The sequence below is a fragment of the Artibeus jamaicensis genome, unplaced genomic scaffold (assembly GCF_021234435.1).
Source record: "Artibeus jamaicensis isolate MK-2021 breed Jamaican fruit bat unplaced genomic scaffold, CSHL_Jam_final contig_419, whole genome shotgun sequence".
Taxonomy (NCBI): Eukaryota; Metazoa; Chordata; class Mammalia; order Chiroptera; family Phyllostomidae; genus Artibeus; species Artibeus jamaicensis.
Genome location: NW_026521824.1, coordinates 453,511 through 597,689, shown reverse-complemented (window position 1 = coordinate 597,689; position 144,179 = coordinate 453,511). Strand labels below are relative to the sequence as shown.

Below are 144,179 nucleotides of genomic sequence, written 5' to 3'. Positions count from 1 at the left end.
TGTCAAACTCATTTTCACCAGGGGCTACATCAGCCTCATGGTTGCCTTCAAAGGGCTGAAATAATTTTAGGACTGTATAAATGTAACTACTTCTTAACTGTTAAGGAATTGAAATCACATTCAGCCCTTTGAAGGCAACTGTGAGGCTGATGTGGCCCCTGGTGGAAATGAGTTTGACACCCTTGTTATAAAGGAAACAAGGAATCCTGGAATTGAAATATATAGTATCTCCAATAAAAAGGCACCAAGTGAGCTGAAGAACAAAATAGAAATGACATAGGAGTTGGTAAATTTGTAGATCAATTGAAATTATCCAATCAACAGAATATAGAAAATATATTGTAACCAGAGTGATTGGTAACCAGACCAATTACTCTTATTATTCTCTTGCATTTGCAACATTTTTTCCTTATTAATCTGTAAGAAGTAACCAGTAACATCCTTTCCTTTGTTATCTGTAAAAAGTAATCACCTAAAACAAACCTGAGCATAATGAATGAGAACCTTCTTTGAGGTATGCTATTAGAAAGCAATAAAAGCCTGTCCAAGCAAGAGTCGAGGAACTGTCTCTCTGAGAGTGGCCATGCTGTCCCTTTTTCTCCACAGGACTTTGGTAGTCTGTGTGAATTTGTTCATTGCATCCACAGCATATGGACTCCGCAGGATGGGGTTTGTACTGAAAGACTATACTTTCAGGGATCATTTCTATAGTTCATTACTAGAGAAGTTTCTCTGAACATGTAGAGCACCCAAAACCACGACAAGGAGGTGCATTCTTCTCTCCTGAGCATGAAGCCAATTGGCAGCTTTCACAACTGCCAATAGCCATTGATCATTGTTCTTCTCTTCCTTTGGAAGACTAAGAGGAAGAGAATGCAATCTGAGTGGTTAAAAAAAAGAAGTTATACATCATAATGAAGTGGGATTTATACCAAGGATGCAGGTGTGGTTCAACATGTACATAACAATGTGATTCATCACATCAGAAAAACCACGCATAAAAATAGCATGATCATGTCTATAATTCAGAAAAAAAGCATTTGACAAAATTCAACATCCATTTATGATTTAAAAAACCTGTCAACAAAGAGAGTATATAAGAAGCTTAAATCAACATTGTAAAGGCCCACATATATATGGGCCTATATATGACAAGCCCACAGCTAACATCATACTCAGTGGTAAAAAGATGAAAGTTATTCCTCTTATATCAAGAAAACAATAAGGATGACAACTCTCACTACTGTTATTTCATATAGTATTGGAAGCCCGAACCATAGCAATCGTACAAGAAAAAGAAATAAAATCTTATTGGAAAGTAAGAAGTAAAACTGTCACTATTACATGATACTATATATAGAAAACCCTAGAGAATCCAATGGAAAATTAATAGACAATAAATGAATTCGGTAAAGTATACAAGATACAAAATATACAGAAATCCATCAAGTGTCCATACACTATTGACATGTGAACAGAGTGAGAAATTAAGAAAACAATTCCAATCATAGTTGCTTTAAAAAAAAACACACATACACCAAAATACCTAGGATAAATTTAACCAAGGAAGTGAAAGACTTAAACTCTGAATACTATAAGATGTGGAAGAAAGAAATTGAAGAGGACCAATAAATGGAAAGATATACTATGCTCATGAGTTAAAAGGGTTAATGTTAAAATGACCATACTATCCAAATCAATATACAAATTCAGTGTATCTCAAAATACCAATGCTATTCTGAGAACTAGGACAAATAATGTCAAAATTTACATGAAATCACAAAACATGAATAGTAAAAGCAGTCTTGAGATAGAACAGACTCGGACTTCTGGCCAAGAGGAAACCATAGGTACCTACAGTTTGCTTCCTCGCACAACCAAAAGAAGGACAACAATAAATTTAAAAACACAAAATAAACAGAACTGCCAGAAAATTGAACTATATGGAAGTCTGACAACCAAGGATTTAAAGAATAAACATTCATCTACACAGGTAAAAGGAATGGACACAGCTGGTGTGGAGAGGACTCAAGAAAAAGTGTGGCTGGAGGGCCCTGGTGGGGCGGGGTGGTGGCTGGTGGATAGACTTGACCAGGCAGCAGCTGGTGGAGTGGCAGGTCCTACATTTGTGTACTGATAAACTGTGAGGAACAACTACGGAGCGAAACAGATTGCACAAGCCAGGGTTCTAGTGCAGGGAAATAAAGCCTTAAATTCTCTGACTGAAAAACCTGTGGGAGTTGAGGTGGTGCGATAAACTCCCAGCCTCACAGGAAAGTTCATTGGAGAGACCCACAGGGTCTTAGAAAGTACACAAACCCACCCACTGGAAATTAGCACCAGAAGGACCAAGTTTGCTTGTGGGTAGTAGAGGAAGTGACTGAAAGTTGGCTGAGAGGTGAGCAAGCAACATTTTTCTCTCTCAGACTCCTCCCCAACGTACAGCACCACAGTGCAGCAATGAGGGTTGCCCCACCCTGGTGAATACTTAAGGCTCCACCCCATACTATGTGACAGGTTTGCTGAGACAAAAAAAATACAGTCCAAATGAAAGAACAGATCAAAGCTCCAAAAAAAATGCAACTAAGCAACAAAGAGATAGCCAACATAATCAGATTCACAGGTCAAAACACTGGTAATCAGGATGCTCACAGACTCAATTGAATATGGTCACAAGTACAGGAAAAACAAAGGATACGCTAAGTGAAGTAAAGAAAAATGTACAGGGAACCAGCAGTAAGGGGAATAAAACCCAGACTCAAATCAACAGTTTGGACCAGACAAAATAAATAAACATTCAACCAGAACAGAAAGAAGAAACAAGAATTCAAAAAAAACGAGGAGCGGCTTAAAAACCTCCAGGACAACTTTAAGCGTTCCAACATCCAAATCATAGGGGTGCCAGAGGGAGAAGAGGAAGAGCAAGAAATTGAAAAGTTATTTGAAAAAATAATGGAGAAATTCCCTAATCTGTCAAAGGAAATAAGACTTCCAGGAAGTCCAGGAAGTTCAGAGCATCCCAAACAAGTTGGACCCAAAGAAGCACATGCCAAGGCACATCATAATTATATTATCCAAGATGTAAGATAAGGAGAGAATCTTAAAAGCAGAAAGAGAAAAGGAGACAATTACCTACAAAGGAGTTCCCTTAAGGCTATCAGCTGATTACTCAAAAGAAACCTCATAGGCAAGAGGGGCTGAAGAGAAGTATTCAAAGTCATGAAATCAAGGACCTACATCCAAGATTACTCTAGTCAGCAAAGCTTTCATTTAGAATGGAAGGGCAAATAAAGTGCTTCCCAGGTAAAGTCAAGTTCAAGGAGTTCATCATCACCAAGCCCTTATTATATGAAATCCAAAGGGATTTATCTAAGAAAAAAGATCAAAACTATGAACAATAACATGACAACAAACTAACAACATCAATAACCACACCTAAAACAAAAACAAAAAATTAACTAAGCAAACAAGTAGATCAGGAACAGATTCACATAAATAGAGATCACATAGAGGGTTGTCAATGGAGAGGGGGAGGGGAGAATGGAGAAAAAGGTACAGGGAATAAGAAGCATAATTGGTAAGTACAAAACAGATGGGGTGAGGTTGAGAATAGTATGGGAAATGGAGAAGCCAAATAATATATATGTATGACCCATGGACATGAACTAAGGTGGGGGAATGCTGTTGGGAGGGGAGTACAGGACAGAGGGGAATAAAGGGGAGAAAAACATGGGACAACTGTAATACCATAATCAATAAAATATACCTTTTTTAAAAAAGAAGAAAAAAGTTGGAAATATCACATTCCCTGATTTCAAACTATACTACAAAACTATAATAATCAAAAGAGTATATGATACTGGCACAAACACACACATAGATTAACGGAATATACTAGAGAGTACAGAAAGTAACCTTATTTATATGGTCAATTAATCTATGACAAAGGAAACAACGGTATACAGTGCGGGAATGAGAGTCTCTTCTACAAGTGGTGCTGGGAAAACTGGACTGGTATATATATATATTTTAAATGAAAGTGGACTGATCTCTTATATCATGCACCAAATTAAACTCAAAATGGATTAAAGACTTAACATAAGACCTGAAACTGTAAAACTTCTTGAAGAAAAAATAGGTAGTAAACTATTTGACATCAGTCTTAATAATTTAAGCATATGTCCCCTCAAGTAAGGTAAGGAAAAGCAAAAATAAACAGATGGTACTTCATCAAACTAAAAAGCTTCTGCACAGTGAAGAAAACCATCAACAAAACAAAAAGGGCAACCTACTGAGTGGGAAATTATATTTGCAAATGGTATATCCAATGAAGATCTATACCCAAAATATATAAAGAACTCATACAATTCAATAACAAGAAATAACCCAATAAAAAATGGGCAGAGGACATTTTTCAAAAAAAACACATACAGAAATACAAAAAAATGCTCAACATTACTAATCATCAGGGAAGTGCAAGTGAAAACCACAATGAGGTACCACCTCATACCTATCAGAATGGCTATTATCCAGAACTTCCAGCCAAGATGGAGGTGTAGGTAGACATGCTGTGCCTCCTCACACAACCAAAATAAGGACAACAAAAATTCAGAAATAAAATAACAACCAGAACTGACAGAAAATTGAACTGTATGGAAGTCAGACAGCCAAGGAGCTGAAATAGACACATTCATCCAGACTGGTAGGTGGGGTGGAGTCAGGCGGCCGAGTGTGGACAGGTTGCAGCACAGGAAGCGGTGACACCAGGTGTGCAGGATGCAGCTGGTAGACCCTGGGCATGGGGTGGCAACAGGCAGACCCAGCGAGGTGGCGATTGAGAAGTGGGGCACCGTGCACAAGGTGGCTGGTTGACCAGATGATGGTCCCACAATCGTGCACAGATAACTGAGGAGTGAGACAGACTGCACCATCCAGGGTCCCAGCACCAGAAAATAAAGTCTCAAAACACTGATTGCAAATACCTGTGGGGGTTGAGGTGCAGGGAGAGACTCCCAGCCTCACAGGAGAGTTCATTGGAGAGACCCACAGGGTCCTAGAATGTACACAAGTGCACGCACATGGGAATCAGCACCAGAAAGGCCCAGTTTGCTTGGCGGAAGTGGTGGAAGAGACTGAGGTCCGACAGACAGCTGTGCAAGCACCATTATTCTTTCTCGAACCCCGCTCCCACATAGAGTGTCACAATCCAGCCACTGGGTTACCCTGCCATGATGAACACCTAAGGCTCCACCCCTTACTACACAACAGGCACATGGAGTAAAAAAAAAAAAATGGCCCAAATGAAAGAACACATCAAAGCTCCAGAAATAATAAAATACAATTAAGTGACCAAGAGATAGCCAACCTATCAGATACAAAGTTCAGAGCACTGGTGATCAGAATGCTCACAGAACTGGTTGATTTTAGTCACAAATTAGATGAAAAAATGAAGGCTACACTAAGTGAAATGAAGCAAAATACACAGGGAACCAATAATGATGGGAAGAAAACTGGAACTCAGATCAATGGAGTGGACTAGAAGGAAGAAACAAAGGACCAAACAGAAAAGAATGAAGAAACAAGAATTCAAAAAATGAGGAGAGGCTTAGGAACCTCTAGGACATCTTTAACTATTCCAACATCTGAATTATAGGGCTACCAGAAGGGGAAGAGGAAGAGCAACAAGTGGAAAACTTAATTCAACAAATAATAGAAGAGAACTTCCCCAAGCTGGCAAAGGAACTAGATTTCCAGGAAGCTCAGAGAGTTCCAAAGAAGTTGGACCCAAGAAGGAACACACCAAGGCACATCATAATTACGTTAGCCAAAACTCAAATGAAGGAGAGAATCCTAGAAACAGCAAGAGATAAGGAGAGTTACCTACAAAGTTCCCATCAGACTATCAGCTGATTTCTCAAAAGAGACCTTATAGGCAAGAAGAACCTGGAAACAAATATTCCAAGTCATGAAAGACAAGGACCTACATCCAAGATTGCTGTATTCAGAAAAGCTTTCATTTAGAATGGAAAGGCAGATAAAGAGCTTCTCAGATAAGGTCAGGGTTCAAGGAGTTCATCATCACCAAACCCTTATTATATGAAATGTTAAAAGGACTTATCTAAGAAAAAGAAGATAAAAAATGTGAACAGTAAAATGACAGCAAACTCACAGTTATTCACAACCACATCTAAAAAACCAAGGAAATAAGTAGAACAGGAACAAATCCACAGAAATGGAGATCACATGGAGGGTTACCAACAGGGGAGTGAGAGAAGGAAAGGGGGTGAAAGGTACAGAGAATAAGTAGCATAGATGGTAGGTAGAAAATAGACATGGGGAGGGCAGGAATAGTATGGAAAATGTAAAAGCTAAAGAACTTAAGACACATGGACATGAACTAAGGGGGGAAATATGGGTGGGAGAGTGTTGCAGACTCTCTCCAGCAGAGTCCACCTGTTGTGGTTAATGATGAGAATCAATGCACAGGTGACAACAATCCTGTGTGGGAAAAGGGAACAGGCACGACTACTCTCTCAAGGGGAGAGTGCCTATGGTGTCTCAGGCACTCCCTCAAGAGGGGAGCACCCCGACCCTTGCCTAGACAGGCTTTTATTGTTTCCCTTGGGCCTTACACCATAGAAAGATTTACTATCTATCATATAGAATATTATTGTCTACATTTTAGGTGCAATCAAGGAAATAAAAATAACATGCAAAGGGGAATGGCGATGAGCTCATTAGCTCTGTCCTTGGAAGAACTCGTACAGGCTTTGGATATTACCTTGAACATAGACAATACACATTTGTTGTTTTAGACCAGGGTGGTGGAGTTTTAGCAAGAGCAAGCTATAACAATCTGTAAGCATTTTCTAGGCCTGATTCCCATGGGAAAACTCGGTTGGAATGTCTGGCTCCTGCCCACCACTTCACATCTGTAGGTTTTCCATACAGAGCTGAGTCACATTTGCCAGGCCAAGACAAACTGGTCCCCTACAGGAGAGGGTGTTCAGGGTGGAGGGGAATGAAGGGGGGAAATGGGACAACCGTAATAGCATAATCAATAAAATATATTTTAAAAATGAACGGCTATTATCCAAAGGTCAACAAAGAAGTGTTGGTAACGATGTAGAGAAAAGGGAATCCTCATGCACTGTCGGTGGGAATGTAGGTTGATGTAGCCACTGTGGAAAACGGTATGGAGATATCTCAAAAAACTAAAAATAGAACTGCCATATGATACAGCAATTTCACTTTTGTTTATCCAAGTTAAGTGAAAACACTAATTTGAAAAGATATACGCACCCCTGTGTCCACTGCATATTAAGTATAACAACTAAAATACAGAAGCAATCTAGATGTCCATTGATAAATGAATGGATAAAGAAAATGATGTTTATTCCAAAGTGTTGAGTTCAATTCAAGGCAGCTTTCTTGTTCTGTTAATTAAAACTTCGAGACATTGAAGCACAGGCTAGGGGAGATGGTTGAATAGAAAGCATTGCTCTATTCCAAGTTCCAGCCAAGACTGAGGAATAGGTAAACATGCTTTGCCTCTATGCACAACTACATCAAAAAATTACAACTAAACTACAAAACAAATTTCGCCCAAATTCATCAGAAAACAGCTGTATGGAAGTCCAACAATGAAGAACTTAAAGAAGCCACATTCATCATTCATCCAGATGGGTAGAAGGGGCAGAGACGCATGGAGAGACAGCAGAACAGGCAGTCCCACATGCATGTGTGGCGGGTAAAAATCCAGAGAGATACTTTGGTAGTAAGCAATCCCAGCCCCTAATCAGACCACCCATCCCAGGGTTCCAGCATCAGGAAAATAATTCTCCATAACTTCTGGCTGCAAAAACCAGTGGGGATTGGGGCATCAGAAGAAACTGCAGGATTCTCAAGAGACTTCTCTTAAAGGGCTCACAATGGATTTAGGACTCACACAGACCCACACCCTCTGGGATTCAGCACTAGGGCAATAGCTGGGAAGGCACAAGTGGCATACTGGGGAAAAAGAGAAAGTGAAGTGACTAGCCTGGGTGCAAGTGCCAGGGAGACAGCTTCCTCTCAGACAATCTCCAGAGGACAGGCAGCAGCATTGTCCCCTCTTTGAGCACTCCCCCACAGCCACAAAGTGTTGAGATGGGTCACCTTACCCTGGTGATTACCTGATGTCCATCTCACAGAATTTACAGGTGCCTTTTTACAATAGGCCATGCTACTAAGACAGGTAGTAAAAGCAGCTCTACCTAATACACACAAACAGACAGAAGGAGGATGCCAAATTGAGGAAATAAAGAAATATGGTCCAAATGAAAGAACAGAACAGAACAAAACCCCAGAAAAAGAACCAAATGAAACAGAGATAACCAACCTATCAGATGCAGGGTTGAAAATACTAGTGATCAGGATGCTCAAACAACTCACTGGGTACTGTAACAACATAAAAAAGACCCAAGCATAAATGAAGGCTGCATTAAATGAAAAAAAAGAAAAATCCACAGGGAACCAACAGTGGAGGATATTAAAATCAATGATTTGGAACATAAAGAAAAAAGCGTTCTATTAGAACAGCAAGAAGAAAAAAGTTCAAAACAAAACAGAACAACAACAACAACAAAACTAGGAGAGAATAAGGAGTCTCTGGGACAACTCCAAACGTGCCAATATCCAAATCATAGGGATGCCAGAAGGAGAAGATGAAGAGCAAGAAATTGAAAACTTATTTCAAAAAATAATGAAAGAAAACTTCCCTAATTTAGTGAAGGAAATAGACATACAAGTCTAGGAAGCGCAGAGTCCCAAACTAGTTGGACCCAAAGAGGATCACACCAAGACACATCATAATTAAAATGCCAATGGTTAAAGATAAACAGAGAATCTTAAAAGCAGCCAGAGAAAAGCAGACAGTTACCTATGGAGGAGTTCCCATAGAACTGACAGCTGATTTTCTCAAAAGGTACTTTGTAGGCAAGAAGGGACTGGCAAGAAGTATTCAAAATGATGAAAAGCAAGGCACTACAAAGCTGGATTACTTTATCCAGCAAAGCTATCATTCAGAATGGAAGGACAGATAAAGTGCTTTCCAGACCAGGTAAAGCTAAAGGAGTTCATCACCACCAGGCCATTACTACATGAAATGTCAAAGGGAACTACATATATAAGAAAAAGAAGATCAAAACTATGAACATTAAAATGGCAATAAATGCACAACTATCAACAATTGAATTTAAAAAACAAGCTAAGCAAACAAACAGAACAGGAACAGAATCATAGATATGGAGAACATTTTGAGGTTTATCAGCTGGTAGAGGGGAGTGAGAGAATGGGGAAAAAGGTTCAGTGATTAAGAAGTACAAATTGGTAGGTACAAAATAGACAAAGGGATGCTAAGAACAGTATAGGAAATGGAGAAACCAAAGAACTTATATGTATGATTCATGGCCATGAACTAAAAGAGGAGATTGCTGGAGGGAATGGGGGTACCAGGTCAAGGGGGCAAATGGGAAAATTGGGACAACTGTAACAGCATAATCAATAAAGTATATTTTTAATTTTTTTAAAAAAAGAAAGCATTGCTCTCTTCATTTACCTCTGGGCCTATGGTGGGGTTAGGGGAGAAAGGGTGTATATATAGTCAATGAAATATTACTCAGCAATAAAAAGGATAAAATCTTGCCATTTGGGACATGGATGGACCTAGAGGGTATTATGTTAAGTAAACGGAGTCAGACAAAGAATGATAAATACTGTATGGTTTTGTTTATATGTGTAACCTAAAAAACCACAAAAACCAAAGCAAATGATCAAACAAAATAAAAACAGACTCATAGAAAGAGAGATTCAACTGATGGTTGCCCAGAGTAGGGGAGGGGATGGATGAGAAAGGGGGATATAGTCAATAAGACTGTGATAAGTGTGCATAGTGACAGAATCACTAGACTTCGTGTGGTAATAACATTGTAAGGAATGAAAATGCCAAGTCACTTAATTGTACACCTAAAACTAATATAATATTGTATACCAACTATATTTTTAAAAAGAAAAGAAATGAGGGGACCAGAGGGACATTTGGATATTCAGGAAGAAATGAAGATCATCAGAAGTGGCAATTTTCTTGTGGTACATATACACAATGGAATTCTATGCAGCAGAGAGAAAGAAGGAGCTACTACCCTTTGCAACAACATGGATGGAACTGGAAAGCATTATGCTGAGTGAAATAGGCCAGGCATTGAAGGACAAATACCATATGATCTCACCTTTGACAGGAAGCTAAACAATAAAACAAACAAGCAAACAGAATAAAAACAAAGACACTGAAATAGATAACAAGTGGGCAGTGACCAGAGGGGAGAGGGAAGGGAATTTAAGGGGAAAAATGGGGAGGGATTTTGAGGAACAAGTATGAAGGACACAGGGATGAGGACTGGGGAGAGGGCGGAAAAGGGAGGGAGGTGGGGAGACCGGGCAGGGGGGGCTGGGATGGGAGAAATAGACAAAAAACTGTATTTGAAAAATAATTAAATAAAAATTTAAAAAAAAAGTGGCAATTTTCTGGATAAGCGTAAAAGTTTATTTTTCTCTTAATATACTTAAAATACATATGACTATTTAAACCAAAAATTATAACAATCATAAAATTGTCTTCAGAGGTACCGTAAAGCAAATGTCTGTGTCCCACCTAAATTCACATGTTGAAACCTACCCCACAACGTGATGAAGTTTGGAAGTAAGGCATTTAGGAGATGACTGGGACATGGAGCAGAGCCCTCATATGTGGGATTAGTGCCCTCATAAAAGGACCACAAAGCACTCTCTCCCACTTCTGCCATATGAGGACAGAGAAGAGGTTGTCCATGAATCAGGAAGTGGGCCCCCACCAGATACCGAAATGTTGCTGCCTTTGGACTTCCCAGCCTCCAGAACTGTGATACATAAATTTCTCACAGTTGTTTTTAAACTATCCTATTTATGGTATTCTGTTATAGCAGCTAAACAGATAAAGAAAAGGGGGTTATAATATATAGAGATATAATACATATGACACAAGGCACAGGAAGGAGCAGTCAGTGCACTTGTAAGTGTTATGAGAACTCATAAACTTACAAGTGTTATGAGAGTTCCATGTTTTATGTAAAGTGGTACAATATTAAATTTCAGTAGGTTATAAAAGATAAGGATTGATATTGTAACCCCTAGCAGACACTAATAAAAATGCAAAGCAGCATAGCTAAAAAGTCAATGGATAACTTAAAATATAATTATAAAAATAATGCAGAATAAGGCAGGAAAGAGAGAAAAGAGAAACAAAAATCAGAGAGAACAAACAAAAATCAAATAACAGAATGATTAACTACAGGCCCAAATAGAAAATATCAGTAATTCCATCAAATGCTCCTGGACTAGGGGACTTCCGTTCCCGCCCCCCCCAGATGGTGATCCAGGGACACATTTGGCCTCCTGCTGTGAACAACCACCATCACCAGACACAATATAAGAAACAATGGTTTCCAAAGACTGGAACCAGGAAGTGCAGAAGTGCAGAGCGGTGCTCCCTGATAGAAAGGAAACAAAGTTTATGTGCCCTGACTGTCATAGCTTCCAAGCTGGAGAGCACCCGAGAATCCAGCACAAGGAGGGAGAACCAGAGCAGGGCCCCTGGGGCTTTCCCCATTTTAACTCTGACAGTCTAGGTATGGGGGATCCCTCTGTCCTGGGCAAGCGTAAAAGGTTGGCTACTCAACCCATCAGAGAACAATAACATCCCTGAGCTGGGGATGTGGGGATATAAAGTTGTCTAGAATTCACAGGACAGACCACCAGGAAAGAGAGGAGCTGCAGAGAGAGTGTTCCAGAAGTCTGCAAGTGATCCCCTCAAGTCTTCAGCTTACTGGACAGTGTAGGCATGTCAGTAAACCTAAGGCAAGAGAAATAACTGCCAGAAAGGAGCAGGTAAAATATTCCCAGAGTTAGCCTAGGGCTGAAAAGAGTTCCTATTCCCACCTGCAAGAGCCAAGAAAGCTAATGATGCACAGGCACCAAGGAGAGCACTCAGAGGGGTGCGGAGCCCACATGCGGGCAGAGCAGCCCTAGAATAAGGCTGATCTGGTCATTCTTGTACAGCATGAAGGCCTGAAAGGATCAAACTGCTTCCAGTAACTTAACCATGATCCAAAACAAAAGGAAAAGATATTTAAGGAATACAAATATAAGGGGCGGGGGGAGGAAAGTGGGAAAAAAGCAACCAAGCAAGGTAAAAGTCACAATGTTTGGCATTCAATCAAAAATTGCCAAGTATGAGAAGAAGCTGAAAAATACAACCCATAATAAAGAGAAAGATCAACAGTGAAAACAGACCCCAAAATAAAACACACAATAGATTTAAAAGACAAGAACATTACAAGAGCTTCTGTAAATACATTCTATATGTTCAAGAAAGTAGAGGAAAGACTGAGAATGGTAGGTAGAAATATGGAAGATATCAAAAGATGAACAAAGAAAATAGACTATTAGTGAGCTGAGGCACAGTTCCAAGAAACCAAGTATATGTGAAATAGGAGGAGGGAGAGAAGACTCACACACCCACATCATTCCTAACACACTTAAACGTCTTCCAATAACTGAATGAACATCAGTTTTTCAATGTCTGTTAATTCAGTTCTTCAGTCACACTAAGTGACATTTCAAGTGCTCAATAACCAAACGTGGGTATGGGCCACCTATATTGGGCATCCCAGGTACAGAGTAAGGAGAATAATGACATTTACCCACGTTAAGAGTTTGTCAACTTGTGTGAGAGCTGCAAACAGAAGGAGCAGGCCGTATACACAACTCATTGCAGAGAATTGGCCATGTGGAAGGTTCAGGATCACCAACATAACCATTCCAGTAATCAACTCGGTCTGCCTGGGTCACAAACCAGAACCCAGGCACATTTCTGTCCACAGTTGAAGCCACAGCAGCAACAGAGACTGCAAATGGCGTAAGGCCCTCCCGGCATCTCGATGCATGTTCAAGGTGCCCCTGAGTGCACACTGGGGGCTTCAAATCTCAGAAAGACATCCACAGGCGGGACCGTGGCTGCCGCACATCACTTTTGCAAATTTAAGGTGTGGCCACCCCAGCCAAATTTCTTCTCAGTCAGATGTGATATAATACATATTGCCTATCTCTTGTCATGCAAATTATCTTGAATTTTGTACAGATAAGGCAGAAGAAAGCTATATAAACAAATTTTTATCTTCCTTTTTTTACATCTATGTCACTTTATAATTGCAGATAGTAAAACACACAGCACCTTGTTTAGGCATAAAAGAAGACCACCAAAACCCTAGGAGGCCAGAGTCATAACCTCTCCACAGTTACCTTTATCAGAAAATGCTCCCAGAAAATGTTTTTCCAATCCCCTACTGTTACCATCAGAGCTGGGAGAGTTTCACCCATTGGCCAAGATGGCAGCAGGGGAACCGGCCTGCATTCTTACAGGCCGGTAAGAACCGGCCCGGTTCTTACATTGAGTGCACCTAAAACTAGTAAGATGAATGGATAGGGCCTGAGCATACCAAAAGCTAGAAAGACAGTTGGATAGGAGAAAGCCCTCCCCTCCCTATCCTTATAAGAAGCTTGGACTAGAGCAGGAAGGAGAGATGGGCTTTGAGACAGGAGTCCACCACTCCCCCAGGTCACATGGCACCTGAATACTGGCCTCACAAGTTTGGCTTTTGTTGTAGCAGGCAGTCAACCCTCCGTTTTGTTTGATTACACCACCACTTTTTTCTAAAGCTGTATCACACAGGCATACCCCGTTGGTGGAACCTGTTCACAAGTTCATACTGTCGTGGAAGAGGAGTGTGGGAAAGTGTGTTCCTGGCTTTTCTACCCTGAAGAGGAGAGATCATTAATATGGAACATCCCTCAAACACCAGATGGCTGTTCATGAACCCCTGGGAGGCTGCTGAGGGTGTCAGAGGTCTATCTCAGCACCCAGCTGGTGTCACAAATGGAAAAAGAAAGCTAAACCAGACAATCACGGTTCGATTCCCAGTCAGGGCACATTCCTGGGTTGCAGGCCGGTTCCCTGCAGGCCAGTTCCCAGCAGGGGACGCACAAAAGGCAACCATACATTGATGTTTCTCTCCCTCTCTCCTTCCCTTCCCCTCTAAAGATAAATAAATAAAATTTAAAAATAAAATAAAAGTGCCTTAACTTCAAAAAAGAAAGAAAGCTAATGTGTTTCCTTTGATGTTGGCCTAGGAGCATAATTTTTAAAATGTGAGAAAACATAATTCTGGTGTAAATAGGTAGTAAGCACATCAAAGTATTGTTCAGGTCATTCAAGGGAACGAGCAGGAAGATAAAGATAGGTCAAAAGATCATATGGGAAAATGGAATTTTTATAATTAGTGGGAAAGAAAGGCATGATGGTATAAGGTCTGCTAATCAGACTGAAACTGCATCATCATCCTACATAGCACAGTGGCTCTCAAGCTTTCCACAGAGGAGCCCTGGGTGCTGGGCCCCACCCCCAGAGTCCGTGCTTTCATGGGGACAGGGTGCATTTCTTAAATATTCCCCAGTGGTGCTGATGCTGCTGGCCCGGGGGCCATACTCTGAGAACCACTGCCCTCCAAGGAAATTTCACAGTATCCTTTGGGGTGGTCTTCTCTGCTGTTCATAAAAGAAAAGCATTGCTCCTTATTTGCCATCTACTCATTAATCTTTAAGTTTGAGAGAGTCATAAAATGTCCAGGTCCTAATCAAAAGTGAATACAGTAAGTGGAGCTTCATTCCCTTAGAGAGCAGATGAGCCATACTTTCTAGCACAACAGCCAAAGTCAAGCTTTGGGTGATTTTTCTTAACAGTGGTGCTGATTACATAAATGTATTATTATATATTTTTGCACTGAGTCATCCAAATTGCCAACCAAAGTAAAGACTGCTGTGTATCACTTTGGATATTATTTTCCACTGATGAGAAAAACAAGTGGAAAAGAAAAATAGTATTACCACCCTTGTGTGTTAACCTTTATAGTTTCCACTGGGTTATTATACATATCTCACTTGATCCTTGTCGTGATTTTTAGGGACACATAAACTGAAACTCCGGGACTTGATCCCCAAGGTCACAGTGAATGTGGAGTGTCATAGAGTGTTGTTCCCATGAAATGCAACATGAGGGAGCTCTTGATGCTGGTGAGGTGACTCTGGCCACAGTAGTTTAAGCCTTGTTCACCCTCCTCATTTTGTTATTTTGTTGCTAGTTTTACAAAATGAAAGCCTTGCTGGTTTGCCCTAGCATACTGGGGCCTCTCGAAATAGCTTGGCTATTAAAATCCCCCTATGCATAAAAGAAAGTGCAGAAGAAAATTTTTGCCAGGCTGTGGGGTGTCTGTGGAAAGTGCAGAAGAAAATTTTGTGGGGTTTTTTTTTCTAAAATAGCCAGGAGTGCCTATCTCAAAATGGTGCAAATATGGCACTTTTTTTGTCAGAATTAAAGTCAGAAATTCTAGTAACCCATTTAGGAGGTCACAACTCTTCAGGGAGAAGTACTTTTTGACAATTGTGTTCTGCCACTTGCCAGCTTGCCAGGGACTTCAGAAGGTACATCATACCCCCTGGCTGGTGTCTTGGCTTTGGTGATGGGATGACCCCCTGCTGGCAGTGCTGCCTTTGCCCAGAAGGGTGGTCCCTGGGCAGGCTAAGCAGAAAGGGTACCAGGCTGCAGACACCCCACAGCCTGGCAACAATGTCCACTGCCAGGTGAGGGGGGAGGAACAATGGCTCTTTTATCAAGCCATCTACCTCTCTCTCTCTGTCTCTGCCATCTTGTATCCTCATCTCTGTCTCCATGTCATCTCTGGGGCCCCTGATGAGTCACTTCTGTTGCATGTGTGGGGGAAGGCTGGCATTTTGCAGACTGTCAAGGAGAGAATCCTAGGAGGGACGAGAGGCTCAGCACAGGATGGGCCACACATACTTCCCTGAGGGAAAGAGCTGTCACACTCACAGCTTCTCCTTCCAAGAAAGGAAGGTGTGTGTGTGTGTGTGTGTGTGTGTGTGTGTGTATGCGTGTGCATCAGGGCACACTTACAGGCCACCGAATGCTTGACCAGATGATCTTGTCTCCTTCCCTTCAGCGGCCTCTGTCAGGTGGCTGCCAACCCTCCCAGCTTCTATTCCAACCCCTTTTTGTTTCTACCTTGTTGAGCAGCAGAGCAGAGTGTATATGAGCAGAGGCCTGGGACCAGGCTGCCTGGGTTCAATCCTGTCTCCAGCACTTACGGGTGTGTGATTTCCAGCATATTAGTGAATCATGCCTCAGTTTTCTCATTTGTAGCATGGGGTGACAGGCCTGTCTTAAGGATTAAATAATTGAGTCACCATGAGTAGAGAATGAAGAGCCTTGCATGGCATGTGGTAAACTGATGTCACACATTTGTGCTGCACGACTTAGAAGAACAGGGCACAGACCAGGTGGGGCCCTAATGAAATGAACACCATCATCAGCATAAGAGTATTGATTAGCGCCAGCTGTGCGCTGGGCATTGTGCTGTTTGTGTGAGAGCCAGCACCCTGCAGGGGGTACAAGGAAGCCCCTTCACAGATGAGGGGATAGGGACTAGACAGATTAGACAATTTGTCGAAACACACAGCATACTGTTCCCATACCCAAGCTTCCCCTGTGCCTGGCTGCCCTGCTCGTACTTCCTGTTGACATCATTATTGCCCATAAAGAGACAAACATAGATTGCCTTATGCAAGCCAACTCCGTCAGTCTGAGGCAGGGAGGGAGGAGAAGTGAGTGGCTTCCTCCCTATTCCAGGAGCACCAAAGACTGAGAAGAAAGGAAGAAGGTCTCTATCAAGGACAAGCCTGGCAAACTTCACATTTTCCTGGGCTCTAGCATGGAGATGTCCACACTATGGGCTTCCAAATGGGCAGGAAGTCAGTTCCCCAGAGACTTTCAGCACCCCTCCCCGCAGATGCAGTCATTCTCAGCATGCCCTTGACACTCAACAGTTTGGCACTGGAAACCTTCCTCAGCAGGAGGTGGGACTGCTGTGTGCTGTGCTCAGAACTGTTTCTAAGGACCAGCAACCTGGATGTGCCAACGGGATGGGAAGACAGCTCTTTTTCTTTCCTGTGACATCTCCTAGTTGTATTCTTCTTTGTTTTTATCGTTGACACTGTTACAGATGGCCCCCATTCTCCCTCTTAGCCCCTTTCCACGCAGGCCCCACCCTCTGGCCTTCTCCACATTATCGTCTGTGTCCACAGGCTATGCATATATGTTAATATGTTCTTTGGCTAATCTGGGAAGACAGCTCTTTACTTGCGTCTGCCAGGGACCATAAAGGTAAAGCCTTATGCTAGATGCCACCCCTTCTGACACTGGGATGCATGAGGCCCAAGGTGGTCAGAGCCGAGCAGACTGAACTATGTCCCTGAGACAGCCACCAAGAACCTCCAGGGTCAACTCAGCCCAGATGGCAGCTGGGGATGGTTAGGTCTTTGCAACGGGTGGCAGGAGGAGGGTGCCCCGCTGGCCACCCCTCACCACTGAAGCCAGAGGCTGGAGCATGGGGCTCTTGTTTCTATACTTGGGATGTGCTTTTCAGCTCACAGTTTTTTCCTGTTTGGGTGATAAAGGGCTTTGTTTTCCCTGTGTCCCCTACTGCTCCTGCTGTGCAAGGAGGCCTCTCCTCTGTGCCCAGATGGCACCCCGGCACTTTAGAGACTCAGCAGGGCCGTGAACACAGTGACCACCGACTGGAGGCCTCACCAAACAGACAGGAGGGCTGCCCTGCAGGCTGCCTGGCCCACCCTCCATTCCCCTCCTGGCTTCTAGATCATGCTGCCCAGACAAGTGCTGGAGGGCCAGTATTTCCATGTCTAGCACTCGATTTCAGCTGCCACAGTATCTTGCCTGGATGATTGCTCTCAACCCCAACAGGTGTCTCCCTCTCTGTTCTCCTATAGTAGCCCAAGGGAGCCTTTCTGAGCCTGTGGCAGGTCCTGCCCTCTGCTCAGAGCCCTGCAACAGGCCCTGCTTCCATCAGAGTCAAAGCAGAGTCTCCGAAACAACCCCAAAGTCCATCAATGGATATATATTCTGGTCAAAAAACTGGGCTACATCCATGCAGTGGCATGTTACTCATCTATAAAAAGGCACAAAATACTGACATATGCCACAACATGGATGAAGCTTGAAAATTTATGCTAAGTTAAAAAAGCCAGACACAAAATACCTATGAAAGGCCCAAAACAGGCAAATCCACAGAGACAGAAAGTAGACCAGTGGTTGCCAGGACCTGGGGGCTGGGGGAATGGGACAGGACTGCCTATGGGAACAGGGCTTCCATTCAAAGTAATGAGTGTTCTAGAACTAGAGGTGGCAGTTGTACACACTACGAATGGACTTCATGTTGCCGAATGCTTAACTTTATGTTATGTGAATTTCACTTCAATAAAAAAATTAAGTATTGCATTAAATTAATAAAAATGGTAAAAGTAGTTAATACTATGTTTTGTGTGTCTCACCATATGCACACATACAGCTTAACTCTTGGTGAGGAGGCATGACTGTCCTCCCTCTGTCCCCTTGCTCTTTCACTCCAGCCACACTCCAATGCACCAGAAACACTTCTGCCTCAGGACCTTAGGCTCTTCCCCAGGTATGGCTTGCTCCCTCATCAAGTTTTCACTCAAATGTCACTTTCCCAGTGAGTTCTTCCTTACCATTCTATTTAAAACTTTAAACATCTCTTCACTCAGCATTTCCCTTAGCCCACTTTATATTTTTTTCATATCACATTACTTTTGTATCATGTTTATTTTCACTCCCTGCACCGAAATGTAAGCTTCTTACAGGTAAAAAAAAATTATTGATACTGTTAAAGAACAGAGGTCCAAGATGGGGGGGCAATATTTGGTCCACCCAGGGATGCCAAAACTGTTACAGAACAACAGGGGCCCCTCCAAGGATGGTATACTAATACCACCTACTGGGCTCATCTGTCCGTGGCCAGAGGAAAGACATCTCTCAATGCCAGAAATTTGTGAAAAGGAAAGGAAAGGTTTATTTAAAGCTATACAGACTTAAAGTAGTGACCCAATGTCCCCATTAAAATATCAAAGCCCTTTTGGATACCCATAGATGCCCATAGCACTTCCTCCCCCCCCCCCCTTCCCCCCCCGCCCTAATTCTTAACTTAGGAAAAGAAGCACACATCTGTGTTTCAGTCCCTGGCACCATCAGCTCTGTTGCTGTTCAGGCAGGAACTCCAGTTAATCCAAAGCCATGTGGCACCTTCTCATGGCCTACTGGTAAGAGTTCTTTATACCCATTTGGCAGGCAAAGTCTCTCCTGCTTCCCAGGCCACATGGCCAAAGGGAGTACCCCAAAGCCGCAGGGGCCTCTTCTACCAAAGTTGCAGGGGTCTGCACTCTGCCAAAAGCTCATGGCTTTTTTCTTCAGCTGGCTGCAGGGGTCTCCACTCTGGCAAAGCCACATAGTTCTCTCCTTTACCTGACCAAGAGGGGGTCCTCACTCTGCCAAAACCGAGTGGCTCTCCCTCAATGGCTGCTGTGTCTGGGTTTAAATCCCCGTGTGAATCTTCCTCTGTACCCCCATTTCTGACTCCTCCCACAATCAGTTACATCTGCCAGCATTCCTGTATTATTCCAAGTTTACTGGGCTGCCATCATGAGTCTGGGCAGGTGTGGCCCCATGGCGTGGAGCTAATCATCTCCAAGTTCTCATGCAGGTGCTGTAACTCAGGGGACCTGCCCCCAGTTACACCTTGGGTAAAAGTCACTTCCATCCCCCTGGCTCAGAGGATGGCCACAGCTATATAACATATCTATGAAACCAGTTAAAGGTTATAGATATCTTAAATGACCATTCTAGAGGTTATCTGCAAAGCTGTTGCTATGTAAAACAGCTCTTAATGGCCCGCTCCATTTGTCCCTTCCCCACCTCACACCTGTAGTGGGGGAGGGGTGAGGACATCTTATAGGTCTTTCTAATATTTCCTGGACACCTTGAGTTCTGGACCCCATTCAAAGTCCCTTTTCGGGCCCCCCCCTCTTGGCTGCACCCTATTACAATACATACTCAGGACCTAACCCATTCCTGACATTCAGTGATTATACTTTTTGAAAGTTTGCTTTACACCACTTCATTTTTGTAAAAGGCCTATATTAGTACCTGCTTTTGCTAACTAAAAGAACTCTGAAGAGGATTTTTTCTTTTACAAAAAAAAGGCAAAAAAAATTGTTCTCAGAATTTGTTTTGCAACAAGTGCCTATAGAGGTCATATCCACACCCCAGGCAGCAAGAAGGGACCCACAGCTCCTTCCTAGGGAGCTATACTGAGCATTTCAGCACCACAGCTTTGAGCTGCATCTGTGAGCATCTACGCTTCACCTCCACTTATTCTGTGCATCCATTAGCAAGATGTGTCCTAAGGTATCAGAAGAGCCTAAGAGAGCTCCTGCAGGTGTTATGTTTGGTATAAAATTGATCATAATTAAGTGTTTAGACCAGAGATGTCAAACTCATTTTCACCGGGGGCCACAACAGCCTCGCAGTTGCCTTCAAAGGGCCAAATGTAATTTCAACTCCTTCACAGTTAAGGAGTAGTTACATTTATACAAGTCTTAAAATTATTTTGGCCCTTTGAAGGCAACCACAAGGCTGTTGTGGCCCCCAGTGAAAATGAGTTTGACACTCCTGGTTTAGACTGTGATGAAAGAAATAAAGATATTGAATAGGCATTGAATTTTTGAGACCAGGCACACTCAGAAACTTTCTCATCTATGTTAATGGTAAAACCGTAGGAGGGTGCAGCAAGGGGGCCCCCAAAAGAAGGATTTGTAATGGGGTCCAGAACTCAGGGTATCCAGGAAATATTAAAAATATGGTATGTCCTCACCCCCACAAGTCTGAGCTGGGGGGATGGGCTACATGGAGCAGGGCCATTGAGTTGTTTTGCATAGCAACAGTTTCACAGATAACTTCTAGAACAGTCATTTAACATACCTATAACCTTTAACTGGTTTCACAGATATGTTAAATAGGTGTGGCCATGCTTTAAGCCACGGAGAAGGGAGTGACTTCCACCCAAGATGAAACTGGGAGGCAACTCCCAGCCCCATTACAGCGCCTGCAGGAGAGCTTGGAGATGATTGGCTCCATGCCATGGGGCCATGCCTGCCCAGACTCACTATGGCAGCCCAGTAAAGCTGGAGGGATATGGGAATCCTGGCAAGTGTAGCCGATTGAGGGAGGAGTCAGAAATGGGGCTGCAGAGGAAGATTGGCATGGAGATTTAAATGCAGACATGGGTTCCACCAAGATGGAGGTGTAGGTGGAAGCACTGTGCTTCTCACACAACCAAGTTTAAAAACACAAAGTTTTAGCAACAAAAATGTGGTTTTTCTGTGGTTTAGCCAAACCACAGAAAATTGAACTATATGGAAGTCTGACAACAACGAACCTTTCAGCCAGACCAGTAAGAGGGGCAGAGCCAGCAGCAGAGAGGGGTCAGGCAGGAAAGATTCACGTGACCGACCCGGGCACATGACCCAGGTGCGCGGGCAGCCTTGGGTGGATCCCAGGGGTGGAGTAGCGAGCGGACCCACTGAGGGCACAAGGAGGCAGAACCACTGAGGGCTGACTACGGTCACACATTCTTGTGCAGATAAACCTGTGAAGGAGCGAGCAGTGAGACAGACCATGCAGGCCCCAGTTGCAGGAAGCGGTACATGGAACTGCCATTGTCCCTCTCTGACCCTGCCCCCACATAGTGTCACAAATCAGCAACCTGGGTGGCCCCACCCAGGTAAACAACTAAGGCTCCACTCCTCATACATAACAGGCATGAACAGATCAAAACATGGCTCAAGAACTCAGAGCCACAGAGCCAATAAATCTAAGCAATGAAGAAATAGCCAAACTTTCAGATGCACAGTTCAAAACACTGGTGATCAGGATGCTCACAGAACTGGTTGATTTTAGTCACAAATTAGAGGAACATATGAAGGCTAAACTAATTGAAATGAAGGGAAATACACAGGAAACCAATAGTAATGGAAAGGAAACTGGGACTCAAATCAAAGGAGTGGACCAGAAGGAGGGAAAAAAATGACCAAACAGAAAAGGATGAAGAAACAAGAATTCAAAAAAAATCAGGAGAGGCTTAGGAACCTCCAGGACATCTTTAAACATTCCAACATCCAAATTATAGGGGTACCAGAAGGGGAAGAGGAACAGCCATGAGTGGAGAACTTATTTGAACAAATAATAAAGGAGAACTTCCCCAATCTGGCAAAGGAAATAGACTTCCAGGAAATCCAGGAAGCTCAGAGAGTCCCAAAAAATTTGGACCCAAAGAGGAACACACCAAGGCACATCATAATTACATTAGCCAAGATTCAAATGAAGGAGAGAGAATCCTAGAAGCAGCAAGAGATAAGGGGACAGTCACCTACAAAGGAGTTCCCATCAGACTGTCAGCTGATTTCTCAAAAGAGACCTTACAGGCAAGAAAGGGCTGGAAAGAAGTATTCCAAGTCATGAAATCCAAAGACCTACAACCAAGATTGATCTATCCAGCAAAGCTTTCATTTAGAATGGAAGGACAGATAAAGTACTTCTCAGATAAGATCAAATTCAAGAAGTTCATCATCACCAAGCCCTTATTATATAAAATGTTAAAGGGACTTACCTAAGAAAAAGAAGATAAAAAAGGTGAACAGTGAAAGGATAGCAAACTCATAGTTATTAAGAACCACATCTAAAACAAAAGCAAACTAAGAGGACAGCTAGATCAGGAGCAGAACCATAGAAATGAAGATCACACGGAGGGTTAGCAACAGGTAAGTGGGAGAAGGAGAAGGGGGGAGAAGGTACAGAAAATAAGTAGCATATATGGTAGGTAGAAAATAGGGGGGAGGGCAAGAATAGTATGGGAAATATGGAATCTAAAGAACTTGATACATGTGGTCATAAACTAAAGGGGGGATGGTGGGGGAGGGGGTATGCAGGGTAGAGGGAAATGAAGGGGGGAATAGAACAAACGTAATGGCATAATTAATAAAATATATTTAAAATAAATAAATACATAAATAAATAAATGCAGACATGGCACCCATTGAAAGGAGAACCATGCACTTTTGGCTAGAATGGGGACTCCTGCAGCCATGTGAGAGAGCATCAGCAGGTAGCTTTAGCAAAGAGAACCACGCAGCTTTGGCCAGAGTGGAGGTGTAACAGGGCCCAAAAAAAAAAAAAAGAATTTGGGATGGGGTTCAGAGCTCAGGGTGTCCAGGAAATATTAAGATGCCCTCGCCCTCCCCCATGGGGAAGGGACAAATGGAGCCAGGTGAAAGAGAGCCACGTGGTTTCAGCAGAGTTATGACCCCCTTTTGCCGAGGTAAAGAGGAAGGTGAACCATGCGGTTCTGGCCAGAGTACAGAGCCCCTGCAGCCAGGTGAAAGGGAGAGCCACGTGGTTTCAGCAGAGTGAGGATCCCCTCTTGGAGAGGTGAAGGGGAGAACCATGCAGTTTTGGAAGAATGTAGACCTTTGCAGCCAGGTGAAGAAGAAAGCCACACGCTTTTGGTCAGAGTGCTGACCCCTGCAGCTTTGGTAGAAGAGGCCCACATGGCTTTAGAGAAGCCCACGTGGCTTTAGGGAAGAGGCCCACGTAGCTTTGGCCATGTGGCCTGGGAAGCAGGAGAGACTTTGACTGGAAAAATGGGTACAAAGAACTCCTGCCAGTGAGTCATGAGAAGGTGCCACATGACTTTGGATTAACTGGAGTTCCTGTCTGCACAGCAACATAGCTGATGGTGCCAGCGGACTGAAACACAGACACGTGCTTCTTTTCCTGAGATACGGTACCCTGAATTAGGGCAGGGGGGAAGGAAGTGCTGTGGGCCTCTGTGGTTATCTTAAAGGGCTTTGATATTTTAATGGGGACATTGGGTCATTACTTTTAAGTCTGTAAAGCTCTAAATAAACCTTTCCTTTCCTTTTCACAAATCTCTGACATTGAGAGATGTGTTTCCAATAGGCGGCGGACGGAAGAGCCCAGTTGGTATTAGTATACCGTCCTTAGGAGGGGCCCCTGTTGTTCTGTAGCAGTTTTTTGGCATCCCTCGGTGTGCCAAATATTGCTCCCCTTGGACCTCTGGTAACAGGGGGACCACCCCCCTCCCCTGCAGCCATGAGAAGAATCATCATTCAGCTTTAGCAGAGAACCACCACGCAGCTTTCTATTTCTTTTCCTGAGATACAGTACCTTGGACTGGGCAAAGGGGGAAAGAAGGACTGTGTGTGTTTGTGGGTGTTTTAAGGGACTTTGGAATTTTGATGAAGACATTAAGTCATTACTGTATAACTTGAAAAATAATTCCTTTTCTTTTCACCAATCTCTAATGGAGAGCTATAATTCTCTGGCAAAGGGAAAGGCGAACCTAGTACAGGGGGACCCCAGGAGAAGGGGGGCTCAACTAGGTAACATTGTGGGACCCCCTTCCCTGGTGGCCAATCCAGGAAAACCATGGGAGACCACATTGCAGTAGCTTTATAACCACATGTCACAGTAAAAGCCTGCCAAAACTAGCCAGGAAGGATCCGCCCTATAAGAATAGAGTCCCTCCAGCCCATGAGATCAATCTCTGATTGGAGTTGGCCTGCTCCCATGTTCTCGGCTATAAACTCTGGGTGTTTGGTTTAATTCTTTGTCCTGATCACCAACCTGGTTACCTGTGCCCACCTGTGACAAAACTGCACTTCTCTTGACATCATTTCACCACCCTGTACTAGAAAGGGTGGGCTCCCCAGACAATCAGCCCTAAGAAAGAATTTATAAAATCCTGTGAAACCTGCTTTGTTCAGAATGCTCTCAATTAAATAAGGGTCCAAGCAAGAAATGGGTTTGTTCCTCAAAGTTTAATGGCCCCTTAGCTATCTGACCCTGACTCAAAATAGGCCCTCAGAGTTCTTTGTTAGATCCTTACCATCTGATAATGATTAATGAGCTTTACCTGTATTGTGCAAAATGAACCCAATAAAAGCCCATTGAGGAAAAGCCCATCTTCTCTGACCCTTCTCCTTTGAGAGACTGGCCACCTTTCCTCCCCAAGCAGATCATGTCTTGGTAGACTTAGACTTATTCTCATTAGTGGTGGTGGTGGTGGACCGGGGGAGCAGGGGCAGGGCCCTGTGGGCAGAGCCCCCCATACCCAGAGGCTCCAGCACTATTCTCCTTTCCTGTGCATCCTCCTTTCCCCCACCCCCAAGCCTGCAGCTTCCTTTTAGCCCTTGCCTTCTCTCTGCCTGAGGAACTCCCCCTGGCCTTCAGGCACTTCTTCCTATTCGTCCATCATCAAATCTTGCTCATTCTTCCCCCAGAGAAAATCCACTTCCTTCCCTCTCCACATCCATCACCTAGTCCTGAGTTCTCCTTGACTACAGACCTGCCTCATTCCATGGTTGGTTACTCCAGAGTGATCTTTTATAAGCACAAATTGAATAACAGCTCTCCATCAGCTTCCTGTTGCCCTTAGAATAAAATCCAAACATCTTCTGAGTACTGAGTGAGCCTGGCCACCCTCACTCCCACCTCAGGGGAGTAGCACAGGCTATTCTTTCTCCCCCTGACTTTTATTGTCACTCAGGTCTGCACTCAGAGGTCAGACCTCCAGCAACTCTCCTGACCTTGCTGGGAAGCATCCCTGCACCCAGCAGGCACCCAGATAGTGCCCTGCTTCCTTTCCTTCACAGTGCCAAATCTCTTGGATCTCCCTTTCTTCCAGTGAGGATGCTGCCCCTGAGGGTAATGGCCCTGGAGTGTGTATGCTGCTGCAGACCAGCATTCTTCAGTCCTGTTGCTCCTTAGGATCCCTGGGGTACTCTTTATAAAGGGTTAAGGTCCAATCCACACACTTCAAATCCATTTTTATCATTCTGAGGGCAAACAGAGGCATTGTGTTCCTTTTTTTGTTTTTGTTTTTTAAAGCTCCTCAGATTATTCTAATATAAACTCAGGGTTGAAAAGCAACCATTTCAGGACCCCAAGATGGTGGCCGAGTAGGTGAAAGTTGAATCCACTTGTTCTTGCCCCCAACTCAGACTTTTGGCTGACCTTCTGACAACTAACCTGCACAATCAATGGAATCTTAGCTGATGTGAAGTTCTGAAGCCAAGGAATACAGAAGATGCTTTGCACTGTCCAGTAAGGAAATGTTACAAGTTGAAGGGGAAATACCCTGTGCATGGCACCTGCATCAGTGGAGAGCCCAGACAGAACTGCAGCTTTGGCGTTCCCTCTTGTCTCAGAGCAAGGGGCCCTAGTCCCACACAGGGATCTCCAACTATAACTGGGAGAGACTTGGGAGAATATATGGAGTCAGGGAGACCCAGGCTACACACACACACAGCAAGCAGCATGTCTATAATGGTAGCGCCAACCTGGAGAGTTCCAAACAAGGACTCAATCTCCTAAAACAATCAGGTTGCTGCACCTGGGTCTGTCAGAGGCATCAGCAGGATGCAGCCAGCTGTGACCATGAAAAACATTTTGCTTTTTGGGGAGGGGGTAAGTGCAGAGAACCACACAGCGACTCAGTCCTGCAGTGTGGGTACCACATAGAGAGTTTTAAAAAGGAGCTGAAAGGTGGCTAGGCAAAGACCCTGGAAAGAGACCAGATTGAAAGCACAGTTTGTTCTCACTGAATCCAGCTGGGCAGGTAGGTCAGAGAATTGTGCAACAAGGGTTTTGCTGGGCCCCACCCAGCTTGGCTAGCAGGCCAGGGGCTGTGCAGGACACAGAGTTCTGGACTGCACTTCCTGCAAAGGGCAGTGGGCTGGGAGATAGACGGGCAAGAGTTGAGCACCAGAGATTCTTTGCAGTCAGGCAGACCCCTGCAGAGTAAAAACATCTGGGGAGGGAAACGCATGCACAGCACCCCGCCCACCCTTTGGAATAGTCTGACTAGGCTCAGAACTCCCCTGATGGGCACATATTTCCAATGAAAGAAAAGGAGAGGCCAAGGGGAGACTTTCTGAACTTTCCTCATCCACAAGACTGCCTGGTTCCTCAGGCCACATTCCACTGAAACCAGCTGGACAGAAAGTGCAGAAATTTGCACATTAGGGTGGTATTCAGGGCCCACCCAGCTTTGACTCTTATTCAGAGCTGCCATCAGTGCCAGGCAGGAAAGAGCTGACCCTTTTACACATATTGGCCCTTCACATGAAACAGACAGCTAACTCATCAGAAATGATACATTATTAGAAATAATCAGGACCAACCAAGACATGGTACAGGAGCAGGGGAACATAACCTGCCATCTTCCCTGAAGACTGAACAGCACCTCCTGGGGAGACCCAGGGTCCCCATTCTCTTCCTGATCTCACTAGAAGCCCTCAGTAACAGATGGGTGAGTGATGAGACTAAGCCTAACAGCAGGACTGCAGATAGAGACAGGTGGAGGAGGTACTTGCAGTGCTTTCAGACACTGGATGACCCACTCCTGGGCCTTGTGCTGATAAAAAGCCAGCAGGGCAGAGTGGTGCAGACTATCTCAGAGATAGCAACACCCTGTGCATTGCTTGCAGCCTCTAGCAGGCTGCCTAGACCTAGACAGGGACAGTGTCTGATAGTACCAAAGTTGTGTTACAGAACAGACCTAGGGCAGGAAGGGGTGAACAATATACTATTATCCAATGGACCCCTCCTTGTGCTCTGGGGGTCTCCCCTCTACTAGGTTTCCTTGCCCACTACCAGGGAAAGAAGACTCTTAATGCCAGAGATTGGTGAAAAGGAAAGGAATTATTTGTTCAAAAAGTTATGTTATAGAACAGAGCCAAGGGGGTGGTACGAGATACTATTACCGAAAGAACTCCCCCACTAGGTTCACTATGCCCACATCCAGAGGGAAGACGTCTCGCAATGCCAGAGATTTGTGAAAAGGAAAGGAAATGTTTATTAAAAGCTATACAGACTCAAAGTAGTGACCCAATGTCTTCATTAAAATATTAAAATCTTTAAGGATACCCACAGATGCACACAGTGCTTCCTTCTCTCTCTGCTCTAGTCTGGGGTACCATATTTCAGGAAGAAGTAGGAGTCCGTGATTCAGGCTCCCCGCACCATCAGCTGTGTCACCACCACAGTCTCCAGTTAATCCAGGGCCATGTGGCACCTTCTCATAGCCCACCAGCAAGAGTCCTTTCACCCCTTCTCTTCCCACCAAGGTCTCTCCTGCTTCCTAAGCCACGTGGCAAAAAGGAGCACCCCAAAGCCATGGGGTCCCCACTCTGCCAAAGCCATGTAGTTCTCCCCTCAAATGGCTGCCACATCTGGGTTTAAATTTCCATGTCAGTCTTCCTCTGCAGCCCCATTTCCGACTCCTCCTACAATTGGTTACACCTGCCACATTTACTGGGCTGCCATAGTGAGTCTGGGCAGGCGTGGTCCCATGGTGTGGAGCCAATCATCTCTAAGTTCTCACGCAGGCACGGTAACCAGGGGGAGTTGCCTCCCAGTTATGTTAGGGGTTGAAGTCACTCCCATCTCTCTGGCTCAAAGCTAGGACACAGCTATTTCACATATCCATAAAACCAGTTAAAAGTTACAGATCTGTTAAATGACCATGCCAGAGGTTAGCTGCAAAACTGTTGCTATACAAAACAGCTCTGAATGGTCCTACACCATGTGTCCCATCCCCCAGTTCAGACTTGTGGGGGTGAGGACATCAAATATATATCTATTTCCTGGACACCCTGAGTTCTAGACCCCATTACAAATCCCTATTTGGGGGCACCCTGGCTGCACCCTGTCAGTTGGATCCAGAAGGAGAGGTCTGAAGCCAAGCACTGGATTCTTCTGAGATGAATTCCACCTCATTCTTTTTCACTGCTTGCATGGGTTTTTCTTTCACATAGCTTTTTAACAATTTTTTTACTTTAATTTTGTTCGTATTAGTTTACTATCTTTTTAAAATTTCAAATCTTATATTTTACTCTTCCCATTTCTTACTCCATTTTGTTTTCTTCCTTACCTTTCTTATTTTCATTTTAAAATGAAATAAATGAAATAAAATTTTCATTTCTTTTTGTTTTTTTTTGTTTTATTTATTTATTTTTACAGAGAGGGGAAGGGAAGGAGAAAGAGTGGGAGAGAAACATCAATGTGTGATTGCCTCTCATGTGTCCCCTGGGGACCTGGCCTGCAACCCAGGCATGTGCCCTGACTGGGAATCGAATCATGATCCTTTGGTGCACAGGCCTGTGCTCAATCCACTGAGCTACACCAGCCAGGGCTGGGTCTTTTTTTGTCTTGTTTCTCTTCCTTACTTCTATTATTTCTCCTCCCTCTATCTGCTCAAGTGCATTTTTCTTTCCTTTAGTCATCTCATATTCTTTTTCTCTTTCTTATAATAATTGTATTCTCTTTCCACCTTTGTTAATCTTTGCTCATTTGTTTTTGATATTGCTGTGGTAGTTGATTATTCTTCAATTTTGTTCCTTTTTTCAATATTTTTTGTATCAAATCTCATATTTTACTCTTCCTTTGTCCTACTCCATTTTTTCTTCTTCTGTCCTTTTTATTTTTGGTTTAAATTTTATTTTTCCCTTTACTTGCCTTGTTTCTATTCCCTACTCTTATTATTTCTCTTCCCCCTATCCTCTTAAAATCACTTTTCTTTCCTTTAGTCATCTTGTATTCTTTTTTACCTTTCTTATTCACTTTCCACTCTTATTCATCTAATTTGTTGTTGCTATTTCTATTGTTGTAGGGGGGTATTTTTGCTGGTATGAGTTTTGTTTTCCGTGTTGTTTTGTTTTGTTCTATCAACACCTGTACCACAGCATAGGAGATCAAGGAAACTGCACCACTGAATCCCACAGGACTCCTACCACAGAAGGCCACCCCACAAAGACAGGAATCAAAGCAGATCAATCTAGACTTCTGGCCAAGATGGAGGCATAGGCAGACACACTGTGCCTCCTCGCACAACCAAAAGGACAACAACAAATTTAAAAACAAAAACAACCAGAACTGACAGAAAATTGAACAATGTAAAGTCTGACAACTGAGGAATTAAAGAAGAAACATTCATTCAGACTGGTAGGAAGGGCAGACATGGGCAGCCAGGCAGAGAGGACTCGTGGCAAGGTAGCAGCTGGCGGACCCCACCCATGAGGTGGCTTATTGCGGACCAGGTGGTCCCACATTTGTGTGCAGATAAACTGGGAGGAACAATGGGGGAGTGAGACAGACTATGTGACTCAGGGCTCCTGCACAGGGAAATAAAGTCTCAAAGCCTCTGACTGAAAACATCTGTGGGGATTGAGGCAGCAGTGGGAGAAACTTCCGAGCCTCACAGGAGAGTTCAATGGAGAGACCCACAGTGTCCTAGAATGTACACAAAACCCACCCAATCAGCAATCAGCACCAGACGGGCCCAATTTGATTGTGGGTAGTGGGGGACATGACTGAAAACTGGAAGAGAGCTGTTCCCTCTTGGACTCCTCCCCCACATACAGCATCACAGTGCAGCGACATGGGGTGCCCTGCACTGGTGAACACCTAAGGCTCCACCCCTTACTGCATAGAAAGCATGCTGAGACAAAAAAAAATGGCCCAAATGAAAGAACAGATCAAAGCTCCAGAAAAAATACAGCTAAGTGATGGTGAGATAGCCAACTTATCAGATGCACACTTCAAAACATTGGTAATCGGGATGCTCACACAATTGGTTGAATTTGGTTGCAATTAGAGGGAAAAATGAAGGCTATACTAAGTGCAACAAAGAAAAATATACAGGAAAACAACAGAGATGGGAAGGAAACCAGGATTCACATCAACGGTTTGGAGCAGAAGGAAGAAAGAAACATTCAACCAGAACAGAATGAATTAAAAAAAAAATGAGGAGAGGCTTAGGAACCTCCAGGACATCTTTGAATGTTCCAACATCCAAATCATAGGGGTGCCAGAAGGAGAAAAGGAAGAGCAAGAAATTGAAAACTTATTTGAAAAAATAATGAAGGAGAACTTCCCCAATCTGGCAAAGGAAATAAGACTTCCATGAAGTCCAGGAGTTCTCTGGAGCTCAGAGAATTCCAAAGAAGTTGGACCCAAGGAGGAACACACCCTGGCAAATCATAATTACATTAGCCAAGATGAAGGATAAGGAGAGAATCTTAAAAGCAGCAAAAGGAGACAGTTACCTACGAAGGAGTTCCTACAGTCAGAATATTGGTTATATCACAGTCTCACTTATGACTAAATTTTACCACATGACTAGGTTCTAGCTAGTGTGATTGGAGCAAAGGTAATATATACAGAAATGCCCTTTAAGAGGCAGAGTATGGTTTTTTTCCCCATTGCCCTTTTCTTCTTCCCCATGGCTCCAGTTGAAGGTGATAGTCTCCCACCTTGTACCATGCAGACCTGGAAATGACTGAGGGAGGGAGGAGACTGGCTTCCAGGCCCTTGGAGTGACCATTCCAGTCCTGGACTTCTTGTACTCAGACAATTTTAAAATAAAATTTTATTTTGCTCAAGCTTCTTTTGTTTCGTGTTTTTGTTAAATGTGGCTAAAACCATAGTATAACATATATAGAAACCTGGAATAGGGGATGAAATCAAGGCCTGATGGCAATGACAGAGGTAACAAGAAAGGGGACAGCTCGTCCTGAAATTGGAAGCAGGTGGGGGTGGGATTGGAGCACAAACTATAGTTAAAGGGAAAGGACAGCTCCAAAATCTGGGGAAATGGGCAGGCCTTAACCATAGACCTAAAAATATAATAGGCTAAAGTATGCAAAATGTGCTAAAGGAGTGGTGGTGGGCTGGTGATGTGCAAAATTAGATTTCTCCAGTGACCCCACATTCTAACCTAAACTTCAAAGGCCTTGTGGTTCTGCATTTTCAAACTGCAAGTCAGAACCAAATAATGAGTTGGGAGGAGATTAAAGATGGTAGCACAGTAGGTAGAAGTTACACTCACCTCCTCCCAGGTCCAAACTGGGAGTACAAGTAAATTATAGTACAATCAACCTAAATATATAGTTGAAGTCTAGCTCAATAGAAGGCTTATAACCAAGAATTTACAGAAGATGCCACCTGAAGACTGGTAGAAAAAACAGAGAGGCAAAAAGGGTTGGATCTACTCTCACAAGCTGCAGTTGAGAATCCAGAGGGATATCTCAGCTGCAAAGATTCCCCCTTAAGGAGTCAGGGGTCTCAACTCCATACTGGGCTCCCCAGCCCTGAGCATGAAAGCCTGAAAGAAGCACCTACAATATACCTGACTGTGAAACTCAGCAGTGATTCTAGAAGTCTGCTAGGAAATCAGGTGCCCTCTTAAAAAACCAATGTGCAAAAATTGGTTCATGGCCACTCACATCAGGCTCCAGCAGACAGAGGGCAGGTCACAGCAAGCTGGAGTTGTGTGAAGTCAGACTGGGTTGTGTGGCTCTAGGAAGAGACCTGAAGTGTTAGTCACCAGGTTCCCTGTGCTGAGTCTCCATACACAGACACCATCTTCCCTGGGCTTAGCACTCCCCTCCACATTGCCTAAGTCTGGAGGAATGTACTTTCTCTACCCTCCCTATTCCTTGTCTGTCTACCCTGAATAGCTCACCCTTGTGCAGGAGTCAGGTGCCGGAGCCTGTGGTGTGCTTCCCCCCCCGCCCCCAGAGCTTAATTTATTTTTTTTCAGGTAAAAGATCAGATATGAGGGTTTTTAATTGTTATTCTATTATAGTTGTCCCAGTTTTCACCCTTTGCCCTCCTTTTCCCAGCCCACACCTCCCAGTTCCACAGTCAATCCTAACACTGTTGTCCATGACATGAGTCATTCATAAATGTTCTTTGATTAGTCCCTTCCTTCTCTTTCCACCATTATCACCCTCCTCCCTCCCCTCTGGCCACTTCAGTGTGTTCCATGTTTCCATGCTTCTGGTTCTATTTTGCTCATTAGTTCATTAGATTCTTCTTCTAACTGAGATCGCATGGTATTTGACTTTCACCGACTGACCTATTTCACTTAGCATAATAATCTACAGTTCAATCTAAACTCAAAATGGATAAAACACTTAAATATTAGTCACAATACCATAAACATTCTAGCAGAAAATAGGCAGTAAAATTTCAGATATCCCATGCAGCAATATTTTTGCCCATATATCTCCTAGAGTAAGGGAAATAAAGGAAAAATAAATAAATGGGACTACATCAAATTAAAAAGCTTGTGCATGGCTGAAAAAAACATCAAAATGAAATGGGAACTGACTATTGGGAGAACATATTGGCCAATGGTCAAACCTTGGACAAGGGTTTGATCTCCAAATATATAAAGAACTGAGATGACTCAACACCAGGAAGACACACAATCCAATTAGAAAAATGGGCAAAGGATTGACTTCTGGCCAAGATGGTGGTGTAGGTGGAAACACTGTACCTCCTCGCACGAGCAAGTTTATGAACAGCAAATATTTAAAAACCAAAATAGAGAGAAAATTAAACTCTACCAAAGTCTAACAACAACAAATCATTCATCCAGACCAATAAGAGAGGCAGAGTCAGGCTGGTAGAGAGGGGTTGTGGCAGGGAAAAGTGGTGGCTGCCAGACCAACCCAAGCCTGCAGGCAATGGTTGACAGATCCCAGGCATGGGGTGTCAATGGGTAGACCCAGTGAGATGTGCAAGGTGGCTGGCTCACCATGGTCACACATTCATGCACAGATAAACCAGGTAAGGAGCAAGCAGTGAGATAGACCATGTAACCCAGGGTCCCAGCGAAGGAAATTAAAGCCTAAAAGCACCAACTGGAAAAACTTTCGGAGGTTGAGGTGCCAGGAGAGGCTCCCAGGCCCACAGAGAGTTTGTTGGAGAGACCCACAGGGTCCTAGAGGGTGCACAGGCTCACACAACCGGGAGCCAGCACCAGGGGAGCCAGGTTTGCTTGCGGGAAGCAGCAGATGGGACCAAAATCCAAGAGAGAGCAGAACAGATGCCATTGCCCCTCTCTGACCCCGCCCCCACATACAGCATCACAACTCAGTGACCTGGGTTGCCTTGCCCTGGTGAACTCCTAAGGCTCCGCACCTCATACTTACCAAGCACAAACAGACCAAAACATTATGGCTCAAGAAGAAGAACAGCTCAAAGGCCCGGAGCCAATACTTCTAAGTGACCAAGAGATAGCCAACCTATCAGATGCACAGTTCAAAACACTGGTGATCAGGGTGCTCACAGAACTCGTTGATTTTAGTCACAAATTAGAGGAACAAATGAAGGCTAAACTAAGTAAAATGAAGGGAAATGCAAGGACATCAATAGTGATAGAAAGGAAGCTGGGACTCAAATCAAGGGAGTAGACCAGAGGAAGAAAAAATGACCAAACAAAAAAAATATGAAGAAACAAGAATTCAAAAAAATGAGGGGAGGCTAAGGAACCTCCAGGACATCTTTAAACGTTCCAACATCCGAATTATAGAGGTACCAGAAGGGGAAGAGGAAGAGCAGCAAGTGGAAAACTTATTTGAACAAATAATAGGGGAGAACTTCCCCAATCTGGCAAAGGAAATAGACTTCCAGGAAATCCAGGAAGCTCAGAGAGTCCCTAAGAAGGTGAGTCCAAGAAGGAACACAGCAAGGCACATCATCATTACATTAGCCAAGATTCAAATGAAGGAGAGAATCCTAGAAGCAGCAAGAGATAAGGGGACAGTCACCTACAAAGGAGTTCCCGTCAGACTGTCAGCGGATTTCTCAAAAGAGACCTTACAGGCAAGAAGGGGCTGGAAAGAAGTATTCCAAGTCATGAAAGGCAAGAGCTACATCCAAGATTGGTCTATCCAGCAAAGCTTTCATTTGGAGTGGAAGGGCAGATAAAGAGCTTCTCAGATAAGGTGAAGTTCAAGGAGTTCATCATCACCAAGCTCTTATTATATGAAATGTTAAAAGGACTTATCTAAGAAAAAGAAGATAAAAATATGAACAGTGAAAGGACATCAAACTCACAGTTATTAACTACCACACCTAAACCAAAAGCACACTAAGCAGACAGCTAGATCAAGAGTGGAACCATAGAAATGGAGATCACAAGGAGGGTTAGCAACAGGGGAGTGTGGGGGGGGAGAAGCTACAGAGACTAAGTAGCCTAGAGGGTAGGTAAAAAATAGATAGGGGGGAGGGCAAGAATAGTGTGGGTAATATAGAATCTAAAGAACTTGTGACACATGGACATAAACTAAAGGGGAGAAATGGGGGGAGTGGGTGTGCAAGGTGGAGGGGAATGAAGAGGGGGAAATGGGACAACCGTAATGGCATAATCAATACAACATATTTTAAAAAATGGGCAAAGGACCTGAACAGACACCATCCAAGGATATACAGAGGGGCCATAGACACATGAAAAAATGCTCAATATCATTAACTAGTAAAGAGATGCAAATTAAAACCACAATGAGATACCACCTCACACCTGTCAGAATGACTTTCAGTAATCAACAAGTGCTGGAAAAGGTTGTAGAGAAAAGGGAACCCTAGTACACTCTTGGGAATGCAGAGTGGTGTAGCCACTATGGAAAACAGCAGGAAATTTCCTTAAAAAATTAAAATAGAACTACCTTTAAATCCAGCGATTCCACTGCTGGGATTACAACCTAAGAATACTGAATCAAATCACTGATTAAAATGAACCTATGCACCCCAATGTTTTTGTTTTTTTCACCCCAATTTTCATAGCAGCATTATTTACAATAGCCAAGTGCTAGAAGCAACCTAAGTGCCCACCACTAAATGAATGGATCAAAAAACTGGGGTACATTTACACAATGGAATTCTATGCAGCAAAAAGAAGGAGCTCCTATCCTTTGCAACAGCATGAATGGAACTAGAGAGCATTATGCTAAGTGAAAAAAGTTGGGCAGTGAAGGACAAATACGGTATGATCCACCTATAAGTGGACCCTAATCAGCAAAATAAACAAATGAGCAAAACAGAACCAGAGACTTGTAAATAAAGAACAAACCTACAGTGACCAGAGAGGAAGGGGAGGGCAATAGTAGGGTAAAGAAGGGGAAGGAGCAAGCCAAGGAACATGAATAGAGGGCTCATGGGCACGGACAATGGGGGAAGGGGATTGACTCTGAGAGCTGAGGGATGGAACAGGGGAGAGCAATGGGGAGAAAGGTGGGACGAATGTAACTGAACAACAGTTTTAAAAATCGCCAAAAAAGAGGAAATTATAGCAAGCATCTTCTCCAAACACAATTGTATAAAACTAGAAATCAAATACAAGAAGAAAACCGAAAAACACACAAACACATGGAGGCTAAAAACAAGCTACCCAACAATAAATGGATAACAACAAGATAAAAAAAAAAAAAACCCAGAAGATACCTGAAACCAATGAAGTGAAAACATCACAACCCATGATCTATGGGGAACAGTATAAGCAGTCCAAAGAGGGAAATTTATATATTACAGACCTATCTCAAGAAACAAGAAAAAATCTCAAATAAACAATCTCACCTTACTGCTAAAGAACTAGAAAAAAGAGAACAACAGAATAAGCACAATGTGCATAAAAGAAAGAAAAGAATTGAGATTAAAGTGGGAGTAAATGAAAAAGAGTCTAAGACAACAACACAAAAGATTGATGACACTTAAAAGCAACAAGAAGAAGTTACTCATTACCAACAGGGAAATAATGTTATGATTAATAGCTAACTTTCCACAAACAATGGCATCAAGACTTTCAGGTCCTGTTGGGCATGTGAGGAGTGTAGAAGTTGTCCTTTCATCCTAATAACAAGTAAAAAGCTGAACAAATGGAAAAATCAACCACCTTGTTTTAGATCCATCAGTTAGGTCACCAGCACAACTGCTGCCCATCCCCCTACTCCCCTCCTGCACCATTAGAATGACAGGCAGGTGCACGGAATCACAATTTACTAGAGTAGAAAACTTGACAAATTGCCGGAGGCTCAGTGTAGACAGTCTGAGAGTTAAGAATGTCAGAGGAAGCAGTCAAAGGTGGGGGGGGGGCACACCCTTGTGAGTTTTACCTCCAGGAGCTCTACCAGGCCTCACAGTGAATGCTGGAGAAAAGGCCCCTTGTGCTCGGGAGGTGGGGGAAAGTAACAATTTTGAAATATGTCAGAGCATCCTGTTATGAATAAGGCCTCCCCTCAGGAGAAACTATTTTCTGAGAGCCTAGTCTGCCTAGGGATAGGGAAACACCTAATTTACTACCTCCTTCTAGCCAAATTGTCCCACCTAAGGAGAGGGAAAAAAGAAAACTGAGAAGAACTCATGAAGTTCACAGTCCACTGGTATAGTCTCACCAGAAGACTAAGACCTAACCATAGAACTACACAGGGCCTAGCAGAATTAATGCCTGCTTGAGTGTGGTTGATAGGGAAATCATACCGGTATAATAATTCATAGTTTTAATTTGTACATTTCACCTAAAATGTCATATGGTGTCCTTGAGTGTAATATTGTTGTTGCAGAATTACATGCTTATGATTTTGTAATAAAATATTTTGCAATAAAAAGGTGTGTTATTTGTGCCAGACCCTGTATAAGGCTTCTCCTGCTCCTGCATACTTAAAGGGCCATTTACCATACTTCTTTTAACTAGTACCTCATGTCTGCCTTTCAACAAATTATTACAAGGTACACTGAAAGGCAAAAAACACAGTTTGATGAGACTGACCAAGCATCAAAACTAGAGTCAGATATGACAGCAAAGTTGGAATTATCAGAACAGGAGCTTTGAAAAACTATAATTAATATGCTAAAGATGTTAAAGAAAAAAGTAGGTAACACACAGGAACAGATGGATAATATAAGCAGAGATAGAAAACCTAGGACAGAATAAAAATGAAATGATTGAGATAAAAAACATTCTATGATGGGGGAATGTGGGTGGGAGGGGGTGTGCAGGGTGGAGGGAAGCAAAGGGGGAAATGGGACACCTGTAATAGCATAATCAATAAAATATGATAAAAAACACTTCATGAGAAAAGAAAAAATGACTTTGATGGGCTCATTAGTAGTAGGTATGGCAGAGGAAAGAATCTCTGAGCTTGAGCATATATAGCAACGGAAACCACCAAATTGGAAAGCAAAAAGACAGAATACAATATTTAAGTACTGTGGAACAGCTACAGTGTATGTAACAAATATGTAATAGAAATGCCAGAAGGAAAAAAAGAAGCAGTATGTGAAGCAACAATTATTGAGAGTGTTCCAAATTAATGAGACACCAAATCACATACCCAGGAATCTCAGAGAACATTAAGTAAAATAATGCAACCCCCCCCATCCCACCACCAAAAAAAACACACCTAGGAATATCATAGTCAAACTTCAAAAAATGGGAGATAAAGAAAAAAATCTTAAGGCCAAAGGAACAGAATACCTTACCATAGTTAAGAACTACATCTGAGTTCTCAGAAATCATACAAACAAACACAGAGTGGCGTGAAATATTTGCAGTATTGAGAGAAATAAGAGTCTACCAACCTAGAATTCTGTACCCTGAAAAATTATCCTTCAAAAGTGAAGAGGCAATAGAGAGTTCTCAGAAAAATTGAGGGAATTTGTTGCCAGTAGTTTTGCCTTGAAAGAAGTGTTAAAAGTTCTTCAGAAAGAAAATAACACAGGTTAGAAACTCAGATATACATAAAGAAAGGAAGCATGTTAGTGAAAGAATAAGTGGAAGTAAAATAAAAACATATTTTTCTTATTAATTGACCTAACAAATGTCAGGTTGCTCAAAATAATAATAGGAAAATGTAGATTTTGGGTCAAGATGGAGGTGTAGGTAGACACGTTTCTCATCCTCATGCAACAGCAAAAAGAATTACTCTAAACCTCAAAAAACAAAACAAAACAAAACAAAACAAATCAAAACCATCCAGAACTGTCAGAAAACTGAACAATATGGAAGTTCAATAACCAAGGATTTAAAGAAGCCACATTCATCCAGATGGGTAGGAGAGGCAGAGTTGTGAAGACAGGTGGAGAAGCGAGGAGATACAGAGTGGTGTGGAGAGGTGGCAGCGGCAGCAACAGCAGAGGAACAGGTACGGGTGGCCCCACATTCATGTGTTGTGATTAAAAATAGGAGGGATACCTTGGGCATGAGCAATCACTGACACAGGCCAGATGGCACAGTCCAGAGTTCCACCATCAGGAAGATAAATCCCCATAACTTGTGGCTGTAAAAACCAGGGCAGGTTGGGGCGGCAGAAGAAACAGCCGATTTTCAGGAAACTCTGCTTAAGGGGCCTGCCCAATCTTAGAACATTTGCAAATGCACCCACTCTGAGATTCAGGACTAGGGCAGTAGCTGGAAGGGCGCCAGTCACAAACAGGGGCACTCCCCCTGTGACTGGAAGTGACTGAAAGCAGCGAAGTGACTGGAAATGGGGCAAGGTTTGCCAGTCACACCTTTAGAAGCCAGGCAGAGGCACAGTCCCCTCTCTGAGCCCTTCCCCCACATACAGCCACAAAACAGTGATGCAGGCTCACCCTTGCAATTACCTAAGGCTCCAACCCACACAATTTACAGGTGCCTTTTCTATAATTGGTGACCATACTAACTCAAGGAGTCAAAGTGGCTCTTCCTGATACACAGAAACAAACAGATGGGGGCTACCAAACTGAGGAGACAAAGAAATATGGCCGAAGTGAAAGAATAGGATAAGCCCCCAGAAAAAGAACTAAATGAAACAGAGATGACAAACCTACCAGGTGCAGAGTTCAAAACACTGGTGATCAGGATGCTCAAATAACTCACTGAGTATGGCAAAAACATAAAGGAAGAAATAAAGGTTACTCTAAGTGAAATAAAGGTTACACTAAGTGAAATAAAGAAAAATCAACAGGAAACCACCAGTGAAGGGAAGGAAGCCAAGACTCAAACCAATGATTTGGAACATAAGGTAGAAATAGGCATTCAACCATAAAAGAAAGAAGAAAGAATTTTTTAAAAACTCAAGGATAGTATAAGGCTTACCCTCTGGGACATGTCCGAATGTGCCAATATCTGAATCATAGGGAGGCAGGAGAAGAGGAAGAGCAAGAAATTGAAAACTTTTTTGAAAAAATATATGAAATAAAACTTCCCTAATTTGGAGAAGAAAATAGACATACAAGTCCAGGGAGCACAACAAATCACAAACAAATTGGTCCCAAAGAGTACCACACCAAGACAATTTTAATTAAAATGCCAAAGGTTAAAGATAAACAGAGAATTTTAAAAACAGCCAGAGCCAAACAGAGTTAACTACAAGGGAGTTCTCATAAGACTATCAAGTGATTTCTCGAAAGAAACTTTGCAGGCATGAGGAGACTGGCAAGAAGTATTCAAAGTGATGAAAAGCAAGGACCTACAACTAAGATTACTCTATCCAGCAGAGCTATCATTTAGAACAGAAGGGCAGCTGAAGTGCTTTCCAGACAAGGTAAAGCTAAAGAAATTCATAATTACCAAGCCATTATTACACGAATTGTTAAAGAGATTTGTTTAATAAAAAGATCAAACTATGAACATCAAAAAGGCAACAAATTCACAACTATCAACAACTGAATCCAAAAAAACAAAGTAAACAACCAGAACACAAACAGCATCATAGGTGTGGAGATCATTTGTAGGGTTATCAACTCGGAGGGAAAGGGAGTGAATGGGACAAAAGGTGCAGGGATTAAGAAGTACAAATTGGTAGGTAGAAAATAGATGGGGATGTTAAGAATTGTGTAGGACATGGAGAAGCCAAAGAACTTATATGTATGACCCATGCACTAAGGGTGGCACTGCTGGAGGGAATCGTGGTACTGAGCAGAGGGGTACAAAAAGGGGGAAAAACTGGGACAACTGTAATACCATAATCAATAAAATATACTTAATAACAGGAAAGTGTGTTCAATTAAAAGTATGTTATGTATACATGTGTGTATATGCATATATGTTTATATAATAAATATAGTGAATGACAGCAATGATATAAGAGATGCATGACAGGAATTAGGAATATGTTATTACTTGTGAATCTGTACAGTGTTTTCAAAGTGGTGAAGAGATTAAGAAATACAGAGGTAGCTACAGAATAGTTATGGGGGTGTAACACAGCACAGGGAATATGGTCAATAATAGTCTAATAACAGTGTGTGGTGTCAGATGGGTGGGATTTACTGGGATCACTTAGTAAGTTATGTAATGTTTACTCACTGAAGTGTACACATGAAACTAATATAATAATGTATGTTAACTGTAATTGAGATATAAAAATGATTTCATTTTATTTTATTTTTTTAAAGATATTATTTATTTATCTTCAGAGGGGAAGGGAAGGAGAGAGGAAGAGAATATCAATGTATGGTTGCATCCTGTGGGTCCCCTGCTGGGACCTGGCCTGCAACCCAGGCATGTGCCCCGACTGGGAATCGAACCGCGCGATACTCTGGTTCACAGGCCCGTGCTCAATCCACTGAGCCACACCAGCCAGGGCTAAAAAATGATTTTAAAAGAAAACGAAAAAAATCTTTCCCTTTCAGTAGCCCTTTGGAGCTCCTATTTGTTTGGTCAATGCTGCCCCATTCCTGAATCACTTAATAAAACCAATCAGATGTTCATTTGTACTCCTTGATTTTTTTGTTTATTTTTACATCATTACTCCACTGTTTCAATCACCGTGGCTTTCTAATAAGTCTTGCTAAGAGTAGCATATATTGCCCAACTTTGTTCTCCCCTTCTCCCAAGTTCACTGAACCCTAAGCAAGACCTTTCCAGTTTTCCTTCGGAAGACCAGGGCAATACTCTAACACAAGACCACGCCCTTGAGACTCCAGCGTCCTTTGAATCCTACGTGCGCCTTGAGGGCAGCGCGTACAATACGCTTGCGCAGCCTGAAGGCTGTAATTGGACAGAGCTTGGCGAAGGGGGTTACCTCATTTCCGGGGTGGAGATTGCAGCTGGATGACCAGTGGGTCCTGCAACAAGGAGGTAGGGGCTGGGTTTCCGGGGGCGTGGGGTTTGCCTAGTGCTGAGAAGCGTGGGTGTATTCCGACTCTTTCTGATTCTTGGCCAGGTGAAGGTTGCCAGGGGATACAAAGGCAGAGCGGAGGCGGTTGGCTGGGCTTCCGGTCCGCCTTCCTCTTCTCCCGTCAGGATTCCCCCAATCCTGGAGGATGTCTCGGCGCAGGCCCGCGTCCTGGAGCTGGTAGTTTGTCTTCTCGGAGCTTTGGCTTCGTTGAGCTTGGTCTGCGCCGCTGGAAATGGGTGTTTTGAGGCGGCGGGACGCCCACGTACCGACGACTGAGTGTTCTCGGCTTGTGCCTGTTCTTTCTGCACCACCTGGACCGGACCCTGGGAGTCCACCAGAGCGTGTGCAAGTGGCATGACCACGAGTCAGGCACTACTGACGGCTTGTACTGTAGCTTGGGGTTGGTGAGTTCGGATTAGCAAGGGAGATCCCATTTTTCTGAGGCAGGCCAGAGTGCCGACTCTACAGCCCTCCTGGGAATGGCTGTTGGAGATGTCTCACTGAGATTCTTGGTTGCTCTGCCGCCTTCTGGTTGTGCGATTTGGGCAAACGTCTTAAACTCTTTATCGCCTGTGTCCTCAGCTGCAACTTTCACATCCATTCATAAGGTTGTCACGCATAAATGAGGTTGCACATGGAAGGTAGTCAGCTAGGGAGGCTTCCAGATTAGCAGTTGACTGAAATTTATGTAGTCCTAACAAGGGTTGCTTTAAAGGAGGCATTATAAAAATGGATATACATACATTGTTTTGCCGAATTTTTTTTTAGGAAACAAGAATAAATAATTTATTTGGAATTTCTTTGGGTTCATATATTTCAATACAGTACCTTGACCAATGGGGTAGGTTGGGGTTCTTTTATTGTAGAAACTATAGACTCTGAAAAAACCTTTTTTGGTGTTGGGTCTTTGTTATCATCTTTTGGGGGGTTAGATTGACCTGGTAGAAACACTAGTACGGTAGTTTCTAAATACTACTGTATGGTATATGCTGTGTCATGTAGGTACGAAGGAAGTACTGTTTTAGGTCCCTTTCTACAGATGAAGAATTAAGGCTTGGAGAAGTGAAACGATGTGTCCAAAGTTGAAAATCTAAGAGGACAAAAACAAAGTTAAAGGTGGTGTATTGGTGTAGGTAGAACGCACCAGGGAGGGGGTGGGAGGTCACTCTGGGATGCTAGAGAACAACAGAATGAATGGATGGATATTTTCTCTTGGCATGGAGTTTCCTACTGGCAGAAAAGGGGAGTTGTCTTAAAGGCAAAAGCCTGTTTTATGTGCATGTTCTGGGCTAAGGTCAGCACAGCTTAGGTTTTGCAGTGAGGTTTGGAACCCTGCTTCCCTGAAGTAATGGATTCCTGATGTGCTTTGCTTTAAAAGAATGAGACACTCTACACAAGAGTATGCAAGCCATATAAATGCATGATCATCTCATGTCTAAAAAGGTTCTTAGCTTTATAAACAGATCTGTTTCAGGGTCCTTATAGATAACACATCCTGTAGCATACTTAAAATACTTGTTTTATTTGGATTTGTAACTGCATAAAAGGAGCTCTGTGCACTGATCAAGAGCATGAAATGTGCCTATCCTACATACAGTCTTTTTTGTTACTATTATTTAAAAATAATACTATTCATTCAGTGTTATGTGCAAGACACTGTACTAGCATTTGATTGGACCATTCAGTTCTCACAACAGCCCTGTAAAATAGGAACAATTATCTTCATCTATAGAGAGAAATGGACTCAGAGATAGTAAGAAATTTACCCAAAACCACAGGGTAGGAAGGGCAGAGCCAATTCCATGTCACTCTCAAACCTAGTGCTTATCTATAATTCATTCCTTCATTTAACAGATATTTATTATTACTTTTATTGGCTTTCCATTTTAATGTAACCATACACTTATTTTTTTATTTTATGATTATCAAGGACCTGCAGTGGGCCAGACTCTAAGATGTGGGGGATACAAAGATGACTGATTAACAGATATTTATTGAACACCTACCTTGTACTAGCATTGTCCTAGGTGTTGGGTATTATAATAATGGCCAAAACAGACACAGACCCTGACCTCAAGTTGCTTATAATTATAGCAGGGAAACTAGATAGTAAACGGAGAATCACAAACTATTGATTACCATTGCAGTACATGCCATGGAGGGTGGTAGAGGGTCGCACCAGAATGCATAATGGGGTCGTCTGGCAGTGGGAGGAAGTGGGAATAAACAGTGAAGGATTTCCTGAGGAAAGAAACATTGGGTTGGCCAAAAAGTCCATTTTGTTTTTTTCCGTCAACTAAAAAACACATTTTTCGTTTTCACCAATAACTACTGATTTGGATATTTTGAGTATGTGGACTGTCTCCAGCTGTTGGCTACTAGTAGGTAGAGGCTAGGGGTGCTGCTAAACAGCTTCCAATGCACAAGACAGCCTCAAAGCAAAGGAGTGATTATTTGGCCAAAATGTCACTAGTATCAAGAAACTTCATAAACCACTTTTGACATGTTTGATCAGTCACAGCACCTTCTCCATATACTGCACAAATCTTTTTTTGCATTTGAGTTGCGATTTTACCTTTCTTGAAGTGATAAAGCATAATATTCTGAAAATGTTGCTTATCTTCTTTCACCTTCAATATCAAAATGGCTGCACAAAAATTCACCAGTTTGGTAATTTTTTAGTGTATGTGCTGCTGAAGCGAGCACCAATTTGTTAATTTTTTAAACACTGTATTTCATCATATTTGTGGTTTGCAAAATGATTTAATAAATATTTTTTAGCTCCACTATTGTCCAAGCCCTAGGATACAAACATGTGTAAAGACACTCTTTCCTTATTCTGTGCATAATTTAAAGTTTTAGTTGCCATCCATGTAAGATGCTGCAGTTGTTTTAGCGACATTATTCAACATACTTGTGTAGCATCTACTGTGTGCTAGACACTATTCTAGGAATATAGAACAAACAGACATGGTCTCTGTCCTGATGAAACTTAAGCTCCTGGTTAGGTCTGGAGGACAGAGGGAGGGAGAAAGTCAGGGGGATGAAGTTGGAGAGGTAAGTGAGAGTCAGACCACACAGGTCTCATGCATGCCAAGGATTTGGGCTTATTCCAAGAATGGCGGGGAGCCACTGAAGACTTTCAGTCACAGGAGTAGCACCAGTTGATCTTTGTTTATTAAAGATCCTCTGGCTCCTCAGTAGAGGCAGAAGTTGATCAATTTGAGGGCTATTTAGGAATTACCATCAGGGGGGTTTGGTAACAGAACGTATGACGTTCTACTGTGGGGTGAGAAGGGAGAGGAAAGTGGGCTAATTCTTCCTTGTCTGGTTTGTGCATCTGAGGTAGGAAATTCTGGAGGAAGAGCATGAGTTCAATTATAAATGTCTTTGAGATAATACAAGTAGAGATGCCACGAAGGCAGTAGTATAGGAGGATCTAACCCTTAAATAACAGGAATGGGCTAAATCTCCAAAAAGCTCTCATCAGGGAGGAATATTTTGCCTGATATTGAGGCCCCCTCCCCCACCACAAAGACAGCCCAATAGAAAATGTAGAATGCTCTTCATATTTATGTAGGGGGAAAGTTAAAAATAAAATCTCCTGTCAACCTAGAAAATGGTTTTCTCCCAATGTAGAAAGAAAGAAAATAATCCTACTTTGGAATAACCATTAACCCAGAATGGAACAGCCTAATCTACTAATGAGATTACAAAAACAAAGAAGAAACCCCATCATTTATAATACATTACACCGTGTTTTGAGATTAATGGTAATGTATTCTCTTGTAAGAAGACTCCAGGGCACTAGCTGCTGTCTGTTCTCCATTATAGTTCACTCTAAATTCGTCTTTAATGTTTACTTACATTTAAAAGAGATAGTTTCTAGGCTTTTTAGAAAAAGATATCTGGCTTTTATCACTGGCTAGAGTTCGTCTGTTTAGCTTTTTAAAAGATTTGCATACTTACAAAAGGACAAAGGAAGGGATTAAAAATACTAGGTTTTGAAGTGCACTAAGAAAAAGGAGGGAGAAAAAAAGATCTCTTTCCCTTTGGCAACAGGGAAAATTCTGCTTTTAAAATTACTTACAGTGTAGGAAAATGTTGAGCTGGAAAGTGCACAGTATGGGGATTTTTTCTGGAGATGATTTTTATTTAGTTTTATTTTTTAATTTTTATTTAAAAATATATTTTATTGATTATGCCATTACAGTTGTCCTATTTCCCGCCTTCATTTTCCTCCACCCTGCATACCCCCTCCCCCACCATCTCCTCCCTTTAGTCCATGTGTCACAAATTCTTTAGATTCTGTATTTCCCATACTATTCTTGCCTTCCCCCCTATTTTTTACCTACCCTATAGGCTACTTAGTCTCTGTACCTTCTCCATCCTTCTCCTCCTGCCACTCCCCTGTTGCTAACCCTCCTTGTGATCTCCATTTCTATGGTTCCACTCCTGATCTAGCTGTCCTCTTAGTTTGCTTTTGTTTTTAGGTGTGGTTGTTAATAACTGTGAGTTTGCTGTCCTTTCACTGTTCATCTTTTTTTTTTATCTTCTTTTTCTTAGGTAAGTCCCTTTAACATTTCATATAATAAGGGCTTGGTGATGATGAACTCCTTGAACTTCACCTTATCTGAGAAGCTCTTTATCTGCCCTTCCATTCCAAATGAAAGCTTTGCTGGATAGACCAATCTTGGATGTAGCTCTTGCCTTTCATGACTTGAAATACTTCTTTTCAGCTCCTTCTTGCCCGTAAGGTCTCTTTTGAGAAATCAGCTGACAGTCTGATGGGAACTCCTTTGTAGGTGACTGTCCCCTTATCTCTTGCTGATTCTAGGATTCTCTCCTTCATTTGAATCTTGGCTAATGTAATTATGATGTGCCTTGGTGTGTTCCTCCTTGGACTCACCTTCTTAGGGACTCTCTGAGTTTCCTGGATTTCCTGGAAGTCTATTTCCTTTGCCAGATTGGGGAAGTTCTCCTTTATTATTTGTTCAAATAAGTTTTCCACTTGCTGCTCTTCCTCTTCCCCTTCTGGTACCTCTATAATTCGGATGTTGGAACGTTTAAAGATGTCCTGGAGGTTCCTTAGCCTCCCCTCATTTTTTTGAATTCTCGTTTCTTCATATTTTTTTTGTTTGGTCATTTTTTTCTTCCTCTGGTCTACTCCCTTGATTTGAGTCCCAGCTTCCTTTCTATCACTATTGGTGTCCTTGCATTTCCCTTCATTTTACTTAGTTTAGCCTTCATTTGTTCCTCTAATTTGTGACTAAAATCAACGAGTTCTGTGAGCACCCTGATCACCAGTGTTTTGAACTGTGCATCTGATAGGTTGGCTATCTCTTGGTCACTTAGAAGTATTGGCTCTGGGCCTTTGAGCTGTTCTTCTTCTTGAGCCATAATGTTTTGGTCTGTTTGTGCTTGGTAAGTATGAGGTGCGGAGCCTTAGGAGTTCACCAGGGCAAGGCAACCCAGGTCACTGAGTTGTGATGCTGTATGTGGGGGCGGGGTCAGAGAGGGGCAGTGGGGTTTGTTCTGCTCTCTCTTGGATTTTGGTCCCCTCTGCTGCTTCCCGCAAGCAAACCTGGCCCCCTGGTGCCGGCTCCCAGGTGTGTGAGCCTGTGCACCCTCTAGGACCCTGTGGGTCTCTCCAACAAACTCTCTGTGAGCCTGGGAGCCTCTCCTGGCACCTCAACCTCCGAAAGTTTTTCCAGTTGGTGCTTTTAGGCTTTAATTCCCGTTACTGGGGCTCTAGCCTGCACGGTCTGTCTCACTGCTTGCTCCTTTGCCTGGTTTATCTGCGCACAAATGTGTGACCCCGGTCAGCTAGCCGCCCTGTGCCCCCACTTGGTCTGCCTGTATCCACCCCATGCCTTGGATCTGCCAAACCCCCCCTGTGCTCCTGGGTGGGTCCAGCAGCTTTGTTCTGCCTGACCCCGCTCTCACAGCTGCTGACTCTGCCCCTCTTACTGGTCTGGATGAATGGTTCATTGTTGTCGCATTTCCATACAGTTCAATTTTCTGTGTTTTGGTTGCTAACAAAACACAGAAACACTTTGTTGGTTACTAAAACTTTGTTGTCTTTAAACATGGTTGTGCGAGGAGGTACAGTGTTTCCACTGAGGCCAGAAGTCTCTGGAGATTATTTTTTAATGCGTTCTTTAAAGTCTCTGGAGATTATTTTTTAATGCGTTCTTTGTACTTGTGCATGGTTAGGATGCCCTCAAGTGGTCATATCTGGCCCATAATTTCTTGTTGATTGACTTGAAGAAAAATGTTATCAGTGGTTCCAGATCCTGTTGGGTTCCAGCCAGAACTCTTGTCTCTGGTAGTCAGTGCTTTGAGGACTTGTCTTATTGTCTTTCATGTCACTGATGCCATTTCTCACACCCACTCAGTTGTACACATGGGAGCCCTTTCTGTGACTGGCAATGGTCTGATTTTAATGAGGAAATGAAGTCTCCATTAATCTATCCTGGAAGGCTATAAGCATGCGGAAAGAAACTGAGATTGGCATGTAAATTTGCCTTGGAAACTACTTGCCACCACCAGTGTAAGAAGTTCACCCAGTTCCTTTAAATTCTATCTGAGCTGTCCTTCCCATCTTAAATTCATACTAACCTGAGACTTGGCCACTAAAATGCTCATTGGAGGGAGAGGTATGCTGATGGCAGCTGAATTACTTGAACATTGCTAACCAATGGTTTGCGCTTACTTGCTGTAGTTCATTCTTATTTTGTTAAGTAAGCACATGGTTGTACTAGGAACACTAAGTTTTGAAGTGAAATGTAAATTTTTTCAGGTTTATGTGAGTAGGACTTAGCAGTTAAATTGGAAATTGTATTAGTAAGCTAGTATTATTTCAAAATTCTCTGCATTATAATTCAGAGTGATTTAAAATATTAGCTAAAGTAAGTGAAGAAAATTACACCAAGTTCCTGTTAAGCAATTAGTTTGTTTACGTTCAGTTATCCCATAAAAGCCTTTGAACTCTATTCAGGTGATAAGAACTGAGTTTAGGAATCTGTTCACCTCCAGACAGTATCAGGCCCTTCCTGTTTAAGCTGCAGCTAAGCATTAGTTTGTTGGGGTTTTTTTGTTTGTTTACATTATCCCCTGTTGATGCACATAAGAGTTAAGAATGTGGGCTTTATTTAGAGTCTGAATACTTGGTTCAAATCTGTTTTGCCATTTGCTTGCTATGTGACTTAGGCGCTTTTATTATTTAGCAAATGGAAATAACTATCATACTTGCCTCATAGGATTGCTGTGAGGATGAAATGAGATCATGGGTATGACATTTGTAGCCCAGTGTCTTGGCACATTGCAAACACTAAAAAAGCCAATTGTCGTTATTAATATTTTTTCTACAATAGCCATAAATGGTAACAGGCTAAAAATAACCTTCCCTTTAGTTTGTTTAGTAATCTGTGTACTAATATTGTTTTAATTAATTGTCATGTATGTTAGAAAGAGTTACAAAAGAGACAAAAGATTAATTATATTGGAAATAAAAATGTAATTCTGGTTTGAGGAGTTAGTATTTATAGTACTTTGTACTGCATTCAGAGGAATGAAGGAGTGTGACATTAGGCTTCATAGCACTCTATAACATATAAAAAGCATCTGAAAGCAGCACACTCCTTCTTTTCCTGTCATTTTCCAGGTTTTTACAGAGGGCGACCATATTCTCTCATCTTAACCTGGAGATTTACAAACTATGACAGTAAAATAGTCTTACATACCTATGTGTGTACCTTCCAAGAGCTCAATTCAGCATCTTGCACAAAAGAGCTGTAGTTTTTGCTGACTGTTGACTCTTTGAAATAGCAATTGGACCCTGAAGTCCCAGCACCTGAGTCCTTGAGATAAGCATTCTGTGAGGGAGCCTGAGGTGTTCAAGGTGGTTGGTTTGCTGATTTCTTAATATGCTGTTCGTTTGTTCATCTTTCATTTGGCAACATTTATTGAACATCCATCCACTTTGTGCCTAGCACATTAGGCCACCAAAGAGAGACCACATGTTGACTGATCAAGTACAGTAGAGTTTTCTACAAGTTCTGGCAGGAGGTACTGGACAATTCTGGGCTTCCTCCTCGATCTTATGGAAGAATATTGCACTGTGTAGAAGCATCCCAATTAATGAAAATAGGAATACAAAAGAGGTCACTTCATTGTTCATTGGTAGATAAGGAGAGGTAAGGAAATTTAAACTAATTAATTCAGCTTTCCATTAGTGCTAGGCACAGCAAGAAGATTGACTTATGCCTTTTCTCTGTTCCTTCTCTTTACTCTTTCTGACATTACCTACCATCTTTCCAGATAGATAACCTAGCAATTGTAGTGACAATTTCTGTCATTTATATGGGCCATATTGAAAGCTTGACAGCCCTGATCAGTGTAGCTCAGTGAGTTGGGCATCGTCCCACAAAGCAAAAAGTCTCCAGTTTGATTCCCAGTCAGGGCACATGCCTGGGTTGCAGGCCTGGTCCCCATTGGGGTGCATGTGGAAGGCAGCTGGTTGATGTTTCTATCTCTTTCTCCTGCCCTTCCCCTCTCCTAAAAATAAATAAGTAAAATCTTTGTTTTAAAAATGAAAGCTTCTTAACATACATATACTTATATAATTCTTCCTGCAACTGTGTAACGCAGATGTTAGACATACTCTGCAGGTGAGGAAACTGGTTGAAATATTAAGTCCAAAGACACTCAGCCTGATTACTGGTATGCAAACCAAGGTCAGCCTGGTTCCAAAGTCAGTATACTATATCAGTAAACAATGGAAATTATTATTCACACCTCTCATTTATATTTCAATAGAAAGATGGTAGCTGGCAACTTGATCTTATTGAAAAAGCAAGATAGACTTAAGTTTAAAGAGATACTACTTAGTTGGGTGAAAAAAACACTGAATAGTAAGAAACAAAATTTTGTTCTGTACTGTGTCAGAAGGAAGCTGTGGCTGGACAACTATCAACTGACGTGAGGCCAAGGGAACTGGATAAAGGGAGGAAAAATGAATTTATACAAGAAGAAAGTTTTGCAATCATTAGCATCTCCCTCCCCAACTTTTCTTCCTCTCGATATTTTTAATTTAATTTTGCACAGATAATATCTTACAAGGCATCTTGTAAAAAACCCTAAATGATATGCAGTATTTGATAAGTAAGACATTCAGACAGGAAAATTGTGACACATTTTACTCTGATTAGGTTTGTGTTATTGTCAGAATATTAATTTCTAGCAGTAGGAAAAATTTTATTAGACCTTGGGACAAGGGAGAAGACTTTGGTATGGCAGAGTGAGGAGATTGGCAAATCTCAAAAAACCCAACTATAAAACAGGACAAAATTGTCAAAAGTAACCATACTAGAGGCCTGGAAGTCGACCAAACACATACAACAAATGGGGAAGCATTTATTCAAGAAAAAACTGCTGATCAGCCCTGGCTGGTGTGGCTTGGTGGGTGGACTGAGTGCTGCCCCGTGAAACGAAGGGTTGCCGGCTTGATTTCCAGTCAACCTGGATTCACCAACTTGGGTTGTGGGCCAGGGCCCCCAGTAGGGGATATGTGAGAGGCAACCACACATTGATTTTTCTCTCCCTTTCTTTCTCCCTCCTTTTCCCTGTGTCTAAAAATAAATAAATAAAATCTTAAAAACAAAACAAAACACTGATCAGTAATTAGGTAAGACCAGTGAGAATCTTAGTATTCCTGTCCGAGCTGCTTTCATCCCATCACCTCAGCTCATCAATCGTGCAGCACTTTGATCAAAGCAGGGCAGGCGGTGGAGGCTAGCAATCTCACTGTTAGGGAGGCCAACTACTTGGAATGGAGAGAAAACAAAACAAAACCTCATGCCCAGCAGCAGTTTTGTCAGTAAGGGTAGCAATGTTGATTGCAAGTGAGTGGTGAAGGCTTGTGGCTTTGCTAATCTGAGGATGTGTCCCTAACTGCAAGCATTTGCACCGGTGGACTAGCTAGGAATTTAACAGATCCTGTAGTGCTGCCCCGTGAAACGAAGGGTTGCACCGGTGGACTAACTAGGAATTTATCCAGCCTATACAGGCTTGATAAACTCCCACACATCCTGGATGACTGGGGGGAAGAAAGTAATAATGATCAGAGTGGAAATAAGTGAAAAAGAGTCTAAGACAACAACACAAAAGATTGATGACACTTAAAAGCAACAAGAAGAAGTTACTCATTACCAACAGGGAAATAATGTTATGATTAATAGCTAACTTTTCACAAACAGTGCCATCAGGACTTTCAGGTCCTGTTGGGCATGTGAGGAGTGTAGAAGTTGTCCTTTCATCCTAACAACAAGTAAAAAGCTGAACAAATGGAAAAATCAACCACCTTGTTTTAGATCCATCAGTTAGGTCACCAGCACAACTGCTACCCATCCCCCTACTCCCCTCCTGCACCATTAGAATGACAGGCAGGTGCACGGAATCACAATTTACTAGAGTAGAAAACTTGACAAATTGCCGGAGGCTCAGTGTAGACAGTCTGAGAGTTAAGAATGTCAGAGGAAGCAGTCAAAGGGGGAGGGGGGGAGCACACCCTTGTGAGTTTTACCTCCAGGAGCTCTACCAGGCCTCACAGTGAATGCTGGAGAAAAAGCCCCTTGTGCTCGGGAGGTGGTGGAAAGTAACAGTTTTGAAATATGTCAGAGCATCCTGTTCCTGTTCTGAACGAGGCCTCCCCTCAGGAGAAACTATTTTCTGAGAGCCTAGCCCGCCTAGGGACAGGGAAACACCAAAGTTCACTTCCTTCAAGGGAAAGCTGGAGTAGCTATGTTAATTTCAGACAACAGATTTAAGAGTAAGGAAAGTGATCAGGAATAAAGAGGGATATTATATAATGTCATATAATGGTGTCATGTATGTTAGAAAGTTACGAAGCATGCAAAAGTTTAATTGGAAATAAAATGTACTTCTGGTTTGAGGAGTTAGTATTTATAGTACTTTGTACTGCATTCAAAGGAAGGAAGGATTGTGACATTAGCTCTCATAGCACTCTGTAACATGTATTCCAGAGACATAACATTTCTTAATGTGTATGCACCAAACAACAGTGTCAAGATACGTGAGGCAAAAACTGGTAGAAGTACAAAGAGAAGTAGATGAATCTACTATTATGAGATCTAGCAGGCAGAAAATCAGGGAGGACAAAGAGGAAAACAGATTATTATATGGAGGGGCATAGGTGACAGTCTGACAGGAGAGTCACAACTGGATGGTCTAGGAGATGGCCGAGAGGAAGGAGGAGAGAAGAGTAGTGAGGAGCAAAGATTATCCCACTGCTCCCTTGAGCCTGTATATGAGGGTTGTGGGAGGGGGAGTGGCACCAATGCCTAGGCTTGCAGTGAAATCCTTGTGCTCAGGAGGAGCCAGACACTGTTGGAGCAAGAAGGTGAAGCAACCATTCAGAGTAGAAATTGAAGATGCAGGGAACTTTGCTGATGACAGACCAAGAGGACCACAGGGTTTCAGAATATGGGGAAGGGTGGGAGATGGGGTCAGGACAGGGAGTGCACAAAATAATTTGGGATTTGAGAGCCAGGAGCTGCCTCAGGAGGTCTGAACTTCCCATGGTGACTGACCATAAGGGGCATGATGAGATTGGTCCTAGTCGTTTCCAGGCAGGTTGGGCACTGGGAGGGGATGGGGTTGGGAGGCCTTGCTGTGAACTTCCGCTGGACTCCTGCTGACAGAGGCTGGAGGGAAAGTGGTTCCTCATGACCCTGTGGATGGAGGATCACCACCACGGCGGCTCATTCTTGGTAGACAACTAGAGAGATCCTCAAAGGTTTCAAACTTTAGTCCCCATTAAAATCTTCAGGGAGTCAAGATTCCCAGGTCTCACCTTTTGTGGTATTATCAGTTTCAAAGGTCTGCACTGGGTGAGGCCCTTAATTTTCTTTTTAAGGTTTTATACATTTATTCATTATTTATTAGAGAGGGGAAGGGAGGGATAAAGAGGGAGAGAAACAATGTGCGAGAGAAACATTGGTTGCCTTTCGACACCCCAATCAAGGACCTTGCCCACAACCCAGGCATTTGTCCTGACCAGGAATCAAACCAGCAAACCCTAACTTTACTGAATGATGCCCAACCAATGGAGCCACATCAGTCAGAGCTTGATTTATGTTTTAACAGGTACTTCTCATGCAGGTAGTGATTGGACTACAAAGAGTAACATAGCTCTGAACCAGTATGTTTATAAAATATATCAGGAAGCGAGGCCTGAAAGAGTCTGGTCACTTACTCTGCAGTCAGTCATCTGGTCTCAGGTGCCATGAAGGGCCCAGATCAAGTTCCCCTCCCCACGCCAGGCTGCCCTAATGTAGATGCCATTATAAGTTGACATTGGTCAGTTTGTTTCTCTTGGTGTTCTATTTGTATTTATTAGCTAATTTTATCTTACAAGGTTGATATTTCTAGTGCAGCTAATTATTATTCACTTTTCTAACCTCACTTTAGCAAAGTTGAACATGAAGGAGAAATTACAGAAATACTCAAAGATGCACAAAAGTAAATACGACAGCAAACCCTCTTTTACCCATTACCCAACATCACCAACCATTAGCATTTTGCCATACTTAAATCTTTCATTTCCTGACTTGTAAGTTTGATTTTAAAATTTGCTTTAATGTCATTCTGTGGCTAAGCTTACTAATGCGTACATGATTGGAAGAAAAGCATTTACACATATCTGTCTATATATATATATATTTTTTTTTAAAGATTTTATTTATTTATCTTTAGAGGGGAAGGGAAGGAGAGAGGGAGAGAAACATCAATGTATGGTTGCCTTTCATGCATCCCCTGCTGGGAACTGGCCTGCAGGGAACCGGCCTGCAACCCTGGTGGGTGCCCTGACTGGGAATCGAACCGCGATTGTCTGGTTCGCAGGCCCGTGCTCAATCCACTGAGCTACACCAGCCAGGGCTCACATATCTATATTTTTTATATGCTAGTATAATTACAGTTTAAAAGATAGCCCTTACACAGTAAATATTGTGAGTGCATAAAAGATATTTTCAGTTTAAGGAATTTTTTCTTTTAATGTAGACTGAAATTTGGCAAATCTTTTTTAACTGAAAGGCTCTGAGAGAGAAATGGAGGAGTATTATGTAGGAGGGAAAGTTGGAAATCTGCTAACATTGGACGAAATGAATAGACTGATCAAGTAGTTACTGTGGGTCTGTCCTGAGAAAGTATAATTAAGTCCTCAGGGAGCTATTTGCTAGGACACTGGGAAAATAAAGTGATAGGGCACTAAGTAGGCTATTTTTAAATGAAAGCTTAGAGGTTGGCAGTGGAAAAACCCTGTCAAGATTTTAGGGTTTATTTTTCCTTTAATCCTTCCAGTATATGAAATACCTTCCCATGGGTTCTCTTACATGAATGTCAGTGCACTGCAGGGTCTAAGTAGAGGCATTATGAAAACTTCCAGAGAAAGACCATTTCCTAGTTAAATTTAAAACTAGGGTTTTTAGGTCTAAATATTCAGGGTTATCTATCATCCCAAATAAATTACATTAAGGCAGAATGTCTAAGTGAGAGACAGTGGATAGAGGCAGGTTAATAATTTATAATTGAAATTCATGAGGAAACCAACAATTCATTAGAATTCAAAATTATCAATTATGAAATTAGATAGCATTTAATATTTAATCCTCTGTGAATGACATACTTAATTTTTTTCTTTGTGATAAAATATGCATAACGTAAAATTTACCATCTTAACTATTTTTAAGTAGACAGTTTATAGTGGTAGTAAATACATTCATAATGTGTTGTTATTATCACTGCCTGTCTACAGAACTCTTCATCCTTTAAAACTTAAACTCTGTGCCCATTAAAAAATAACGCTTCATTCTCCCTACCCCTCAGTTCAGTGCCTGGCAACCCCATTCTACTTTTTATCTCTATGGATTTGACTACATGTGTCATAGAAGTGAGTTCCTACAGTATTAGATCTTTCATGGCTGGCTTATTTTCCTTAGCATGTATTCAGTGTTCATGCTGGAGCATACTGCAGAATTTCCTTCTTTTTTAAGGCCAAATAATATTTCATTGTATGTATATACTGTATTTTGCTTATTCATTCATTGGTCGATGGACATTTGGTTTCCTTCTAAATTTTAACAATTGTGAATAATGCTGCTATGAATGTGAGTGTACAGGTAACTCTTTAAGACCCTGCTTTCAGTGATTTGAGTCTGTATACCCAGTAGTGGAATTGCTAGATCATGTGGTAATTCTGTTTTAAATTTTTGGATGACTCTCTGTGTTGTTTTTCACAGTGGCTGTGCCTTGTTACATTCCCAACAACAGCGCACAAGAGTTCCAGTTATTGTATATCCTAATGGGTATGAGGAAGTATCTCATAGTTTTCATTTGCATTTTACTGATGACTAAGTGATCCTGATCATCTTTTCATACACTTACTGGCCATTTGTATGTCTTCTTTAGAAAAATGTCTATTCAAGTTTGTGTTCATTTTGGAACCAGGTTGCTTTTTGTGTTTTTGAGTTTTAGGAGTTCTGTGTATATTCTGGATATTAATCTCTTACAGATAAGTGATTTGCAAGTATTCCTCCTATTATGGGTTGCCTTTTCTGTGGATAGTTATTTTAATGTACTTGATTTTTAAATTTTTGTGAAGTCCAGTTTGTCTTTTTTTGTTGTTGTTGTTCCCTGCGCCTTTGGAATCATAGCCAAGAAATCATGACCAAATCCAATTTGAGCTTCTGCCCTATGCTTTTTTAAACTAAACAAAGAGTATTTATTGGTTCAAAAAACTGAAAAACCCAGAGGCTACTAGCTTCAAGCATGGGTGGATCCAAGAGCACAAACATTTGTCATTGGGATACAAGTCTCCATCATTTGGCTCTGCTTTCCTCTGCACTGGCTTCTATTCTGACTGGCTCATTTGATATGGTGGACCCCGATCCTGTGTTTTATTCTGAGAGTTTTTGTAGTTTTAGGTCATACATTTGGGTTCTTGATCAATTTTGAGTTAATTTTTGCATATATTGTTAGGTAAAGATCCACTGTCATTCTTTTGTGTGTGGATGTCAAGTTTTCCTACTACTACTTATTGAAAAGACAGTCCTTTCCCCAAGGGTCTTGGCACCATCGTCAAAAGTCATTGAACCATATATGTGAGGATTTATTTCTGGCCTCTCTATTCCACTGATCTATATGTGTGTCTTTAATCCAGTTATCACACTGCTTTGATTACTGTGTTAAGTTTTCAAATAAAGAAGTGTCAGCAAAGTGCAGACAACTACTTGAATAACAATCAAACAATAAAAAATTTTTTCTAGCATTTGTATTTCTTTTTCAAGATTGCTTTGGCTATTCTGGGATATTTGAAATTTCACTTGAACTTTAGGGTGGGTTTTTCTATTTTTTCAAAAATTGTTATTGAGATTTCAGTAGGAATTACATTGAATCTGTAGATCACATTGGTTAGTATTGATATCTTCAACAAAATTAAATGTCCTGACTTGACATCTGCCAAGGGAACATCCTTAGGAATATATTTAGATGAAAAGATTCCTCCATCTTGAAATCACTGAGTTCTAATGGCTGGTCCGCAGCCCCTTTGGTCTGTGGCAACCAGCATTAGTTCCTATTGGTATAGATGCTTTGAAGGGAAACGTTTCCTTTAGAATATCCCTTTCTCTTCTTCTTTTCTCTGTTTTTTTTTTTTTTTCTCCCACTTCAGCTCTTGTCAGTGGTTTCTTTGGTGTTCTTCTGGGTATGTCTGAGAATTCAGTGATTGGCATAATAGGAGCTACATGCCTGCAACTTCCAGTCACCGTACTGACAACTAAGGTTTTGTTGCTTGAAGCCATTATAGTTTCAGGTATAGGAGTACTCTGAAGTTATTGCACCATCTGTACAAAAATATTCTGAAGTATCCACCATTGCCCTCAAAGTTCTTCTCAGCCCTCTTGTGGCTTCCCTAGTTAATGCCTGCAGAGGTCTGCCTGTTGAAGATCCACTCTTCCACTTAGTCTCAGTTATCCCTGCTTGGGAGTAGCTCTGATTGTGTCGAGCTCTTCTTTGCTTGAGTGTTGGGAGTCTTTGCCCTTTAGTAGTTCTCTCTTCTCAAGCTTGACCTCTATTTTACGGTCTTCCTCGTTGTCACTGTGCCTGTCAAAGTTATTACTTCCATTCTGTCTTGTATTTTCTGCTGAAGAAGAAATTGTTGGCAAAGGAGTGAAAGATCTTGATTCTGTTCCTTGTTCCCTCAGTTTCAACAGCTTTTACTTATATAGCTTCCTGGTCGTTCCCACAGTAGGGCCAGGATTCACCCCATATTTCACAAGCTGGTCTGGAACATCTGCATTAGTGAGCTCTCTTATAGCTAAATCATCTCTAAGGCATTCTCTGAAGTGGATTCCCAAGTGGATAAAAATTTTGCTGTTTGTCGTCATGGCTGGTTTTTTGTTTGTTTGTTTGTTTTGTTTTTGGTCTACCAAGCTATGGAAACCAACCAAGTAAATCTGTTCTCTCCTTCACCTCTTAATGACTCTGGAAATTAAAACTGAATGATATCTTGTTGACATACTCAATTTGGTCTCCTATTTTTATATTTTTTAAAGATTTTATTTATTTATTTTTAGAGAGGGGGGAAGAGAGGGAGAAGGAAAGGGAGAGAAACATCAGTGTAAGTGAGAAACATTGCTCAGTTGCCTCTCCAACTAGGCATGTGCTCTGACCAGCAATTGAACTGGCAACCTTTCGGTTCACAGGCTGGCGCCTAGCGCACTGAGCCACCATCACCCAGGGCGGTCTTCTGTTTTTAATAACTGTGTAAAAACATTTGAGTACATTTGTTGACTCAAGAGCTAAAATAATGTGATTTCACCTCAGTAAACATAGTGTTCCACTGAAAAGCAAACAAGATACTATATGAATGGACTTCATTTGGACTTTGGACTAGTAGGAGATCACTTCGTCGTGCTATGTGAATAATATTTTTTAGCTCTGGAACTTTTTGTGGGCTTAATTTCTTTACTGTGGACATCTTATTTCTTTTTACCATTATTTTTTTTTAAGATTTAATTTATCTTTAGAGGGGAAGGAGAGAGGGAGAGCAACATCAATGTATGGTTGCCTCTAGTGCGTTCCCTGCTGGGAACTGGCCTGCAACCCAGGTATGTGCTTTGACTGGGAATTGAACCTCGATCCTCTGGTTCACAGACCTGCGCTCAATCCACTGAGCTACACCAGCCAGGGCCTTATTTAATTTTTGAGAAAAATATTGTTTCTGTGTATTTGGGAAACAAGAAGGGCAAAATGTATAATGCGAAGCTACACATTTAATACTTTGAATCCTTACAGAAAAGATTTAAGAATTATTTTCTGCTGGATAAAAACCTGAGAGGTACATGAACCATGAAATTGTAGGAGAAAAAGTAACTTGAGGTTATACTTTTTGTAAGAATAAAAGTTTCATGATGTTTATGGGGAATGGTATTTCCCCATTGGATTGCTTCCAGATCTTGGCTGTTCAATACTACATTGCATATATGTTTTTTTCTTTTTTAAATTTTCTTATTTTTAATTAGTTTACATTCAGTATTACTTTTGCTAGTTACAAATACACAGCATAGAGGTTAGACAATCATATACTTTACGAATGGTTCCCCCTGATATTTCCTGTACCCAACTGGTACCATACAGTTATTACATCATTATTGATGATGTTCCCTATGCTGTACTTTATATCCCCATGACTATTTTTTAACTGCCAGTTATAGTTCTTAATTCCTTACCTTTTTTATCCATTCCCGCACCTACTCCTAATCTCTGGTATTTTTTTTCAATTATAGTTTCCTCAGACGTGTATCTGGAAGTAGAATTAATAGGTAATGAGTCAGTTCCATTTTTAATTTTTGGGGGGAAATGTCACACTATTTTTCATAGTGCTACACCAATCTGCATTACCACCAACAGTTAATAAGGGTTCCCTTTTCTCCACATCCTCCCACACTTGTTTTTGCTGATTTATTGATGAGAGCCATTCTGACAGGTGTGAAGCAGTATGTAGTTGTGGATTTAACTTTCATGTCTCTGATGAATAGTGACATTGCACTTCTTCTCATATATCTATTGTCCAGTTTTATGTCCTTTTTGGAGAAGTGTCTGTTCAGGTCCTTTGCTCATTTTATAATTGCTTTTTTTTTTGCTACTGAGTTGTCTTTGAGTTTTTACAAATTTTGGATATTAACACCTTATCAGATGTACCATTGGTGAATATGCTTTCCCCTTCAGTGGATAGTCTTTTCATTTTGCTGATGATTTTCTTTGCTGCACAAAAACTTTTTAGTTGAATGTAATCCCATTTGTTTTTGTTTTGTTTTGTTTCCCTTGGCTGACGTGATACATTAGAAAAAATATTGCTAAGAGAAATGTCTGAGATTTTACTGCCTGTGTTTTCTTCTGGGATTTTTATAGTTTGCTTGTTTGTTTGTTTGTTTTTTAGATTTTATTTATTTATCTGTAGAGGGGAGGGGAAGGAGAGAGGGAGAGAAGCATCAATGTATGGTTGCCTTCGTGCATCCCCTGCTGGGAACTGGCCTGCAGGGAACCGTCCTGCAACCTGGTATGTGCCCTGACTGAGATTCGAACCGTAATTGTCTGGTTCGCAGGCCCGTGCTCAATCCACTGAGCTACACCAGCCAGGGCAGATTTTTATAGTTTCGAGTCTAACTTTTAAGTCGTTAATCCATTTCGAGTTTACTCATATATGGTTAAGAAGGTGTAGTTTTATTTTTATTTTTTGCACATATCTGTCTAAATTTCTAAACACCGTATATTGAATACAATATCTCTACTCCACTGTATACTTTTGTCTCCTTTGACAAATATTATTTGGCCATAAAGCTATGGGTTTATTTCTGGGCTCCCTATTTTGTTCCATTGATCTATGTTCTGTTTTTGTGCCAGTACCATGCTGTTTTTTAAAAAGAGATTTTATGTATTGATTTTTAGAGAAAGAAGAATGGAGGGAAAAAAGTGAGGGAGAGAAATTCTCATGTGAAAGAAACAGCAATTTGTTGCCTCTTGCATTATATGCAAATAATGATGGTTTACTTCTTCCTTTTCAATTTGCATGCCTTTTATTTCTGTTTCTTGTCTGATTGCTGTGGCTAAGACTTTCATTACTACAATGTGGAATTAAGAGTGGTGAAAAGTGGACTTCCTTGTCTTATTCCAGAATTTAAAGAAAATGCTTATAGTTTTTGGCTATTGAGTATAATGTTGGCTATAAGTTCAACACACGTGCCTTTATTGTATTGAGGTATGTTCCCTCTATTTCCACTCTGTTGAGGATTTTTCTCATAAATGGGTGCTGGGTCTCATCAAATGCTTTTTCTGCCTCTGTTGATATGGTCATGTTTTTAACCTTTATTTTGTTTATGTTGTGTATCACATTTATTGATTTGTGGATATTGTGCCAACCCTTTCATCCCAGGAATAAATCCCACTTGATCGTGGTGTATGACTAATGTATTGCTGTATTGGTTGGCTAATATTTTGTTGAGGATTTTAGCCTCTATGTTCATCAGGGATATTGGCCTATAATTGTTTTCTTTGTAGGGTCTTTATCTGATTTTGGAATTAGGATAATGCCAGCCTCATAAAATGAACTTGGGAGCCTTCCCTTCTCTTGAATTGTTCAGAATAGTTTGAGAGGGATAGTTAGGTCTTTTAATATTTGGTAAAATTCACCTGTGAAACTATCCAGTCCAGGACTTATGTTTGTTGAGAGTTTTTTGATTACTGCTTCAGTTTCACTAGTTGTAATCTCTCTGTTCAGATTCTCTGATTTTTTGTGATTCAATTTTAGAAGATTGTATGTTTCTACAATGGAAGTTTGTCCATTTCTTCCACATTGTCTAATTTGTCGGCATATAGTTCTTACTACTTTCCTACAATTCTTTGTATTTTTGATGCCAGTTGTTACTTCTTCTTTTTCATTTCTGGTTTTATTTATTTGATTCTTCTCTTTTTTTCTTGATGATTGTGGTTTAAGGTTTATCAATCTTATTTATCTTTTCAATAAACCAGCTCTTGGTTTCATTGATGTTTTGTATTATTCTTGTAGATCCATTTTGTTTCTTTCTCCTCTGATCTTCATTATTTCCTTTCTTCTACTCACTTTGGACTTTTTTGTTCTTTTTAAAGTTTCTTTAGTGTAAATTTAGATTATTTGAGATTTTGCTTGTCTCCTGAGGTAAGGTTGTAATGCTATGAATATCTCTTTTAAGAACTGCTTTCGTTGTGTCCCATAGATTTTTGGGTTGTTGTGCTCTAATTTTTATTAGTTTCAAGGTATCTTTTGATGTCTTCCTTGATCTCATTGATTTTTAGTTATATGTTATTTAGCCTTCATGCCTTCATGTGTTTTTCAGTTGGCTTTTATTTGTGATTGATTTTTAGTTTCATACCATTATGGTCAGGAAAAAAATGCTTGATATGATTTCAGTCTCTTTAAGTTTATTGAGACTTATTTTGTGTCCTAACATGTGGTCTAGTCTAGAAAATATTCCATGTGTACTTGAAAAAAATGTATGTTCTGCTGCTTGGAGATGAAATGCTCTGTAGAAATCAATTAAAATCATCTGATCTAGTCTGTCATCTAAGCCCTCCATTTTCTTGTTGATTTTCTGACTGGAAGATATCTCTATTGATGTCAGTGGGTTGTTAAAATCTTCTGTGGTAACAGTATTACTGCCCTTCAATATTTGGTTTGCATATTTAGGTGCTCCTATATTGGGTACATAAATGTTTATAAGGATTACATAATTTTGAATTGCTCCCTTTATCATTATGTGGTGTCCTTCTTTGTCTGTTACTATGCCCTTTGCTTTAGTGTCAATATTGTCAGATACAGGTATTGCTGCTCCAGCTTTTAAAACATTTTTATTTGTAGGGAATATTTTTTCTATCTTTCTTTAGTATTTCCTAAAATCCTTTTAGTCTATGTGTATCTCTCTCGTTCCAATGTGGGTCTCTTTTAGACAGCATATACGTGGTCTGTCCAGAAAGTGTTCAGGCATATGATATGAAAAATAGAAACGTTTATTGAAGACATAAGGAATATTGTACATAGGATGATGATGCATCAGTCCCCTTCAAAGTAGGCATCATGGGAGACCTCACCCAGTTCTCCCAATCACCATCAGCTGCCCTGTCGTATTTTTCCTGAATCTCGCTGATAGTCTGAAATCTCTTCCTTTTCACAGGTTATTTTAGTTTGGAGAAAAGCCAGGAGTCACAGGGTGCCAAAGCTGGGCTGTAGTGGGCTGAGTCTCCTGGGTGATTTGATGTTTTGCCAAAATCTCTGCATGAGATGTGATGCATGAGCAAGTGCATTACTGTGATGAAGCTGCCAATCACCAAGTGCCCATAGTTGTGGCCTTCTGAATCATTGAATAGTTTCCACAGAGGAATGTTCAGGCTTAACACAAAATTTGATGCAGATTAGTTGCTCTTCTGGCTTAGTCATTTTGAATACAACAGCTACACAGTACACATGCTCACTCAACAGCATTTACCAACCCCACTGACTAGTGTAGTGAAGTCGTCATTGTTCACACATGCACATTCTAGTCCACTCTCCTTGGCTGCAAGGTTACATTGATGTCACTCAAACCATTCTTATATTAACAATGACTGGACTTCTTCCTGACAGACATCATATACATCCCTGTGTCTTTGCAGCATTATTTATAATAGCCAAGATATGAAAGCAACCCAAATGTCCATTGCTAGATGATTGTATAAAGAAATTGTGGTACATATATACAATGGAATATCACTTGGCCATAAAAAAGAATGAAATCTTACCATTTGCAACAACATGGATGGATTTAGAGAGTATTATGCTAGGTGAAATAAGTGAGAGAAAGACAAATGCCATATGATTTCAATTTATGTGGAATCTAAAGAACACTGTAAATGAAAAAATAAAACAGACTCAGAACAAACTGATGATTGCCACATGGATGGGGATGTTGGGGACTGGGTGAAAAAAGCGAAGAGATTAAGAAGTACAGGTGGTAGTTACAAAATAGTCATAGGGACTAGTTACAATAGTCCCTATATCAAATACAGCATAGGGAATATAGTCAATATTATAATAACTATGTATTTTGCCAGGTTGGGGACTAGACTTATCAAGGGGATCACTTTGTTAATTATATCATTGTCCAATTATTATGGTGTATACCTGAAAGTAATATAGAATAGTATTGAATGCCAATGTAATTGAAAAAAATTAAGTAAAAAATTTTAAAGATGCTAATTTATACATAGCAGCACAGCTGCAGTTGGACAGGAAAAGTCTTCATCCTATTGATTGAAATAAGATCCCAGGAACTCCTTTATAAGGGCTGCTCAGATGGCAGGAACCACCGGTACCGATGTGCTTTTTCTGCTTCACCCCCACAGCAATGCCTTTGTTGGGTTTCTGTCCAGGGACCGGGACCTCCAGAGTGTGATCACTCCAGCATCTTTGCTTTCTAAAGTACTTTGGAAATCGAAATTGTTTTTTTGAGTCATGATGTCTAAGTAGCCAGCATAAGTACTGTGTTTTGGGGTTTTATTTTATTTTTTTAGGAGACTTCTGGTTTGCAGTCATAAAGTGCTGTTTTTAAAAATTGAACTAAGACTGACCCATAGTAAATGGTTAGCCCCAGCAGCCTGCTCTTGTGTTGGTAGCTGCCCTGCAGGGTCTGAAGCTGTGCATGTCCCTCCTCTCCTACTTTCTGAACCAGGACTGCATGTTGCTGTGGAGCACTGCTCTCTTTCAGTTTGGTTTCTCTTCCAAGGACCAGACATTCAGGAGCATGGTCTGAAGTGTTCTCCAGCGTTCCTTTTGGTTTTATTTTAACTAATACCAGCCTGGCCTCCTGGAAACTGGCAGTCCTAAGGCTGGCATCCCAAAATACAGACTCTAGGCCCCTCGTCTGTGGCTTGTTCCAGCATTCCAGGGAGGGCTTGCTGATCTGCTGGTCTCCTCTGGCCTCTAATCTAAGTCACACCGTCCCAGCTCAAAAGACCAGAGAAGAGGCTGGTGCTGGGACTCAACCACTGTCACAGCAGCCACCATCTGAGGTGGGACCGTTTTCTTTTTTTCTAGTTGAAGACAGCCTTAGCAGCTGCTTCTTATTTGCTGCATACCAAAACAGAGCAGCTTTACGCTGCTTTACTTTGTGAAAATAGTTACCTATTTTCAGATATGGGTCATAAGCATGGCCCATAGCTTATGTCACCTTTTATAGTCAGCTGTTCCAAGCTAATCATCAATTATGACATATAAGAATGGGGAGAGGTGTGTGGGAATGAGAGATCTGAACCGCTCTTGGTGACACTGAACCATTCCTGCTGCATGATTGCAACACCCTGTCTTCCAGGTGGACACTCTGTCTGCCCTTTAGCCTGATTTTCTTGTGTATAACATGGCAAATTCATGACTAAGCCTTGCAGACCTAAAATCATTATTAGTTTTTAACCTTGAAAGGTTTTCAGATTCCCTCTTTCAGTTTTCAGATATGTTTGTCAGTGATTTGATTTCTGTGGTTTCTAGGTAGATGCCAACAATCTGTTTTACATTAATAATTCAGTTTCTTAATTTTTTATGACCAGCTGAGAGAAGAAGGAATATTAGGAACATATTTCATCTGTGAAATGTAGTGTAGAATTTTGAGTGAAGTATGAGGAGGGGACAAATGGCATAAGAGGGGACATTTCTGCTCAGCTGATTTCTTGTTTCTAGTTTGAGGTTCTGAAAGCCCTTTTAAAGAACTCAGTGGAAAATAAAAGAGCAGCTGAATTGCGAATCACAGTGAGAAGCCATAGACTTTCTGGCTGCCCAGGCCCAAGTAACACTCGCCTGAGAAGGAACTTTCTATCTTTAAACTCTTTTGACTCTGTATAGTCTTGGTATGTAAAAACCCAACAGATGGGCTTAGTGTGTGAATACCTGAACTCTAACTTCCTTATGCCAGTTGGTACAGTTCATGATGAGAGGTTATGCCACAAGTTACTTTCCTGCCAGTTAAAGGTGGTTGTGACTGCAAGTGCCGCCTGACCTTACAGACAGTGCCCTTCGTGAGTCTAGACTACCTGTGACCTACAGATTCTGTTCAAAGTGGGGCTAGCTCACCTTTTTTTATTGACCCCCCCCCACCCTCTTGTCTCTCTAGGTCTGTCCTGCTTTCCCATGTGGCTCGTAGTCGTCCCTTCTTTCTATAGGCTGATCTCAAAATGCTGGAAATCATGAATAAGATTTTTTCCCAGCTCCTTTTACTACCATCCAGCTCACCTTCCTAGTTATATCTGAAACTAGTAGTTAAAAGGCCTTTGATATAAAATGCAAAATTTAGCCCTGGCTGGTGTAGCTCAGTGGATTGAGTGTGGGCCTGCGAACCAAAGGATCGAGGTTCAATTCCCCGTCAGGGCACATGCCTGGGTTGCAGGTCAGTTCCCAGCAGGGGACCCATGAGAGGCAACCATACATTGATATTTTTCTCCTTCTCTCCTTCCCTTCCTCTCTAGAGATAAATAAATAAAATCTTTAAAAAAAAAAAAAGAGAAGCATTTAAAAAATAAAAAATAAAACCTGAATTCCTCTATTTGAAAAAAAATAAAATAAAATGCAAAATTTATAAACATATTTAACTTCTTCTTATATGCCATTTTCATAGGGAAAAAGGCTTCCTTTGAACTTGCTTTACATAGGAAACTTATTTCCTAACTTGGGATTGTGGCCAGCCAAGGACACAATTGCTTTCTTCCACTTTGGAGCTGTCACTTTTACTTGGAGAAGGCCCCCAGGTGCTGAGTTATATCTGGTCCTGGCTCTCTTGGACATCTTGACTGCCAAGGGTGAGACAGGGTGGAGCTGACCCCACTGACTCTAGATAGAGCCTGGGAAGCCCTGTGGCCCTGGGGCACAGTGGTGCGACCACATGCACTGCAGAGTAGAATAAAAGTTGGGAAGACTTTAAGAATTTGAAAAACTCCCAGGAAGAGTTGACATTGCTTATGTGACCATCTTAACCTGGTCAGGGAAGTTACCCTGAAATTGAACCCGATTCTCTGAAATAAATGGCCTGCTCTGGGGTATCTTTTCCCGCCATCACCATCCTGTGTTAGCTGAGGAGAGTCAGTGCTGATTTCTCATTTACTTTGCATTCTGATTCCTTAAAAGCTCGTCAGACTGCACACAGGTGTGTGCTACGCCCACAGAAAGCTGGCCCAGGGCTCAGGGAAGGATTCCTTCACCTGGTTCCATATTTGCCTTGTGCAAAGTGGTCCCCAGGGCTAGGAAATCATGGCCAGCGTGCAGTGTTATGTCAGGTGCTCAAGACATCCCAGAAGTGTGCAAGATTTTCTCTCCTCCTTCATGTCATAGATTATTGGCTCAGGCTTTAACTAGGTGTGTGCAAGTGCATTGTTAGAACCTGGACTTGTTTTCTAGTGGGGGGCCTTGTGGAGGGCAGTTTATTTGTATCCCGCCCTTCCTGGGTGTGGGGAAACCATGGAGGGGGGCACTTTGAAAGCTTGTCCAGTCTTTCCTGTCTGTGTTGGCCTCATGGCTGTTAGGGTAGCCACAGTGTCTGACAACCATGGGATATGGAATACTGGCTTTTGATAGAACACTTTTTTTCCTGTTTGTTAATTTAATTAAATTAAAGATGTGAAGGAATAAAAGTTTAAAACTATGGAGAAGTGTATGTTCAATGAGTTTCCTTTCTTTGGAAGAAACCAGTTCTCATAAACTAGGGATTCTTTCAGACAACCTTGGAAGCCCAATAGCTGAGGAACTGACTCCTGGGCCAGAAGCCAGCAGCTAGTTGGGCTGTAAGGGTGCTGATCACAGCCAAGTTTGCTGAGTGCTTACCTTGCACCAGAGACCCTGCACATTATTTCCAATCCTGATTCATCTGACTTTGTAACAAACCTGCAAGGCAGGTATGCGCTTGCCTTCCTTTTACAGATGAGGGTACTGCTGCTCAAAGCCCTGAGGACCCTTACCAGGCTGGAAAGTAGCTGAACTGGGATGTGAACCCAGACAGGGTGGGTTCATCCTTGTGACCCCTACACTGCCATCACCTAGCCCTGGGAAGGCTCCCAGCAGCACCTGCAGACTGGAAGAGTGATAGAGGTGCTGGTGCTTGGTGTCAGCCAAATTTTTGAGTACTTCCCAGGTGCCAGATAAAGAGTCCTCAGATCCTAGCATCTACCCTGGGATTCAGCTTGAGTTATGATGGGCCAAGACCCCTGGCCTGAGCTTCCTGCTGGGGACAGGGGTGATGCCATTAGTACCCAGCTAGAGTCTGACACTTCAAAATCCATTTTAATTACCTGTTCATCTAACTGTAGGGTTGGCACAATGTAGGGTGAAAATGAAATGCATTCACTTAGCACACAGTGGATGGGGGCTTTCAAAAGCAAATTAAGTGGAGGTCGATGGAAAACAGTATTTTTACAGCTGTTTTTCCAAGAATGTTAATTTTTAAAATCCTCGCTCAAGGGTATGTTTATTGATTTGAGAGAGCTCGGGAGAGAGGGAGAGAGAGACACACACACACATTGATGTGAAAGAGAAACATTGATTGGTTGCCTCCTGTACGTGCCCCAACCAGGGATCAAACCTGCAACCCAGGCATGTGCCCTGACCAGAAATCAAACCTGCCACCTTTTGGTGTACAGGATAATACTCCAACCAACTGAACCGCCTGGCCAGGATGAGTGTTAACTTTTTTTATGGTGAATGAGAATTTAGGTATATTTGGAAAGGCAGGTGAAAAATCGAACTAAATACTAACTGTCTGAGTTGTTCAAATTGGAGTGGAACCCTTTTGCCTTGGAACAGGTTAGATTTGTTCAGAACAGCTCATCCTGAACCTAAATTTTAAGATCAAAGTAACTAGGGAGGTAGGGGGTCCCTGCTGGTCTTGAGTGGGCTCTGGCTTCATGACATTCACATAGCTGATGTTGCCTTGGGGCAGGAAGCAGAAATATTTTTTAAAAAATGAGGAGTTGAAGAGATGGGACATTTAGTAGGTGGGTGAGAGTTTTACATAGTTACTTCCAGTTTGATGAATAATTGGATGCTTCAGGCCGTTTCACAGGAACCCTTCCCTTGGTTCCCATCCTTTTCCTTCCTGAAGAGAATCCTGTGCTCACAACATCACAGCCCTGGAGGTGGACTGTGGGTGGACCTTTGAGTAATGGACTCTGGCCCACCTGCTCAGTGGCTTCACAGGGCTTTTCTTCCAAAGTGACCAACATGGTGTTGCTCCTCACTAACTCACCTTTGACCTTTATTTAACTTCACGTTGTCCCCTCTTAGCTGTTGTTGCTTTGGGCTAGGGACATGGGTGAGTAATAGCAAAAGCTTGGAGGAATAAGGAAATTAGGGGCAGTTGTGGGAGACACGGATATGTTTCTTAAGAATTGACCCCGCACTGTTGTGTAAATACCTGGGGCTCCTGGTTTCCTCTGGCTGCCTGTGGGTCACCAGTGACAGCTAAGTGAGAACGTGCCCAGGGCATTATAGGATGGCCTGCTCAGCATCCTGAGTCAGTGCCTGTGCCTGGCCAAGGGAAATCCAGTGAGCTGGACTCCCTCTGGGTGTCCGTAAGGCCTGTGGCTGAGAGCACACTTGTGGACCATCCCAGATACCATCCATCTGCTCAGGGAGGGGTAGAAAGGTTGGTATAGTTTTCTTTGTCCTTGAAAAAAAATCTAGTTTCACAAATACCCAGAAATTTAAAATGAGAATAGGTATTACTTGAGTTTCCCAAAACAGGTTTCTGAAGGAGAATCAGGTGAGTACTGACATGCTCGTCCTGGCCACTGCGCACCTCTGAGAGGTAACCTCAGGTCTGCGGCAAGCGATCTGCTCATGTCCATGCAGAGTGAGAGTGTCGCGCCCCGAACTCAGAGCTGAGGTCCTCACAAGAAATGTCTGGGCTCTGTGTCACACTAACAGGAAGAGGGTTGGCAGTCATCTTGAATTCTCCCATTTTGTCATTAATTTATTTGGTTTTGGTTCTTCCAGGAAGCGTCTGCTGACAGTGAGGGTCATGACTTCCATGGCCATCCTGCCCCTGCTGTTTGGCTGTGTGGGCATCTTCAGCCTCTTCAAGCTGCTGCAGTGCATGTGGACGAAGGCTAGGCTCCAGGATGCTGTGGTGGTCGTAACAGGTGCCACCTCAGGACTGGGGCGAGGTGGGTCCTGGAGGCAGTGCTTGCAGGGGAAGGAAGGCCAGCCTGGGCTTGGGGAGCAGCTCAGCTACTCAGGGACCACAACACAGATGCAACTAAGTGAAGTGGGTTGGTGAGTTGGGAACAAGAGTATATGTTGCCATTCTCTGTCTAGTTGGTAAAAGCAAGAGCTTGAGGACAATGAGACTTTCAGCATTGTGCAGGTGGCAAAGGTTAATGAGGAAGGCCATGGTAAACTGGAGCCTGCACGTCTCACCTAAGGGGGCAGCCTTGCTCAGCTGCAGCTGGTTGTTGAAATCGGGCTTTTACATGAAGGCTCCCGATTTTTAAATGTTGACAGCTAATTACTTCCTTGAGGGTCAAACAAAGCGTGCCTTTTCCTGGATTCAGCCAGCGTGCCTGGTTTATGGCCTTTTGTTGACTAGCTGAGCCTTGAGCTGTACCCTGGTCACAACCTTGGAAGGGCCGGAAACAGGATGATTGAGGCCTTAGCTCATTGGGTTCCCCAGCTTAGTCCTGTTCCAGTTTGGAGAGCACACTGAGCTGCTAGATTCTAAGAATTGTGCTCTGGACACAGGTCCGGAGCCTGTTGCTGCCCCTCCTCTCAATACAAATGACTCTGTAGAGCTGTCGTCATTTCCCTTCCAAACATGTATATTGACTTTAGCAGTGAAGGGGAGAAATATATGTCATCCCACAATATGCCATGTTGGCATATTGCTTATTTTGAATTAAAGGTATTTAAGAAACAGCTGGTGTAAAAAGGACAGGACTCTGAGCCTCCTCTGTTCCCTTGGAAGCAGAATGCATCTCCCCAGTGAAAGTGCCCTCCCTGATGTAGTCAGGGGTGCCAGGTGGGTACTGGAAACATCAGGGAGCAGGGAGACACTGGTGGAGCATGTGATTATCTGGCCACTATGCTGCACACATGAAACTAATACAAAATAATGAATGTAGACTGTGATTGAAAAATATTTTTCAAAATACCCTCACTGGTGTGGCTCAGTGGATTGAGTGGTGGCCTGCTGTGGAGGTGACTTTCCTTGAAAGTCCCCCCAGGTGCCAAGGATGACAGTAAACATGACTGAGACATGATCTGCTTGGGGAGGACAGGTGACCAGTTTCCCAGAGGAAAAAGGCCTTGAGCAGTGGCTAGTTTCTCAGGGAAAAAAGGCATTGAGCCCCTTCCTCCAAAGGCTTTTATTGGGTTGTAATACACAGGAATACAGGGCAGCAAGGATTAAACAGTAGATAACATTTCAAAGAAATCTGAGGGCTTAGTCTGAGTCAGAGTCTGTCAGGAAGAGAGTTTTAGGGTTTCCAGCTTGAACCCTTAAGGTATGAATGAAAGCACTCTTAGAAGAGCAGATTTCACAGGTTTATCGGGAAGTCTTTGTGATGCCAGATTTTTTCCCCAGGACAAGCTCTAGCAAGGCAAGGAGTTGCACCCCCAGAGACAAGCTTTGTCTCTTGCAGCTCACATTCCAAAGGTCACTGACTCATCCTTAGCCACAGGGGGTAGAGTTACAATTCCTGAAACCAGGCAGAGCAGTCTGAAACAGCCTGCGAACCAAAGGGTTGACCAGGTTTGATACCCAGTCAGGGCACACACCTGGGTTGAGGGCCAGATCCTCAGTAAGGGGAGTGTGAGTGGCAACCACACATTGATGTTTCTCTCTCTCTCTTTTTCCCTCCCTTCTCCTCTCTCTATAAAATTAAAAAAATGAATCCTTAAAAATAAAAGGTGCCCTTTCTGTACCAGAAAGTAGAAGGCATCTTTATCATGAGAGATGGTAAATTCAAGGCCAAGAGGGCTGTATAAACAAACCTTGTTAAATCATTGCTAATTTACTGCCCAAAGCTCAAACCCCTTGTCTTGTCAGTTTTCACTAATTTATTTGTTTGTTTTTACCTAAAAGGTACTAAAACTACCTGCTTTGCTCACTTCTTATAGCCTCATATTTGGGGGGGGAATCCTGTACATACAAAATTATAATTTTTTCCTCCTGTTGATCTGTTACACCAATTTAATTATTAGACCTGCCATAGCACTTAGAAGGGAAGAAAAAGGAAGTTTTCCTCTTCTACAGCAGAGCGTACAGAGGGCAAACTCAGGTATTTGGCGTGGAACCCCCTGCCCTTTGTCACATATGCACACACACATCATATCCCTGCAGCACCATCCACACTGGAGCCCAGTTCCATGGGAGGCAGAGAAACACCCCCAAACTATGGTAAACCCCCCATTGCTGCACCTTTTGGTTGGTGATAGTACAGTTAGCATTGATGGAGCGCTTCCCATGTGCAAGGCTCTGGGCCACGTGGGACAAACAGATGACAGACAGGGCTGTGTCCCTTGGGGAGCCTGTGATCTGACTGAAAGAGGCAGGTACCTATCTCAGCACACTGCCATTTCAGTAATGGGTGCTCTGTATGTGGAACTTGTGCTTGTATCACTGAATCCTTGCAGATGAGACTCGGAGAAGGTGGTATGACTAGCCAGAAAGGGTGAAGCCGAGATTTAAACCCACATCAACTCCAGAACTCATTTTTGTCTCCCTTGACGGGGAGAGGGGAAGGGTGAAGGCAAGGAAGAGGAAGGGTGAGCCAGTAGGGAGGGCATTGCAGAGCCAGCCTAAGGCTAGGAACAGCATGGTTGTGCAGGGGCTGATAAGCACTTGGGGTGTTGCAGGAGCACGAAGGAGCAGATGGGGCTTGTGCTGCAGTCATGCAGGAGGGACTGGGAAGGCTTTAGCTGGTATGGACCTCTTTGTATGCCATGCTGATGTTTATGTGAGGTCTCCGGGGGTGACCCCTGGGTCTGTCATTAGATACCCGGATGTGCATAGGGACAGCTGCCTCCAAGCCCTTTACCACAGTTGGTCCTCTGACCTTACTTAGATACTATATATAGGACTGTCACCAGATACTTCTCTTAATCTTGGAGAGAAGCATTTTTTGTTTTTGTTTTTGAGTCCTTGAGGAGTATTTCAGAGTTGGCTAGAATGGAAAGGTATGGGATTGCAGGTGCTCTAATATGTGGATGTTTGAGAAGGACATTTGAGACAGGCATCATTCTCTTCATTGTTCCACATTTCCTCTTCCAGACACCAAGACTGTAAAGGGAGTAGCAAATGTAATTGGGAAAAACCCTTTATGTATTTAGATAGATAGATAGAAAGTCAGCCATTTCCTGAATTGCAAATCACTCCACTTATACTTGGCCCTATTCAACATCTTAGGGACAGGATTCCATATATCTCTTTCCCCTCCAGCCAGATAAAATAGGGCCAAACTGACAAGCAGCCATTTCAGGTGCAGACAGACATTCCTGCCGCCAATGGTCCGGGCACGCTGCTGTGAGGAGTAAGACCCAGCATTGCCCTGGGTGGTTCTGCCCAGTGTTAGGGTTCAGGAGGTTCAAGTCATGTGATGGACCTGTGACAGCTTCCTACAGTTCTGTTTTGTATATTTATGTTACACACACTTGTCCTTGTAAAGGGACAGAGGCTCTGGAAGCCCACTTCTGCCAGCCTAAGCCCTGAAGCTGTGAGCAGTTGTCTTGAATGACAAAAGCCAACAGTGCAGGGAAGGCAGGGAAGATAGTACCTGAGACTTTTTTTCTTTTCCCTTGACTCTCTGCCTCCTTGTATCAGCTTTTTCAAAAATGAAAGTGGAATCCTTCCAATCTGTTATTTTCATTTCTGTCACTCCCTACACAAACTAATATCTTCCCTTTTTGGCTCTGCTCGGAAGCAAAGCTTAAGCAGAATGTAGGTGACCATTTTCCAGAAACTTTATACACCAGCATGCCTCCCCGGACCTGTGGTTCTGTGTGTCTGCACCCTTAGTGGCACCTCCCAAAATGCCCATTGTGTTGGTCAGGACAGGACAGAATGGGGCAAGGAAGCCAACAGAACTAGGAATTCCTAATCTTTGGGAGTTATTTAACAAACCAAATGAGCAGTTCTGGTCTCAGGAATGCTGGAATCTGGCTTTGAATGCAGCCCATCTCCACCCCCCACCCACTCCGGCCCCTGAAGCCTTCGCTGCCTTGTTGAGAAGAACAACAGGGTAGGCAGAACAGTGTCTGTGACCCTGACCAAACCACCCAGGGACAGGCAGAGAGAAAGGGGGCTGCAGCTCTCTCTGGACTTGTGCCCTTTGTCGGGCTGAGTCATGAACAGACGAACCAGATCTTCAAAGACGATGAGACAGCGCAAATGAAAATGTATTGATTTAGTACACTTAGCACCTCCTTCCAGAAAGCTCTACCTGGGGATATTCAGGGAGGTGCACGGCTGGGTATGGCAAAGTAGAAGCTATAGGAGAAGCGAAAGGCACAGCAGAGTGCAATGAAAGGGCTTTGCACCCTAAGTTAACCTTCCAGAGGTCAAAAGTTCCTCTTTTCCTGGAGGATCCTAGAATTTCTTCTCTCAGAATAAAGGTTTGGAAGCTTTTTAACTTTAAGGAATTTTGACACTTTTGTGGAGGAAGTACACTCTGCCCAGACCCTCCCACCTTCCTGCCTCATAGAGAGGAAGTTATAACCTTGATCTCTCACCCCTGTCAGCAGCTCCAGGTCAGCCCTGTCCCTTCTGTGAGCCAAGGGGGTACTGAGCCACCCCTGACCACCTCGGCTTGTCAGACTCAGTCTGGGACACTGGTTGGATCCGGGCTGAGGAGTCTGTGTGTTACAGAACAGGGCCAAGGGGGTATGATATACTATTACCAAAAGGACCCCTCACTAGGTTCGCTTGTCTGCCACCAGAGGAAAGATGTCTTTCAATGCCAGAGATTTGTGAAAAGGAAAGAAAATGTTTATTTAAAGCTGTATAGACTTAAAGCAGTGACCTAATGTCTTCATTAAAATATCAAAGTCCTTTAGGATACACACACACACACACACACACACACACACACACACACACACACAGTGCCTCCTTCTCCCTCTGCCCTAAACTGGGGTACCGTTTCTCAGGAAGAGAAGTAGACATTTATGATTCAGGCTGCCATCACCATCAGCTGTGTCACTGTTCAGGATCTCCAGCTAATCCAAAGCCATGTGGCACCTTCTCATGGCCTACTGGCAAGAGTTCTTTCACCTTTCTTCCAGGCAAAGTCTCTCCTGCTTCCTAGGCCATGTGGCCAAAGGGAGCATCCCAAAGCCATGTGGTCCTCTTCTACCAAAGCTGCAGGGGTCCCCACTCTGGCAAAGCTGCGTAGTTCTCTTAATAGCTGCCGTGTCTGGGTTTAAATCCCTATGCCAGTCTTCCTCTGTACCCCCATTTCTGACTCCTACAATCAGTTACACCTGCCAGCATTCCTGTATTATTCCAAGTTTACTGGGCTGCCATTGTGAGTCTGGGCAGGTTTGTCCCCCATGTCGTGGAGCCAGTCCTGTCCAAGCTGTCACACAGGTGCTGTAACCAGGGGGACCTGCCCCCCCCCCCCAGTTACATCTTGAATGGAAGTCACTTCCATCCCCTGGCTCAAAGCATGACCACAGCTATTTAACATATCTGTGCAACCAGTTAAAGGTTGTAGATACGTTAAATGACCATGCCAGAGGTTAGCTGCAAAGCTGTTGCTGTACAAAACAGCTCTCAATGGCCCTGCTCCATTTGTCCCTTCCCCTAACTCACACCTGTGGGGTGAAGGAGTGAGGACATCCTATATATCTTTTTAATATTTCCTGGATACCTTGAGTTCTGGACCCTGTTCCAAATCCCTATTTGGGGCCCCTCTCTGGGCTGCACCCTGTAACATGTGCAGACCTGCTCGGGGGGGCCTGTGAGGAGATGAAACCTTGGGTGAGGATAGGCAGTGCTTCTTGAAACCCTCGCATTTCAATTTTTACCAACGGTCATTTTTTAGAGCTTTTTTAAAAGGCAGATTAGAAATACAAAAACAACACTTCTATAGTACTTTTTAAAATGGTCGTTGAATCTACTTTAATTCATTCCTTTCCAGCGCTGCTTTCATCTTTCATTTTAACATAAGAGGAAAGTGAAAAATGGAGGTCATAAATTAACCCAGGATCACAGAACCAGGAAGTGTGGGAAGCCAAGAGTTGCACATAGGAAGTCTAGTCTGTTCTCTGGACCACTGGGCTGTACTGGTTTTTATAAGCTGTCAGTTTTCAGAACATTTAGTCAGGACATGTATGGGGGCAGGGCAAGCGAGAAACAAAAGGACCTCAACCTCTGCTCCTGTCCCCTCTGCCTAGGTTAGCACGGCATCCTGGTGGCCTCCCTCCCTGCCCCTTCCCTTGGACCTCAGGGGGATTAAGTGGGACCCTTCCTAGGCTAGTCCTGCTGAAGCTGCTCCACCACAGTGAGCACAGTCCCTTACTGAGATTTCGGTGCAAGAATTTGGAGGAGACAAGTCCTTCCTGTCTGGCAGGGGAGCTGTGTCGATGTGAGCACAGAGCCTGCTCCGTGTTGTGGGGAAGCCGGGCTGGGGAGGTGAAGAATGCTCATGCTGGCATTGAGAGAGCCGGGTCCTGCTACCAGAGACCCTGGGAAGCCCCCATGCCTGTCCTTCCACATCTTGGCCATTCAGCCTTTTTTTCCTTAATTCTTTTAAAAATTATTTATTTATTTATTTATTTTTACAGAGAGGGGAAGGGAAGGAGAAAGAATGGGAGAGAAACATCAATCTGTGGTTGCCTCTCATGTGTCCCCTACTGGGGACCTGGCCTGCAACCCAGGCATGTACCCTGACTGGGAATCAAACCAGCGACCCTTTACTTCACAGGCCCATGCTCAATCCACTGAGCTATACAAGCCAGGACTTTTTTCTTAATTCTTGAGCTGTCCTAGAATCCTCCTGATAAATCTTTTTTTGGTTTTGCTGCAGTGTGAGTTGAGTCTCTTTCTTACCACAAAAAGAATGTTGACTAACAAAGGTGCCCAGATAGTTCTGGACTCCTCCTTGCCCATAGTCTTAGTTATGTCCTCATCGTCACCTGGAATGTAATAAGTGGGCACAGTAGAGCCTGGTCTTTTTCAGTCTCCTGTCTTCCTACCCCACAGGAGGGTACCTTTTTAAATGCAGCCCCCTTTAGAATCTTAAGCTGTTGTAGGCACTCAGCAGGTTTCAGCTCTTTACTTGGCAGTTGTATTATTTCACAGCCGAGCAAGGCTGATGAACTTTCCCAGCTGCCCTGTCTATGCTCCCTCAGGCACTTTGCAGACTTTGCTCCCTCTGCCTCTTGCACTATCTGGGGAACAGCCCCTCAGGCCTCCCCAGCCCTTCTTAACAGAGTCCTGTGTTCCCTGTGTTTCTCTAGAACCTCGTAAGCAGCCCTGGGAGATCAGTACCTGTTGTATTCAAGTGACTTGGGAAACAGCTGGGCTGTGCTGGAATATAAGCCTCGGCAGACATGCTGTGCGCAGCTCTTGCTGCCTGTCACAGGCATATTGCTCAATCTTGCTGAGCTTTTTCAGCTGTGAAAATGGGGATAATGTTCACTGAGGGTTCAGAGCTAAAGCTGATTATGGAATGTTCTGGACATAATACCTAACAAATCTGTCAACCAGTCCCTGTCTTTTCCTTGTCCTGTGGATGTCTGTCACATCACTGAACACGAGCTCTCTAAGGCAACGACAGAGCTCATCAAGCTCTGGACCCGATTCCTGCATTCATTCATGGGCTGGAACTAGGGCTGATTATATATGTGTTCAGTGCATGGAAAAACAATACATGTTCTGAAATATTGGACAAGTTTGAACTATACTGGGGAAGAAGGGCATTGATTTTCCTATGCCATCAATGTTTTCTTTTCTACGTTTAGAATGTGCCAAAGTCTTCTATGCTGCAGGTGCTAAGCTGGTGCTCTGTGGCCGGAACAGGGAGGCCCTAGAAGAGCTCACCAAAGAACTTGCTGCTTCTCAGGCCACCAAGGTGAGCCCCGGGGTGTGTTTTCTGTGGGGAGGGGTGCAGTTCATCTGCTGAGAGAGTAGCCTACTTCTGGGCTACTGGACATACAGAGCATCCACGTGGTCACACTTGACTGGCAAGGTAGCAGGTCTCCACAACAAATTGGGCTCCACAGCCTGGGGAAGAACTGTCATATAGTTTAAATTACAACCCTACTACTTAACTAGCACTGCTCCTCTCCCCCTCTTATCTGGCTAATACCCACTCATCCCTTTTTCTGTTATTGGGGCGGGGGAAACGGCAGATTAGTGATGACTTCAAAATTTTAATTGTGGAAAAATAGACATGACAGATGTTTATCATTCTATGCATTTATAAGTGTACAACTCAGTCACATTAATTACATTCACACTGTATGTAATTATCACCACTGTCTATACCCTAAATCTCTTCATCATCCCCAACAAAAATTTGTACTCCTTAACCAAAAACAAAAAACAAATACAAACTAAGCAAACAACTTGAACAGGAAAAGTACAATATTTGTCCTCTTGGGTCTTATCCCTGTCTCCCAGCCCCTGGAAACATCTACTCTCTGTCTCTATGAATCTGCCTATTCTATATGCCTCATACTAGTAGAAAAATATAATATTTGTCCTTTTATGTCTGGCTGCTTCACTAAGCATAATGTCTTCAATGTTCATCCATATTGTAGCGTGCATCAGAATTTCATTCCTTTTTACTGGCAGAAAAATATTCCATTGTATGTACGTACCATATTTTGTTTATCCATTTATTTGTTCCTGGCCACTATAGTTGTCTCCACCTTTTGGCTATTGTAAATGCTACAGTGAACATTGGTGTATGTGTATCAGTTAAGTCCCTGCTTTGAATTTTTTTTGGATATATACCAAGGAGTGGAAATTCTTGGTCAACTGGTAGTCTTATGTTGAATCATTTCAGGAATTGCCACAGTGTTATTCACAGCAGCTGTACCGTTTATATTCCTACCAGCAATGCACAAGAGTTCCAGTTTCTCCACATTGTAACCAACACTTCTTTCTTTCTTTTTTTAATTATGCCCATCCAAGACTAACTTAATTTTTTGCATATTCTTTTTAATTTTTTATTCAACATAATTTTGTATTAGTTTATTTTTAAATATATTTTATTGATTATGCTATCACAGTTATCCTATTTTTCCTCCCCTTTATTCCCCTCCACTCTGCACCCCACCTTCCCACTAGCATTCCTCCCTTAGGTCATGTCACAGGTTGTACATTTAAGTTCTTTGGCTTCTCCATTTCCCATACTGTTCTTAACCTCCTGCTGTCTATTTTGTACCTACCATTTATGCTCCTTGTTCCCTGTATCTTTTCCTCCATTTTCCCACTCCCCCTCTCCACTGATAACCCTCCATGTGATTTCTATTTCTGTGATTCTGTTCCTGTTCTAGTTGTATGCTTAGTTCATTTTTGTTTTTTAGGTTCAGTTGTTGATAGTTGTGAGTTTGTTGTCATTTTACTGTTCATATTTTTGATCAACTTCTTTTTCCTAGATAAGTCCCTTTAACATTTCATGTAATAAGGGCTTGGTGATGATGAACTCCTTTAACTTGACCTTATCTGGGAAGCACTTTATCAACCTCTCCATTCTAAACAATAGCTTTGCTGGGTAGAGTCATCTTGGATGTAGGTCCTTGCCTGCAAGGTTTCTTTTGAGAAGTCAGCTGATAGCCTTATGGGAACTCCTTTGTAGGCAACTGTCTCCTTTTCTCTTGCTGCTTTTAGGATTCTCTCCTTCACTTTGATCTTGGGTAATGTAATTATGACGTGTCTTGGTGTGTGCTTCCTTGGGTCCAACTTTTTGGGGACTCTCTGAGCTTCCTGGACTTCCTGGAAGTCTTCTTTCCTTTGCCAGATTGAGGAAGTTCTCATTCATTATGTTTTCAAATAAGTTTTCCATTTCTTGCTCTTCCTCTTCTTCTTCTGGTATCCCTATGATTTGGATGTTGGAATGTTTAAAGTTGTCCCAGAGGTTCCTAAGGCTCTCCTCATATTTTTTGAATTCTTGTTTCTTCATTCTGTTCTGGTTGAATGTTTATTTCTTCCTTCTCCAAATCATTTGAGTCCTGGTTTCCTTCCTGTCACTGATGGTTCCCTGTTCCCTTATTTCACTTTGTATAGCCTTCACTTCTTCCTCTGTTCTGCGACCATACTCAACCATTTCTGTGAGCATCCTCATTACCAGTGTTTTGAAGTGTGCATCTGATAGGCTGGCTACCTCTTCATCACTTAGTTCTGTTTTTGGAGCTTTGATCTGTTCTTTCATTCGGTCATATGTTTTTGTCTTGGCACAGCTGTTACGTAGTAAGGGGCAGAGCCTTAGGAATTGGCCTGGGCGGGGCAACCCAGGTTGCTGCGTTGTGGCTCTGTAGGTGCAAGAGAGGTCTGAGAGGGGACAAAGCCACTTGCTCGGCTCTCGTCCCACCTTCAGTCACTTTCCCCACTACCCACAAACAGATTGGGCCCTTCTGGTGCTGATTCCTGGGTGGGTGGGTTTGTTTATGTTCTAGGACCCTGTGGGTCTCTCCAGTGAACTCTCCTGTGAGGCTGGGAGTTTCTCCCATCACGACAACCCCCACAGGTTATTTTCAGTCAGGGGTTGTGAGGCTTGTTTTTTGCTGCTCTGGAACCGTGGGTTGTGAAGTCTGTCTCCCTCCCCAGTTTTTTCTCCCGGTTTATCTGTCTGCAAATGTGGGACTACCTGGTCCTCTAGATGCTGCCTTGCTGCAACTCCTCTCTGTCCTGGCTGCCCATCTCTGCACCTCCTACCAGTCTGGGTGAATGTTTCTTTTTTAACTCCTTAGTTTTTGGACTTCCATACAGTTTCATTTTCTGACAGCTCTGGTTATGTTTTGTTTTTAGATTTGTTGTCTTTTTTTGGTTGTGCGAGGAGGCAAAGTGTATCTACCTGTGCCTCTTTCTTAACTTCATATTAATATCAAGTGTACACAATAGTAGTTAGACAATCATATACTCTATACAGTGTTTGCTCCAATATTGTTCCTATACTGCCTGGTACCATATATACTTCTTATAATATTATTGAGTATATTCCCAATGCTGTACTTTATTTTTTTTAAGAGTTTATTTATTTATTTCTAGAGAGGGGAAGGTGGAAAAGGGAGAGAAGCATCAGTGTGTGGTTGCCTCTCACATGCCCCCTATTGGGGACCTAGCCCCTAACCCAGGCATGTACCCTGACTGGGAATTGAACCAGTGACCCTTTGATTCGCAGGCTGGCATTCAATCACTGAGCCATATCAGTCAGGCCTGTATGCTGTACTTTATATCTCCATGATTAGTCTTTTTAAAAATTTTTATTTAATTGTTGTTCAGGTACAGTTTTCCGTCTTTTACTCCCAATCAGCCCACCCCCCTAGCGCTCCCCACCTTCCTCCCATTTCCACCCTCTTCATGATTATTCTGTAACTACTAATTTGTCCTTCTTAATCCCTTCAAGATTTTCACCCAGTGGTCCAACCCCCTGTCCTCTGGCAACCTGTGTCTGAATCTGTATCAATTTTGCTTATTTTTTACCTTAGGTTCTACATATTAGTGAAATAATATGGTATTTGTCTTTCTCCAGCTGACTTATTTCACTTAGCATAATGCCCTGTAGTTTCATCCATGCTATGACAAATGGTAACATTTCATTCTTTTTTGTGGTTGAGTATTATTCTATTGTGTAAACATACCACAGCTTTTTTTTTACTCATTTGTTGATTGGCACTTAGGTTACTTTAATATCTGGACTATTGTAAATAATCCAGGGTGTGTATACTCCTTTTTTATTCATAATTTTTTAATTCATATTTTTATATTTATTTTTAAAATATTTATTTATATCTAGAGCAAGGGGAAGGGCAGAAAGAAGAAAGGGAGAAAAACATCAATATGTGGTTGCCTCTTACACGCCCCAAACAGGGGACCTGGCCCTCAACCCAGGCATGTGCCCTGAGTGACAATCGAACTGGCAACCCTTTTTTTTTTTTTTTAATATTTAAATTTATTTATTTATTTTTGAATTAATTATGCTGTTACAGTTGTTCTATTCCCCCCTTCATTCCCCTCCACCCTGCCCCCCCAACCCCACCATTACCCCCCTTTAGTTTATGTCCATGTGTCTCAAGTCCTTTAGGTTCTATATTTCCCATACTATTCTTGCCCCCCCATCTATTTTCTATCTACTGTCTATGCTACTTGTTTTCTGTACCTTCTCCCCCCGTCTCCTCCTCCCACTCCCCTGTTGCTAACCCTCCTTGAGATCTTCATTTCTATGTTTCCACTCCTGATCTAGCTGTCCTTTTAGTTTGCTTTTGTTTTAGGTGTGGTTGTTAATAACTGTGAGTTTGTTGTCCTTTCACTGTTCATGTTTCTTTAACTTCTTTTTCTTAGATAAGTCCCTTTAACATTTCATATAATAAGGGCTTGGTGATGATGAACTCCTTGAATTTGGTCTTATCTGAGAAGCACCTTATCTGTCCTTCCATTCTAAATGAAAGTTTTGCTGGATAGAGCAATCTTGGTTGTAGGTCTTTAGATTTCATGACTTGGAATATTTCTTTCCAGCCCCTTCTTGCCTGTAAGGTCTCTTTTGAGAAATCTGCTGACAGCCTGATGGGGACTCCTTTGTAGGTGATTGTCCCCTTACCTCTTGCTGCTTCCAGGATTCTTTCCTTCATTTTAATTTTGGCTAATGTAATTATGATATGCCTTGGTGTATTTCTTCTTGAGTCCAACTTTTTTGGTACTCTCTGAGCTTCTTGGATTTCTTGGAAGTCTATTTCCTTTGCCAGATTGGGGAAATTTTCTTTTATTATTTGTTCAAATAGTTTTTCCACTGGTGGTTGTGTCTTTCCCCCTTCTGGTACCCCTATAATTCGGATATTGGAGCGTTTATAGATGTCCTGGAGGTTCCTAAGCTTCTCCTCATTTTTCTGAATTCTTATTTCTTCATTCCTTTCTGTTTGTTGATTTTTTTCTTCTTCCTTCTGGTCCACTCCATTGATTTGAGTCCCAGTTTTTTTTCATCTCTATGGTTTTCCTGTGGAATTCCATTCATTTCCCTTAATTTAGCCTTCATATGTTTCTCTAATTTGCGGCTATAGTCCACCAGATCTGTGAGGAAGCTGATGACCAGTGTTTTAAACTGTGCGTCTGAGAGATTTGCTATTTCTTCGTCACTTAGATTTATCTGTGGGGCTTTGAGGTCTTCCTGCGACATTTTTGGTCTGTTCTGGCCCTTTAAGTGGGAGGAGTGGCACCTTGGATTCCCAGGTCGCTGGGTTGTGACGCTGTATGTGGGGGCGTGGTCAGAGCAGGGAAATGGCAATGGCGCTGCCGCCGCCGCCGGTCCAAGCGCTCACTCCCTCACCCGCCTGCAACCATGCAACCTCAGTCAACTCGCTGCCACCGCCTCCCCACTGACTCCTCCGTAGTCGCTCACCCGGTGGGCCGCTCGGTTGCTCACAAGGTCCAATCCTGGGTTTGGAACCCGTGCGACTGGATTCGCGCCCGGGTCGACTCCTTTGTAACTCCTCACCCGGCGCCGGTTTCGCCCCTTACTGGTCAGGCCGGCGCCGGTTTCGCCCCTTACTGGTCAGGCCGAAGAATTTGTTGTTAGCGGACTTCCGAAAAGTTCAGTTTTCCGTGTTCTGGTTGTGTTTTCTGATGCTAATATTTAGTTGTCCCTAAACTTGGTTGTGTGAGGAGGCAGGCACATCCACCTTAAACCTCCATCTTGGCGGAAGTCCGAACTGGCAACCCTTTAATTTGCAGGCCACACTTAATCTACTGAACCATACCAGCCAGGGCTTGTTTTTTAATTTTATTTATTTTTTTCAATTTCCATATTTTTAAAAATTGAATTTATTGTGGTGACATTGGTTAATAAAATTGTATGGGTTTCAGGTGTATAATTCTATAACATACCATTTATAAATTGTATTGTGTGTTCACTACCTCAGGTCAACTCTCCTTCCATCACTGTGTATCCCACTTTTTTCCTACTTCCTCTCACCCTACTTCCCCTGTGGTAATCAGTATGCTGTTGTCTATGAATATTTTTTTTCTGTGAGCTTTTTTTTTTTTGGCTTAATCTCTTTACCTGTTTCACCCAGCCCCCCAGCCTCCCTCCTCTCTGACAGCTGTCAGTCTGGTCTCTGTATCTGTGAGTTTGTTTCTGTTTTATTTTGTCCATTAGATCTAACATAGGAGTGAAATCATATGGTATTTGTCTTCTTCTGACTGGCTTATTTCACTTGGCATAATGTTCTCCAGATCTGTCGATGCTTTCTGAAAGGGTGAAATTTCCTTTTTTTTAAAAGACTGAGTAGTATTCCATTGTGTGAATTGTACGCTATTCCATTGTGTAAATTGTACACAATTCCATTGTGTAAATAGCTTTTTTTAATCTACTCACCTACTGATAGGCACTTGGACTGTATCCAAACCTTGGTTATTATAAATAACATTGCAGTGAACATAAGGGTGCACATATTCTTTCGAGTTAGTGTTTTGCGTTTCTTCGGATATATTCCCAGAAGTGGAATCACTGGGTCAAAAGGGAGATTCACTTTCAGTTTTTTGAGGAACCTGCATGCTGCTTTCCACAGTGGCTGCACCAGTCTGCATTCCCACCAACAGTGCATGAAGGTTCCCTTCTCTTCACATCCTTGCCAGTACTTGTTGTTTATGATTGATTGATTGATGATAGCCATTCTGACCAGTGTGAGGTGATACCTCATGTTTTTAATTTTCATTTCTCTGATGATTAAAGACGTTGAGCATCTTTTCATGTGTCTGTCAGCTATCTGTATGTCCTCTTGAGGGAAGTGTCAGTTAAGGTCCTCTGCCCGTTTTTCAGTTTGTTTGTTTGTATAGGTTTTGAATCTTAGAAGCTTTTTATAAAATTTGGATATTAACCCCTTATCTATATATCATTGGCACATATGTTCTCCCATTCAGTGGGTTGTCTTTTTATTTTGCTGATAGTTTCCTTTACTGTGCGAAATCTTTTTAGTTTGATGTAGTCCCATTTGTTTACTTTTTCCTTGACCCAGGCAGTATATTAGAAAAAAATATTGCTAAGAGAAATGTCTGAGATTTTACTGCCTATGTTTTATTCCAGGATTTTTGTGGTTTAAGGACTCACATTTGTCTTTAATTCATTTTGAGTATTTGTGTGTGTGTATATTGTGTAAGAGGGTGGCCTATTTTCATTCTTTTGCACATATCTGTCCAATTTTCTTTAAGAATTTATTTATTTATTTTTAGAGAAAGAAGAAAGAAAGGAGAAAGAGAGGGAAAGAAACATCAGTGTGTCTCCCTACTGGGGACCTGGCCTGCAGCCTGAACATGTGCCCTGTGTGGGAATCGAACCAGTGACCCTTTGGTTACAGGCTGGCACTCAGTCCACTGAGCCATACCACTCAGGGCTGTCCAGTTTTCTTAACACCATATATTAAATAGACTATCTTTACCCCATTGTATGTTTTCGCTTCCTTTGTCAAATAGTATTTGACCATAAAGGAATGTGTTTATTTCTAGGTCCTCTATTCTGTTCCATTGATTTATGTTTTTATGCCAGTACCATGCTGTTTTGATTACTATGGCCCTGTAGTACAATCTGATATCAGGTAGCGTAATTCTTCCAACTTTGTTCTTAAGATTGCTGTGACTATTCGAGGTATCTTGTGATTCGATGTATAGTTTTGGAATATTCATTTTCTGTGAAATGTGCTTGGAGAGTATGGACATTTTAATATTTATTCTTCTATTCATGGACATGGTATATACTTGCACTTATTTGTATCTTCTTCAATATCTTGGTGTCTTGTAAGTTTCTAAGTGCAGGTGTTTTACATTTTTGGTTAAATTTATTCCTAGGTGTTTTTTTTTTCTTTGATGCAGTTGCAAATGGGTTTTGTTAGTTTCTTTCTGATAGTTCATTCTTGGTGTATAAAAATAGAGCTGATTTATTATATTTATTTTGTGTCTGCTACTTTACTGAATTCATTGATCAGTTCTAGTAGTATTTTGGTGGAATCTTTAGGGTTCTCTATATATAGTATCATGTCTTCAAATAATGACAGTTTTCTTTCTTTCCAATTTGGATGCCTTTTTTTATTTCTTCTTTTTTGATTGCTGTAGCTAGGACTTGCAGTACTATGTTGAATAGGAGCTGTGAGAGTGACATCCCTCATTCCCAATGTTAAGTGAAACACTTGTAGTTTTTACCCATTCAGTATTATGTTGGCTGTAGGTTTGTCGTATATGGCCTTCATTACGTTGAGATATGTTCCCTCTCTGCCCATTTTGCTGAGAATATTTATCAAAAATGGATGCTGGAGGGGACTTCCGCCAAGATGGAGGTATAGGTGGATGTGCCGTGCCTTCTCACACAACCAAGTTTAGGGACAACTAAATATTAGCATCAGAAAACACAACCAGAACACGGAAAATTGAACTTTTCGGAAGTCCGTTAACAACAAATTCTTCAGCCCGACCGGTAAGGGGCGAAACCGGCGTCTCGTGAGGGATTGCACAGGAGGACTCCGATCGGACGCCAGACGCACGGATTCCAAACCCAGAATTGGACCTAGTGAGCGACCGAGCAACCCACCGGGTGAGCGACTGCTGAGGAGACAGTGGGGAGGCGGTGCTGCGTGTTGACTGCGGTTGCCTATCTGCGGGTGAGCGGACAGGCGAGGGAGTGGGCGGTTGGACCGGGGCCCGGCGGTCCCTGTGGCTTGCGGCAGTAGAGGGTGCCGCCATTTCCCCGCTCTGACCACGCCCCCACATACAGCGTCACAACCCAGCGACCTGGGAGTCCAAGGCGCTGCTTCTCACATTTAAAGGGCCAGAACAGACCAAAAATGTCTCAGGAAGACCTCAAAGCCCCAGAGATAAATCTAAGTGACGAAGAAATAGAAAAACTCTCAGACGCACAGTTTAAAACACTGGTCATCAGGATCCTAACAGATCTGGTTGATTATAGCCACAAATTAGACAAACATATGAAGGCGAAACTAATTGAAATGAATGGAATTACACAGGACACCCATAGCAGATGAAAAGGAAACTGGGACTCAAATCAATGGAGTGGACCAGAAGAAAGCAAATAATGGCCAAACAGAAAAGAGTCAAGGAGCAAGAATTCAAAGAAATGAGGAGAGTCTTAGGAACCTCCAGGACATCTTTAAACGCTCCAATATCCGAATTATAGGGGTACCAGAAGGGGGAAAGACACAACCACCAGTGGAAAAATTATTTGAACAAATAATAAAAGAAAATTTCCCCAATCTGGCAAAGGAAATAGACTTCCAAGAAATCCAAGAAGCTCAGAGAGTACCAAAAAAGTTGGACTCAAGAAGAAACACACCAAGGCATATCATAATTACATTAGCCAAAATTAAAATGAAGGAGAGAATTCTAGAAGCAGCAAGAGCTAAGGGGACAATCACCTACAAAGGAGTCCCCATCAGAATGTCAGCAGATTTCTCAAAAGAGACCTTACAGGCAAGAAGGGGCTGGAAAGAAATATTCCAAGTCATGAAATCTAAAGACCTACAACCAAGATTGCTCTATCCAGCAAAACTTTCATTTAGAATGGAAGGACAGATAAGGTGCTTCTCAGATAATATCAAATTCAAGGAGTTCATCATCACCAAGCCCTTATTATATGAAATGTGAAAGGGACTTATCTAAGAAAAAAGTTAAAGAAACATGAACAGTGAAAGGACAACAAACTCACAGTTATTAACAACCACACCTAAAACGAAAGCAAACTAAAAGGACAGCTAGAACAGGAGTGGAAACATAGAAATGAAGATCTCAAGGAGGGTTAGCAACAGGGGAGTGGGAGGAGGAGATGGGGGAGAAGGTACAGAAAATAAGTAGCATAGACAGTAGATAGAAAATAGATGGGGGGGCAAGAATAGCATGGGAAATATAGAACCTAAAGGACTTGAGACACATGGACATAAACTAAAGGGGGGTAATGGTGGGGTTGGGGGGGCAGGGTGGAGGGGAATGAAGGGGGGAATAGAACAACTGTAACAGCATAATCAATTTAAAAAAATAAATTAAAAAAAAATAAATAAAGGGGAAAAAAGTGGATGCTGGATTATATCAAATACTTTTTCTGCCACATGCGATTATGTGGGTTTTATTCTTTATTTGTTATATATTATGTATCACATTAAGTTTTTTACGTTTTATATATTTATATTTTATCTTCCCCTGAGGACATGCTTATTGATTTTAGAGAGGGGGGAAGACAGGGAGAAAGACAGGGAGAGAAACAGTCGTCAGCTGCCTTTCCTATGTGACCCAGCAAGGACCAAGCCTGCAACCTAGGCATGTACCCTGACCGGGAAGAAAACATGACCTTTTGGTTTGTAGGACACTGCCCAACCAAATGAGCCACAACAGCCAGGGCTGTGTGTCACATTTGTTGATTTGTGGATATTGTCCGACCTTATATTTTAGGAATAAATCCCACTTGATCATGGTGTACAGTCAGTATTGCTGGATCCTGTTTGCTAAGATTTTGTTGAAGATTTTAGCATCTATGTTTGTCAGGGATGTTGGCTTATAATTTTCTTTCTCTGTAGTGTCTTTGTCTGGTCTTGGAATTAGGATAATGCCAGTCTCATAAAATGAGCTTAAGAGTCTTCCCTCCTCTTGAATATATTGGAATAATTTGAGAAGGATAGGTGTTAGTTCTTCAGATGTTTGGTAAATTCACCCATGAAGACATCTAGTTCAGGACTTTTGTTTCTTGGGAGTTTTTTTTTTTATTATTATTACTGCTTCATTTACACTAGTTGTAATCTCTCTGTTCCAATTCTCTGATTCTTTCTGATTCAGATTTGGGACCTTATGTTTCTAGGAATTTGTCTATTTCATCCAGATTGTCCAATTTGTTGACATACAGTTATTCATAATAGTTTCTTAACTATCCTTGCTATTTCTGTGGTGTTAGGTATTACTTCTCTTCTTTAATTTCTGATTTTATTTATTGGGGTCCTCTCTTCTTTTCTTGATAAGTCTGGTTAAAGGTTCGTCAGTCTTGTGTATCTTTTCAAAGAGCCAGCTATTGTATTTCTTGATCTTTTGCACCTTTTTAAGACTCATTTATTTCTGCTCTGATCTTTATTACTTTCTTTCTTCTACTCACTCTGTACTTTATTAGTTGTTCTTTTTCAAGTTTAAGTGTAAAGTAAAATTATTCATTTGAGATATTTTTTGTTCTTTGAGATAGGCCTGTAATACTATAAATTTTTCTCTTAGGATTGCTTTCCTGCATCCCATAGATTTTGGGTTGCTTTGTTTTCATTTTAATTTGTTTCAGTGTATCTTTTGATGTTTTTTTGATCTCGTTAACCTAGTTATTGTTTAATAACATGTTATTTAGCCCCCTCGTCTTTATCAGTTTTTAAGTTTTTTTTCTTGTGATTCATTTCTAGTTTCATACCATTATCACCAGAGAAGATGCTTAATAGTATTTCAGTCTTCTTAAATTTAAAAACAAAATTTACTGTATTTTTTTCATTATTATTTACACCCTCCCCCTGTAATCACCCCACTGTCGTCCACGTCCACGAGTCCTTTTTTCTTTTTGCTCTATCCCTTCACCTCCTATCCTCCCCCCTTAGGTGTCGTCCTATGAGTCTGTCTCTATTTTGTTAGTTCAGCTTGTTCATTCGATTCCACATTTGAATGAATATCATATGGTATTTGTCTTTCTCTGATTGGCTTATTTCACTTACAATGTTCTCCAGGTCCATCCATGCTGTCACAAAGGGTAAATTTTCTTCCTTTTTATAGCTGAGTAGTAATATTCCATTGTGTAAGTGTCTCATAGTTGTTTTATCCCCTCATCTACTGATGGACACTTAGGCTCCTTCCATATCTTGGCGATTGTAAACAACACTGCAGTGAACACAGTGGGGCTGACGTTCTTTTGAATTAGTGTTTTAGGTTTCTTCTGATACAGTCCCAGAAGTGGAATCATTGGGTCAAAAGTAGTTCCATTTTTAATTTTCTGAGGAAACGCCACACTGCTTTCTGTAGTTGGCTGCACCAGCCTGCATTTCCACCAGCAGTGCACCACGTTCTCTTTTTTCCACATCCTCACCAGCACTTGGTGTTTGTTGGTTTATTGATGATAATTATTCTGCTAGGTGTAGGGTGATATCTCATTATGGTTTTAATTTGTATTTCTCTGATGATTAGTGATATTGGTCATCTGTATGTTCTCTTTGGAGAAGTGTCTATTCAGGTCCTTTGCCCTTTTTTTAATTGGGTTCTTTATTTTTTTGGTGATGAATTTTGTAAGGTCTTTTTTTTTTTTAAGATTTTATTTATTTATCTTTAGAGGGGAAGGAGAGAGGGAGAGAAACATCAATGTATGGTTGCCTCTAGTGCATCCCCTGCAGGGAACTGGCCTGCAGGGAACCTGCCTGCAACCCAGGCATGTGCCCTGACTGGGAATCAAACCACGATCCTCTGGTTCACAGGCCCGTGCTCAATCCACTGAGCTTCCCTGTAAGGTCTTCATAAATTTTAGATGTTAACCCCTTATCAGATATATCAGCAAATATGTTCTCCCTTTCTGTGGATTGTCTTTTTATTTTGTTGTTTTCCTTTGCTGTGCAAAAACTTTTTAGTTTGATGTAATCCCATTTGTTCATTCTCCTGAAATTTTTTGAAACTTGTTTTGTGGTCTCACATATAGTCTCTCCTAGAAAAAAGTCCATGTGCACTTGAGAAAAATGTGTATTCTACTGTGTTGGGGGTGATATGCTCTGAAGATGTCAATTAAATACATCTGATCTCATGTGTTATTTATGGCCACCGTTTCCTTTCTGTCTGGAAGATCTATCCATTGATGTCAGTGGGGTTTTAAAAATTCCCTACTATGGCTGTATTGCTGTCTACCTCTTTTTTTTTCTTTCCATCAAGTATTGCTTTACATATTAGGTACTCCTACAAGGTCTGTCCAGGAAAAGAGCACCATAGTTAATATAACCTGAACAGTTTGCACAATATTGATGTAACCTGGCTGCCAAGGAGAGTGGGCTGGAATGCATGTGCACGAACAATGATGACTTCACTGTATTAATCAGTGGGGGCATTAGATACCACTAAGTGTATACTGTGTGGCTGTCACATTGAAACTGAGTGAGTAGAGCAATGAATCTGCATCAAATTTTATACTAAGCTTGAATATTCCTGAACGGAAACTATTCAGATGATTTAGAAGGCCACAAGGTGATTGGCTGCTTCATCACAATAGCACGAATGTGATGCACCCATTCATGCATCACATCATATGCAAAGTTTCTTGGCAAAACATCAAATCACCCAGGTGACTCAGCCCAGCGACAGCCCAGCATTAGCGCCCTTCTGGCTTTTCCCAAAACTAAAATCACCTTTGAAAGGGAAGAAATTTCAAATCATCCTTGAGTTTCAGGAAAATATGATAGGGCAACTGATGGCAACTGGGAGAATTGTGTGAGGTCCCAACGTACCTACTTTGAAGAGGACTGAGGCATCATTGTCCATGTGCAATGTTCCTTGTATCTTGTATCTTCATCAATAATGTCTCTTTTTCCTTATTACATGGCTGGATACCTTCTGAACAGACCTTGTATATTGGATGCATAAATGTTTACCCTCTTATTGGATTGCTTTCTTTATCATTACATATGTCTGTCTTTATTCATTACATATGTCTTTCTTTGTCTCTTACTATAACCTTTGTTTCTGGTCTGTTTTTTGAGATATAAGTATTGCTACCCAGCTTCTTATTTCTTCCCATTTTCATGAATTATCTTTTTTCCATTCCTCTATTTTTAGTCTATGTGTCTTATGTTCTGAGGTGAGTCTTGTATAGACAGCATATGTTGGGAACTGCCCTGCCTGGTTTCAGGAGCTGAAACCCCACAATGGCTAAGGCTGAGTGAGCAACCTTCAGACCATAAGCCACTGAGACAAAGCTTATCTCCCTGGCAGGGATGCTGCTTCTGCTCCTTTTACTTCACCCTGCCTGGCTCACAATGCGTGATCAGTTAGCCAGTGATGGGTAAGATTCCTCAAGGGAGGGATGACCTAAGACAGGCCTGATCATGGGGGGCCCCCAGGGAAGGACTTGGGGGCTATAGAAAGAGGGGGCAATGGACCCTCACCCTTCAGCTTTGACACAGCCTGAGTCCTCATTCTGTCTGCAAGAAGCCTCTTAATCTCTTGGCTGCCTTACTTCCCCTGCCCGACGTAAGCCTGAAATAATGACAGAGTGCAGTACAGCCCTGTGCTGGAAAGGGAAGGTTCCCTAGGGGATCAGGCCTAAGAAAAAATGCATAAAATCCTATGAAACCTAGTTTGCTGATACCCTTAATTTAAATAAGGGACCAAGCAGGAAGTGAGCTTGCTCCCCAAAGTTTTATGGCCCTTTAATAATCTGACCTGGACTCAGAATGAGCCCTCAGAGTTCTTGGAATGTTATCTATTGTTTAATTATTTCTGCCTGACAATGATTGATGAGCTTTATTCCTGTGGAAATTGAACCCAATAAAAGACTGTCAAGGCAAGGGTCGGGGCCCTCGCCCCTTGAGAAAGTGGTCGTGCTGTCTTTTTTCCTCCACAGGACTCAGTAGTCCGTGTGAATTTCTCTAGTCTCATCCACAATGTGGCAGACCCCACGAGCCAGGGTCCACATCAAGCATATATAGGGTCTTGTTTTCTTATTTATTCAGTTATCTTATATCTCTTTATTGGAACATTTAAGCCATTTATATTTAAAGTGATTACTGATAGGTACATATTTATTGCCATTTTGTTCTTTCAACTAATTTCTTCTTTTCTCTCCTCCCCCACCTCCTCCTCCCTCTCCCCAGCCCTTCTCCCCCTCCTCTATTTCTTATAATACTGGTTTGGTAGTAACAAGTTTCTTTAGCTTTTTCTTTTATGGGGAGTTATTTATTCCTTTTTAAATGTTAAATTATAACCTTACTGGGTAAAGTAGTCTTGGCTGCAGGTCCTTGCTTTTCATCACTTTGAATATTTCATGCCAGTCCCTTCTGGCCTGAAATGTTTCTGTTGAGAAATCAGCTCACATTCTAATGGGAGCTCCTTGTAGGTAACTTTCTCTTGCTGCTCTTAAGATTCTCTCTTTATTTTAACTTTTGCCATTTTAATTATGATGTGTCTTTGTGCAGGCCTCTTTAGGTTCATCTTTTAAAAATTTTTATTGATTTATTTTAGAGTGCAGGGAAGGGAGGGAGAAAGAGAGAGAAACATCAGTGTGTGGTTGCCTCTCATGTGCCTTCACTGGAGACCTGGCCTGCAACCCAGGCCCTCAACCCAGGCATGTGCTCTGACAGGGAATTTAACCAGTGACCCTTTGGTTCACGGGCCAACACTCAATCCACTGATCCACACCAGCCAGGACTCTTTGGGTCCATCTTGTTTGGGACTCTGATATTTCTGCACTTGTGTGTCTTTTCGTTCACCAGATTAGGGAAGCTTTTTGTCATTATTTCTTCCACTGTGGTTCTCAATCCCTTGCTGTCTGTCTTCTCCTTGTGGTGGTACCCCTATGATGTGGATGTTGTTATGCTTCAGGTTGTCCCAAATGTCTCTTAAACTCTAATTTTTTTCATTCTTTTTTTTTCACTGCTCTGGTTCAGTGGTTTTTTCCTACCTTGTCTTCCAAATCTCTGATTTTGACCTTCTGCTTCATCCAACCTGTTTATTCCTTCCAGTGTATTCCTGACATCAGACACTGTATTCTTTATTTCTTCATGTTCCTTTTTTTATGTGTTGTGTGTCTTTTTTTCATGCTGTTTTAGTTCTCACTAAGTGTCTTGTAGTTTTCATTGAGTTTCTTGAGCATCCTTATAACCATTTTTCTGAACTCTGTGTGTAAGTTGCTTACCTCCATTGCATTTAACTCTTTTTCTGCAGATTTCTCCTCTTCCTTCATTGAGGCATGTTTCTTCGTCTCCCTGTTTCTGGTGCCTCTTTGAGGTTTTTTTCTATGCTTTAGGTAGATTTGCTATGACTCCCAGTCTTGGTAGGATGGCCTTAAGAATCAGGTAGGTATTCTGTGGGACCAGTGACACAGTCTCTTTGATCACCAGTGATCAGGGTGCTCCATGAATGTCTTGTGTGTAGCTTATGTGGGCTCTGTTGTTGTAATTGAGTCTTGATTGCTGTTGGCCCATACATGCTGGGATCAACCCTCAAGCTTGCTGGCTGTGAGGCTTAACCTTGACCATAGTGTGTAGGCTGCTCTGCTGGTACTTTCCACATGATGCAGAATTCACCTCAGCATGGTCTCGTGCCTCCCAAGATCTCCCTTTGGATATGCCACTTGTGGCGTTTATTGGATCCTTCTCTGATGTCTGTGCGTGTTGGTTCTGGCCTTCTCAGGAGGGACTTTGGTGCAGACCAATGTCTGATGCTGCCTGTTACTGCCCCTAGCAACCTGTTTGTAGCTACAAATCCATCCCCAGTTTATGGCTATTTTTGCTGAGCTTTGGTGTGCATGGGAAGGTTCAACCTGTGCCCCAATGCCAGCTTTTACCAGCACTGAGCCCAAGGACTGGTCAGCCAGAGTCTCAAGCTCCCTGAGATATGCCTCTGCCTGTCTCTGCCTACTGGGTGCCCATTAGACTCAGTCATTGAAAGAGCGTCTGGCAGTACTCAAGTTGCACTAGGTAGGTCCTTAGTCCAGAAGTGAGTGGTGTTCACTAGACTGATACAGGTTCAAACTCAGTGCCAGTTCTGGGTCTGAGGCCACTCAGCAAAATTCCCAGGGGATACCAAGTCTGTCTGCCACCTGCTGGGTGCTTGCACACCTTTGTGCTGGGTGCTTACACACCTTTGTGGTGGAGTCCCAGGGAGTCATCAGGGCAAGGCCAGCAGAGTTTATCCAACTCAAGCAGACCAAGATTTGGCCCTGTGAAAGAAGGGCTTTGCCCTGCTTGGGCATGTGAGGGGGAAATGGCCCCTGTCCCAGAGCCACACAACCCAAGTCTATCCTGGGTTCTGCCAGGTAGAACCTGAACTCAGCACTGGTAGGGTCTCTGTGAGAGGCAGGATGGGGCTAATGGATCTCCAACGTGGTGGATGTTCTGGTCAAGCTTTATGGAAGGTAGGAACTGTAGCCCCTGCCCCACAGCCAAACAACTTAGTCCCAGATTCTGCTCAGCCCTTGGCAGGGCGGAGCCACTAGGAGCCAGATGGGTCAGTCCATTTGAAGCTCAGAAGGTGGGGCTAGAGGGTCTTTCATGAGGAGGAAGTACCAGTTAATTTCTTGAATAAGTGGGAAGAATGACCCCTGCTCCGAAGCCACGTAACTTAATCACTGACATTCTCTGAGTCTGCCCAGAACTCTATACCCCATAAAAGGTGGCTGACTTCTAAGCAGTGTATTTTTCATTTTGTTCATTGTACTTCTGAGTTCCAGGATTTTAAAAATAATTTTATTTCTTTTTTTTTATTGTATGGCTGCAGCTTTATTTTTTATGATTCATATGCTTTTTAAAAATATATTTTATTAATTATGCCATTACAGTTATATTCCCTCCTTCATTCATTCCCCTGCACACCCCCTCTCCCACCATTCCCTCCCTTTAGTTTATTTTTTTTTTATTTTTTTTTTAATTTATTTATTTTTTTTATTTTTTATTTTTTTGAATTGTTTATGCTGTTACAGTTGTTCTATTCCCCCCTTCATTCCCCTCCACCCTGCCCCCCCAACCCCCCGATTACCCCCCCTTTAGCTTATGTCCATGTGTCTCAAGTCCTTTAGGTTCTGTATTTCCCATACTATTCTTGCCCCCCCCATCTATTTTCTATCTACTGTCTATGCTACTTGTTTTCTGTACCTTCTCTCCCTGTCTTCTACTCCCACTCCCCTGTTGCTAACCCTACTTGAGCTCTTCATTTCTATGTTTCCACTCCTGATCTAGCTGTCCTTTTAGTTTGCTTTCGTTTTAGGTGTGGTTGTTGATAACTGTGAGCTTGTTGTCCTTTCACTGTTCATGTTTCTTTAACTTCTTTTTCTTAGATAAGTCCCTTTAACATTTCATATAATAAGGGCTTGGTGATGATGAACTCCTTGAATTTGGTCTTATCTGAGAAGCACCTTATCTGTCCTTCCGTTCTAAATGAAAGTTTTGCTGGGTAGAGCAATCTTGGTTGTAGGTCTTTAGTTTTCATGACTTGGAATATTTCTTTCCAGCCCCTTCTTGCCTGTAAGGTCTCTTTTGAGAAATCTGCTGACAGCCTGATGGGGACTCCTTTGTAGGTGATTGTCCCCTTAGCTCTTGCTGCTTCCAGGATTCTCTCCTTCGTTTTAATTTTGGCTAATGTAATTATGATATGCCTTGGTGTGTTCCTTCTTGAGTCCAACTTTTTTGGTACTCTCTGGGCTTCTTGGATTTCTTGGAAGTCTGTTTCCTTTGCCAGATTGGGGAAATTTTCTTTTATTATTTGTTCAAATAGTTTTTCCACTGGTGGTTGTGTCTTTCCCCCTTCTGGTACCCCTATAATTCGGATATTGGAGCGTTTATAGATGTCCTGGAAGTTCCTAAGCTTCTCCTCATTTTTCTGAATTCTTATTTCTTCATTCCTTTCTGATTGATCATTTTTTTCTTCCTTCTGGTTTACTCCATTGAGTTGAGTCCCAGTTTTTTTTTCATCTCTATGGGTTTCCTGTGGAATTCCATTCATTTCCCTTAATTTAGCCTTCATATGTTTCTCTAATTTGTGGCTATAGTCCACCAGATCTGTGAGGAAGCTGACGACCAGTGTTTTAAACTGTGCGTCTGAGAGATTTGCTATTTCTTCGTCACTTAGATTTATCTCTGGGACTTTGAGGTCCCCCTGCGACATTTTTGGTCTGTTCTGGCCCTTTAAGTGAGAGAAGCGGCGCCTTGGAGTCCCAGGTCGCTGGGTTGTGACGCTGTATGTGGGGGCGTGGTCAGAGCGGGGAAAATGGCGCCGCCGCAGCCGGTACCCCGCTCACTCCCTCACCCGCGCGTAACCGGGCACCCACAGTCAACTCGCTGCCACCGCCTCCCCACTGACTCCTCCGTAGTCACTCACCCGGTGGGCTGCTCACTAGGTCCAATCCTGGGTTTGGAACCCGTGCGTCTGGATTCGCGCGTCTGGGTTCCGCGCCCGCGCCGGGTCGAACAAGTTCTCCTTTGTAACTCCTCAACCCGCCGCCGCCGGTTTGCCTCTTACCGGCCGGGCCGGAGAATTTGCTGTCTGCGGACCTCCGAAAAGTCGCGCGTCTGGGTCCCGCGCCCGCGCCTGGGTCGAACGAGTTCTCCTTTGCAACTCCTCAACCCGCCGCCGCCGGTTTGCCTCTTACCGGCCGGGCCGGAGAATTTGCTGTCTGCGGCGCCCGCGCCCGGGTCGAACGAGTTCTCCTTTGCAACTCCTCAACCCGCCGCCGCCGGTTTGCCTCTTACCGGCCGGGCCGGAGAATTTGTTGTTTGCGGACTTCCGAAAAGTTCAGTTTTCCGTGTTCTGGTTGTGTTTTCCGATGCTAATATTTAGTTGTCCTTAAACTTGGTTGTGAGAGGAGGCAGGCACATCCACCTTAATCCTCCATCTTGGCGGAAGTCCCCCTCCCTTTAGTTTATGACCACATGTCTCAAGTTCTTTAGATTCTATATTTCCCATACTTTTATATTTTCATTTTATTTATACTCATACATCAATTTCTGTGTTTGTCCATGTTTTCTTTTAGTATTTTCAGCATCTTTAAGACAGTTGTCTCAAAGTCTTTGTTTAGTAAGAAGCCTATCATTTGGGCTTTCTCAGGTATGTTTTTTGGGAATTTATATATATATTTTGTAACACCAAAGAAAACATGTGACTTCTTTAAATGTACTGGAAGCCACTTCTGTTTAGTGTTGGTTAAAAGACACCAATCTGTCTCTATGTTGCACCTTGGTGCTCAGACCAGTAACCTGCCATCAGAATAATACCCAGATATTTGGAAGACAAGGTCTTATTTTCTATCTTGGCTCCCTCAGGCTGCACCAGAAGTGTTCAACTGTCTTCCCCACAGCTGACTGCCACAGGGCCAGGTGGATTGGGGATGGATAGCCACCACTGAGCTGATTGCTAAAAATGACCAAAATTATCTATAATTTACCAGCCCAGTACTCTCCTGAAAGCTGCAAACATTCATATAGATTCCAAAGTTCCAAAATACAGTCATACCTCAGTACTTATCAGCTTCAAAACTCATCAAACACTGTACTTGTTGCATTTTGATGAGAAAAAATATTTCAGCAGTTGGCGCTTGCTCACTACTCAGTGTTCCTCACTCATGATGAAATAGTGGTAGAGGTGTCAGTCTCATGGTAGCTCATGAACAGTTCTGTACTCGTCAGTTTTGGCACTCTTCACAAGATTTGGAACAAATTAAGCATGAGTACTGAAGTACGATTTCAGGGAGCTTCTATCAGTACAACTGTCCAGGTTGAAAGATGGATTCTTGGCACTTCCTACTTTGCCATCCTCTCTGATTTCACATCTTTTTGATCTCTTGTTTAACTCACTTAAAAAGTCCTCTAAGTTAGATTGCTCAATTATTCATTTCTCTGGTCTCTTACACTTTTTTTGTGGCATTCTTTACAGTTTGTCTGTCTTCCCCACTAGGCTGTATGCTTTAGGAGGAAAAGAACCCTATCTGTCTTATTTTCTGCCATGTTCCCAGTGTCTGGCACATAGGGATATATAGAAAATGTTTCATGAACAAAAAATTAAAATGACCTAACCTGAGAAGAATAGTCTCTCTCAGCAGAGTCACTACTTCACTAGTTACAATATACAGCAAATGCTGGTTGGTGTAAAGGAGCCATGATTAATAGCTCTCATGGTAATCTGCACAGTAACCTATATCCTGTGTGATCCCTGTCCTGTGGAACTTACTGTCTGGCTCTAATAATAATTGTCCATTCAGTAGAAAAGTTGCCCAAATCAGATGCAATCACTGTAGGCAGGATCCCCCAGGCCACATCTCTTTAGAAGAAAGGTGCTTCAGCCTATACCATTTCATGCCCAGTGGGCCACTCTAACTCTGAACAGCAGGGACATGTGGCTCACATGGCCTGTCATTCTGAAGGTATGTTTTGTTTCTGTCATATCTGACCAGGTGCAGACACACAGGCCTTTCACAGTGACCTTTGACCTCACGGACCCTGGGGCTGTCGTTGCAGCAACAGCTGAGATCCTGCAGTGCTTTGGTTATGTCGATGTGCTCATCAACAATGCTGGGGTCAGCTACCGCGGCGCCATCCTAGACACCACCACGGATGTGGACAAGAGAGTCATGGAGACAAACTACTTTGGCCCAGTAGCTCTAACAAAAGGTGAGTCTTAGATGAAAGAAAAAAGAACACCGATGTGTTAGGAGGGTTTTGTTGTTTTTCACATCACTTGGTTCCTTGTTAGCTGAATGTTACCTGTCCTCATCCTGTTTTACCCTGGAAAAGGTGCTGTTGTTTACAGCTTGGGTGCTGGCTTCTTCCAGATTTTTATTTGCATTTTCTCTATCTGCTTTCTAGCCTTAAATCAAGATGCTGTCTTCAGTGACAGCTACCTTTGTACAGCATTGCCTCTATTTCCTCTTACTGTCGTGGGTAAACCCCTACAAAGTAGAGATTCTCTTATGTCCAGACACAATTTCCCTCCATGGAAGAGCTCTCCAGAAAACTGAGCTGGCCATTAGTGATTAGGCCTCTGTCTGCCACTCTCTTGTCTTCTCCTCCCCCCTCCTCCCCTCTACCTCCCAGCTGGAAGTCTGCCAGGCACAGGAGGCTTAAAAGTTCCAACAAAACATGGGCCTCGCCATGGAAGGCTTTCAGCATTCACCTCCTTTGATCCGATGAACTCTAATAAGTGAGGCCACCCCCTCTCAGCATTGGGTACAGTGACCAGAAGGAAAATCCTCTTGTAAAGTCTCTGACTTTTTTCCTTAGCACTCCTGCCCTCCATGATCAAAAGGCGACAGGGCCACATCGTTGCAATCAGCAGCATCCAGGGCAAAATCAGCATTCCTTTTCGATCAGCATGTGAGTACTTCCTTCTCCCTCCCCCAAATGTTCTTTTTGTTTTTTCTTGATTATAGAACTCTACCACATTTTCTATCCAGAATACAGATATTAGAGAAATACTCAATACAGAATATGAAGGAACTTCATCAGAATGTGTTCTCCTGAGCGGAGAATGCCCAGATTCAAGTCCCAGGTCTACTCCTTACCCCCTATTTGCAACCTTGTACAAGTGTCCCAACCACTCTGACACCCCAGTCCTCATGTGCCAAATGGAGACAGGCTCTGTTGAGTGAAGTGCTTAGAGCAGCGCCAGGCATAAGCACCATGCCTGTGTTAGTTGCAATTATTGATTACCATTGCCCTCAGGTACTATCACTTCATATCACTCTGGGTGTATGCCTCCAACCTTTTTCTACATATGATCAAACATACAAAAAATAGGGTCACATTACATACTGTTTTGTGGCTTGCTTGTTTCACTGGCATTTTATTTTTCTACATCAATATATATGGATTTACCTAATCTTTTAAGTGGATATATAGTAATTTATTGAATGGATATATGACATAATTTATTCAGCCATTTTCCTGGACACTTGAGGATTTTTTTCTCTTCAGTTAACAGTTATGTACTACATAGAATATTCTTAACTGTTTATATGTCTAGGCACTCATAGGAGGGCTTTAGTAAAATAAATTCCCAAAAGTTGAAATATATTGGGGCTACTTTCCTCGCAAGTTCCCCAGTCCACCACAGATGAACGTAAACAGGACATGACATGATCTGCTTGGGGAGGAGAGGTGGCCAGTTTCTCAGGGGAAAAAGGCATTGAGCCCCTTCTTCTAAGGGCTTTTATTGGGTTGTAATACATAGGAATACAGGGCAGCAAGGATCAAACAATAGATAACATTTCAAAGAAATCTGAGGGCTTAGTCTGAGTCAGAGTCTGTCACGAAGGGAGTTTTAGGATTTCCTGCTCGAACCCTTAACATGAATGAAAGCACTCTTAGCAGAGCAGATTTCACAGATTTATCAGGAAGTCTTTGTGATGCCAGATTTTTCCCCAGGACAAGCTCGAGCAAGGCAAGGAGCTGTACCTCTCCCTATCAGGTATCCATACTTAAGGGGATTAGAGCCTGGAAGTACTTCTCCCAGAGAACATGGGGACTCGGCGGGCTATGTCACATAGCCTGGGGGCACGGGTCTATTGCTCACTCTTTGTTGCAGCCCTCTGAGTCCTTCCACCATGGCCTCCCAAGTGATTGAGTCTGGCTTAGGTTGCTCCCCCCTGTGAGGAGACTTACCCTTGCACGGACTTCCAACCAAGCTTTGGGGGCAGTGAAGCAGCATTTGCTACGAGAGACAAGCTTTGTCTCCTGTGGCTCACATTCTGGAGGACACTCATAGTCTTAGCGGTGGGGGAGTGGGGGGGCGAGGTTAGGGTTACAATTCCTGAAACCAGGCAGAGTGGTCCACAACAGAAATAGGTAGGATCAAATAATTAAAACTGCCACATTGACTTGTAAGTCACACTTTATCTCCATGTACGTGAGTGGTTGTGCCAAAAATTTGAGATATCGTTTCATTCATCTCTCTGCAAGCAAACAGAATCTAATTTTCTCAAGAAATTTTAAAGGTAATTTCACAGACTGTCTTACTGCTGTTCTTTGCTCCAGCCTTTGGAAGTAAATATTTAGAGCCAACTCGAGCTCTCACCACTTCCAAATGCTTGACTTAGCCACGCCCAGCAGACTTGGCAGAGAAGGCAGGGAGGGCAGATCTGCTTCAGCACTTTGAGAGAATGGGACAGACATCAGCTGTCTGACCTGGAAATGTCACAGAAACTTTTTCTTTCTGAGCCCATCTGTACATTTTGGTTCTAGTTGTAGATTCTCAGGCAAGTTAATTTGTCTGACCCTCTGTTTCCTTTCTTTTTTTTTTTAAGATTTTATTTATTTATCTTTAGAGGGGAAGGGAAGGAGAGAGGGAGAGAAATATCAATGTATGGTTGCCTCTTGTGTGTCCCCTGCTGGGAACTGGCCTGCAACCCAGGCATGTGCCCTGACTGGGAATCGAACCACGATCGTGTGGTTCACAGGCCTGAGCTCAATCCACTGAGCTACACCAGTCAGGGCCATCCTTTCTTAAGAAATGAGTCTTACAGTCATCTTAACATACTTCATAAAGCTGTTTTAAAGATGAAATGAGACAAATGAAGATGAAAAGTCCTCTGTAGCCCTGGCTGGTGTGGCAGTAGATTGAGTGTCATCCTATGAACCAAAAGGTTGGCAGTTTGATTCCTAGCCAGGGCACATCCCTGAGTTGTGGGCCAGGTCCCCAGTTAGGGGGTGTGAGAAAGGCTGCCAGTCATTGTATCTCTTGCACATTTATGTTTCTCTCTCTCTCTCTTTCTCCCTCTCTCCCACTCTGTCTAAAAAAGTAAATTTTTTAAAATCTTAAAAAAACATCCTTTGTAAATTATGAAGCATTGTATGTATATCTGTTCCTATGGACAGCCATCTAAGGCAGCTGAAATGGTTCTGAAATATATATATGTGTGTGTGTGTGTGTGTGTATATACACACACACACACACACACACATACATATATATGATCACCAATGATAAAGCAAATGAAGTAAATTGTTAATTATAGGTAAGCCAGGGTAAAAGATATATCATGTTCTTGGTATGAAACTATTTCAAAACTTTGATTTAATCTGAGTTTTGTTCTCCACTTAGCTTGTGACTAAAGTAAATCACATCGGTTGGTCTGGGCACTTTATGATGACCAGCTTGAATGTGGCAGTGCCTTCTGAGCACAGTGGTGAGTGTTGGCATCACCTCATAAAATGGAAGAGCAGTTTTATCTCCCCCATACTACTGTGGTGAGGACCAAGTCAGGTGATCCAGGCAGTATATTGAGCACCATGCCTTGTGGGTAGGAGGGTTGAGTACTGTCACACCAGTGGTGATCAGTAGGTCACCATAGCCTGGCTGCTGACCTGCAGCCTGAGAGCTCTGGGAGACTCATTGTCAGGGTGCAGCCTTCTATTCTAGGCATCCCCAGGATGACTCCCTATTCTCAGTCCTTGGGCCTGGACAGCACTTCTGGAATCATGCTGATAGGAACAGTCCTGCCCACCGACCTACCTACAGACTACTGATGTGGCCTTGCAACGTGGCTTAAACCAAAGAAGCTGGCCCTAAAAGACGCTGTAGTAAATTCAGACACTTGAATTTCTCATGTGACTTGTGGCAACACTTCCTGGGGTTTTCCCCTTCCTGTTTTATTGGCCAGTGAATTCCCCTTTCCTAAGACTGAAACACTTAGAACTCTGAATGGAGGAAACTGATTTTCACTGTGGATGCCGTGTTTCCCAGGAATATTGTAGGGTCACTGTGTCCCCTTCCTCCTGTTGTGGAGCCATCACTGAAGAACAACATTAGCTCCATTTCTTGGAGGTGGAGCAAGCTCAGTAGCTTTTTCTGATGGAAAGCCACCCTGGAAGTTTGTTAAACAAAATACATTACGAGAGCCAGTTTTGGATTTTATGTATACATGCTCCTGTGCATGTAAGGGTGCTTACTAATAACATAGCTTTGATGACAAAACCTGGAAACAACCTGTGAAGAGCCAGTTCTGAAGTATGGGGACTCATGGAGGAGTGTGGTAAGTCTGCATGGCTGTGTGGAGGCAGCTGAGACGGTGTCACTAGGTGAAGGCTACTTGCAGGAAAAATATGAATAGTATGAGCTCTATTAAAATCACATATGCATATGCACATGGGATATATAAAAAATCCTGAGACACCATTAGTGTTGGTTACCTATGGAGAATGATATTCTTCAGGACTTGGAATGCAGGACTTGTACTTCTTTACTTTATATCCTTCTGCACTATTTGGATGTTTTACCCATTAGGCATTGAGTAGTAGTTTTTTTGGGGGGGTGGTTAGAGGTTTCTTTTAATTTTTATTTTTTATCGATTATGCCATTACAGTCGTTCTATTCCCCCCTTTATTCCCCTACACCCTGCACCCCCCACCCCCACCATTCCCCCCCTTTAGTTTATGACTATGTGTCTCAAGTTCTTTAGATTCTGTATTTCCCATACTATTCTTGCTCCCCCATCTATTTTCTACCTACCGTCTATGCTACTTATTTTCTGTACCTTCTCCCCCCTTCTCCTCCTCCCACTCCCCTGTTGCTAACCCTCCTTGAGATCTTCATTTCTGTTTTCGCTCCTGATCTAGCTATCCTTTTAGTTTGCTTTTGTTTTAGGTGTGGTTGTTAATAACTGTGAGTTTGCTGTTCATCTTTTTTATCTTCTTTTTTTTAGATAAGTCCCTTTAACATTTCATACAATAAGGGCTTGGTGATGATGAACTCCTTGAATTTGACCTTATCTGAGAAGCACTTTATCTGTCCTTCCATTCTAAATGAAAGCTTTGCTAGATAGAGCAGTCTTTGGATTTCATGACCTGGAATACTTCTTTCTAGCCCCTTCTTGCCTGCGAGATCTCTTTTGAGAAATCAGCTGACAGTCTGATGGGAACCCCTTTGTAGGTGACTGTCCCCTTATCTCTTGCTGCTTCTAGGATTCTCTCCTTCATTTGAATCTTGGCTAATGTAATGACGATGTGCCTTGGTGTGTGTTTCTTCTTGGGTCCAACTTCTTTGGGACTCTCTGAGCTTCCTGGATTTCCTGGAAGTCTATTGCCTTTGCCAGATTGGGGAAATTCTCCTTTATTATTTGTTCAAATAAGTTTTCCACTGGTGGCTGTTTCTTTCCCCCTTCTGGTACCCCTATAATTCGGATGTTGGAGCGTTTAAAGATGTCCTTCCTGGAGGTTCCTAAGCCTCTCCTCATTTTTTTGAATTCTTGTTTCTTCATTCTTTTCTGTTTTGTTGTTTCTTTCTTCCTTCTGGTCTACTCTATTGATTTGAGTCCCAGTTTCCTTTTCATCGCTATTGGTTTCCTGTACAATTCCTTCATTTCAATTAGTTTAGCCTTCATTTGTTCGCCTAATTTGTGACTGAAATCAACCAGTTCTGTGAACATCCTGATCACCAGTTTTTTTAACTGTGCATCTGAAAGTTTTGGTATTTCTTGGTTGCTTAGTTATAGGCTCTGGGGCTTTGAGATCTTCTTGAGCCATTTTTGATCTGTTTGTGCCTGTTATGTATGAGGAGTGGAGCCTTAGGTGTTCACCAGGGCGGGGCCACCCAGGTCGCTGGTTTGTGACACTGTGTGTGGGGGCAGGGTCAGAGCAGGGAAATGGCGGCCCCCCCTGCCGCCTCCCGCTGTTGGGGCCTGCTCGGTCCCATCTAACCATCCTCTCCCTCGTCAGTCTATCTGTGCAGGAATGCGCCACCACAGTCAACCCGCTGCCCTGCACCCTCGCTTGGTTCACTGGTTGCTCACTGGGTCACTCACTGGGTCTGCCCATTGCAACCCCACGCCTGGGATCCGCTCGCCTGAGTCTGTCTGACCGAGTTTTCCTGTGTAACCCTGCTCCGCCAGCTGCTGGCTTCGCCCCTCTTACTGGTCAGGCTGAAGAATTCGTTGTTATCAGACTTCCAAAAACTTCAATTTTCTGTGTTCTGGCTGTGTTTTATGTTGCTAATATTTTGTTGTCTCTAAACTTGGTTCTGTGAAAAAGCATGGGGTCTCCACCTATGCCTCCATCTTGGCGGAAGTCCTCAGAGTTTTTTTTCTTTTAAAGTGGAATAATTTTAAAAAATTTTTAGAGTACATTTTATTGATTATGCTATCACAGCTATCCCATTTTTTTCTCCCCTTTATTCCCCTCCACTCTGCACCCCACCTTCCCACTAGCATTCCTCCCTTAGGTCATGTCACAGGTTGTACATTTAAGTTCTTTGGCTTCTCCATTTCCCATACTGTTCTTAACCTCCTGCTGTCTATTTTGTACCTACCATTTATGCTCCTTGTTCCCTGTATCTTTTCCTCCATTTTCCCACTCCCCCCTCTCCACTGATAACCCTCCATGTGATTTCTATTTCTGTGATTCTGTTCCTGTTCTAGTTGTATGCTTAGTTCATTTTTGTTTTTTAGGTTCAGTTGTTGATAGTTGTGAGTTTGTTGTCATTTTACTGTTCATATTTTTGATCTTCTTTTTCCTAGATAAGTCCCTTTAACATTTCATGTAATAAGGGCTTGGTGATGATGAACTCCTTTAACTTGACCTTATCTGGGAAGCACTTTATCAACCCCTCCATTCTAAACAATAGCTTTGCTGGGTAGAGTCATCTTGGATGTAGGTCCTTGCCTGTAAGGTTTCTTTTGAGAAGTCAACTGATAGCCTTATGGGAACTCCTTTGTAGGCAACTGTCTCCTTTTCTCTTGCTGCTTTTAGGATTCTCTCCTTCACTTTGATCTTGGGTAATGTAATTATGACGTGTCTTGGTGTGTGCTTCCTTGGGTCCAACTTTTTGGGGACTCTCTGAGCTTCCTGGACTTCCTGGAGGAAGTTCTCCTTCATTATGTTTTCAAATAAGTTTTCCATTTCTTGCTCTTCCTCTTCTTCTTCTGGTATCCCTATGATTTGGATGTTGGAATGTTTAAAGTTGTCCCAGAGGTTCCTAAGGCTCTCCTCATATTTTTTGAATTCTTGTTTCTTCATTCTGTTCTGGTTGAATGTTTATTTCTTCCTTCTCCAAATCATTTGAGTCCTGGTTTCCTTCCTGTCACTGATGGTTCCCTGTTCCTTTATTTCACTTTGTATAGCCTTCACTTCTTCCTCTGTTCTGCGACCATACTCAACCATTTCTGTGAGCATCCTCATTACCAGTGTTTTGAAGTGTGCATCTGATAGGCTGGCTACCTCTTCATCACTTAGTTCTGTTTTTGGAGCTTTGATCTGTTCTTTCATTCGGTCATATGTTTTTGTCTTGGCACAGCTGTTACGTAGTAAGGGGCAGAGCCTTAGGAATTGGCCTGGGCGGGGCAACCCAGGTTGCTGCGTTGTGGCTCTGTAGGTGCAAGAGAGGTCTGAGAGGGGACAAAGCCACTTGCTTGGCTCTTGTCCCACCTTCAGTCACTTTCCCCACTACCCACAAACAGATTGGGCCCTTCTGGTACTGATTCCTGGGTGGGTGGGTTTGTTTATGTTCTAGGACCCTGTGGGTCTCTCCAGTGAACTCTCCTGTGAGGCTGGGAGTTTCTCCCATCACGACAACCCCCACAGGTTATTTTCAGTCAGGGGTTGTGAGGCTTGTTTTTTGCTGCTCTGGAACCGTGGGTTGTGAAGTCTGTCTCCCTCCCCAGTTTTTTCTCCCGGTTTATCTGTCTGCAAATGTGGGACTGCCTGGTCCTCTAGACGCTGCCTTGCTGCAACTCCTCACTGTCCTGGCTGCCCGTCTCTGCACCTCCTACCAGTCTGGGTGAATGTTTCTTTTTTAACTCCTTAGTTTTTGGACTTCCATACAGTTTGATTTTCTGACAGTTCTGGTTATGTTTTGTTTTTAAATTTCTTGTGTTTCTTTTGGTTGTGCAGCGAGGCATAGTGTATCTATGTACACCTCCATCTTGGCCAGAATTCTCCTAAAGTAGGATAATTTCTGATGTAAAGAAAAGTTGGAGGAATAATACAAAGAAGTCTTATTGTACCTTCCATGCAGATTCCGCAGTTGTTAACATTTTGTCTATATCATGATTGTCATAAAACATATTTGCTTTATCATATTCTGTGTGTATATATGAAATTTATAATTTTTCCTTCCTGAACCCTTTGAAGAAAGTTGGAGACATGTTGCTCTTTTCCCCCTAAATACTTCAGGTGTTTCCTAAAAAGAAGGACTAAATGTACTTCTCAAAATAAGGAGATGAACATTGCTATAATACTGTAATTTTATCATCTTAAATTTTAAAACCAGTTTTCTAAATAAAGAAGAGCATCAATGGGAATGAATACTTGGTATTGTCCCAGGCCACATCTCACACCAGCACACTTAACCTGCCTCTGGCCACCAACCTTTGCAGATGCAGCTTCCAAACATGCGACCCAGGCATTCTTTGACTGTCTTCGTGCTGAGATGGAACAGTATGAGATCAAGGTGACCATAATCAGCCCCGGCTACATCCACACCAACCTGTCTCTTAATGCCATCACTGCTGATGGCTCCAGATATGGAGGTGAGGCCCATTTTCTTTCTTTCTTTTTTTTTTTTTTTTTAAGATTTTATTTAATTTTAGAGAGAGGGGAAGGGAGAAAAGAAAGAGGACAAAAATATTCATGTTTAAGAGATACATGGATTGTAGCATCTCATGCACCCCCCCAACCAGTGACCTGGCCCACAACCCAGGCATGTGCCCTGACTAGGAATTGAACCAGAGACCTTTTGTTTGCAGGCCAGTGCTTAATCCACTGAGCCACACCAGTCAGGACTCTTTTCTTTTATAAAAAGCTGTTGGTCAGCCACAGTGAGACACTGTGCTCTTATCTGATCATTCTTTGGTCATTTATTTGAATATAATTTTTAAAATGAAAACACCTGTAAGTGTTGGTTATGTATATGTGACTAATCATTTACCATTAACCACCCATTGCAGCTATTGGACAGAGCCCCTGTAGACCAGGACTTCAATTGAGGGCTGGAAAGGAAGTTCCCAAGTAGAAAGGCTGCCAGGCTGTCAATGAATTAAAGGAAAGTTAATGTGAATAAACCTTATGGAAACTATGGGGTACTTGACTCAAATGGTTCCACACCTACTAAGCTTGAGAAAAACTGATTTCAGGGTACTCAAAAGCAACAAGCCCAGTCTTGTGGGGTTAGGCTGGGTGCTCCAGTCTCAGAATCTCCTTGCTTCAGCCAACAAGAGTGCTGAGCTGACCTGCAGTCATACTAATGAGTCCAACTGCCTGGCCCCAGGACACAGGCAGGCCAAACAGAGACCCGTCGGTTTCTGCCTGTCAGGTAGATTGACCCCTGAGTGCTATTGCTATGGAAGCCAGCTTTGCCTTTCCAAGCTCGAATAGGGGCTGCCTACCCCTTGAGTACTACTGTCTTCTGTTTGTCTGGATGTGATCTCTTGGGCCTGTGCTCTCCATTTACTAGGGGCCTCCTGGTGCTATACCCACCATAGCCCAGCGTGAACGAAGACTACCCAGGCCTCCGGGAGCAGCTGCTTTCTCACTCGGCAAGTCAGTAGAAATCAGAGGCACAGATCCACAGAGATTCATATTTATATTATTTATACTTAGCAGAATCTTTAAAAAAAATTTCCTCTGTGGCATTTAAAAATAAGCAACAATCAGAAACCTCTTATTCTTCCCTGTTAACCAAAACATGATGAAAACACATGCTGGTGGGAAACTCAGGCAGTTTAGATAACTTACAAAAGGGGTTTTTATTTTATAAAATGTTTTTATAAAAATGAAGACATTTTATAAAAGGGTTGAATATGTTATTATAGTTGTCCAAATTTTCCCCCTTTGCCCTCTTCTACCTGGTACCCTTCTTCTCTCCAACAATACTCCTCTCCTCCTTATTAGTTCATGTCCATGGGTCATGCATATAAATTCTTTGGCTTCTCCATTTCCTATACTATTCTTAACATTCCCTTGTCTGTTTTAATCCCTGTACCTTTTCCCCCATTATCCTCCTTCCACTTCCCCACTGATAACCCTCTAAATGATCTCCATACCAATGATTCTGTTTCTGTTCTGGTTGTTTCCTTAGCTTTTTTTTCTTTTTAGATTCAGTTGTTGATAGTTGTGGATTTTTTTGCCTTTTTAATATTCATAGTTCTGATCTTTTTCTTAAATAAGTCCCTCTAACATTTCATGAAATAATGGTTTCGTGATGATGAGCTCCTTTACCTTTACCTTGTCTGGGAAGCACTTTATCTGCCCTTCCATTCTAAATGGTAGCTTTGCTGGATAAAGTAATCCAGCTTTGCAGTGCCTTGCCTTGATCACTTTGAATACTTCTTTCCAGTCCCTTCTTGCCTGCAGTTTCTTTTGAGAAATCAGCTGATAGCCTTATGGGAACTCCTTTGTGGGTAGCTCTCTACTTTTCTCTTACTGCTTTTAAGATTCTCTATTTATCTTTAACCTTTGGCATTTTTTTTAAAGATTTTATTTATTTATCTTTAGAGAGGAAGGGAAGGAGAGAAATATCAACGTATGGTTGCCTTTCATGAGTCCCCTGCTGGGAACTGGCCTGCAACCCAGGCATGTGCCCTGACTGGGAATCAAACTGTGATCATGTGGTTTCCAGGCCCATACTCAATCCACTAAGCTACACCAGCGAGGGCTAACCTTTGGCATTTTAATTATGGTATGTCTTGGTATGGGTCTAACTTGTTTGGGACTTTGCTTCCTGGACTTGTATGTGTATTTCCTTTGCCAAATTAGGGAAGTTTTCTTTAATTATTTTTTTAAATAAGTTTTCAATTTGTTGCTCTTCCTCTTCTCCTTTTGCCATTCCTATTATTTGGGTGTTGGCACATTTGGAGATGTCTCAGAGGGTCCATATACTCTCCTTGTGAGTTTTTTTTTTAATTCTTATTTCTTCTTTATGTTCTGTATGAATGTTTATTTCTTCCTTATGTTGTTCCAAATCGTTGATTTAAATCCTAGCTTCTTTCCTTTCGCTGTTGGTTCCCTGTAGATATTTATTTCACTTAATGTAACTTTCATTTCTTCCTTTATGTTGTTGCTGTACTCAATGAGTTCTTTGAGTATCCTGATCACCAAAGTTTTGAATTCTTCATCTGATAGGTTGGCTCTCTCCCTTTCATTTAGTTCTTTTTCTGTTTTGTTCTGTTCTTTCATTTGGGCCATATTTCTTTGTCTCCTAGATTTGGCAGCCTCCCTCTTCATTTCTGTGTATTAGGTAGAGCTGCTTGACTTCCTGTAAAAGACACCTGTGAATTGTGTGGGATGGAAACTTAGGTACTATCACCAGGGTGGGGCAACCCATTTCACCACTTTGTAACTCTGTGTGTTGGGAGGGCGCGTGGAGAAGACTGTGCTGCTGCATGGCCTCTGGGGGTTTGCCCAGCACTTGCCCCATTTCCAGTTACTTCACCCACTTCCCATATGTGACTAGTGCCCTTCCAGCTATTGCCCTGATGTTACATCTGAGAGTAGGTGGGTTTATGTACTTTAAAAAAAAAGATTTTATTTATTTCTTTTTATAGAGGAGAAAGGAGGGAGAGAGAAGGAGATACATAAATGTGTGGTTGCCTCTTGCATACCTGCTACTGGGGACCTGTCCTGCAACCCAGGCATGTGCCCTGGAAATCGAACCAGTGATGCTTTAGCTCGCAGGCCAGCAACAGTCAGTCCACCAAGCCACACCTGCCAGAATGGTTTCTGAATGTTTTTAAGATCGTGTGGGCCCTTTAAGCAGAGTTTCCTCAAAACCCAGCAGTTTCTTCTGCTGTCTCAACCCCCACTGGTTTTTACAATCAAAAGTTATGGGGAATTACCATCCCAGCATTGGAACCCTGGGCTGTGCAGTCCGGCATGGGGCTGGGATTGCTTGCTTCCAAGGTATCTCTCCCAATTTTTATCCACTACCTGTAAATGTGGGACTTCCTATGTCCATTCTACCACCTTTGCCACCTCTCTGCTCCATCTCAGTGTCTCCACCCCTCCTAACTGTCTTGATGAATGAGGCTTCTTTAAATCCTTGGTTGTTGTACTTCCATACAGTTCAATTTTCTGACAGTTTTTGGGTGTTGTTTTGAGATTTAGTTGTAATTCTTTTTGTGGCTGAGGAAGGAAACGAAGTGTGTCTACCATGCCTCCATCTTGACCAGAAGTCCACGATTGGTTTCTCATGGTGTATGATAGTGGCCTCTCCTCTATGCCTGCCAATTGGTCCTGCTTTGTTGGGAAAATTGTCAGATTACTAGGGATCAAGAAACATCGGTTGATGTTAACCAGCCTAACACCTCCTAAACCTCCCAGAGCAACTCTAATACACAAAACCAACCAAAGATTTTCTCCTCCATATTTAGTTAACACACGACCTAGGGTGTGACATCCCTTCTGACTCACTTCTTCACTTTCATTTTAGTGAGCTTGTAGTGCCTGTGGGTGTCATAGTCTTCTTTTACCCCTGCTTTGAAGAACTTAAGGCAGGCCACCCAAGTTGAATTTGATGGTTCAACATCCCTTAGTCAGTGGTTTTAAAAGGCAAAAAATGCCCAAGGTCTGAAAACCCCTCCTCAGCTGTGGTGTGAGGGCTAGCTCTGAGACCTTACCTAGGCCGGTCCTCATCTTTTTTTTTTTTTTTTTACATTTATTTTTTAGACATAATTGGAAGGGGGAGAGAAGGAAAGGGAGAGAAATATCAATGTGTGGTTGCCTCTCATGCGCCCCACCACTGGGACCTGGCCCACAACCCAGGCATATGCTCCAACTGGGGATTGAACCAGTGACCTTTTAGTTCACAGGCTGGTGCTCAGTCCACTGAGCCATACCAGCAAGGGCCGATCCTCATCTTTTCTTGTACACCAGCTCTGAGCACTGACCGAGGCTCCTTCTACCTTGTTCCTATGTCCTATCCACTTTTCTTACCCAACTCACATGCTAAGCCACAGAATGGGTCCTCATTTCCTGAAGTACAGGAGAGTCAGGGATGGTGGCATACCACTTGCCTCCTAACTGGGAGGGGCTTCATGATGGGCAATCTGGTGAGCTACCTAATGCTGGTCCTTGGCAACTCAACTCAAGACAGGGACTTTTGCTTTAAAGTTCATGTGTTTCTTTTGTTTATTTTAGTTATGGACAAGACCACGGCCGAGGGCCGAATGCCTGTGGAGGTGGCCCAAGATGTTCTGACTGCTGTGGTGAAGAAAAAGAAAGACGTGATCCTGGCTGACCTGTTGCCTTCCTTGGCCATATATCTGCGAACTCTGGCTCCTGGGCTCTTCTTTAGCCTCATGGCCTCCCGGGCCAGGAGGGAGCAGAAATTCAAGAACTCCTAGTGCCATACAGAGCTGTATATTACTAGATGTTTGTCTCACAGGTGGGAAAGATGGAGATACATGTGTCCTGCAGATCCCTGGAATACCCCTGCTGGCCAAGAGTGGGAAACAAAAAAGGTGTCTTTCCAGCTATGTGGGTTAACCCTTAAAAGTCAATATGGATCTGGGTTTTAATGCTGAGAATATGAAATAAATGAATGGAACGTTAAGAGTCATAGCTCTTACAGACTAGAATAACCATGCCTCCTTGGAATTTTAGCCTCCGCCAGCTCCTAGAAAATGTTTCAATCTTGACATCAGAAGACATCCTGACATCACCTTGACCCAGTTGTTTTCATGTTTGACTTATGCAAGACCACTTGCCTAACTGGTTTGGCAGAGTCCACTTCTAGTAGTAAAGGGAGAAGGCTGTAGTTTAAGATGGCATTATTTGTATCCATTCCTAGGGTCCTACAATACGTCATTCAGCACAGCAAAAGGCTAATGTGATCGATCATATGATATATCCCAAGTGACACCAGCTTTAGTACCAAAAAGGAATTCCCCAGTTTCCTCATTGACTCCCACCCAAAGCCCATAGGACCAGGAACCACTCCAAGAAGATGAATTTCCTGAGAGGGCAGCCAAGGGGGAAAGGGAAATTCTCATGATCCCGTGTGTCCTCTAGTATGAGACTCAGAAACCCAGTGAGGTGGCAAGGGTTCTACAGCTGTGACTGCTCCTTGGTGAAAGCAGCCCATTTGTTAGCTGTGACAGTAGCAGAATAGCCAGAAAGGATGCCTGTGTCCACCTTTCTGACTTATTAACAATATCTGGTTGAGGTTCATTGAATAAATGAACTTCACACTCAACTTTAGGATGAAACTTTTCTCATTATTGAAGCTGATAGTGGAAATTGTGGGTCAATTGTTCAGGCTTCTCTGAATTGTGATAAAAATTTCCTACCATATTACACTGTTATATTACATCCTAATTGTGGACCTATGGAGCTTGTATTTTAAACAGCTACTCAAAATAATGGCCAAAGGCAGCCTGTGGTGTGGGTGTTCCAAGGCTCCCAAGTTTCCTGGAAGTAGGAGGACAAGGAGTGGATTAGATCTGGTGACCTGTCTCAGCTCCCAGCATGGCCCGAATATTCCAGGAGCCCATGGTTGAAATGTGGATATGGACATGATGGGTGGTTTTTCACTGTCCTCCGAAACCGTCTTCCTCCCTCCTGACATGGAAGAGAAAGGTGCATACTCTGCCATCAAGGCAGTATGAACTGTGTTGCTGAGGTGGTTGGTTTTGGAGCAGTTGTAGACAGCTGCCTGGTTTTAGGAATTATATCTCCATCCCTTGTGGCTAAGGGTGAGAGATGACCTTTGGAATGTGAGCTGTAGGAGACAAAGCTTGATGATAGCAAACGCTGCCTCAGTTTCCTCTCCCTGCCCCTAAAGCTTGGTCGGAAGTTAGTGACGGGTAAGACCCCTCACAGTGGGGGGGCAACCTAAGCCAGACTCAATCACTTGGGAGGCCTTTGTGGAAGGACTGGGGGGGGGCTGCAACAAAGAAAGCAAGACTCTTGCGTGCCCCCCGCCCCCGGCTTTGACATAGCCCAAGTCTCCATGTACTCTGGGAGAAGTACTTCCTGGCTCTAATCCTCTTAAGCCTAAATACTTGTTGGGAGATGTGCAGCTCCTTGCCTTGCTAGAGTGTGTCCTGGGGAAAAATCTGGTATCACAAAGACTTGCTGATAAACCTGTGAAATCTGCTCTGCTGAGTGCTTCCATTCATATGTTGAGGGTTTGAGCGGGAAACCCTAAAACTCTGGTCCTGACAGACTCTCGAAGCCCTCAGATTTCTTTGAAATGTTATCTACTGTTTGATCCTTGCTGCCCTGTATTCCTGTGTATTACAACCCAATAAAAGCTGTAGAGGGGGCTCAAGGCCTTTTTCTCCTTGGAGAAACTGGCCGCTGCTGGCCTTTTTCCCCTGCGAAACTGGCCACTGCTCACTTCTCCCCAAGCAGATCACATCATGTCTCAGTCATATTTACACACCTCATCCATGGCACTCGGGGAGACTTGTGAGGGCAGTCGCCCCAACAAGTTGTGACAGTGGCCTGCTGAGTTCTGACTCACGGGTATGAGCTGGAAGTGGACCTTGAAGCAGACAAGAAGGGTCTCAACCTAGATATGACACTTGAGTCATATTCAAATACCACTGAATGTTTACTTATCATTTTTAAAATACTTTCTAAGACTTAACTTTAGAAACTTTGTATTCTACCATATAAATAGAAAATAACACAAACCAAACCATTAAATCTAGCTAAATCCACTGTCTGCTAAAGGCTGTGTCTAAAGCCCATCTGCTTGTGAGCAGATTGGCAATATCAGGTGCACAGATGCTCCTGGTAGCTTCAAGGACAAGGAAAAGGACTAAAAAGGACCAGTGATGCAGTGTTCTTTGATGTCCATGTTACACCTAAAGCCATCTGGGTGCCTCTGGAGTTCTACACCCCTGCCTGGAGAGCACTGTTTGGGTAAAGGCCTGTGGAGCCTGCTGCAGTGGTGGCAATGTGGACGGCAATGCAGCACTTTCCTGAGGACAGGTGCACCCTGCACAGGCGGGAGCACTCCAAAGATGGGAGCTGGCCCAGGAATGGCTTGGCCTTTGGCTCTCGGAGTGGAGTCCCAAACCCATGCTTGAATATGAACATCTGCCACCAGTGGTAGTAGTGTTTGTTTCTCTTTTCTGTCCTCAAAGGTGGTTTTCCCTGCTCATCCCTTTCATCCTTGAATTCTGCTGGGCAGGTTTGAAAAGCATGATTCTGAAGTAGTCCTGCCTTCAGAGACAGTTCAAAGGTACTTTCCACTTTACTGTTCAAGATTCCTGGTGTTTCACTGGTTTGAGGGCAGAAGCAAGCTGTCTTGCACTTAATGATAAAATCAGTCTGTAAAACAAAACCAAGTGAGTTTTTCCAGACAGAAGCACTGCACATCTGCTCTGCTGAGTGACAGCAGCTCATGCAGGATTCAATGGCGTGAGTGCACAGCTCCCTGAGCACACTGCCTGGTTCCCATGAGGCACTGAGGAGAGAGTGCCCTTCCTCTTCAGAGACTGACAGCTGCTGAACCCGATGTGAACACTACTTTGGAGGCAGTAGAGACTGTATCAAGGACAGAGACATAGGAAAAGTTAGCTACGGTCTGCTCCTCCACATTTCCTGATGAGTTGGGCTCTTGCTCTTCTCTGAAATTGGAGGGAGGCGGGCACTGGCCTGCAGTGCCCACAGCGTTATGGATGGAAAATCAAAGTCACATGGACTACCAAGTCTTGTGGAGGAAAAGGGACGGCACAGCTACTCCCTCAAGGGGGGAGCGCCTCGGAGCAGCCTGGCAACTCTCTCAAGGGGAGAGCACCCTGACCCTTGCCTAGACAGGCTTTTATTGGGCTTTTTGCACAGGAGTTCAGGTACAACTTATTGTCAGGCAGTAAACAGTAGATAGCATACAGAGAACTATTAGGGCTTCTTCTGAGTCAGGGTCTATTAGCTAAAGGGCTATAAGATTTTGGGAAAACAAATTCATTTTCTGCTCGGGCTTTTATCACTTGACTAAAAGCATTCTTAGCGAATCAGGTTTCACAGGGTTGTTAGGAATTCTTTCTTATGCCAGATCACCCTGGATCCCACTCTAGCTGGCAAGGGGCAGCACCGCCTCCCCTATCACAGGTTGTCAGGTTTAAGTGGATTAGAGCCAGAAAAATGCTTCTCCCAGAGGACATGGGGACTCTGGCTATGTCAGAATAGCCAGGGGCATGGGTCCATCACTCCCTCTTTGTTGCAGCCCCCCGAGTCCTTCCATGATGGTCTCCCAAGTGATCGAGTCTGGCTTAGGTTGCCCCTCTGAGGGGTCTTACCCGTCACTGACTTCCGACCAAGCTTTGGGGGCAGGGGAGTAAGTAGAGGCAGCGTTTGCTACCAAGAGACAAGCTGTCTCCTTGTGGCTTGCATTCTGGAGGTTGCTCACTCAGCCTTATCTATGGGGGGGTTTACAGCTCCTGAAACCAGGCAGGGTGGTTACCAACACTCAGGTACCAGGTCGACTGCATGATCCATTCACTGAAATAGTACACAGAGGACTCATGTATGTGGACCGTGCAGAGCAGAGAGCCTAGCTAACTTGGCCTCTGCTTTCTCTCCATTGGTAGTTATTTAATGTTTGAGAGCATTGTGGTATGTTACACAATAGCATTTCCCACGCGTCAGTGACATCTTTGTAAAAGGTGGCAGAACAGATGAGTCAGCACCCACAGCAGGACAGGCCATCCAGACCTGGCAGGTGTGGCTGTCTTGCTGTCCATCCCTGCCCTGTAGTCCACAACACCACATCCTCTCCTCTCTGGCACGGGATACAGAATTAAGGTGGCATTTCAGAATCTGGAATCACTGTTCAGTGCACCTGGCTTGTTTCTGGCAAGTGCTTCTGTTCTGCTGACCTGAGATGGCCACCGCTTGTCTGCTTCTAGCTGCCTCCCCCATGAAATCTGATCTGCAGGCAGGGCCAGATCTGGGTGACTACAGAAGACCCACCATGCCCACCCAGGAACCAGCAAACACCCGAGCAGCTGTGGGCAATGCACAAGTTACTACCAGTTTACTGTGATCCAGATGGCCAGACTACCATGTAGGCCGTTGTGTTTACCCAGCACTATTTTAGCCCCTAGCACTCAACTGAATTACTATCTCTAGGACCCTTATATCAGTTTCTCAACCTTGGTGGGCCACAGGTCCCTTCTGAAATCTTTGTTAAAGCTCTGGATCTCTCCCTGCAGAAAAGAGCCCAGTTACCCCCTTGATACCTTATGCACCCCTTCATTACTCCCTGGTACGATCTTCCAGATGGGTCCTTTAAACGTAGGCGGAAACTCAGTCTGGCTGCCTCTGAAAGATGGGCCCTTCAGAAGTGCTATGAAGCTCTTCAAGAATGGCTGAGAGCAGAGGCCTTAAAATTGCAGTTAAGGCAGGGGGCCCAACTTCTTTGTGGAGGGGATAATTTTCCATTTACCAAAAGCTGTAGGGGAAATGTGGAAGATGATGCATATACTATGTTTGTTGTGGGGAGAGAGGTGCGGAGGAGTTGGCACCTATGGAATGGGGGTACCAGGTGGGCAGGTAAGGGTGCTGAAGAGGCTTCCTCAAGGGCTCTTCCCTCAGCCTTGGGGAGTGGGTTGGACTTGGTTAACACCAGGAATAGCTTCAGTGCTTTAAAAATATGCAGACATTAGTGTCCTCCTAAATCAGAATCTGGACAAGAGGTCACAGGCCCTAGTTCTCCACATGGACCCAGAGACCCAGTGACTTCTAGGCCTTGTCATCCTATCCAAGGAGCAGGGCAGCTTCAGTGACACCCTACCACAGACAGACTGCAGCAACTGCTGCAGGCACAGTCATGGAAAGAACAGACACCTGGAATTGAAATGTTCATCATTTTTAATGGTCAACAGCTTCTGGTTGGCTCTGGATGATAACAGTTAAACAATATCCTTAAAGACCCCTACCCCAAGCATTCATACTCCCTCAGCTTCCATCGACATTCTACTGCCCAGACTTGCAGTCTCAGACTCCCTTGTGGGTTACGGAAATCCACATCTTAAGTGTGATGAGTTGGAAAAACCCTTGGTACATTTGTGATGTGTGTTATTTTTTTTAAATAACAACTATTAACCCAAACAGCTTCCTGGACTCCGTTGCCTCATGGAGCAAAAAAAATGTTACTGTGCAATCTGAATACTCTGTTGTCTCCCATGGGTTGGGTTGTTGGCTTCTCTCCCTGTTCTAACTGAAATCATACAGCATAGAGTTCGTAGATCTTCTTTACACAGTACACGAGGGCAGCAAGCGCTATCGTGTTGTGCAGTCTCTTTCTGTGCAAGTCATCCTTCCGGACCAGCACCACAGGGGTGGAGGAAGTGAGTGTGTGCAGGGGCAGGCGGGACAGTTTATAAGCGTCGTACTCCACTTGGTACTTGCAGCAAGGGTCAAACTGCCAGGAGATTCCATAGAGGGTACAGCAGGCCAGGCTCAGCACACCAGCGGGTAGGGAGATGTAGTGGGAATAATCTAAGGGCAGTGCCAATGGGGTGAAGAGACAAGCAGTGCCTGCCAGCACAGTGGTCTTGTGCAGACAGTTGCCCACGGTGATCCAGCGGGCAGTCTCGTCACCGATGCGAGTGGGCTCGATCACGATGTACTTGTACTGGGCTTCCAGGGCCTGCTCCAGCTCATACTCAAACTGGTCTTGCGCGTTCTCCCCATTGTAGATCTCATGCACGATGTAACAGTCTGTGGCCGACAAGCTCACCCTTAGGATGGAGGGTGGGAAAAGGACAAGGTTAGGCTGGCAGCACTGACTCCATGTCTTTGCTGAGATGCGAGGGCAAGCCCCCTGAAGGGGAGTCTGGGCCTCAGGCTCCGCAGACAGCCTGCTCTCTCACCAACAAAAACATCTCACTGATCTTTTCATTTTTGTCTCCCTTAAAGCCCAATATTCAAGATAATCAGTAAAGAACTTTTTCTGAAAGAATAAAATAAATATAAAAAGATGCAGGAAAAGGAGTACCCTGACCTCTAAGAAGCTGACAATCTATAATACGCATTTGGCCTGGCAATTAGTCTACTGCAGTGGACGGGCAGGTCTGAGCATTAGCAGAGGGGCTCCAAGGAAACAAGAAGGATTTCAGCCCCAAATCACATTAATACACCCAGAACAGAAGCCTAGGGTTGGCAGGATGAAAGCTGCTCTTGGTTGATCAGGGCAATTGTGGGACACTCTGATGGAAACCAACAGACCCCTGAGGCAGATAACACCAAACACATTGCACTTTGCATGGTTCTAAAGCAGTCATCCTTGACTTGCAGAACACAAGGTAAACGGGGTCATTTTTTGTCTTGGGTGAATGAGAACCAAACTCCTCTGACCCTTGCAGAAGGATGCTGCACAAAGCCCACATGGCCCTCCCCAGGCTGGCAATACTTTGATTTAATTAGAAAAAGGCATCTCAAGAACAGTCATGACTCTGACACTCAATGGACATAAAGATCAAATGGGGTCCCCAGGTATGCCTGCTCATTCTGACCCTATAGCCCAGAACTGTGTTTATTGTCAGTAAATGCTTCTCTCTCTCTCATAAGAAACACTATTCACAAAGATGCAATTCAAGTGGCTGAGTTGACCTGACTTTCCCCCAGTACCAGGGATGAGTGACAGGACCCTCAAAATGAAGCCTTCGGAAAGGCTAGGCTCTGCATCAAGGCCAAACAGCAGCAGTGACCACGGGCCAAAGGGGCATTTTAGGCAGTTTCAAGATTCCTCAGTCTGAGGACTTTCTAATGCAAACTTCCCATCCAAAGCAGAATCTTCCCACACCCCTGACAAGCAGACCTTCTCACAGACCTGCACACAACTATTCATTTTCACCTGGCTTGTTTCAGCCTGTCCAGACCTTTCTGAACTCCAAAGTGCTGTCCAGCATGTACACTGTTTCTCCTAGTTTTGTGGTATGTGAGATTAGAAGCCCTCTTTAGCCCAGCCTCTGAGAACACTGCTAGACACAATCCTTGAGATGGGATTAAGTTGCTTAACCCATATTAATACAGGCTGTGCAGAGCCATTTTGTCACATGCCTCAGTGAAAACCAGCCCCTTTCCTTCAGCAACCTCTGGCCCCCCACCTGGCTCCTGGTAGTTACTGTTTTCTCCACCTGGGACCACAACCCTCCACCTGGGCCTCTGGATCCATGAGTTGGGACACACCAGGGACGCATGGCCCACCCATGAAGCTCTGACCATCCAACAGGAAGTACAGCCCTGAATGCTCACCGGCCCCAGGCCCAGGGGTTCAGATGGTCCAGCACATGCACACCACATGGCCACTTAGAGCAAAACCACAGGGGAGCTGGGCCCAGAGCCTCCTGGTCACCAAACATGCACATTATGGCCCAGTGAAGTCTTTGAAAATAAGGTCACCCCTGAGACCCTGTGTTCAGGATTAAGGTGGTCCCAGCCCTCCTTCAAAGATAAAAGCAATTACATGTTAAGGTGGTGGAAAATGGATTGTTAGCAGCAAACGTTAAGGACAAAGGACAGGGGATCAGAGAGCAGGAAGGATTCAGCACAGTAAAAGCTGCTTTTAGCAAACAAATAAGCAAATCTAAGAGCAGGGTTTCCCTTTTGTTGGACAATGACTAATGCTCTCCTGTGGTCACATTAGAATGAGAGCTGTCGTGGGTAATGGGCTGGTAGTGCCACCAAGTGCCGTGGGTGGAGCATCCTCTGGGATGGGTCCCCACTCACAGGTGGAGCCACTTTAACAAAAAACACTGCCTGGGACTCAGGAACTCTTCATCCTGAAAAGTTAACCATAATTCAGCTAAGCTCGGAGAAGCCTCCTAATTAAATAAAAAACCCTAATTAAACTGTGTGCACTGGGGAGGAGCCATTCCCTGGGGTCAGACAAGAAGCCTCCTAACCATAGCATGTTGCCAAGCACCTTGCTACTACGTGAGTGCTCGGGGCCACCTTTCCAGGGTGTTAATGAGCCATTTCTGTAAGAATCCACTGGAAGTGTATGAAACAGGAAAAGTTGGGCTTTCTCTTTGGAGGCCTTTATGGACTTTCTCCATTTGGTTTTAATTCAGAGATAAAACAGAGGTCATTTCAATCATCACTCCCAGGCAGGACTCAGTACTACAGAGCCTAAAGGTGGCAAAGAAGGGAACCTAAGAGGAAGTCCCATGAGATAGGAAAGTGTGCAGGGACCAGAGCAGATGGGCTCCCTAGCAGGAGATCCTGGCCCAGAGACTTTCTTTGTATTCTCAAGTTCATCAGCTAAGAGAGAGGAAGAGGGGAAAGATAAGGACAAGGGAAGAGGAGAGGTCAGATCATTCATGATCTGTGAACTGAAGAGGGGGCACTTCCTAGTCAGTCGTATGTCCTGCTAACTATTACCTCACTGTTGGAAGCTTTCTGGCCACAAAGTCACCTGGAGCACTCAAAGCAAAACGTCGTTATCAAGGTTGGGATTACAGAATGTTCTTGCCAGGCCCCAAATCTCCCTCAGTCATGCAGGGCCCTTCTCTGCCCAGTGGATTGTAGCCATCCTAAAAGTTATAAAAAAACAAAAAACAAACAAAAAACACCTTTAGGCCCAGTAAGAAAAATGCCAGGTGGAATCATAGCACCTGGCACAGACTACTCCACCTCAGGAACACATCAGTGGGGCAGATCCCGCCTCACCCTACCCCCTGCTGACTGAGCACCTCCCCAGGTCCCCTGGCCCTTGTCTCTGCAAGCCCCACTGGCATCCACCTGCACCCAGGTACACCTTTCCAAAGCCATCCCGGGGGCAGAGGAGAACATGCCCTCCGGTTCCTCAGGTAAACATGGTAGGCAAGGCCACCTCCTGTTGTTTGGTAACACAGATTAGTACGTGTGTCCACAGGTCCCATACAGCCTGGAAAGGCATACGAGGCCAGTACCTCTCACTGCTCTGGTCAAGTGTGCCCACATCAGTCCCAAAAGCACAGGAGCCACAGTGGGCAGGCATAGGCAGTTGGTCACCCTGCACTATGGCCACGGGTAGTCATAAACACCACAACTCGAAGAAGCATGTGCAGACATAGGTGCATGTACTACCTCGTACTCATGTCCTGAGCCGGCCAAACCATGCCCTACTTCCTGGAGCCCCGTCTTAGTGTGGGCAAATCACCCCACTCCTATCCCATCGTCATAAACCAACTCTCCATAGTGTGAAGACAAGAGCATAACCACACTGGAGTAACTTCTAGGCACCTTCAAACAAGGTGGTCTTGACAGCCAGCCCAGCTGGGTTTGCTGCACACACCACCCAGAGGCCCACCAATGCCTTATGTAAAGCCAAAGTCAATTATCCCCCATTCAGGAAAGGGATTCTTAATTTCCAATGGGAACAGATGAAATCTGAAATCCAGAGAAGATTTCTAGGATTCCATATGATGGACAAGGAGGAAAAAGCAAAGTTCAAAACAAACATGGATGCACGAGTAAAAGGTCCCCTTTGTCAGAGGCCCTTCCCCACCAAGTAGTCAGTACCCACCCCTTCCACCTGGGCTGTGGCAGCTGAGACACTGTCTGCCCCTGCAAATGTAGGTTTTAAAGGCAGCCCAAACCAGCAGATTCAGTTCTGTATGATTAACAAGAACTGGTACTTCAGAAACCTAGTAGCAGGGAACACCCTGGGGAGAACTACCCCAGCACCCATCCCCATATGGCTTGCTTTTGTTTCTGGGTCAGCTATAACCCAGCTAAGGAAAGAATCCAATTAGAAGGTTGCCTTGAACCACTTCAGAGCATCACCAGCCAATCCCCAACATGAACCTAGTACACAGGAGCAGATTTAAAAAAAAACTAATCAGAACCTCTCGGTCTCAGGGCTAGAGCACTGTTCTGATATACTGGGGTTCCATCCCCAGTCAAGGCACATACAGGAATCAAGCAGCGAATTCATGGATGGGTAGACCAACTAATCAACGTCTGTCTCTCATTCCCTTCCTCTCTCTCTAAAAACAATAAATAAAAATTTGAAAAAAGGAGGAAACATTGATAACAGAAAAGCCTCTAAGAACTAAATTTAAGTGACAAGTACATAACAGTATTTACAGTATGCTACCTTTAGGGTATTTTTAAAAAGGTGTGCATTTCCTTTTATATGCATAGTATACTTCTGGACAGATATACAAATACCTGAGAATTACGTCATTGGGGAGGGGAACGAAGTGGCTTCAGAGAGAAAAGAGGCAACCCCTTTTGCCAAATGACTTGAACCTTTAGTGCTCTCAGCCCAGGGCTAGTCTTCCAACCAAACCGCCTCTGCCAGTGCTGGCATCACTCTACATGCAGAGCCCTTTCACCGAGCCTATGGAGCGGAGCATCAGCCTATGTGAGCTCAAGTGGAGGCTGCAGACACTGCACTTGTGACTGGGGTTCTTGAACTTGCTTTCTCTTCTGCCTTCAACCACTCAGCCTGAGACCTGACCCTCCTCCCCTCTGAATCAGCTCTGGCAGTACTCAGGAAATACTCATTAAAGGAGTCCTCTAGAAATGCTGGCTTCCCATGGGATCTGGGTACCTCCTGGTCCCCCAAACCACTGCAAAGCTGATTTCAAAGGAATCTGGGATCACAAGTATTCACAAACATGAAATCCCAAAATCTGGAGATACCTCCCCAATAGTCAGAGCTGCACAAGAATGTTCAGAGCAGCACTGTTTGGTGAAAGTAAAATTACCGGCAAGATAAAACTTTGACATCCTCCAAAAGAGCAAAAAAGAATGGAGTTATAGCTGCACACTTCATGGCTCATCACACGGTTGATAGAGGGAAAGCAGGTGTGGAACACATGCATTTGAATGTTTCACATACACAATTCACAAGCACACAAAATTAAAGGATCCCAGTGCTATTTAGGAATGTGTTCATGTATGGTAACTATGAAGAAAAGCAAGGAAATGACAGAAAACTCAGGAGGGAGGTAGCCTCTGCCTAAAGGGAGGGGCGCGTCAGCCAGGGTAATGCTAGTTTTCTATTTCTTCGGCTGAGTGTTGAGCACAGTTTTACAAATTTAAAAATTATGGTAATCAAAGATGTTATACACAAAAATGGTCAATAATGGTTTTCTTTGGATAGTGGCCTAGCAGGTGACTTTTAAATTTTATTTTTCTTCATATTTAGAATTTTGTATTTAAAAAAATTAACATGTACTTTTTAAAAATAATGGAAACATTAATTATAAAGCTTCTCTGGGAAAAAAATGTTGTTCAACAGCTCTATATCCCTTGGGGTGAAGAGACCAGAGAGCCATGAGCCCTCCAAAACCAAGGGGAGCAGGAGGCAGCTCACTTCCCCTACAGCAGCTTCTGGTTGCTGCAGAGAAGCCTGTGATTGCAAAGAGCAAGCCCACCACCTCCACAGGTCTGCGTGAGCCTGAGCACAGGGTCATGGCAAGGTATCGTGCTGGTCTCAGCCCTCTGCAGTCCTGCCAGTGAGAATAAGGATAGTTCCATGTTCCTGTTGCACTCAAAGGAGCACTGGCCAAGAGGACCTGCAAGCCACTGTCCTTTTCTGGTCATGTTGGATCCAGAACCAAATACAACCAGAGTGAAAGCCTTTGCTTAGGCCCATTTCCTGGAGTGGCCCTGGGCTCCCAGGCAGGACTGAGGCATGAGCTTCCATCTGAAACACAAAAGGATGTTGACTCCAAGCTCCTTGGAAGCAGAGTGTGCATTTTCATCCTAGCATCCCCAGCACTGGGTCTGACTAAGTGACAAGCATTAGTGGAAGCATGTTTGAAATAAGTGACAGAAAGGAAAACAAATTAGAGTAATCAAGAGAACACATTTAATTAAACTAGGTCCACATGTCATTGCGCTTTCTACCTAATTAGCATGAGGTCACTTGATTACCTATGACATGTGAGACACTGATACCTCTACCTATACCTATACCTCCCAGGTCTAAGAAAACCCAGTTTTGGCTAACCAAAAACTGCTTTCTCCAAAGCCGAAGAAAGCAGTAAAATTCTATGCTGCAGACATAAAGACCAGACAGGACAAAAGGGCACAGGCAAGTAGCCCAAAATATTGAGAAGAGTTCCAAATAGGTCAAGGAACTTGCTTCCACAGGGCACCTGACAATTTCATCTGCCACATGCAAGAGAACACTTTCCTCCTCTCTGCTCGCTCTGGTAACTGAGTAGCTCTCAGCTTTGGGAACAAGAACACAGTGCACCAAGTGTGGGAATCAAGAGGCCTGGATTCAAGTTCCCTTTCAGTCACTTAGAGGCTTTGTGTCCGAGGGCAAACTCCCTTGCTACTATGAGCCAGCTTCCCTGGTATCAAATGGGGCAAAGGCCTAGCTCTCCCAGACTACTTCATTTAAGATGGGATGGGGGCTAGGTGACAGCTGCAAAGCACCACCCAATTTAAGGTCCATGCAGCTGTTAAAATTAAGTAAAATTAAAACATTCAGTTCCTCAGACACATGAGCCACATTTCAAATGCTTGAAAGTCTCAAGTGGCCACCCTAATGAAGAGCCTAGAGCTAAAGAACTGTTATGGCTATTAAGTGATTATTAGCTTTCCCAAGAACCCTGTGGCCCATAAAGTTGCTGCTGATGCCAGGACAGAACACAGTGGTAGCAAGGAGGTTCCTGTGTGTGCTCACTTTGTGGAGTGCTCGAGAGCACCCCCGACCCTGTTCTCTCTCTCTCTCTGAGGCTCAGGGCAGAAAAGCAAATTCAGGCCTGGCCTCAGCCTCCTCACCTTCCTGGACAGATCATTCCTCTGTTTCAGCAAGTTGGGCCCTGAACAGGAATGCAGGCTAAAGCATTAAACCACAGAGGCACAAGTTACTGCAGCTGGAGTCCAGATTGCTCAAGTGAATCAAGGAAGACAATGAACCCTAGCAGATCCTAACCTATGGTATCCAACTTCTGGGATCAGAGCATATGGCCTGTTATGCACATGTCCACTTTCTGGCAGCCAGCTGGGCGAGACCTCAGGTACAGACCTGGGTGCAGATGCTGTGCCTCTGTGGCTCATCCAGACCAGGAGGAAACAACATTTACACAACACACTAGAGCCACAATGGGAGTCTGTCATGAGAGGTCAACTACCACAAACCCTTAAGGAAAGAATTAGATCAGAATGAGGGGAATGTGTGCCACCTACTCACATGGCTCAGCTGAACTGGGAAGTGAACCCCTACCAGCCGCCTAGAACCACATCTGTTTGATTCACAGATTAAAGCAAAGCTGTCAAAAGACCAAGTACCAAGGAATAAAGTGTGCTACAGAATGACATGCAAGTAATCCCCCAGAACCGGCTGCCTAAAAGTACAGTAGCAGATGGCTACACCTGCCAGGGCAGGGTCAGGCTGCAAAAAGTGATTTCACCTGAAAACCTGAGCCTTTAGTCTAGCATGCCAGACCCTCTTAACACCTCAGGCCTTTAAGCAGGGCTGCTGCCTTCAACAACAATCAGAACCAGATGGAGTGCACCTTCATGTGAGGAGAAAGACAGGAGATGGGAGCAGTCACAGAGTGTTCAGGGTGCTCAGGGGCCCTGACAATGAGACAAGCAGCCCAAGGGGACAGGTGGATGATCTGTGAGCTGAGCTGGGTCGGCACCCAAGTGGCAGAACACACGGATACCTGCACTGTGCCTTCCTAGTTGGGCAAATGTGTCTCAAAGACGTCGACAGGCCAAGTGGCAATCTGTTTCATGTGTTCGTTGCCAGAGTGCTGAATTTTGGACAAGAATTCGGGTTACAGCTCAGAGTCTGATGTTCTTCATTACAAACACTGTTGATTTCCTAGATTTAATGGAGTGAAGAGAAAAATCAACATGCAAGAAGCTTTCATTTTGATATTTCCACCCCCTCCCGTCCTAGCCTAGACCAGCACTGTCCTATCGATAGAACTTCCACTGTGACAGACAGGTTCTCTATCTGTGCTATCCAAGATGGCAGTCACAGCCACACATGGCTACCAATACCAAGCACTTGAAATGTGGGCAGTATGAGTGAGGAGCTGAATCTTTCATTCTACTTTACTTAATTTCAACTGCCACATGTGACTAGTGGCTACTAAATAAACACAGCTCTAGACTCAAGAAACAGGTAAAACTAGACTCCACACACTGTTTGTTCTAAACTCAACCATCACTAACACATAGCTGACGACAGTAATCCTTATAGCCAATCTGGCTCCAGAGCCTTTAAATAGAAGGCCTGCTCTGGAGTCTGTAACCACTGGCCTATCTGTAAAGTGTGCCCAAAGCACTGCTCTGTTCCCACCAGTGTCCCAAACCAGACAATGTTTCCTTCAGTTTCAGCATAAAGCAGATTCCAATCAGGTTTGTGCAGCAACTCGGGAAAGTGGTCTTACAATGCAGAGCCGAGATTTGAGTGAGCACCAATGTGACATGGAACAAAGTCTTTTAAGAGAGCCATAAACAGCCATATTTCAGTCATAAGAGCCAATATGCTGGGGCCTCATAATCTATGGTGTCTGTCAATCAATTAATCCAGCCTGCCCCACCCAGTCTTCCCACCCACAGAACAGGAATGGAGGTGTGCCCAGAAGTAGCTAGCTGGCAGGGGTGGGGTGGTGGTGGCGGGGGTGGGAGGATTATGTTTCCACCCCCTGCCCCCCTCAGCATGGCAGGCCCTTAGGGAAACCTGACTCCACCAGCTAGGGCCTCACGGCAAAGGCAAATGGAGTGCCCATATGTTCCCCCACACCTCCACCCCTACCACAGCATATCACCTGGAAGGGAGACAGATGGTGCCAACTGAGGGGTAATCCCCTCAACAGTGCATTATCTAGGAGAGATGGTATCACCCAAACCACAAAACCAGATGCCCCATTCCCAGCTAACACACAACATCTGCATGTGTCAGCAGAGCACTCAGTTCCTGGCCAAAGGTTGTGACCTGACACCTAAGAAGACCAAGCAGGTAATGGCAATAAATCAAGCCGTCAAGTGAGGACTGATGAACTAGAAAGCACTTGACCTGACCGAAAAACGTCAGCCACCACTCTTTTCAAATACAGAGGGTGGGGTGGGGTGGACGTGTGTATGTGTGTATGTGTGTGTGTGTGTATAATAAAAATCTTTCAATTCATAAATGCTGGAAACTAATTTAAATTCTCTAAATTGAGGGTCCAAAAACCCCCCAAAGAATAGTATATGGACTGTTGGTTTGCAAGCTCAGTTTTTAATTAATGACTGTCTCCAACGAAGGAAAAAACACCCCCAATATCTAGTATTTTTAGGCCAGTGAAAGCTAACAGCCCCTGCCTGTATGATGTCTGGGGCATCCCAATATGACCCTTTCAGTTGTTTTTATCCAGCAGGGAGGAATGCCTTTCTCTCTGATACTCTTTTAAGTTTTTTAAACAGGTTATTTCCTACTAAAGGAAATTACTGGTAAGATTAATAATGTTTGCATTAAATATCTTGAAAATGTTTCCTAGTTTTAAAGAACATTGGGAATCACTGAGGTCCCTTCTTTCATTTATTTCTATGGTCTGCTCTAAGAAATACAAGGTTGGGAGTTGGAGAAACAGAAATATCTGCTTGCCATTCACTGCTTTTCCAAGGAACAGGAAATTCCGAACAAACAATGCTGGACAACTGAGTTAAAGAATAAAATACAAGCTAAAGGAGTCTGTCTGAAATTGCCAAACAGAAATAATCTCCTAGGCTGGGAAAAACATCTGCAGGCAATAGCAACAAATATTTGATGGAATCAGGCAAAGAAAAGGAATAATGCAGAATAGTGGAGGGAAAAGGAAGGGGGGGAGATTAAGAGAACTTTCCTGTTTAACAACCTTCACCAAAAAGACAAAAAGAGCAAACATAAAAACTTCCCTTTTTTGCTGTCCTCTGCTATACCAATTATACCCTAACAGAATCAGCAAGACGGTTTATCCATGTGACTCCACCAGTGCACATCATAACCCAAACTTCTAGTGGCTTCTATTCGCTGAAACTGCTTTCCAGAATCAAAAACTCTAAGTTCAACACGAAAACTACTGCAATTTCATCCTCTAGAAATCAGTTCTCTAAACCAAGATCCACCTTGGAAAAAACAAACTCCTAGCTCACTACCCACACACCATTCATTAGGAAAGGTCACTTTAAAGGACTTTCACGGAAGGCGCGCTTGCACAAATCCATCTAAGAGTAGTAAAAATCCCCTCTCAGGGAAGTAACCGGCTGTCGGCCGGAGAAACACAACTGGAGAGGGTTAGGGCTCCCTGGCGTAAAAGTGCAGAACACATTTACCCTCCCGCAACTGGCCCGTTCTGTGGCCTCCCCCTCCTCCCTCCCGGGAGCCATTCCTCGCCACTTCTGGGGCCGCAGCTGTGATGGCCCGAGTGTGGCCAGGCGGGACGGGAGCCTTGGACGCCGTTCGCCCCGCGGGGAGCTGGACAGGTCCTTTTAGCTGGCGTGGCCCCAGGCTCGGCCCAGGCCCTAAACCCTCGGTGGAGTCCGCTTCGACCCAGCTTGGTCGGGCGCCGGTTCCCACCCAGATTCCGAGTCAGCTCAGACTGGAACCCCGCGTGCCCAGCTGAGGAACAGAAGAAGGGTGGGCGAGAAAAGGCAGCTTAAGAGCTAAGGCAGGGAGAGCTCTGCACCCACAGGAGGCCTCACCGGGTCATCGGCTCCTGAGCCACATGCCCGGAGGCGAGCAAAAAACCTCCGATCTCACCTCTCTCGGGCGCTGCCACCACTACTGCTCGGGCCAAGACGCCTCCTTCCCCACGCGGCCATCTTGGAGACACTCTGCTCGCAAATGTCTCGCGCCAAGGAGGCCTAGGGAGAGCGGGCGGGCGGAAGGGAAATGTAGTACGCTCTGCAACACGAGACCGCTCAGGAGGTGGAACCCGAGACATATTTGGACTACAATGCCCACAATGCACCGCGCTCCGGTAGCCCGCCTCTCCGAGGTCCCCTGGAAAATGTAGTCCTCACCCCCGGCGGTGTACACGGGGCTGTTCTAGGGAGGGCCTTGTTCACTCACTTTTTTAGAAATTGAAGTTCCCTAAAGTTCACGGCTTGGGAGTCAGGCTCCCATCCGCTCTTACGTGCTGGGGCTTCGAGAGCAAGAAGCTAAAGCGGAGTGAAATGGGAGGTGCCTACAACTCCCAGAGTGCCGCGCGAGAGGTGTCGCGGAGTTACCTGCCGCCGCCGACTGGGCGCCGCACTTCTAGGTTGTGTCGGCAGTTGGCGCGTTACGTCTTGCTCCTCGGCATTGCCTTAGGCGAAGGGGACTGAACCTGCCCTTGACAGCTGGCTCTGACTATTAAGGTTACGGAGGGGCGGGAGACGCCCCCGGGCGCTCTGGGAGGCGGTCGCAGTTCCGGCTCCATTCCCCAAATTACCATTACTCCCGCAATCCTTTGTAGGTGAGATGTGGTCCCGGCTTCACGCAGGGCCCTGCTTGCAGGTTGTTGGAAGAGAGTCTGTAAGCAAAGAAAGAAAGAACAACATGTGGTCAGTGCTAAGGGAAAAATAGTTTCCTGCCATAGAGAAAAGTCCATTTTAGATAGATCCACTGGGCCCCTTCAGTCCCGGCCACACACCCCTTAGCACAGTCCGCAGTGAACATCTCGTATTTGGGTGTCTTTGAAGGCTCGTGCTGAATGAATCATCCCATCTGATGGGAGCCCTGCCCAGAACATGGCATTTTCCTACCTGGACCGTGTTGTAGTCAAGAGTCAGGATGGACTGAACAAACTCAGTGATTCCTAGACTCCTGGAGACCTGTGGGCTAATTTGAGGGGCGGGGGGGGGGAGTCCTTTGCTGTTTTTGAACTTCTAGTCCCCGTCCTTTCCACAGGCAATATTACTAGACATTAATTGGTTTCGTAAGTATTTGAGCACCTCATGCCTAAATCTGCTCCAGATTTAGAGACAGAGGAAGCACTGCACCTGCTCTCAGCACCAGGGTCAGGGGGAACTCAGCAAGCCAGGGCAGGAGGGCTGACAGGTGTAGATGCAACTCACCAATGAGGATTTTTGGGGGGTTTTCATTTATTAGTATAGGTAGTTAGATATTAACAAAGGAAGGGATCAGCCATGGTTGGGTAGTTCATCTCATTAAAGTGATGTCCAGGTATGCCAAGGTGGCAGGATCAATCCCTGCCAGTCAGGGTACATACAAGAACCAAGAAGTGCAAATCTGGGTGGAACAGCAAATCACTTTCTCCCCCTCTCCTTTCTCTCTCTTACACACACACACCCCTCCCTCTCTAAAATCAATTTTAAAAATCTTTAAAAAAGTAAAGGAAGTGAGAAAAGGAAATCAAACATTAAGAAGCCTAATCAACCAGGGAGCTGAATTAGATAATAAGCCTGTTTTGTTAGGAAGTTGAAACATTCATAGGAAATCCAGGGGATCGAAGCATTGCTCCACCAAGCAGAATTACACCCCTACTTCCTTCATGTAGGAAGGAAGTGTTGCCGGTGGAAATTGGGCTCTTCCACAAGATCACACACACACACACACACACACAAAAAGCATTTTAATGGACCCACACAAGAAAGGTTGTGCTGTGACAAGGTTTATTCAGGTAGTCTGCCCCTGGGTTTCCAATGATCCATCTCCCTTTGTCCCACCATGGAAAAAGTCCAACCATGTCCTCAGCAAGGCCAAAACAAAGGCCAGTGTCCAGAGTTTCTGTTTCATGTTAAAGCTTAGTTCTTTGGAGCCTGTGTGGTCCACTGTGGGCCCCAGTTGGCCGCTGGACCCACATGGCTGTGTGTTCCTGGGCAAGAGAGAACACATGAATGAACAGGGTGAGTGACGGTTACTGAGAGAGAGAGAGAGAGAGAGAGAGATTGCTTCTTTTTTCCCTTGGGGCTATAACCAAGAGCTTTTTCAAAATAACCAATCAACACCCCAAGCTTTTGCAGGCTGTTGATGAATCCACCCCCTATCCCACAGGTGGCAAACACAAGGCCCACAGGCTAAATCTGGCCCTCCACCTTGTTTTATCTGGCCTAGAACCTTGTTTCTACCAGGCAGCAGTGCTGCCAAGCTCTTTGCCCCTAGTTAAGGAGTAGTTACATTTATACAGTCCTAAAATTACATTTGGCCCTTTGAAGGCAACCTCGAGGCTGATGTGGTCCCTGGTGAAAATGAGTTTGACATCCCTGCCCTAGCCAATGGGTACCCTTTCCAGGTTAGTCTGACAGTCCTCTACAGACAAGTTCCGCGCCCATCTCCCCCCCCCCCCCCCCCGCCGCCACACCATTTTGACTGATGTTGTACGTGTGCTTACCTCCTTCTGCTTCCCGAACAATCTGGTACCAGAGTGGGGTGGGAGAGGAATGTTAATCCTGTTGGCTGAGAAATGCTTCCATCCCCTGGAGTTTGTGAAGCTATAGCTTCCTAGCTAAGCAAACAGGCTTATGCTCCCCAGTTTATTAAACTCAATGTCTAATCTCCTTTGCTTCCTTTCTTATTAGTAACTAGTTAACTATCTACAATAACAGAAATGCCAGCTTTCCAATCTCCTGGGTACAACTGGCCTATTCACCTAGACTGTGATGACCATAAAGGCCTGTCTATCTAGTCTGGGAAAAGGATTGCGTTGGATAAGGAACACAGAACCCAGAAGACCTAGGAAATAGATTGGTTAGGTAGAGGACCGAACACAAGCCTGTGCAGGGTTGGGAAGTTGATTGGTTACTTTGAAAGAGCACCTGGTCCTTCCCAAGGCCAAGAATATAATCCAAGCTTAGCAAAGACATGGGGTTCAGTAACACACATTTACCTGTCTGTGTGCTCCTGTACTAACACAGTTTCTAAATAGCAGCCATGTGGACCTAGCAGCCTCTTGGTGTCTGGCAGCCATGTGAACTGCAAGCACATGCTCCAAGTGTGCGTCTGGGCACAGCACCAGGCAAAACACAGCTGGGAACAGACTAACCTAGCCAGATGGGGACAGGGACTAAACTGGACTAAGCCTTGGCATGACACAGAATTTCTGGACACTGGCCCTATTTCTGGGCCTGATGAAGATAAATCTGGACTTTTTCCATAGTGAGACAGAGCTGTGTTTGCTCCGGCTTCAAGAAACCTTATCACCACATCACATCCCTCCAGTGGTGGTCCTGAAATGCTTTTCTTCTGAGACGGCAAGGACCCCACTTCTACCAGCAACACTTCCAGGTCACATTCTCTCAGTCCCTCATTAAATTCCATAAAGTTAAGGTCCTTAGCACAATCTAGAAACTCCTCCATAGTTTGGAGGTTGTCTACTTCTCCAGCTTCAACTGCCTCTTTCACCTGCCTGGAACTTGCCAGTATAGCAAATGCAGGGTTTGTGGGTCCCCAGATATTCCATGTTTTGCCTGAATGCCTTTCTCTCCCAGTCAACCATATTTGTAGACCAGCAATTTTCACCTGGTGCCGCAAGAATTTTTAAAACATGTAATACCTGACTATTCAGGGGCATTGACCTCTTTTTTCTTAGATTGTTATATTTTAAAAAATGATAACGGCCAACACAATAGCCCTCAGTGTGAATGCCCCGTCTTGAATCATAAATATATGTCATATAATAGAGTTGCATCTTATTGGTATGTAACATAATAAATTTGCTTCTGATTGGTTAAATCTTAGTACCATGAGTCCTTATTTACAAATATAAACACCTGATTTTTTTAAACAGTCACTTTGGAGCAAAAAAGGTAGGTAATTACTTTTATTATTATTTTTTTTGTAAATCAATCAAAATTATATCTATTTTTGTCAAATAGACAAAAATACAGTGCCTTTTTTTTGGTATGCTACAGAATTTAATTAATTACTTTATGTGTGCCATAAGATGAAAAAGGCTGAAAATTTCTGTTCTAGACTTTGGGCCTGTCTGATCCCTCAGAAGTACATACTAGCCCTTCCTGTAGGGTGTGCTACAGGCCTCTGAACAACTACCGTGTTGCTTTGCCATTACCTACTGATAGGTTGTTTTTTCTGGTCCGGTGTAATGATTAAGAGAGTTTCTAGGGATTCTAGACAGCTGCGTTTGAAGCCTGGCTGCACACTCTGGTATGGGGCTGCTTATCTACTACCGTTTCTCAGTTTTATGGTTTGTAACATATAGTTGATATCAGCACCTCTCCTCATAAGATCTTATGTAACATGACACGTGTATGGAATTTAGAAGAGCACAAGGTAACAAGAAGAACTTGTCAGTGCCAAGCCCTGTTCTAAATATTTTAAGTGACTTAACTCTTGATCTTCACAACAACCTTATGAAAGTGACACTGTTATAATCAACATTCTCATTTTGTAAATGAGGAAACCAAGTCCAAGAGGACCTGAATGCCTTGCCAAGGTCCCACTGTCAGTCCGTAACACACCAGTATTTCAACCCAAGTTGCCTGGTTCTAGATATTATTATACAGTATACCATGGTGCCGCACCGCAAGAGCTCCAGAAATCCACCATCATTGCTAACAAAGACAGGTCCTGGGCCCATGTGTAGCACATAGAGGAAGTGTTAGTGCTGGAACAACTGGATAGGACAACCTTCCTATCTCCCGGCCTCTTGCGCTTAACTTCTAACATGCTGTCTGCTTCTGGTCTGTTGACTTGAGCTGACCCCCCCAGCCCCCTCGCAGAATGTTGCCTCTTGATCACTGTTATCTTCTGGAAGGTTTATGGGCAGATTAGTCAGCATGTAGTAACTGAGCACCCCTGGAGGGCAAGACCTAAATGGTGGAAATTGGGATTCCATAGGCTCCCATGCAGTGGGAACTCTGATAAGACCATGACCTGCTGGCAGACAGGCAGGCAGTGGGAATTTGGGACCTGGCTGGTCCTAAAAAAACAGTATATCACTTCTCTTACTACTTTTTAAAATTTATTAATTGTTCTAACAAATAGCTGTTGAGTGCACACTCAGTGCCAGGTATGCTTTAGGCACAAGAAACAAAGCAGTTAGCAAGAAAAATATGATTGCCCTGTCCAGGTAGCTGAGTTGATTAGAGCATCATCTCTATATGCTAAGGTTGCAGGTTCAATTCCCAGTCAGGGTGCATACAAGAATCAACTAATGAATGCATGGATAAGCGGAACAACAAATAATGTTTCTTTCTATCTATTTACCTATCTCTCTCTCCTTTCCTCCCTCTCTCTAAACACAAAACAAAAATAAGCAAACAAAAAACATTGTTTCTGGTCTCATGGACTTTCCAGTCCCGTGGGAAAACAACTAAGTAAATAAATGTTTTCAGAGTGTAAGTAGTAAGAAGAAATTAAGCAGGATGACGTAACAGTGCAAAAGGACCTGCTTCAAGATGTAACATTTGCATGGAACCTGGATGAAGAGAAAGAATGTGGACAAGAAGAGCTGGAGATAGACTATTCTTCACCAAGAGAACAGATGTGAGGCTCTGGAGGGCCATTGGAGCTTAGCCCAGGAATGGGACCAAGGCAGCTGGAATACAGTGAGGGAGGAGAGCTCCTGGGTTCGCCCTTCAGTTAAGTAATTTCCTCTCTCTGTAATTTTCTCAACTATAAAATGATCATTTTACCTATATTAGTCAGTGTCTATTTAGGGGGGGAAGCCACCCTAGGTATATCAAACAGAAGGAATTTCATCAGATCATTGTTTACAGAGGTATTGGGTGGGCAGGAGAAGCAAGAGGGCAGTAAGGATACCCACGGACTAGTAACTTGAGGGACCAAGTTACTAGGTAGTTACTCTGGCCATTTAAGTAGAAGAGCAAAAACAAAAATAGTATTTTCCAAAAACCATGATTCCTGCTGCCAGAAGTCACACTTGCCGGGGCTCTACTGACATGCAGCTGCTGCCACCGTGACAGGAGAGTGAGAAGGTAGAAAACCTCCTGGGCACATGGAATAGGAAAGTGAGGACAAAAAGCGAAACAAGGCCAGACACTTCAAACACTTTATAGCCAGCTAGTGAATTACAAAACCTTAAGTTCACCAACCCGAGACCCTTGAGAGCAAGTGGCTTGCACTGCTCCTCCCCGACCAGAGAACACACAGCTAAAATCATGCCGGTCAGGGACATGGAGGACAGAGACCTAATTAATGCCACTTATGCCAACAAAACCCAAGGACAGGTAAAGTCAGAAAAACAAATAACAAAAACCTAATTAGAGCCAGGTGGATCCAAAATGAGAGTAAAATAATAAAACAGAAAAAAGAATAATCAAATTCCCCTATGCACTCATTTTGACACATCAACATATTAAAAATGAGCCTGAAAACTGATGAATAATCTGCTAAATTACTAAGATTCCCTTAAGATTCTCATTCACACAAGAGAAAGAAAAACCCTCAAGACAAAGAGCCGTTGTAGGCTTGCTCTAGAGTATGCCTGTGACCCTTCTTGGGCATGAAATTTTTACTTTCTTTCTCCTACACTCTAAGGGTCCCCGCAAGACTTGCAACTAGGGGAGCAGCAGACAGTGGCAGCTCAACCAGACAACCCCCTTGAACCTGTCTCCAAGGCCCCTTTTCAATGACTTTTCTCTGAGCTAAGGCAGCCCCGCCTTGGCTCACTTCTTTCCTCTATAACGTTTCTATGGAGCCAAAGCAGAGCACCACTGGGCTCTCCCATTGCTTCTTCTACCCTAAGCCCTTCCTTTGTCTCACTGTCCCCAGCTTTAGTAAATGTACTCTCCAAATCACCTGGAGTCATCATGTGAAATCTTTCCTTCATGAAGTCAAGAGCCCACATACCACAGGCTGGCACAGGGAAGATCTCTGGGGCAATGCCTGTTTGGTAACATTCTGGGACCCAACATGGTACCTGGAGTTACCTTCTCTTCCTCAGTCTCTCTCATTCATCCCACGTACTTCTCATCACCAGTGGCGGGAAACTACCTGTCAGCTGTGGAGTTAATTCTTTGTGAAAAAGAAACTTGTCCATGTCAAGATGGTATATAAATCTGCCCTCTGGACATGGAGTCACCCACCTACACACCTCTGTCCCCAGGTGACACCTGGCTGACAGGGTCCAGTGAATCAGGACCTAACCATTCCACACATCCAAAGGGATGCCTGCCCTCCACCCTTGTTTGTTATGGAGTTGAGCTCCTGTCTGAATGGTAAATCCATCCCTGGGGCATCTAGCCCTAGTCCTTGGTAAGGCCACCCTCAGGGCACTGGGTTTCCCTCCACTCTGAACACAATTTGGGATGTTACATGTGTTAATTCCTTAAATTAGATCAAGACTTTCTTTGTTGATACAACCCACTCATGACCTTTAAAGCTTTCACTGATAGTCTCAACAGGTTTTCCTGCTGGGTAATTAGTGATGTAAAAAGTGGGAGAAAGTGCAAGTTTTAAAACCCAAGCCTGAGCCCTGGCAGGTGTGGCTCAGTGGGTTGAGCACCAGCCTGAAAACCAGGGTTGCTCGTCCAATTCCTGGCCTACAGCACGTGTCTGAGTTGCAGGCCAGGTCTCCAGTTGGTGGTGTGGGAGGCCACCACACATTGATTTTTCTCTCCCTCTCTTTCTCCCTCCTCTTCCTCTCTAAAAGTGAATAAGTAAAATCTTAAAAAAAAAAACCCAAAACCCAAGCCTGATATTTCCACCCCCACTTCTCCACCCTTCTTAAAGGTTGTTAAGAACAAATAAAAATATATATTGTCTTCTCTGCAATTATTAATAAAACGGTTTATGTGCATAGTAATAAAATAAGAACTATTTCCAAAGTTTTTTTCAGAATCACGTGTTCTGGGAAAATATTTAATATTAAAGCTGGTTTAAGTTTGGTTAATGTCTTTTAAAGTTATTAACACAAAATACTGAAGCATTAATTACTAGATGAGTCTCAGGTGCACTTACTTTTGGATTTTTTATTACAGGAAATCTAAAGCATTAATTTAGATTTGTTAATGAGTCTATCTTATTCTTTATTTGAAGTCTCCTAAAATTGAGTGTGTTTGCTAATGAAAAAACACTATTCCTAGAAATTATGACATATACTCATAAATTTGCCAATCTAAAAATATTAATTACTTGCTTATACTTGTCACTAGAAATCAAGGTTTCTAAAAGTTAAAAATTATAATGAAGTTGGAAAAATATAGGCTTTAATGTTAGAAAGCATAAGGTACAAAAATATGCTTTTAAGGAAGAAAAGAGTTGTTTTTACATATCAAAAAATAAACTAATACAAAACTGATTTAATTTTCTTTTAGTCTATTACAGAAAAGAAATACATTTTTCTATATCTGCCTAAAAACAAAGATTCTGTGTTTTATTAAAATAGTTATATGTCATATTGTGTTAATCAGATACTTAACTTGCAAGAAAATCATCTCTCTCTATCCTAAAAACTGAGGTTTTATTAGTCTATATTAATGTATCATACCTATTATTGCCATCTTAGGTAAATAAATAATCTAATATTATTTTATAACAATATAATGTTTAGGTCAAATATATTTGACACACTTCTCAGGATTTAAGTTTTATGAACATTTTTTAAAATTGTTTTTTTAAAGATTTTTATTCAGAATTTTTTAGAGAGAAGGGAAGGGAAAGACAAAGAGAGGTAGAGAACATCAATGTGTGGTTGCCTCTTGCATGCCCCCAACTTGGGATCTGGTCTGCAACCCAGTCATGTACCCTAGACTGGGAATCGAACCAGTGATTCCTTGGTTTATAGGCTGACACTCAATCCATTGAGCCACACCAGCCAGGGCTAATAGTTTATTTCTTATTGTTTTTTCCCATTACTATTTATCCCCCTTATACCCCCATCTACTTCCAACCATAGCTCTCCCCTCCCCCAGGAACCCCCTTACCAATCACCACACTGCTGTCCCTGTCCATGAGTCCTTTTTCCTTTTTGCTCCATCCCTCCACCACACCCAGAGCTGTCAGCCTGCTCTCTATCTATGAGTCTGTCTCTAATTTGCTTGCTAGTTCATTTTGTTCATTAGTTTCCACATATGAATGTGATCCTATGGTATTTGTCTTTCTCTAATTGACTTCTTTCACTTAGGAAAATGTTCTCTAAGTTTACCCATGCTGTCACCAAGGGTGGAATTTTCTTCTTTTTTACAGTCAAGTAGTATTCTATTGTGTAAATGTGCCATAGTTGTTTTATCCCCTCATCTATTGATGGACACTTGGGCTGCTTCCATATCTTGGCGACTGTAAATAATGCTGAGATAAGGATGGACATATTCTTTCAAATTAGTGTTTCAGTTTCTTTGGATAAATTCCCAGAAGAATTACTGGGTCATAAGGCAGTTCCATGTTTTATCTGCTTTATCTTTATTTTAAAGTACATTTTATTGATTATGCTATTACAGTTGTCCCATTTTTTCCCTCTGCCCAGTACCCTCCTCCAGCATTCCCCCTGCCTTAGTTCATGTCCATGGGTCATATATATAAGTTCTCTGGCTTCTCCATTTTCTATATTTTTCTTAACTCCCCCCTATTTTGTACCTACCAATTATGTTTCTTATTCCCTGTATCTTTTCCCCCATTCTCCCTCCTCCCCCTCCCTGCTGATATCCCTCCAAGTATCTCCATTTCTGTGATTCTGTTCCTGTTCTAGTTGTTTGCTTAGTTTGTTTTTGTTTTTTAATTAATTAATTATTTATTTTAAAAATATTTAATTTATTTTTAGACAGCAGGGAGGGAAGGAGGAAGGGAGATAACACCAATGTATGATCACCCCCCGTGTGCCCCCCACTGGGAACCTTGCTGCAACCCAGGCATGCTCTCCCACTGGGAATCAAACTGGCAACTCCTTTGTTCCCAGGCCCATGCTCAATCCACTGAGCCACACCAGCCAGTTTTTATATTTTTCAGGTTCAGTTGTTCATAGTTGTGAGTTTGTTATCATTCCATTTTTAATTTAAATATTTTATTTATGTACTTTTAGATAGAGGGGAAGAAAGGAAGAAAGAGGACAGAAACAGCAATGTGTAAGAGATCACCAATCAGTTGCCTCTCTCATGCCCCCAACTGGGGACCTGTTCCACAACCCACAACCCAGGCATGTACCCTGACTGGGAATTGAACCAACAACCTATTGGTCCACAGACCAGTGCTCACCATCCAGGGCTCATATTTATGTTTTTGAGGTAACTCCATACTGTTTTCCATAGTAGCTACACCAATCAGCATGTCCACCAACAGTGCAAAAGTGTTCCCCTTTCTCCACATTCTTGCCAGCCTTTGTTGATTTATTGATGATAGCCATTCTGACCAGTGTGAGTTGATATCATATTGTGATTTTAATTTGCATTTCTCTGATGATTAGTGCTGCTGAGCAGTTTTTCATATGTTTATTGGCCATCTATGTGTCCTCTTTGGAAAACTGTCTATTCAGGTCATTTGCCCATTTTTTAATTGGATTTTTTGTTTTCTTGCTGTTGAGTTTTATAAGTTCTTTACAAACTTTGGATATTAACCCCTTATCTATGTATTATTGGCAAATGTGTTCTCTCATTAATTGGGTTGTTTTTTCATTTTGTGGATGGTTTTCTTTGCTGTGCAAAAAGTTTTTAGTTTGATGTAGTCCCATTTATTTTTCTTTTGTTTCCCTTGTCTGAGAAGATATATCAGAAAAAATATTGCTACGAGTTTTGTCTGAGACTTTATTGCCTATGTTTTCTCCTAGGATTTTTATGGTTTCAAGTCTAACATTTAAGTCTATCATCCATTTGGAATTTATTCTTGTGTGTGGTGTAACAAGGTGGTCTGGTTTCATTTTTCTGCACATACCTGTCCAATTTTGCCAACATCATTTATTGAATAAATTATCTTTAGCCCATTGTATGTGCTTGCTTCCTCTGTTGAATATTAATTGACTATAAAGGTGTGGGTTTATTTCTGGGCTCTGTGTTCTGTTCCATTGATTTATGTATTTGTTTTTATGCCAGTACCATGCTATTTTGAATACTATGGCCTTACGATATAGTTTGATGTTAGGTAGAATGATTGCTCCAACTTTGTTCTTCTATCTCAAGATCGCTGTTGCTATTTAGGGCCTTTTGTAGTTCCACATAAATTTTTGAAATATTTGTCCTAGTTCTGTCATTGGTATCTCATTGGTACCAATGAGATACGTCATTGGTATCTTGATAGGCATTACATTGAATCTGTAGACTGCTTTGTCTAGTATGGACATTTTCATGATGTTAATTCTTCCTATCCATGAACACAGTATATGCTTCCACTTTTTTGTATCTTCTTTAGTTTTTTCTTCAGTGTCTTATAAGTTCCAGGATTTAATTTTTTTCATTTTTTTATTGTTTTCAAGTAAATTTTAAAATACTTTCTCTTAACCTAGAAATAGCCTTGAGTTATTCCAATTAGCCCCTGTAATACCTCAAGGATTTATTTTTTCTCCTTAAAAGAAAGTTTAAACTAATTAGACTAATTTAATATATTTCAAAATACATGGAAGCTTTTTCCAATAAAAAATAATAGCTATATTCGATTTACATACATATATTTTGTTGTTAAAATAAATGTACTAGAGATTATACAAAAAATCTCCAAAAGTCTACAAAATTCTGACATACTTTTATTTATAGTTCTGATTGTTATTTTGAAATGCAGAAAGGACGGGGTTCCATTTCAACTGCATTATAATAAACTCTGTGACAACATCATTTGGGTTTTTTATCATTTAAAAACAGTCATTGTTTTATTCTGATGAATTTGCAAATACATTTCACCTTTTAAAAAATTCTTTAGAAAACTTGGACCTATTCTAAATTAAAAATTTCAAAAACCAAATGTACAACTCATACCTTTAAACTAAACAAATATTTATAGACCTCTGAGAAATAACTAAATTGACAATTTGTCTGGTGCCCCTTGTGTGGTACTGGAGACCTCCTGAGCAGCCAACAGCTGTGCTGACCAGGTGAAACAGAGACAAGATGGGCGGCACCAAAGGCATTCCCTGGGATCCCTGTCCTGGGTGTCTCCTTAACAATTAGTAAGGACAATAACCAAAAGAAAAAAATGCTTGTTTCATTTTGCAAAGTTGCAAGGACAATAACCGAAAGAAAACAATGCCTTGTTTCATTTTGCAAAGTTGCAAGGACAATAACCGAAAGAAAAAAATGCCTTGTTTTATTTTGCAAAGTTGCCTGGCCTCAATACAGACTCGGGGACAGAGAAATCTGACCTGTATATAATTTTCTAAATTATAACACTATTTTCCAATTAGATTTGTTTTGCAAAAATGAAGGCAAATGAAAGGAAATACTTTATATTCAGCTGTTTATGGCTCTTTACTAAGACAGAGCTTTAAGGAAATCTCGTGGGATGTATGTTCCCATAATGTCAGACGAATTAGAGGACACCTTTCTCACAGCCATGGCAAGATGCTTCCTCTGTCTCCGGGAGAGTCAAACAAACCCAGTCCAAGGGTGGAACAGCCTGCTTCCCAGCTCACTCCCCTGCCACCTCCCAAAGGGCAGCTGCCACTCTTCAATCCCTCCTCTGCTGCAGAACTGTTGGCACTCGCCCCTCCTTACAGTCTTGCCACCCCCAGAATGAAACTCATTGTCACTGGAACCCTACTATGTTACCTCTGAGGGAAGTGGCAAACAGGGAGCCTGGTGAGGTAATTATTCAGGTACTTGTGTCCTTTTCTATGTCTAACCTGGCCCTTTGCAAAGAAAAACTTGGTCAGTTTTCCAAAGACCCTGCCAAATTCACAGAGGGGTTTAATCACTTGACACTGATTTATGGCCTAACTTAGAGTGATTTACAAATTGTCCTCTCCCACTGTTGTCAGGGTGGTCGGTGAGGCAGGCTGGGAAAGAATTCACAAAGAGAAGAAAGTGCAAAAAGTAAAGGTTTTATTCACTCTCCAAGAGAGGAGAGGGGCATGGTGCAGAGAGATACAGCAGCACTGATGGGTGGGGGCTTTGAGCATTTATGGGATTATAACTGGATTATAAAAGGGTGCTGTTGTATGGTCTATGGGTTATTGGGGATGTTATAACACAGGAGATTTTGTGTGGTTTTGCAGAAGCTGCAGTTTGTTCCAATGTTATCTTTTGCTGCAGCTGTGGGGAGTGGTTAGTCATGTTCTGTTCTTGCTTTCCAGTAGTTTACAGTCCTGGGGATGCAAGCTCAGAAGAGTAAAATAGCTGTCATGTTTAGTAAGGTCTCAGGCCTGCTCACCGAATGGCACCACAATAGCAAATGGCACCAACTTTG

General features: G+C 43.1%; 2 protein-coding genes, 2 non-coding genes and 1 pseudogene across 10 annotated transcripts; 3 read left to right on the top strand and 2 right to left on the bottom strand.

The window, feature by feature from the left end:
* The first annotated feature begins 680 nt into the window (after nt 1–680).
* On the top strand, nt 681–889 carry LOC119062292 (small nucleolar RNA U3). Its single transcript, XR_005084955.2, has one exon. It is a non-coding gene; the product is annotated as a small nucleolar RNA U3 (small nucleolar RNA).
* A 6,507-nt stretch (nt 890–7,396) lies between these two features.
* On the top strand, nt 7,397–7,528 carry LOC119062293 (small nucleolar RNA SNORA36 family). The gene has a single exon (XR_005084956.2). It is a non-coding gene; the product is annotated as a small nucleolar RNA SNORA36 family (small nucleolar RNA).
* A 34,478-nt stretch (nt 7,529–42,006) lies between these two features.
* Nucleotides 42,007–113,618, top strand: DHRS7B (dehydrogenase/reductase 7B). Of its 5 annotated transcripts, none has more exons than XM_037163202.2 (7): nt 42,007–42,059; nt 70,217–70,386; nt 78,182–78,291; nt 99,523–99,739; nt 100,349–100,441; nt 108,433–108,585; nt 113,189–113,618. In XM_037163202.2, the coding sequence occupies exons 2-7, from the start codon at nt 70,242–70,244 to the stop codon at nt 113,392–113,394; spliced, it is 924 nt and encodes a 307-aa protein (XP_037019097.2). In that variant the 5' UTR covers nt 42,007–42,059; nt 70,217–70,241; the 3' UTR covers nt 113,395–113,618. The 5 variants fall into 5 exon arrangements, with proteins under 5 accessions (XP_037019097.2, XP_037019098.2, XP_037019096.2 ...); XM_037163201.2 differs by lacking the exon at nt 42,007–42,059 and adding an exon at nt 42,096–42,276; XM_037163200.2 differs by lacking the exon at nt 42,007–42,059 and adding an exon at nt 42,096–42,503.
* On the bottom strand, nt 57,500–58,565 carry LOC119062259 (lamina-associated polypeptide 2, isoforms beta/gamma-like; annotated as a pseudogene).
* Nucleotides 113,619–118,855: 5,237 nt separating the features above from the next.
* On the bottom strand, nt 118,856–130,802 carry TMEM11 (transmembrane protein 11). 3 transcript variants are annotated; one of them, XR_005084951.2, is made up of 4 exons: nt 130,695–130,765; nt 127,627–127,787; nt 122,390–122,541; nt 119,657–119,745 (listed from the first exon to the last, which is right to left on the bottom strand). XR_005084951.2 is itself a non-coding variant. In XM_037163224.2 (2 exons), the coding sequence occupies exons 1-2, from the start codon at nt 130,754–130,756 to the stop codon at nt 119,229–119,231; spliced, it is 579 nt and encodes a 192-aa protein (XP_037019119.1). In that variant the 5' UTR covers nt 130,757–130,802; the 3' UTR covers nt 118,856–119,228. The 3 variants fall into 3 exon arrangements, 1 of the variants encoding a protein (XP_037019119.1); XR_005084950.2 differs by lacking the exon at nt 127,627–127,787 and having other exon boundaries at nt 130,695–130,802; XM_037163224.2 differs by lacking the exons at nt 122,390–122,541; nt 127,627–127,787 and having other exon boundaries at nt 118,856–119,745; nt 130,695–130,802.
* Between the last annotated feature and the right edge of the window lie 13,377 nt (nt 130,803–144,179).

Coding starts and splice junctions, on each gene's coding strand:
- TMEM11 (XM_037163224.2), bottom strand. CDS start 130,756: ATGGCCGCGTGGGGAAGGAGGCGTCTTGGCCCGAGCAGTAGTGGTGGC. Junction 119,746..130,694: donor GGTGGCAGCGCCCGAGAGAG/GTGAGATCGGAG, acceptor CTCCATCCTAAG/GGTGAGCTTGTCGGCCACAG.
- DHRS7B (XM_037163200.2), top strand. CDS start 42,454: ATGACCACGAGTCAGGCACTACTGACGGCTTGTACTGTAGCTTGGGGT. Junction 42,504..70,216: donor TGTACTGTAGCTTGGGGTTG/GTGAGTTCGGAT, acceptor TGGTTCTTCCAG/GAAGCGTCTGCTGACAGTGA. Junction 108,586..113,188: donor TGATGGCTCCAGATATGGAG/GTGAGGCCCATT, acceptor TGTTTATTTTAG/TTATGGACAAGACCACGGCC.